Here is a 144,179-nt window from a genome sequence, read left to right as displayed (position 1 = left end):
TGGGGGAAGGGCGCGCGCGCGATCAGAGTCAGTGCTGTGGGGGAAGGGCGGCTGATCACAGTATGAGCAGATCTCAGTCAGTCTGACAGGCAGAGACAGAGCTAGGGTTAGGGTTAGGGTTAGGGTTAGTGTAGATCCAATGGCTTTTAAAATCAAAGTAAGAACAAAATACATCTGTAAACAAACATTTAAACGTGTCAGCTTGATTCATGATTCTTTTAAACACTTTTTTTCTTTTGTATTATGACTATATGTAACTGCTGTCTCTCTCTCTCTCTCTCTCTCTCTCTCTCTTTCTCTCTCTCTCTCTCTCTCTTTCTCTCTCTCTCTATATATATATTACTGTTGGTCTGACAAAAGATTACAGTACAGTGGCATTGTGATATAAAAAACAAGACTATCACACATATACTGTATGTACGTGTCTCTATCAAGTATATTTACTGTATAATGTATAATGCAAGTAGACTTCTGTAATAGCCTATAGCATTACAGTAAGTCTACAGTTTATGGTGAACAGTACAGTGCAGTAGAGTGAACACTGTCTGATTACACACCTGTTCTGTCTACAAACGCTTGAATGATTGAAGACACACGGTTGTTCTCCCAACATTCGGCTGCACCCTTCAACCAGCCTCGGCCATAAGGTCATGAATGAGAACATGATCTACAATAATGGCACTTATTTCTTCTGAAACACACAATCTTAGCCTGTTCCTCTGTTTTACCTCCTTACCCTTCCACCACACATCCTTGCTCCTCTTCTTCTTCTCGGCTGTTCACCCTGTTGTTCTTCCTCTCTCAGAGTGTGTAACGTGTTGTGCTCTGTATGCATCCCAGATGAAGCTTCATGAGATGCACTCTGAGCTATTATAGAGAACTGGTTGATCATTGATTGATCTAATGCTTTACATTCTCCTTCATTAGTGAAATTCAGAACTCACCTCTGCAATTCAACAATTCAGGACAAAAAAAGTCTAATAGAATTGTATAGAAAATATGTTTGACAGTTTATGACAACTAGTTCAACCAATTCTGCATTTAATGACTTATGGAACTAATGCCTATATGTTTTGTGGGGTAAGACTATTCAACAGAGAACCAGTATAATACATTTTTATAAACATGACATAAGCAATTAATAATGTAAGAAACAGCATACATTTGCACATAATCAACTGCATGAATGTACTGCAATTTGTTCAAAAGAATGAGAAATTGCTTTTATGAGGTGCACAAGTAGATAATGTGGAGATTGAACAAGTAAGAATTTTAGTTGTGATCTGAGAAATGCACCAAAGCAACTGAGAAAAACTGTAATATAATTAATATAATAATATAGTATCATTAGAATTGTTGCTGTAACTGCTCTCCTTTATATAATATAATATAAAGAGAATGTTTGCAGTAACTGATCTCCTCTATATAATATAATAATATAATATAATATAATACAATATAAAGAGAATGTTTGCTGTAGCTGATCTCCTCTATATAATATAATATAATATACGTTAATATAAAGAGAATGTTTGCAGTAATTGCTCTCCTCTATATAATATAATATAATATAATATAATATAATATAATATAATATAATATAATATAATATAATATAATATGAGAATGTTTGCAGTAACTGCTCTCCTCTATAATATAATATAATATAATATAATATAATATAATATAATATAATATAATATGAGAATGTTTGCAGTAACTGCTCTCCTCTATATAATATAATATAATATAATATAAAGAGAATGTTTGCAGTAACTGATCTCCTCTATATAATATAATATAATATAATATAATATAATATAATATAATATAATATAATATAATATAATATAATGTAAAGAGAATGTTTGCAGTAACTGCTCTCCTCTATATAATACAATAAATATAATATAATATAATATAATATAATATAATATAATATAATATAATATAATATAATATAATATAAAGAGAATGTTTGCAGTAACTGCTCTCCTCTATATAATATAATATAATATAAAGAGAATGTTTGCTGTAACTGATCTCCTCTATATAATATAATATAATATAATATAATATAATATAATATAATATAATATAATATAATAAGAATGTTTGCTGTAAGTGAATGTGTTGCTGTGGTAACGGACTCCAGCTCGGTGGGTGGGGGAGGGGCGGCGGCCGCTCAGGGAAATCGCTCATAATATGACAGGGAACGGCAGAGCGCAAAGTAGGAGAAAACACTTAAAACAAATAAAATCACTCATAAAAGCAAGCGATTTTTGCATGTTTTCACATCTTTTTGTGGCTTGTGTATTTTTATTGAACAAACTCAGATGAATAAATCATCACACATATTGACAGATTTAAACAATTGTCCCTCGATCCGCTTTTGGAAGGAAATATGTACTTTTTAAATTCACATGACGTAATGTGCCTGTCCCTTCCCCGCTTCAAACTCGTTCCTATATGATTAACAAACTCCTATGTAAGTTACTGTACGTGCTGTAACGTATAGTCTCTGTATAGGGTGCGGGGCAGCAGCGCGATCTTCACACACACACAGAGCAGACTCTGATGCGAGCGCAAAACTGCGAGGATTAAAGTTTAGAAACATGCTCATATAAATCGCGAGAGCTCCAGCTCAGGGCAAATTAGTCTATTTTTATTTAAATACTAATTATTGGGAATTTATCTATAATTTTCTGTCAATTCATTCATTAATCATGATTTTTTTTGCCTCCGCCATGTTTGTTGATGACGTATTGGCGTCTGATTGGTCAGATCATGAATTCCCGCTCTCATAGTAGCTTCCTGCGCTCTGATTGGTCAGAATCCCCGAAGTGTGTATCTTTTCCGGAAGTGCAGTACTCCTAGAGGGCGCTGTGTTATACACACTTTAGTGGGGGGGCATACACACTTCAGGTACACAAATCACTTAAAAGTGATTTTTTGGGACAAGTGAGATTTTAAGCCTGGACACCATTTTAGAGCATGCTGAATGCCACTGTATAGTCAAACAAATGAGGACATACAAAATGTCCTCAATTTTTTGGGTGGTCCTCAGTTTACCGGTGTGTATTCTGGTGAATGTACCCAAAAGTGATATAAGTAAACGCACACACACACACACACACACACACACACACACACACTTTATCTTTATATAAAAATTATTCTTTTACCACACTGAGTCACTGTTTAAATAGAAAGTATGACTTTGTCCATCATGGACAAAGTACATCAAATGCTAAGCAGAACCTCTGGAAACCATCCTCGTATGACTAAGACAATTATCAGGAACTTGCAGATGTTCCCTATTGACTCCCATAACAGAAACATTAAAGACCGTGAAAAACATATCATGAGTAATGCGCTTTTCAAAGAGACAAGTTTTAAATTAAATCAACCAATTTACCAAAAAGGGAACTGAAACACATGCTGCTGGGAAATCAGGTGTTTGTCTATAAAAATACAGCATGTAGTCTCTACAAAAATGTGAGTGCATTTATATGCAAGAGTGTGAACACAAAAGAGTATAAAAATAGTATTGAGAGCTAAGTTTAGGGTGTTTGTGTATGTGTGAGTGTGCATGTCATGTAAACCGGAGCATGCCTGGTGTCATAGGAGGTGTTTTCCACGGCTGTTCCCTTTTGGCTTGTTGAGTGTGGAAGCCTGATCCTGAGAACTCTCTGGAGAGCAGTTTGGACCTCGGTTTCAAAGCCCCGAGCTGCACAGCAGGAAGTCCTGCCCTTGGATGTTTGGGACAGGACGGGATCCACAGGAAGGTATTCCATGAACATGCCACGCAGGAGTCTCGGCTCTTCCCAGCAAACTCAGACACAGCCCCTTGAGAACAGTAAAGTTTAAGTGATGCTTACAGAAAACAATGTTGGTCTGAGACACCATTAGGCCTACTGTTACAAAATCTAGTAAGCTTTCTACCTAGGCAGCATTTTAAGGCACCACAGATTCAACGCATTCTCCACATCTGTTCCAAAGGGACATCTTCATTATGCCAATAATTTGAGCAACATTCCTCTTCTTTTATATTTTATGGCAGTTGGTAAACCAATATTAGCTGATTCCAAGGCAGTATGGACCTCTTTCAGTTTAGACGCCATATTGAAATTAAGGCAGATGAAAACGAGGTTGTGAGGGATAGACATTACATTGGCACACTCACATGACAGATCGGAATTTGTTACACGCGTGTAAACACAAAAATCCGCACGAGATCATCCGATTTTTTCGCATCCGTTCTGACTGAGCCTCTTCCAATCAGATTTTTTCAAATCAGATACAGATCCCATATCCGACTTGCATCTAAACATATCTATTCCCCTTGGAATTCCAAGGCAAGCCACCACAAGGCAAAGGCGACACGTTTGGCAACAACAGTCTTTACAATGGCACGGACTCTATAAAGGTTCTGGATCGCGTAATTTTCACAACTTTAAAACTGTTTTGTGGAGTTTTTGTCTGAAAGATCTTTCGTTGGCTGAACAATCGTTATGATAAACAACAGTAAGCCTAGGCTACAATACACTCAACGCACTGTAATTATATCCCTCACGGCCTCGACTTCATTCCTGTCAAGAATTAAATATGGCGCTACCCTGATTCGTCTTCATAAAGCAGCATGCACATTCGGATACAGCATAGTGCGCCAAGGTCCTTCTTCCGTGTTATGCATTCAAGATGGAAAAATAATTCTAAAGTTTTCTATAATTTTGTTATATTTTATATGTATCATTTTAATATAATTTTCATCAATTATTTTACATATAATTGAATAAAAACTGTTTTCTGCATAAAGCAAACCTTTAGTGAACTCTGGTGCTGTAAAAGTGACTTATTATTATTAATGTAGCCTACACAACAGAATATTAAAATAACTTTGCAAAATCCTTCAATACCACTTAACAGACGTCTGTACTTGTACTTGTACAAGTACTTGTTTGCTGTCATTCCACGTCGACCCGCTTTTTTTTTTTCAACGTCGCAACCGGTCGCAACTCATACACTATTTCCAAATCCACTCGGCCGAAAAATCGATATATCCAACATGGCGAATATGACGAAAAGTTGATTGATTAATATAGGCCTATTCAAAGTATAATTATTAATAGCTATAGCTAATACATACTAATATTGAATTAAATAGCTAAATGCAGTTAAAAACGAATACACAATGTTGTTTTAGGCTACTTTTTATAGTGTTGCTAACATGCAATCGTCAACCCCCACCCCCCTTTTACAGCATTATAACAAAATATCAAAAACAGAAAGATTACTTATGAAATATCTGCCAATAGCCTACAGACTGAAGTCACATAAAAAAAAAAGTTTTTTATATAGTAACCTGTCTAACATGGAAAATTTCTGGCTACCCATTCTGACTTTAAAATATTAAGCTAGGGTGGTTTTAACCTGTATCTATAAAAATGTTAACAAAATAGATAATTTTTTTCACAAATTCTCCAAAGGCATAGTAACAGATTTTAGGCTACATGCTTCCAAAATGTATTAAATTACAATGAAATAATGTTTCTGAAATAGGCCTAGGCCTACGTGTTTTCCAAACTTATCAAAACCTTTCATATCACTGCTCGAACGACAGCATAAGAATGCATACTAGGAAATCACTGAGTAATTAAAGAAAATAAAAAAGAAAGAAAAACTTATATGGTGATTTTGAATATGAAATACTAGGGAGATTTTAAGAATAACATGTCTTCAACAACCACTAGAGGGCAGCACGATTTAGTTTTTCCTTCAACTCACAACAGACTTCGTGTCAAGTGGTCAAGTGTCGTCAGAAAAATGAAATCACTGCGTCAGACTAGGACAAGGTAATTCTTCACATATGTATTTGGGGGGAAAACAGTGGAATCAATTAACTGCAAATATATATATATATATATATATATATATATATATATATATATATATATATATACACACACATTTTTATTGTATTAAAAAAGCTATTTGCATTAGGAAAATACTTAGGTAGGCTAATAGCCTATTAGAAATGTTTTTGCAAGTATTTTAAAGAGAATGTATTTCAAACCTTACTGTCAATCATTTCACTTGATGGTCATCTCAGTTCAAACAAAAGTTCAGCACCACATGTGTGTGTGTTTTGGTTGTGTGTGTGAGAGTGTGTCTCACAGTTTGGCGGAAGCAGTAAATGAAGTGTTCAGCAGCAGGGTCTGAATCTCTTCTGTTCTCCCACTGCTCTCTGACCCAAGTCTGGCCTGGGCCGGTGCTCCATTAGGACATCTCTTTCATCCTTCTTATTCTCTCTGGTGTCATGAAGATGGATCAAATGAAAACACAAAAACACCCTCTTTGCCCCCAACCTGCCCTGGCCGACTGACGGCAACAGGTTTAAGCATGGAGCAGTGACTACTTCAAGACTCAAAATGTGGGTGGACTGACACACACACAGACACACACACAGAAAGAAAACGTAAAACTCTCGCACAGATGGCCCGTCTAAACGCAAATGCTGTCTAACCCCAGCCCCCTGTGGTCATGGTAGGGACCAGATTGCCAGTAAAGAGGTGGATGCTTCATGGCTCAGCTATTTGCTGGGTAAAGGGAAAGGATTGCAGTCTTACCTCAGACCTTTTAAAGATTACGTTGCTTTAGTTTAGGGTGAAGGCTGCGCTATTCACAAATGTCAGGATCACACAAAGGACAAAGCAAAGCAACAATAAAAATAACCACAGACCACAGTTCTTAGAAATGCAACTGAACATGTTTGCTTTCCATCACTTGTTATACAGACCGCGTAGAGAGAGAAAACTCGAGATTCCAACCTCAAACACATTGAAATGTCAAGTGAAATCTGTTAAATAGAGTGCTTGGCAGAGCAAACGCATGACTAGAATACAGGAGAAATGACTTCACATTTGGATCATACACTGCTTGCATGATTGCAAACAATTATGTAATATGAATGGCAGGGACTTCATTATCAGTGATCATTTATATAAAACCAAGCATGCCATTGTTTAAAATATAAAGTTTTCTTCCAATCTGAAACACGAATTTAGAAATTATCTCTAATGTAATGATCAAATATAATGATTATTGCTATTTTAAAGTATAAATTATATGCAAGTATACAGTATACAATAATATAATTGGTATACTGTTCAAAAGTTTGGGGTCAGTAAGACTCTTTTTAAAGAAATTAATATATATTTTATTCAGCAAGGACACAAAGTGATCAAAAGTAACAGTAAAAAGTATTTAATAATCTTTAAATATTCTATTTCAAATAAATGTTGTCTTTTGGACTTTCTATTCATATCCTGAAAAAGTGTATCAAAATTAAAAATGAAATAAAAATAAAGCAGCACAATATTTTTCAACATTTATAATAATAATAAATGTTTTTTTGAGCACCAAATCAGCATATTAGAATTATTTCTGAAGGATCATGTGACACTGAAGACTGTAGTAATGATGCTGGAAATTAATTTTTGCAATCAGAAATATATGAAATCATAAGTTGTCACAATATTATTTTTGATCAAATAAATGCAGCCTTGATGAGCTAATAAGACATTTAAAAAAAAAAAAACAATATATAAAACATTGTGTAAAACTTTGACAGCTGATCATCATTATTCAAACATCATCATGTGGTTCAGTTTACGTACAGTTTACACAGAATTTTTAAAATGAGCCATGTTTTATGTATCATATGAATTATTCAGACAATTAAGACGCTAGTTAAGACTAATTTGGTGTTAAAATTAATGACAGCATGTTTGTGTGTTTGTTCTATTAGAGCTTGTGCGCACGAGAGGTGTTGAAGAAAGCACCGCCTAAATCAGTGTGAGAGAAATCCCTGGCTGTGTCCACAGTCGTCACACACGTCCACAACACAGACTACCCGTACTGAGTGGTTCCCACCGAAAATTTGGAAAAGTGAAAATGGGGGTTTTGGGGATAAAAGAAGCTAAAAAGGATCCGGTCAACTTTCCTGTGTGGGTGTTCATTTTATATTTTACAGACAATGTTCCTTTAAAAGCCAGCACCTGGAAATCCCATTAGATGTGCATATAAAATCCCCCATGATTAATAGTATATGAGGCAGGGCTGGGTTGGGGGGTACCAACATGTGGACCGCAGGACTCCTCCTCTGCAAGCTCACGTTACACTCCATAAACTTGCTACTCTTTCCCACCTAAGCGTTTAAAAAGGAGGAGGGACTGCTTGTCAGGAATGCCTCAGAACTGTGAAAAGAGCTTGTAGAGCTGAGAGTGGATGTAGTGGGTCAGCCTGAAAGCTGAATGAGAGACAGAGAGCGTGTGAGCTGATGTGTTACACCAGAGTGGCCGCTGTAGGAAGGTGTCTGCTTTCATACTGATTTTTGCAAAGGTGGACTTTGAGGTGTTTGTTTGCACATGCTGAAGTGGATATTTCCCAGGTTGACTTGCACCAAACCCAAAAAGCTGCATCTCTGAGGACACCTACTCTGTGCTGCGTGCTCTTCGGCATGGATCAGCCAGCCAGCAGTTGCATGCGGAGCCCTCACACGGGCGGCGCTCTTTGGGGTTGCGTCAGGAGCCCTCATTCGGGAGGGTCCGGGGCCGGGCTGCAGCCCTACCAGCAGGCCCCATTCGCCCTGCACCAGAAGCACGATTTCCTGGCCTACACGGATTTCTCCAGCTCCTGCCTGGTGCCGGCGCCGCACACTTATCCCCGCGAGGACAGACTGTATCCGGAGACGCACGGCGGGTACCAGCGGACGGAGTGGCAGTTCTCTCCCTGTGAGCCCAGAGGCAGAGGGCAGGAGCCGTGCCAGGGGGCGGCAGAGGCAGTGGGAGCTGAAATGGACAGTGAAGGGGGACACAGGCTGCCTGGAGCAGTCACAGCATGTCTAGAGGGAGAGTATTCGCCTCAAAGTGTGCCAGCGGTCGACACAGAGAAAAAAAGCTCCAAGCGGAAAAGAGAAATCACAGGTGAGTCATTTAGGCAAGAGGGAATGAGACACGAGGTGATGGTTGAAGTGGTTTACTCCGGCTCGTTTGAGCATTCTCATTTTTTGCCTGTTCAGAAATTGTAGCACATTATGTAAAACATCTAAGATAGTATCTAAAATCAGTGTGAGGGTTGGTAGGTTTGTGTTGAGAGTGTATCTGGTTAAGCTGTGGGGATAGTGATAGTGATCAGAGTTTGTCCAAATTTTTTAATCTTTTACTCACCTTCATGTCATTTCAAACCTTTATGACTTTCTTTCCTCTGCGCAACACACAAAAATAGATATTTTTGAAAAATGCATTTGTTGGTATAATGAAAGTCAATAGGGGCCCAAAACAACATTGGACCCCATTGGCTTTCATTGTATAGGCAAAAAACACTTTTTCAAACTATATTCTTTTGTGTTTTACAGAATAAAGAAGGTTTTGGATGACAAGGGTGAGTAAATGATGACAGGATTATTAGATTTTGGATTGTTGTTTAGGGGTGTTGTAGGATATAATAGATTTTACTTAAGATATTCTATCTTTTACTCCTCACAGCAAGCGTGCACATGAAAAATGACCCTTAACACATTATTCTGTTATTATTCTGCAGTTGTTTCCTTCAATTGTTGGAGGCTCTTAGGTAAAGTTCAGCTTTATAAATCAGTTCGGCAGTTTTGACATTCAGTAACATCTGTCACACTATCTCAACCCAGATCTGATTTTCTAAAACATTTATTTTGATTATAAAGAATCAAATATATGAAAGTCAACTAAATAATCAGATTTAATGGTAATGAACTGTTTATGAATCTCTATGTGCTCTATGTATTATTAATCTCATTAAGGCAATCTAATGGCACCTGGATCTTCTGTGTCTAGTATCAGAATTACTGACATTTTTGATCATAGATCTTTTTAATTATTATTAAAATGACCTTTAGCACCGCATTAGTATTCTGCGTATCAAAATGTAAGGTTTTGAGCTCATCTTTTGACCAAAAATTAATATTTACCCTTTTTAATATCATAAATTTTAGGTTTCCTACAATAATGAGGTCCAGAAATTATTAAATCTACATAATTTTAGTAATGAACACTCTCCTTACTTGCAATTTCACACTATTCGGAAAGGAGGAAAAGTGAACCTCAGTGTTTGTGGCACATCTGGTGCATTCATTTCATCTCTCAGCCTTTCTGTGGAAAATGAGACAGCTTTGCTTTTCTGGGATGAAGGAAAATAATCTCTTCTCCAATAGTCTTTTGTATAGCATTGGCCAAAACAGCAAGACAATATACATTTTATGAGTGGCGTTTAAAAATGATTCGCTCAAATCCATCACCAGGCCCTCTACAACAATGCATCCAGGCCTCATAGTCTAATGTGGGGAATAAATATACGCTTTCCTTCTCTGTGTTACCTTAATGTAACCCTACATCACTTGCGGTCGAAACAAGCCAGACCACGTCTGTAATATAACTTGCCTGCGATCCCACTTCTACATTCTTATCCATTGACATTTTCCTGTCGTTAAGCAGTAACAGGATCTGCACAGAACACATTCTCCATTTGACTGGAGAGAAATTCACCATCATGAAAATATTCATCACTGAGGCTGAGGTTTAAGCGTGCATTAATGTGACAGAATTTGTTGTAAAATGTTGGGGTAAATTATAGAAAGACACAAGGTGTGAAAGTTTTGGCTTGGATATGATAATCAAATCTGGTAGTGATTATGTTTTCACTAGTTTTTTGTTTTTTTTTTCATACCTGAAATGACAAGCAGACACTCATGATTGCATGAAATTGTAAACAGATGTGATATTTGCTCCCAAAATGAATTCTGAATCACGAAGGATGTGCTCATCATTTTTGTTTTTCTTGCATCACAAGTCTGCCGTTTACTTCAGTTTAGGGATGTACAGTCTTAAAAATAATTTAATAATATGAGCAAACTTGATATATATATATATATATATATATATATATATATATATATATATATATACATATACACACATAAAAAAAAAAAAAAATATATATATATATATATATATATATATATATATATATATATAATGTATCAAACACACACACACACACACACATATATATATATATATATATATATATATATATATATATAATGTATCAAACACACATATATATGTATATGTAGGATGTAAAAGAAATCAATACTTTAATTCAGCAAGTATGCATTAAATTGATCAAAAGTTACAGTAAAGATATTTCTAATGTTACAAAAGATTCTATTTTAAATAAATGAAATAAAACTTTCTATTCATCAAAGAATCCTGAAACAAAAATTGTCCACAACTGTTTTCAACATTAATAATGAATGTTTTAGCATTTAGCATAGTTTTTAGCATCAAATTAGCATATTAGAATGATTTCTGAAGTAATGACACTGAAAATTCAGCTCTGCATCACAAGAATAAATTATATTTAAAAAAAATATTCAAATAGAAAACAGTTATTTTCAATTGTCATAATATTTAACAATATTACTTTTTTGGTTTTTTTTGTATTTTGAATCAAATATATGCAGCCTTGGTAAGCATAAGTACTCATATTTCACTTTTTACTGCTCGTCAGTTGTCTTTTAAAGATCTAAGCATCAGCATGTGTTGAGCAAGTTTACAGACATCATTTTGACTGTTCCAATGTGTTTGGTAACCAATTACTGATGTAAAATTAAGCTTGTCAACTCATTTTGACTTAATTTGGACAAATGACTTTAGCGCCTTCTACATAAAATGCCAAATGCCCACCAGACACCCCACCGAGGGGAGGTTGCTCCCTAAATGTTTATGGGCTTTTGCTGGGGAAATTTATTGGAGTCTGTTTTTTTGGAGCACGCACATACCCACAGTGCCAGGTGTTTCTCCCCCAACCTGCCACCACCTTTCCATTTACTACCCTCGGCAGTGCATTTAAATGAACAGGACTTTAATGACGATAATATTGCGCCTTCTAAAAGGAACAGAGGCTACAGGTTGCCATATGTGAGAAAGTACTTGTTTCACTTTCCCACTCACATCTGGCAGTCCATTTCATAGTCTGGCCGGGATCTGGCAAACACGAAGCACGAATTCTCACATTGACAAATTAAAGTCATTTCACAGAAATTGCATCAGCTTTCTTTCAGTGCTACCGGTTCTAATATAATGTACAAGGGTTCACAAGGTTGGAATAACTAATTAAACTTACACAAATCTGTGTAACGTAAATCATCATTCTTGCATGTAACTCTTAAAAGAGAGCATTTTGAAAGAAAACATTGTTTTAGTGTCAGGGAATTATAGGACACAAACTCACACATACTCTTAAACTTCATTCAAGCCTTTGTTCTTTTGTTAGCGGATTTAACAATGTTCCGGTGAATTCCTTGCTAACTTGAGTCCTCTGTGGTCAGTTGCAGCCTCGACAACCCCCAAACTCCCAGCATGCTTTAACTGGGGCTCAAGGACCCTGTGATCTGAACTGAGCCCTGTGCAAATGTCTGCCCTGTGTGGCCCACAAAACGGCTTGTAACCATGTTTTAATGCAGACAGAGTTTTAAAGTTAACATGCATGAAAACACACACCGCTCCTGGGGGAACTGAACTTTAGTGTTGCGTTTGAGTTTAGGCCTATTCCATTCTTGAAAGGAATAGTTGAAAATGCTGTCATCATTTACTCACTCCAGAATCTGCATGATTTATTCTAAAATCATAATAGATTCAAAAGATTTTGTCTGCACAATGACAGTCAATAGTGTTGAAAACTACATTAGACCTCATTGACTTTCATTGTAAGGACAAAAAAACATTTTTCTAAATGTCTTCTTTTGTGTTCCACAGAAAACCACAGTTTTTTTTTTTTTTAAATTGTGAACTATCCCTTTAAGTAAACCTGTTATGAATGTTTAACTGCCATAGATCACAAAACTAATGCTAACTAGTCTTATTTTCCTTTGTATCCTCCAGATATTCAGGACTCAAGCTTCAAGGCAGACTCGAACTGCAAGGCTAGAAAGGAACGAACAGCCTTTACCAAAGAGCAACTCCGAGAGCTGGAAGCCGAGTTTACCCACCACAACTACTTGACCCGCCTGCGACGCTACGAGATCGCTGTCAACCTTGACCTCACTGAGAGACAGGTACAATAGATACTTCGATTTAATGGTATTTTTGGCTGAAAACAGCAAAGAAAACATTCATTCGTCAAGTCTAAATAAGTCTATGTGAAAAATGATTGACAATAACAACGCAGAGCCATCATCCCATCAATCCCTGACTTCACTCTTCAGCGATTTCGGACTAGGCTGTTTTTTAATATTTTTTTTAGTTCAGCTCAGACCACACTTAGCTTGGTCCTTGATTGTTTTCCCAGGCCCAATCCCAATCACATGCCAGATCCCAGCACAACTCTGGGCTTCTCCCGAATCCCTTTGCAACTCTTTCTCCACTTTTTTCCGATGCATCCTACAGATCCTGGCCGCCTGCCACACTTTGCTTTCAAAAATGAGTGGCAGACAGATTCAGTCGAGAAGGAGCATGTAAAAATAGTGTGGGAACAGATGGTCCGTGTTCCTGTGTTTCCACGGGGAAAGAGATGCACAGGGGTCACCGACTTGCGTTCCTCAGAGCTTAGCCGTCAGAAATAATGTCACAAATCTCTTGATTTGCTGGCTGCAGAATTATCTCGAATCACTCAAGAGAGTGCACATTTATTCTCGAAATCATTTCCAGACAGTTTTAACGCATCAACGTTTTTATTCGCAGGTGAAAGTGTGGTTTCAAAACAGACGGATGAAGTGGAAGAGAGTGAAAGGAGGACAGCCTGCATCTCCTCATGACCTTGAAGCAGATGAGATGGACTCGGCCGCCTCTCCCAGCTCTGAGTAAAACTCCAATCTAGACGTTTCCTCATATTTACAGTCACCCAACTCACCCTGGCAATATGCACAACGTCCAATTTTCACTAGTCCTTCCACGTATCCCGTTACACTGCTTCATGGACAAAAGCGTCCGTGCTTCCTGTTGCTCTCTTCGCTCAGATGACTAATTATCAACAGAGCTTCAACAGCTTGGAAGCACCATCCACTTTCAGTCCACATGTTTCACTTTCATTCATAAACAGATCGAGTGAAATCAGAGGCCTATAAAAACCCAATTACTCATGTGTAAAAACAATTTATATTAACTGTTCAAGCCCTGGTTTAATAGCTTTGACCTCCAGCCATGACGACATGATGTAGGTCTTTCACACTGTGGTGGTGGTGCCTGAAGCCTGATCAGAACCACCTGTGAAGCTCCACAGATAGACGGACAGTCTTAGGATCACACCAAACCCCCAATGCATCGATATCACATGTCTTTATTTTTACCCTAAACGGTGTTGTCAGGTTGCTATTAGAATAAACCATTTCCCTTTTTTTTGTACCTTTCTTTTTTTATATGAAATTAATAAAGCACAGATGTTACTTAAAAATGAGAAAAAATCAATAAATCTGAAAACTAAGAAAAACCTAATTGTGGTTATTTTTCTTCTTCAGATCTCCTTTGAATTGTAATACTAATGCCTTTATCCTGACACCTGCTGGCGTGGAGGCAGCTTTATGCAAAAGCAAAAGCAAAAGCAAATCTAAATCTAATCAACACAAATCAGTTCTGTGTTATTTTTAAACTACTTGCATGACATGAATACATTTGAGATAGATTTAGATCCAGGATGGGTTGTTTCATACTCATAAAAGGTATAGTTCACCCAAATAATCTGTCGTCATTTACACACCAAGATAGTCTGAATAATGTTTCAACTGTTTTTGTCCATAAAATAAAAGTCAAATAGGGTCCAAAGCAATGTGTATGGACAAAAGAATTGTTTTAACACAAAAGAAAGTAAGTAATACAGGATTGGAATAACATGAGGGTGAGCGAAGAAAGACAGAATTTTCATTTTTCAGTGAACTATTCTTTTAAGCATATTGATCATCTTCCAGAATGCTCTCAAAGCTCTGATGAAAGTACAGTGTTTGGAATCGACTCTCTTGGCCCTAAAGTTTTGACGGAAGCATCTGGATGGGCCGAAAAATCAATTTTTACCAGAACTCAGACCAGCCCACGAGGGGACCAGTCGCACCAGAAGTCTGGAGAGTGACCGCTGTGTAGTGCTGTGGAGAATAATAGGTGGGTAGGAGTGAAGAGATGACTTCTCAAGTACAGGATGTTGTTGTAGCAGGTAGCCAGTCATCCAATTTCCTGCTTCCCAAAGAAAACAGTGGTAAAGCATCCAAGGTCCAGGGACGCACAATGGTAGGCCTATACTCTGGCTGGCCGGCCAGCCAAACAAAGACTGGAGAGGTGAGTGGCCTGTGAGGTGGAGGTGCAGGAATAGTTCCATACACACCCATGATGGGGTTAAGTCCCACAGTGTTGCTGACCCTGTTCAGCCACAGCTTGCTTTCCACCAACATGCAGTATTATTGCTTTTCTAGCAATGACTATGAAAATAATCCTTGTATATAAACTTAATTATGATATTAGAACCCCTAATAAAAGCACACTGCAGTGGTCCATTTACACATGTGACATTTACTAAAATAAACACAGTAGGGGATTTATTCTTAAAGACACATGCACGTACACTCTATTTAAACAGAACCGTACCGTTTTGTTTAATTTTGGCCCCTCAAAAATAGCATGTTAAGTAACGTGATCTTGAGTACTCGCACTCGTTTGCCCGGTGACTTCATTTAGACGAGGATTCTCTAGGGGTAAAATGGAGAGAGGAAACGAGAGGAAAAGAGACAGATGGAAGAGAAAGTCTGGCCTACTGAACATGAACACTCACAGATCAGCTCAGACTGACAGTTAACTAAAGAAACCAGAAGTCAAAGTGGGGCAGCTTCATCATTCTGTGGCTCGGCTCACAATGATGAATGCACATTTCAGTAAGAGACAGTTTTTAAGTAGCTCATGACTGAGCTTTGTCAATTCAACCTTTTGTGGCCAGCAAAACAAAGAGACTCAAAAAATACATGTTTGTAAAAAACATTTGCAATGCAACAATAAGGCAGCATTTTTGCAGTTTGACGCAGATACAATAGAACCACATAAAGAGGCTGTTTGGTATACTCAGAGAGTGTTTTGAGGGGTGGGTGGGGGTGTGATGGATAGCTGGAGGTGTGCAGGTCAGATCTATGAGACGGCTGCAGAATTAAAGCGTGGCTCGCTGGCCTTGCTTCAGTGCTGTGGTCCATCTGTATGGTGTTATTGTTTACTGAGGCAACATTTCACTCTGACATCAAAGCTTCATGACCCTTCACACAGCTCAGCTATGCAACCACCAGCCATGCCAAACCACATTTTGTATCACTACACTTTATATATATTTTTGTTTTTTTTATTGGGAAAAGCACATTCAAATAATTTCCAGTGCATTTCCTTGGCAGATAGAAAGAATGCTTTTTCTTAAGCATTAACAAATTATACAAATCAAAACCAAATAACATAAAACATAAAATGACTTACTTTGAAGATGAAAATTACACAATGTTATTTACCCCTGATCTACAAAATAAAAGAGTGCAGGCTAAATGAGAGTAATATAATCAATTTGTTGTATCCACTATTGTCATTAATACCGCATGGTGTTGCATATGGCCACATACTCTTTGTGTTCATTTTCTTGCCACTGTCTCTTTAAAAAAACAGTCTTGTGTTTTTTGTTGGTGTGAGAAGACCTTAGTTTAGCCAATGATGTGCTTTGGTTAAAGCTGCAGTCGGCAAGTCTGGCAGATTGGGTCGACTTAGCCAAAATTTTGAATGTTTACAACTCTCATGCCCCTCCCCCACTACCAGCGAGCACCCTCCCATCGAGGTCGTGCTCGTCAGTGCGTGTGTACCTGATTTTCTGTGAACACGTCCGTCTCTTCAGCATCGATCAACACCATGGACTCGGAGATAGGCTGCCCTGGCTAATCTATCCATAGCAATAACCGAGGAATTGGAAGCTTGTTAGTAGATTTTCTCTCCGCCATCACGCTTCGTACAATCTTCAGGCGAACTTCAGGCGTGTCGCGTGCATGTGATATTGTAACGTGCGCGAGGGAGGGGGGATTTGTGGCGTGTGCACTACCTGTGATTGACAGTCAGATCTCACACCCCCCTGCGCTGATTGGACCCGATGATCCGGGAGCGGTGGATTTTTGCAAAACGCTCCAGGTGGAGTTAGAAGCTCGGGTTCTTTTCTAAAACCACCTTATTTATGTTGTTCTGTCGGATTATAGTGTCGATTTCACTTAATATGATCAAAAAAATGTTGCCGACGGCAGCTTTAAGATTTCTGACTGACTGCCATCTCTTGTCAGTAGTTGCTGAAAGCAAACTAAAACATAAGTAATAAACAAGGACCAGCCCATATCACATACACACACACACACACACACAAAAAACAGAAACTTCACCTCAGGTAAGTTATGATGACATATTCACCACTCAAAAAAGTTTTTATGAAATTAGTTTTTGGTAAATCGATCAAATGTCTGTGTTGCCAAGCAGCAACACTGTGCAATAGTGGAATTACATTATTGCAATAGTTTAGCTAGCTAGAAATGTCAGCTGCAATCTGTTAAGCTGTAACAATAACAGCATTAATGCTAGTGATATAATGTTGATTAGTCATACACTGAACAAAATTATAAGCGTGTTGCGCTTTTGTTTTTGCCCGCATTTTTCATGAGCTTTTTCAATGTACACAAAAGGCCTATTTCTCTCAAATATTGTTCACAAATCTGTCTAAATCTGTGTTAGTGAGCACTTCTCCTTTGCCGAGATAATCCATCCACCTCACAGGTGTGGCATAACAAGATGCTGATTAGACAGCATGATTATTGCACAGGTGTGCCTTAGGCTGGCCACAATAAAAGGCCACTCTAAAATGTCCAGTTTTATCACACAGCACAATGCCATAGATGTTGCAAGTTTTGAGGGAGCGTGCAATTGGCATGCTGACTGCAGGAATGTCCACCAGAGCTGTTCCCCGTGAATTGAATATTCATTTCTCTACCATAAGCCGTCTCCAAAGGCGTTTCAGATAATTTGGCAGTACATCCAACCGGCCTCACAACCGCAGACCACGTGTAACCACAACAGCCCAGGACATCCACATCCAACATCTTCACCTCCAAGATTGTCTGAGACCAGCCACCCGGACAGCTGCTGCAACAGTCGGTTTGCATAACCATAGAATTTCTGCACAAACTGTCAGAAACCGTCTCAGGGAAGCTCATCTGCATGCTCGTCGTCCTCATCGGGGTCTCGACCTGACTGCAGTTCGTCGTCGTAACCGACTTGAGTGGGCAAATGCTCACATTCGATGGTGTCTGGCACTTTAGAGAGGTGTTCTCTTCACGGATGAATCCCGGTTTTCACTGTACAGGGCAGATGGCAGACAGCATGTATGGCGTTGTGTGGGTGAGCGGTTTGCTGATATCAACGTTGTGGATCAAATGGCCCATGGTGGCTGTGGGGTTATGGTATGGGCAGGCGTATGTTATGGACAACGAACACAGGTGCATTTTATTGATGGCATTTTGAATGCACAGAGATACCGTCCACGACCATCACCTCATGTTGCAGCATGATAATGCACGGCCCGATGTTGCAAGGATCTGTACACAATTCCTGGAAGCTGAAACCATCCCAGTTCTTGCATGGCCAGCATACTCACCGCACGCCACTTATTGAGCATGTTTCGGATGCTCTGGATCGGCATATACGACAGCGTGTTCCAGGTCCTGCCAATATCCAGCAACTTCGCACAGCCATTGAAGAGGAGTGGACCATTATTCCACAGGCCACAATCAACAACCTGATCAACTCTATGCGAAGGAGATGTGTTGCACTGCATGAGGCAAATGGTGGTCACACCAGATACTGACTGGTTTTCAGATACTGATAATTTTGTTCAGTGTATGTTAAGGACTGCCAAGGCATTTGTATTATGGAAAAAAATTGAATTTTAATGGCAATTTTTTTTTCTAAAAATTTCCACTATTGTATGTTGTTGCCGTATGGCAACATATCATAAAGTACCTTAAAATATTTAGCTTAATTTTTTTTTACAGCACTTCAAGTTAAGCCATTCTAAGAAAAGAAAAATAGTCAAATATTTTTTTCTATAGGTCTATCATAATGCGTGCGGTAGAGGGTTAATAAAATGAGATTATGCATGACATCAGGAAAGATGCTTTTTAATAACTTTTTCATTTTCTTTTTCCAGTTTATTTATTTATTTATTTATGCAAGCACATCCATTAGACACATCATAACACAATACCCTTTAATGAAATTAATAAATCCTTCATATACTTGCTTTTATTGTGATCAAGTTATTTATTATTTTGGTAACACTTTATTTCAATGGTCCACTTTAGACATTCTATTAACTATATAGTCCAGTCATTTTATGAAAAAATGTTGAACAAATTGCAACAGAAGCAAACTCAACTGATTTTGTATCCTCAATATGTCCTGAGTAAGGAAAAAAAAGCCCCGAAAAATCTCATTAGGGGAAAGTTTCGAAAAAGACCCAAATATAGCCTATTCATACGCCTATTCATTCTTTTTCTTACGTGAATAGGGTAAAAAATTAATCTTTAGATATCACCATGAAAATCACTGAGTTGATTACTTACATCAAGAAAAACAAAAAATGTATTACAAGTTTTTGAAATTGTTTGTTAACATGGACAAACGGTGCATAATCTAATTACGTATGTGCTAATTTGCATAAATAACACAACAGATCTAAACATTGGGTATAGCCAGGTGAAAATGTCTTGTTGAATCTTGTTGACACATAACAGTAAAATACTTAATGTTAAGGTCTGAATGGGACCCATTTAGGCTACCCATGAGCATTAATACATAGAGGCAGGAAGAAGTACTTTAAACCAGCCTTTATTCATTATTATTGCAGAGATGGGGTTTGGGGCTGTGTCCGTGGGACTGTTTCTGGGGATTCACTTTTTATTTTGCCTACCTTTTGTCTTCTGCATTCTACTTACCATTGTCTCCTGTTCTTCCCTCAGACTCAAACCCCATCTCTGCAATAATAATGAATAAAGGCTGGTTTAAAGTACTTCTTCCTGCCTCTATGTATTAATGCTCATGGGTAGCCTAAATGGGTCCCATTCAAACCTTAACATTAAGTATTTTACTGTTATATGTCAACAAGATTCAACAAGACATTTTCACCTGGCTATACCCAATGTTTAGACCCGGTGTGTTATTTATGCAAATTAGCACATACAGTACGTAATTAGATTATGCACCGTTTGTCCATGTTAACAAACAATTTAAAAAAACTTGTAATACATTTTTTGTTTGTCTTGATGTAAGTAATCCACTCAGTAATTTTCATGGTGATATCTAAAGGTTAAAAAGTTTTACCCTATTCACGTAAGAAAAAGAATTAATAGGCGTATGAATAGGTTATATTTGGGTCTTTTTCGAAACTTTCCCCTAATGAGATTCTTCTGGGCTTTTTTTTCCTTACTCAGGACATATTGAGGATACAAAATCAGTTGAGTTTGCTTCTGTTGCAATTTGTTCACGGTTGACCCCCATTTTGGCTTAAAATGACTGGACTAATAAGTAACTTTTCAACATGTCAACTAACTCTCATTAGAGAATTAGTAGACTTAATATCTGCTTAATATCTCTTAATATCTGCTAACACTTTATATTGATGCTCCTCAAACAGACTTTCTTATTAATTTATTAATTTATTTATTTATTTGTGCTATTAGAGCCATCACACCTCAAAAATCTTCATGAGATTATTAAATCTTTCATAGTAGGTGCTATTATTTTTAATTACTATACTAATATCTTATTTATTTATTGCTGTTCAATCCATTACAACCATCATACCTCAGGATGGATGGATGGAAGGTTGGTTGGTTGGTTGGTTGGTAGGTAGGTAGGTAGGTAGACCCACAGGGCCCTGAAGAAACAATAAAACGAGTCTGCAGTTCTTCTCTCTCTTAATGTCCTAGACATATCCATCTTTACACTATTGTCTTCAGACAACCTGCACATTTCTGTCTGATTTTTGCTCCCTTGTCCAGGGAAGAAACTGCTGGGAAGGAGGGGAGGAAGAAACAGAGGAAATGTGTGATAGCTTCCGCACATCCTCCCAAGACAGTACTTCCACTGGAGAAAAAAAAGTCGAAGAAAAATGCATGTTCAGGTGTGTGTACATGTGCGTATGTGTGTGTGAGAATCTTTTGAAACAGCTTCTATTTAGAGGATGTGGTCAGCGAAGATCCGCGCCCCCCCAGATGATTAGTGATCCCCTCAGGAGAAATAAATCTCACAGTTTCATTGCACAATCATTCAAGATGGGCCGGAGCTGCGCAGCACAGTTTTAAATTATGCAGGACTTCCTGCCATGTTCCTTTGACAGCTCTTATAACCCAAAGTAGAGAGGAATTTTTCAGTTAAAAGTGGAAAAATATGGAGTACCATCACTCTCATAAAAAAAGGTACAAAGGGTGCACTGGTACCTTAAAGGTACATTCATAAAGTGTACATATTAGTACCTAAAAGGAACAAAAGTGTACCTTTTTAAAAAGGTACTTCCCCAGTGACAGCTTTTGTACCTTTTTTGAGTGTACCATCCTAGTCTTAGTAAGCTCTTGCAATAAAATGTCTGAGAAAAAAAAAGACCTGACACTGAGAAAAACAACAACAACAACAACACTTCCCCGCCATTGACGGAATTTACCGGCAATCCGTGTTTTCACTGTTATATTACGCACCTTCTAAATAACTACAGAATCTCGGATCAAAACACAGGCAAAGAAGAAGTAAAACAAGCAACAGAAGCATTGCTTATGCACATGTAAAATAATGTGATCATCAAACATTAAACAGTATTTAAATCAAAACTGCCTAATGCTCCTGAATGAAATCTCAACCAGGACGAGGAATAGGACTGTGCAATCTTAGTTGATGGACTCGATCTACTCCACCTATACGTTTCAATCATCGTTCTGAATACGATCCAGACGACAAAAACACATTTTTCTAAGAATTTTGTTCAAAATGTTGCTATTTTTAATGAAACCTACCCACATTCAAGTGTTGATATATATAAAAAAAAATGTTTTAAAGCAGAGGCTCTGTTCTTTCTTTTGATATATTGCATGTTCAGATATTCATTCAACAAAATATTCTGGCAGGGAAAGAGTTAACAATTTAATTTTAATGATTCTTCAGTAACAATAGGCCTACCCATGTGCACATGGCGGCCAAAAGTCGAGCACAACAGTCGCTATCCATCAGTTGCTCTCTTTCAGTCTACCTCCTCCTGTCTCTCTCTCTCTCTCAGAGGTGTCTCAGTCGCCAGACTGCTCTTTACCAAACAAAAGAAGTCTTGTCTGATAGTTTCATTTGATCCGGTATCTGCCACAGAAGTTTAATACCCAATACAATTGATCCTGGCAGCTGAGGGTGCTGCCCCTGCGAGATCCACGGCTCAGTGAACCGCAACCATCAGGACATGCTACACCAAACAATAGACCCTCTTACTACAGCAGACTGTATGATCAATAAAAGTTATTACCTCGTTTTTTATTGTCTCCAGTAAAAGATGATGTGGGATCAACTGTCAAAATATGTGAGGCTAAGAGACATAGTGTACATTTCAACATTCCTCAGATTGTTCCTTAAAATTGTTGCTATTTTTTTCTACATCTGGTGCTTTTGAGTTCACCATTGGAAGTTCCAAACCTGTCAAGGTAAAATCAATTATTTTCACAGCTCAACTTTCTATAATTTTCATGATTTATTTATTATTATTGCATTATATTTATTTGCATTATTGTCAAATATACAGATATTGTATTATATTTAATACTTGTTATGATATTTTTTATTATATTACTATTTTTTCCTGCAATATTTTTTTTCAGGTAGTGCATGGAACTTACCACCCAATACATAAGGTGTTACGACACCTTATTTATTTATTTAAAAAAATAAATAATAATAATTATATATATATATATATATATATGCAAATCTCTATTTATAACTGTTAAGTTTTGGTTGAAGCAGAGGAGGAGGCAGGATCCAAGTGCAGCAGTCTTTATTTAAATAAACGGACTCGGGACTCGGGACTCGGGACAACCACCATAGTGCAACGATGAGAACAGACAAAGACTGAACTAAACACAGGGCTTAAATACACAGACAGACAAGCTTAATAAGATCACAAGGGGGCGTGGCTAATAAGAAACCTGGTGAGACTAATCAACATTAAACATAACAAGGGACTGCAAAACATGGAACAAGACTGGGGAACATAGGTTGAAAACATCACAATAACTTTATTGATGAATGATGGTAAGATCAGTAAGAGATGATAGAAACCCAAATCTCTTGGAAGACCTGCTTGACTGTACAGGGTCTGTTGTGAGCATGTGTGTCTGTGTAAATGGGCACTGGAGGACCTCGTTCAGGGTCGGCTCACTCAACATCACTCAGCTCAAAACCATGGGAACACTTTGAGTAGGGGAAGTAAGCTTCATGCAAGAGCTCCATCTAAAAATAAAGCCACAGGAGCTTTAAGCACATGCAATTCAGACCAAGAAATCAATGTTTGGCTGTTTAGCATGAACCAAATAGACCCTGCTGGTAAGATGACGTAATTTTGACTTTCATTAATTACTCATGTGATTCCAAACCCGTAAGACTTTCATTCATCTTCGGAACACAAATGAAGATCTTTTTAATGAAATCTGAGAGATTTCTCAGTTGACAGCTACGCAACTACCACTTTGACACTTCATAAAACAAATTTAATTTTAACTGATTTTACTAATTCGTAAAACTAATCCATATGAATTGAGTGGTTTAGTCAAAACTTGCTTTATGATGAACAGATTGAATTTAGGCACATGTAAATATTGATCAGCGAACATAAACAGAAGGTCGACCGAACCTGATTGACGCACAAGAACAAACCTCATTGGTTTTTGCAGAAGCTCAAGTGCTGCTTAACACACGAGAATGAACCTCGCATGTCAAGCGAACATAATTGAGCTTCCGTTTATCATAACTGATGTGTGAGTTGATGAATGTTTATATGTAAATAAAAGCCTAAATTCAATCTGTTCATCATATATAGCAATCGTGTCTCTTCAGAAAATTTTGGACTAAACCGCTCAATTCATATGGAAACAAATTCATTTGTTTTAAGATCTCTTTATGAACTTTTTGAGCGTCAAAGTCTCAGTTGCGTAGATGTCGATGGAGGGACAAAAAGCTCTCGGATTTCATTAAAAAGATTCGTGTTTGAAGATGAATGAAAGACAACATGATATTTATGACCTTCAACTGTCACTCTCCTCTTATTTTTGAGAAATTAGAGGCAAATTTCATATTTCAACACACATAAAAAAAGAGAAAAAAGTAAGGTTGAATCTATCCTTGATGCACTCAGTGGCTGTAGTAAATACACAGCGAGAGAGAATATCAACAAAAACGGTCTTCAATGATGAATACAAATGGTTACACACAGGAGATCACAAGGGAAACATAATAGCACAATCACATAATACCAAGACAACATGAAACCATAAACAGAGAAACCTGAGGACTTAAATATACAGAGATAACGAGGTAACTAAATAAACAACAGGTGAACATAATCAGTAATTAAGCTGCAAACAGAACTCTAATGGGACATGGAACACCACAACACAATGAAACTGAACACTGAGATTGTTACAATCCTTTAAACCTGGAATGATTGTTTTTATTTAGCAATTTTATTTTAAATCAATCCGAAAATTTTCCTAAATTTAAGATTCATCCCTGTACTAAAAACTGATTTGAACTTGAACTATATACTATAACTGCACTTGGCAGGTGCATTAATGAACATGCTTTATATGTCTGACTGCATGAAAACTATATTCTTTCTTGCTATCCTGTTCAAATGCTTTCCTGTTCTGTTTTCAAGAGCTGGTTGAGATTTTAGCCGTTTTGAAGTATTGAAGAATGTGAATTATATACTTCATTGCTCAACACACTCCCCTATTTCCCCTCTCCTAACCACCCCCACACTCAGACTCAGACTTCATCTCCCATAAGGCCATGCATGGGCGGGGGACTGGGGGTGGCGATGGCTGATCTGTGGCGTGACAGGCTGGGATTTGTGCAGCCTTAATACTGTCTTTCATCAGCATGGTGCTCCTGGGCCCAGTGTTGGGTTTCAGTCCGAGTCTATGTCTGCGGCACGTGGGAGGAGGATTTCTAACACATGGATCCCGTTCCCAGCAAACAATGAAAGTCCTGTCGGTGCGCGCTCCCTCACCGGGACGGTATGAGTGTGATGTCACAGCACATGAGCACACCCATTCTTCACCGGCTAAATCACAGACACGCATACACCAGCAGCACCACCACACTGAGCTGGCTCTAATTAACACCTGCTTTCACAAGCATGTTCCCCCTGACCAGGGTAAGCTGTTTGGTCTGGGCAGGATTAGTGTGTGAGTAGTGGTAATGCCGGGCCTGTGTGTCTTGCTCACGTCTGTTGGATACTGAGCTGTATGGAGCAGACAAACAAAGCTCAAGTCTCAGACATAAGCGGCTGGAACTGGCCCTATGGGGGAACCTGCTTGGCCTGCTGCCTACCAGTTACTGACCATGCCAGCAGGCTGGCCAGTCCTGTTCTTTTATGAAAGAATTAACCTTTTTTAATGAGGACTAGGATAAGGCCTTTACATGTTTTTGTTTTCATTTTTTATTCCATTAGATTTTCATATGTATATAGTTCAGCCATGAAACTCTAGAGGGTGCATGCTAATAGTAGCCTGGCTCCGCCCTCCTACGTACTTCCGCTCAATTTTCATTTTCCTTCAATACGTCGTCTGGGTTTGTGGTATATTCGCGGGTTTTCTCCGGCCAATTTTTACCTGTCCAATCAGCGAACAGAGGGAGTGGCTGAGAACGATGACGTTGAGGTTGTGCGCTAGTTTGAGTAGTTCAGCAATGGCGGCGGAGAAAGATGCGAGCGAAGCCATTCGGTTCTTTGTGGCAATGCTGCCGAATATCCAGAAGTTAAAGCTGGAGCAAGAACAATCTTTGCTGAGTTTTGTAGGTGGCCATGATGTTGTGGCCATCCTCCCCACGGGGTTCGGGAAAAGTTTGATTTTCCAGCTCACTCCGTTAGTGGTGAATGAGTTGGTTAAGGCGAATGCTAGCGATTGGTTATGGCAGATTGGTTATGGTTATGGCTCTGGGCAGATCCAGTAGTTTTAAACTTCAACAGAGTACCCGCCTTCAAGGAAGTTAACGCTTGTCAATGGGGAGTGGCCAGACTCTCTGTACAAATGAAATGTATGAGAGTCTGGTAGGACCAGGCTATGCAAATTGGTCTCTTTACATGAAATCTACAAGTAATCACATCATTACCATGGCACAAGCTGATTGGCTTCTGCTGATCCTGCAGCCAATGAGATTGCTTGCTCAACATTTAAACAGTCTGGTTAATTGTTTGCTGTAAATTAGTTCTGCAGATTCAACTGCGTAAGATAAGTGAACAGTCTTTTTTAAATTAAATGCTAAACAATGTTGCATGGTCTGGATTTGTCAATGAAACAAACATACACATATTCAAAATCATGTTTGATGTTTTACAAGATGCATTGTTACAAACAGTGGATATAAGCCATATAAGCTAGTTAGCATGAGAATGCTTGAGTTAATAGCAGCAGCAGTAAATACACCTCTTCAAAATCAAGTTTGATGTTTTACAATGGATATTTACAGTTTTATGAACTAACATCTAACTAACTTTTTTACTAAATTTGTTGATGTAGGTCAATGTTAATTAAAGGCACAATATGTAAGAATTTTGGATTAACATATCCAAAAACCACTAGAGCAGTGTTATATATTTTGTTGACTTGTACTTAAATTACAACTAAACATTGTTTAAATCCAAAGAAATCAGCATTTTTAACCAGAGTAATGGCCTGTGTCATTGCGTCGCCTGTCAATGATGTCATACCCGTGTTACCCTCGATTTCCTGTTTTTGTTTTCGTGGAAACAATGGAAACCCCAAAGATGCTTTAATAAATTATGTGTTTTATGAGACAGGTGAGCAACAGAAAACTAATCATTGTTATATAGCTCACAGTTAGCCTTATTGTTTGAATCTCTTGATTTACCGCGAGTAACATGTTTGTACCATGCCTTAGAGACAACATTATTTTGTCAAGTGACAAACATGGCATAATCAAAAAGAGCTTTGTTTAAAGTAATACAGCATTTTCTCCACCATACAATACATTTTTAAATGAATTGCGTGCCATTTAGCAACACAAGTAATCCAGTTTTTATTGATATGATATGTTAATATCGATCTAGATTAAGTTCGAAAAGTGTCTCATAGCAGCCACCGATCAACAGAGGATTTCGATCCCACAATCCCCCGTGTGAGAGTGTCACTCAGCTCCATTCACTCTGTGCCAGTGGACACATGCTGTTAGTTTTTTTGAAATTCAGCCAAATTTGATACATACGTTCATCAAAATTAACTTCTTGTTAACAGTACTGCTCCATAAAATCAATAAAACCATTCTGACATTCATTACTACAGCACTCGTGTGACATGTCTTAAATGTGACAGCTGGTTCATTCAAACACACAGCATATGTCAACATGGATTCTCATTAGTGATAATAACAACAGAAGCCTGACAACACAAGTAGCCTATATGTTGTAAAAAGATCAACAAACAACATCTCAGTTTCACTTAAGTCAGCATAGTTGGGACTGTCCTCAGATTTCTCCTCTTTGAGAAAACCAATTCTAAACTCATCTGAACAAATCTAATTAGTCTTTGGTCCCGTCCCATGAGCACACTATATTGGCTGCTTTCTCTGGCATCAGTCAGATACTCTCGTTTACTGGTCAGTGCCTCCTCTGGTATGAAATGAGATATCTGAGAACTTTGAGAACTTTTGGGAAAACAACAGGCAGAGGTCAGAGCAGAGTTCAAGGATTGAATGAGTCGCACTGAGGATTGTGTGCAGGAGGAAAACGAGGCAAACCCACTGGGGCTCTGAGAATATACACACTGCATACTGCATGGAGGACGTACACATACATACACACTTTTACCTCACATCTAAACTGGGACTTTCCATTGACTTAAGCAGTTCTTAAAGTCACCATGAAAGCAAACCACAACAATCCAATTCAAGTCATGCACTACTTTTTTTTCTTGTACGAGAAGCCGTTTCACTCGGATATACGTCACAATATATCGCAACTTCCGTTTCATACAGACTTTAAATGTAGCTATTTATAATTTTTATAGACAAGTGGAAATCTCGACCCTATAAAAGGCCATTTACACCAAGGACAATAACTAGCCTATATATAGTTTTGTCACATTTAACAATGTTTGGCAAAATTCTGTGGGCAAAATGCAGTCATAGGAATGTTTCATTTATGTTTCATTCATAGGAATTCATGCAATCGTGAATTTCCCCGAAAGATTTCCCCAAGCAGATTTCATTATAGTTATTGTTATGTGAACAGGCCTCGAAACTAAAGCAATTATAGAGTGGTGTAGGTATGATGTCAGAACCCAGAAGTCTAATTCGCTGCTGGTTCCTTCAAGATTTTCCTATGGGGTTTTATACTGGGGTTTTTAAATTTATGAGAAAAATAAAGCCTGTGGTAAACATAACTTGACGGTACTTTGACATTTTGTTCTACAACATAAATTACACACACAGATAGCGGAAAACATAATTTTGAAGCAGTTATGTTAAATTTTGAAAACAAACATTTTTAATAGTTAAATAAATGTACCTATAGTATGTTGTACATTGTAGAAAGTTATGTTTACCACAGGCTTTATTTTACTCATATATTGAACCCCATTATAAAACAGAACCAGCGGTGAATTAGACTTCTAGGTTCTGATGTCATACCTGCACCACTCTCTTTACAATCTATTTTAATGAATTTTATTTTTGGACAAAATCTTTAAAAGGAGATTTTTCAGATTTTTTTGTCCCCAAAACTATAGCTAGGTCATAAATACACTTATTCACACAAGTTCCACAACTACAGATTCATAAAAATGACAGAGGTATTCAAAGCTTATCAACAGTATTCTGACATTTTTCAAACAGTTAGCATGTATGCTAGCATGTCTACAGGAAACCTAGCAGACTACAATGCCATTTAGTCACTGGATTTTTGTATAATCAGAGGTATTTAGACTATATTTACCATTACAACTAAACAACGAGGAAGCAAAATAAATATAGCCCATTTTGTGTCATTTTTAACAATTCAGCACATAGGGCAACTACAGTTGTGCCATACATCTCTCATACACACATGGTATATACCAATATATACCAATAAAAATAAGTTTAATTTAAATCATAATTCTTTCCAGCACATACAAGATTCTTTGTAAATTAGGCTTATTATTATAGACATCTGCTTACTGATCTGGCAGTAAAGTAGGCACATGACAGCTGGACATAGTGACGGATTGCAGTCTTAATCCTGCGACACGGAACAGCCTTTTTGATGGACTGCAAACTAGCCTTTGATTTCCATAACACTGCTGTAAATTAGCTGTAGACTGGAACAAGATCCAACATGCTGTCTACAGCCCCTTTTCCACTTGTCTCCATCCACCACACCACCAGGACTGCGTTCCCCAGTCACCTGCTTTCATTTCCCCCTGACCATATGAATGAAAGACAGGAAATCTACCCTTGCAGTGATTACAGTGAAATTTGTACGAGTCTGAAGAGGAAGTCTAAGCAGCTCCTGCCAGGCGATCGGTTTTCAGAGCAGGCTCTGGAGTTATTATAACGTAGTCCATCTCAGTTGAGGACCACTCATCTCTTTGAAGCTTTAAGAGTTAGGCTAGAGCTGCACGATTGTGGATCATTTGAGAATCACGATTTTCTTTTATTGTTGTTTGTTTTAAACATCATGATTCTCCCACGACTCTAAACAGACAAAATAACATGCAATTTACTAGAGGTTCTGACAAATGTTAACTCCTGCTGTCTATTTAAAATGTTTAATGAATCTGAATGAATTATTTGAAAAAATTGGTTTGAATTAATGATTCAATGACTCACTACGAGAGCCTATATCCGAACTATAAACTTTTATCCCAGTTCTTCAGTGATCTTCTGTTTGTGACAGAAATAACGATACTGTGTGGTTTAAAGACTGTTTGTGAAGCTGTTTCATACCTACAGTATATATGACAACTGGGTAACACTTTAGAATACTGTTCCTTCATTAATGAATAATTACACAGGAACAAATGAGTAATGCATTAGTAACACTCTAGTAACTACCAAGAAACTCTGATTAATGAATTAGTAAGTAATCGCACTCAGATGAATGTGGTAGTTCACTATTAGCTAATCAATAACTACTATTTTTTTCATACCTCCCAGAAAACTACTATCTACAGGTATGAACCTGTAGATAGTAGTTCTCTGGGAGGTATGAAAAAAATAGTAGTTATTGATTAGCTAATAGTGAACTACCACATTCATCTGAGTGCGATTACTTACCCTTGCAGTAATCCTTACCCTTAATTAACATGAATAATGCATAATTTATAATAAAAGGTAATGGTAACCCACTAGTAATGACTCAAGTATTACTACATCATTTTAAAGGAATTACTAATTATTTGGATCAGTATTCTAAAGTGAAAAACATGATAACAACCTAATATTGGCCTAATATTAGGCCTAATAAAGGCTTTTGTAAGGGTTTGAATAGTAATGAATCAAGTGTTACTACATCTTTCTAAAGGAACTACTAATTATTTGGATCAGTATTCTAAAGTGAAGATCATGGGAACACACTAGTAATGACTAAAGTGTTACCAAATCCATTGGAAGGAATTGATATTCAAAATCTTACAAAAATCTCAAAAGCGTACAATGACTTAAGTCAATATTAGGTAGTTATCATGTTTTTCACTTTAGAATACTGATCCAAATAATTAGTAGTTCCTTTAGAATGATGTAGTAATACTTGAGTCATTACTAGTGGGTTACCATAAATGATGCATTATTCATGTTAATTATGAACCTGTAGATAGTAGTTCTCTGGGAGGTATGAAAAAAATAGTAGTTATTGATTAGCTAATAATGAACTACTACATTCATCTGAGCGCTATTACTTACTAATTTGTTAATCAGAGTTTCTTGTTAGTTAATAGTAGTTACTAGAATGTTAATAATACGTTACTCGTTTGTTCCTGTGTAATTATTCATTAATGAAGGAACAGTATTCTAAAGTGTTACCGACAACTGCTCTCTATGGGTCAGCGACTGAAGCGCCAACCCATATCTGATTGTACTTGTCAATGGATTAATAGACACAATAGACGAATCATTGTCATTTTGGGAATGAGATAACGTGGGTGTTTGAATCGAGATCGTGATCATTCAACGATAAATCACGCAGCTCTAAGTCAGGCCCACTGCACTCTGCATCCACAGGTATGCTGTCTCTTTCTATCTACCAAATCACAATCTCTTTATTGTTTCTAAACTTGGTCCTTCGTTGATTTTGGCTCACTTTTAATCTGTCTTTTGGTTTGACTCACAGTTCACATGCAGCTCCAGATTGTTTTCATTTAGCATTGAAGATCTGACCCTTGACCCGCACGGACTGCTCACTCTCCTCTCATTCATTTTCTCTGCCTTTTACAACTCACAGCAGCTGCCTGGCCTTGGTATCCTCATGGGATTCCTCTGGAGAGGTTAAAAGAAGAGGCAAGGTAAGAGACAGAGATGAAGGAAGGAAGAGTCTGAGTCATTGATTACAGCTTACAGAGAGTGAGTTTGAGAGACAAGTTGAAGTATGAAATTATGTATTCATTTTATCCCGAAGTGTGAATTCCTCCAAAATACACATAGTGTGGATCACAATTATATATTATCATAATTCATAAGTTTATATTATATTATATTATATTATATTATTATTATATTATATTATATTATATTATATTATATTATATTATATTATATTATATTATATTATATTATATTATATTATATTATATTATATTATATTATATTATTTTAAAGGTATGGGGTTGGTAAGATTTTTTTATGTTTTTGAAAGAAGTCTAATATACTCACCAAGGCTGTATTTAATCAAAAAAAAAAAAAAAAAAAAAAAAAATATATATATATATATATATATATATATATAATATTGTGAAATATTACAATTTAAAATAACTGTTTTTTAATATATTTTAAAATGTACTTTTTGTCTGTGATGACAAAACAGAATTTTCAGCAGGCATCAGAACCTTTATCTGAAATAGAAATATTTTGTCTTTACTGTCACTTTTGATAAATGTAATGCATCCTTTGCTAAATAAAATAATTAATTTCTTTCTTTATTTAAAAAACTGTTTATTAATTATATTATATTATATTATATTATATTATATTATATTATATTATATTATATTATATTATATTATATTATATTATATTATATTATATTATATTATATTATATTATATTTGTTTTATACCATGTTTTACATAATTTCTGTACTCTTATGGGACACAGTCAGACACCGTGGAGACCAAATAGACGGAACAGGAGCCACACTCTCAGCAACACCTCATTTTGTCCCTTTTGAAGACCGGTAGACACTTTGGAGGAAATCTGATACATGGCAAAAACAACTATGAAGTCAGACTTTTATTTAAGGAGCTCGACTGCCGATCTCCGATATCCCAAGAGCTGGTGCAGGGGCTGAGGGGAGGGAAAGGGGGCTCTGGGTGAGGTTTGCTCTGTTGTTTTCTGAACGGCTGCCAGGAAAAGTTTAATGGCTGTGGAATTTGGACAGGAAAATAGCAGGCTGGAAGTTTCAGAGGAAGCAGGGATTTGTGGCTCACGCAGCACCTCTGTTTGTGTTCTTCTGGGTTGGCTCCACTTCGGCCACCTCTCTGCTCCGCTTCTAGCGAGGAAGAGCGTCAAGCGCTTTTCCACATATGAGTGTGGTGCCTCAGGAGAATACCTACCGGCGACTTGCAGGCCACAGCCTATAGACCTCCACCCCTTTCACACACACACACACACACACTGCTGGACAGATCAGATGTATAGTGCTAAAACTCATACTCACAAGCTCTAATTGAAAACAATACAAGCGTCGTCTCAGTTCCAAAAAAACATGATGCTTTAACCTATTCCTCCATTGTCTTCAGGGAATGTGAACTTGACCTTTGAACTCAAATTCCATGATGGGATGCAAAACAAATTACTTAAAAAAAAAAAAAAAAACTTGAGACAAATCGAAATCATTTTACTCCAATTTTTATTTAATCAAATACGCATACAAGCTCCAAAAAATCCCCAAAACATCTATAGTGGTTCTTTCTTTTTGAGTTCGACCACAGTTATGTTTCCATACATGACCTCAAACATGGTTACTTGAGTTTGTGGGCTAATACAGTAGTTTTGCCAATGTAAGTCTACATTTGATATATTAATAATGCACTGACTTCAATGTGTATATCATATTGCTTCCATTTCTTCTTTCAATTCACATCAACAATTGTCCCTAGACATTAAAAACTCTGAATATTTTCACCGTAAAAATCTCTCCTTGCAACGTGCACGTCACCACGCTCCAGATGTTTCTCAGTCCCCGTGGGTAACGACTCAAGGAGGAGCTGGTTATGAGGAAAGGGAAGCTTGTATCACTGAGATGATGTCTGCAGCCCCTGTCAACAGTAATCACCCCTGCTCCCTATCGCTCAGCTCACACCTCCACACATTCCCTCTCTGTCTCGCCACACAGGCCCAGGCTGAAGTGTTCTATCCAGCCTTGGTCAAGCATCACTATCCAACCAAGACCATTGATTTTCTGGAACAATTTCCCTTCTAATTTTTATAGTCTATTCTGTGTTTGGATTAAAACTGGCTGTTGACAAGCAAATCATCGGCAAATCTCCTTCATTTTAAAGTGAAGGAGTAGTTCACTTTAAAATGAAAATTAGTCCATGATTTACTCACCCTTAAGCCAGGTGTATATGACTTTCTTCTTTCAAATGAATACAATCAGAGTTATATTAATAAACACCCTGACGCTTCCGAGCTTTATAATGGCAGTGGATAATTAAGGCCTTCTGTAGCAAAATGATGAGTTTGTGTAAGAAAAATATTAATATTTAAAATTTTATGAAGTAAAATAACTAGCTTCCGGCCAAACAAACATACAGATCCGATTTAAGTGTAAAGTGCAACTTATGACGTCGGAAGTAGTGTAGTGCGTCATGGCGTGGCGTAAATATCAGCAGTAGGTCGCATTACTCGCATAAGTTGCGCTTTACACTTAAGTCGGATCCGTATGTTCGTTTGGCCGGAAGCTAGTTATTTTACTTTATAAAGTTTTAAATATGAATATTTTTCTTACACGAACTCATCGTTTTGCTTCAGAAGGCCTTTATTAACCCCCCAGAGCCATGTGGACTTCTTATATAATGGATGGATGCACTTTTTTGAGCAATCTGATGGTTGCAATTCACTGCCATTATAAAGCTCGGAAGCGTCAGAAAGAAGAAAGTCATATACACCTAGGATGGCTTGAGGGTGAGTAAATCATGGGCTAATTTTCATTTTAAAATGAACTACTTTAACTCATATTACACTGGATATCATTTAGCATTAGGATTACATCTCTCTCTCTCTCTCTCTCTCTGTGTGTGTGTAAAATATTAAGCATCACAGCTGTTTTCAACATTGATGACAATAAGAATTGTCATGTGACACTGAAGACTGGAGTAATGACTGACAAATTAATTTAAAATGTAATGAAATGGAAAACAGTTAAATCATAATAATATTTCACAGTATTACTGTTTTTATCAATTACATGCAGTCTTGGCTGCGAATCTGCAGCCTTACATGCAGCCTTGTTATTGCCAATACATACAGCGATACACTGCTATGAGCATGTAAGACATACTGCTGCTGCACAAATAGAATATACAAAATTACCCGTGGCAGATCTATACAGGTGGAGCTGGGGAAGGTGACTGGTTTCAGAGCATCTCTGAAAGTGCGCCGCAAACTGCTATAGTGAATGCTAACCAGTTGAGCAGCAAGCTCATTGCTATGTTAGCTCATAGCACAATAGCACAACATAGCTCATAGCACAACATTGTTCATAGCACAACAATAGCACAATATTGTTCATAGCACAACATAGCTCAATGCTATGTTAAGCAGCAAGCTCATTGGTTGCAGATGCGACATGACCCAATAAAGTTATGCCATTAATGATGTAAATATCATCAGGTTGCAATGCATTAAGGACCCATCAGCCTACATCATCTAGAGTTTCATGACAGAACTTGGTATATATAATTTAATTTGTTTCATTCTGTTGTTTTAAACAAATGTTACTAGTTTGTACAGATTACATATGAGTAAGTTTTTTTGAAAAAAGTCAGTATTACAGTAATTAACTTTTAAACAATCGATTGAAAAATTGACCCACAAAGTAGTAGAAATATAGAATTCTATAAAAATAGAATTCATAAATAAAGTATAAAATCATGAATTGTATTTACTGCATTAAGTTACATAATGGTTTGGCTTTAAGCCATTCATTAAAAAATACTGAAAAATTAAAACATTAAAAAAAGAAAGAAAATTAATTGTTTAAACAGTGCTAATAGATAAGGCACATATAAGAAGTGATTTCAAAATAAAAATCTTTTCAAGTACTCCCCGTACCTGTCAGGAATCATTGCTATAGACAATTTACGGCAAAAAACTTGAACAACCCCTCACGAGTGTTAAGATGAGGCTGCCCCGCTCAACATTTGTTCAAGAGAAAGCAGCTTTGTGGGTCAAACTTTTGTTTGTTTTGAGGCCAGATTGCTCTTAATAGTGTAATTGGCCATGTGTAATGGTTTTGCGATGGCTACCCTTCACATTTGGGTGAAGGAGGCTTGTAAAGGTCCGGTCATTAGTCAAACTCAATGATCAGCTCCAGTTTGGGAGGTGTGAGTTGAGACACTAAGGGCAGAAACATAAACAGACAGAGGAGGAAATGCTTATGGACAAATGGCCTAAAAGTGAAGTGAGCGAGAAACACATAAAACCCTGGTGAAACACAGAGAGGGAACAGCCTTCGTAAAGCTCGTACTGTCACTGCGGAAAGCCCCCTGATGAGTGGAGAGTACAACTTTTGACACCAGAGCGGCGTATAGGAAACAAACTTCTAGCACCCCTCTCCTTCCTAAACAAATAAACTAAAGCCTCATGTACTCAACAACTGAACAAGTGGACGGGATTCTCTGGTGTCATCCGGAAAATTAAGATAATAATAAAGGAAAAGAGAAATGGTAAAGTATGTAAAAAAATCTCTCACTCTCTCTAAACAAAGGCCATACTAATAAAGAAATAATAGGGTAAAAAACAAAGTCCCAGTTCCAGCTGGAATGCTGTCTGTGGTTGGATCAAATAGGGAAAGGCAGTGGTTTTTGTTCTCTGATATCGATCTTCACCAGTGTGTCGAGACACAGAAATGTAGCAATCAGTCTTCCAGCTCAGTGCCAAATGAAAAGGGTACAATCTTGAATAGTCAAACATCAGCATTCAGTCACGGTGCCTCACCAAGTGACTTATTGAAAAAAAGTTCCAGTAAAATGAAACGGCTCATTTTAAAGAGATGGTCCACAAGAAAAAAATGTATTATCTCAGCATTTTATTCACCCTCATGTCTTTCCAAACCTGTTAGACTCACTGTCTTCTGTGGGTGAACAATATATATATATATATATATTTTTTTGTCCATACAATGAAAGTCAGTGGGGTTAAAATCAACACTGGAACCTATTGATTTTCATTGTATGGACAAAAAACACTGAGACGTTTTTCCTTTTTGTGTGTGTTGAGGGTGATTAAATAATGACATTTTTATTTTTGTGTGAACTATCCATTTAAAAACGATGTAAAAATTGAGCACATTATGTGATTTCAGCTCCAACAAAGTTTCTGTACTCTCCTCCTGCTCTCCCCCTCATCGCCCTCTGCTGTCCCCCTGTGCGTGACGGGACCATCCCAGGAGAGAGCCAGGGGGTCTTGGGGAGTTGTGCGGGACAACCAGGGGATTTTGGCAACCTGTAGCTGAGCTCCCAGGCAAGGCTGGGCTGGAATAACGTGGCCTGTTTATTCAGCTGGTTTAGGGGAAAGAGGATGTGTTCAGGGCCTCATTAATCACGGGCGCTTCGGAAGAGATAAACAGCCAGGACCCAGTGGGGGTGCTGACGCTCCAGGTTAGGCAGAGCAGGGGAGAGTGGGGGTCTGTCCTCACCACAGGGGGGAACGTCTGAACACTTGCTGTAGAGTTGTTTGGGACAGCTTTGTGAGGCCTGAAAATATGTCCTATAAACTATTTAAGACATAAAAATTATATATATATATATATATATATATATATATATATATATATATATATAGCCTATATATATATAGATAGATAGATAGATAGATAGATAGATAGATAGATAGATAGATAGATAGATAGATAGATAGATAGATAGATAGATAGATAGATAGATATATTGATTTGTCTACAAATTAAAAATGTACACTACTGTTCAAAATTTGGGGTTGGTACTATATATATATTTTTTTGTTCTGAAAGAAATCTTTTATGCACAACAAGGCTCAAAATACATTAAAACAGTACTATTGTGAAATATCATTATAACGGTTTTATAAAAATTTAATTTAATCCTGTGATGGCAAAGCTGAATTTTCAGCATCATTACTCCAGTCTTCAGCGTCACATGATCCTTCAGAAATCATTCTAATATGCTGATTTGGTGCTCAATAACATTTCTTATTATCATCAGTGTTTTTGTGGAAACTGAGATGCATTTGTTTTCATGATTCTTTGATGAATAGAAAGTTAAACAGCATAATTTGTTTAATAAAAATCTTACTCCCAAACTTTTGAATGGTAGTGTAGTTTCATAACGTCACGCTATTACACATTAATTTACATATGCATTTATTGAAGTTATTGTATATTATTACACTGTTATCCTTAGTCTGCATTTTGTAACTATAGTTGGTTTTCTTATTTATTCTGAAACGGTTTTTAATGCAATATTTATTTCAGTATTTAACTGAGTTCAGACTAAACATCCATTAAGAAAAATCCCCAAAAAACACATTTTAAAAGCATAAAAACATCAAACTTCAAATGTACGCCATCTACTTTTAATATATATTTTTTGAGAAATAAATGCCTAGAAGAAGCTGTTGATACAAACAACATTGCACTAAAAAAAAACAACAACAAAAAAAAATTAGAAACATGTGCAGCTGTTTTTTAAAAAAATTTTTTTTACCTATATTTTTACTTTCTTTTACTCTTACTCAAAACCTTTTTTTTCTTTTTGTTGTAAATATCTGTGAATAGCATGTACACAAAACTGAAAAGACTACGGAGAGCACAGTTATCATTTATGTTACATTTATTAAACATTTCATGCATACCAGTTGTCACCTAATTTATTTATAAAATCCTTTTTTAGTTTAAATATCTTTAATATACTTAAAGTTCATATGGATGGCAGAGAAACATTTAGATCTGAGGTAAACAAAAGCTAACAGACATCTGCACCTGTGACAACAAACAAGACAGAAAAACACAAGCGCTGACAGAATATGAATGATGAATATGGGAAAGGGTCATTTATCTGACGAATTTCAAGAATGAGAAGTTTTGCTCCACTTGTTTCGCTTATTTCAGTGTTTTTTGTTTGATTGTAGTCTTTCTTCGACATGTTTGGAAGTTTGCACAACGACTTAATAAAAAAAAGTCTTATTTGAACGCAGGAATATTCCACAGATGCATCAGCAAACAGGCAGAGGAAAAATACAGAATCTGTCATCTACTGCAGCCGCCCAGCCAAACGGGTGTTATTCTACACTTCCAGATGTTCTCCTGTCTTCTCTTCTTTTCATCAAAAGAAAATAAAATGCTGCTGAAATCCTGGTCCGTTCCAAAAAAGCCTGCCATTATTACCTGCCGACCTTGTGCTTCTCGCACGGCCCATGAGGTTCACTACAGGCTGGCTTTCACTCATCTTCCTGTTCATATTTCACCAGGGATGGGGGGAGAGGTGGTGAGGAAGACGGGAAAGAACAGAGGGCATGAAAGAGATGGAGAGGGAGAAAAATGAAAGCAAGAGGAGGAGATGAGAAGTGTATATGTGCATGCTGGGAGGAACGAAGCACATAAATGAAATGTTTTTGAGGTCTAATGACTGATACTGTCTACAACCTGGTGAATGTGTTAAAGATTTTGAATTTCTCTGTTTAGGTCTGATTGGTTTTAATGTTTATATAGGATTTTTACAGTAAAGGTACGTGGATGTGTGTCTGTGTACATTCAGATGTTAAAGTCTAATTGGTTTTGAAAAGATCTGGAAAGAGCAAGACACACTTTTCTATAGATTTCTCTTATTCACATGCAGGTATTAGTTGAGTTATGTGATGAAAGGTTATCAATGTGAATTCTTGTTTCTCACATGCTTTCTTATTATTTCACTCAAACACGCATACAGACTTTGGATATTTATGTTCATGCACAAATTATGTATAAATGATAACTATTATATTTGGATCATGACTATAGTTTCATGCACAGTGTGCTTTGCAGTACATGTTCATGTTTCCATAATATGTGTCTTTCTGCAATATGTCGGTTAAATGATCAATGGAAATCATGTTGATTTTCTTTTATTAAAATATTACAAATAAGTAATTAACTTAAAAAAAGAAAAACTGCCATTTTGTTAATAAATATGTCAGGTGTTTCTCTTCTTCTTTCTTGAATCAAAATTGTATCTTTCTTTTTCTTTTTCTTTTTTACTTGGTAATATTGTATTTTCCTTACATCATCAGTATAACTTTTAATCCTGTTAGACTTTTGCAGTATCACTTTAACAAACAAAAGCCAGGACCCTAATGACATCATTCTCCAGAAAATAACATCATTTTGCTGGGAAAATGACAGCAGCACTAATAAATAAACATTTCTTAAGCACATCCTGTTAATGTTCTTATGTGTAAATAATCAGGTTATGTTTAATAAAGTTTAAGAGCTTTGGCCAGAAGATATTTCTGACAGTTTGGTATACCATACTTAAGTATTTTTTTTTTTTAATATAGAACTACTAAAATTACAACAAGAATATTCTTTTAATGAGATATTTCATGCTTGCCCTGCCATCTACTGGATAATGTAGGTATGTAGGCCTACCAGTAAAAATACTTAAGCTTATTTAGGTCTACTAGTTGATTGGATTAAAGAAAAAAGTTATTATTATATATATTTATTCTCTTTATTATACAATCACATTAATGCATGCAATACATATTTATAATTAATAATCCTTAATGCGACAGTAAACATAGCAGCAGTTTCTGACGTCTACCAGTGGAGCAAAATACAATAAGTAGGCTAATCCTGTTGCCACTGAAAAACAAAAGTTTTAAATTTTCCCTTCAAAAACTCTTTTTTAAGAATTTTGGCCTAATTCAGTTTTTTGGCCCAATACAAACAAGCCAAAATGGAACAAACTGTTCTCACAATGACCACACGGTGGCGCAACCTACCACAAATATGGTGGTTGGAGAAGGTCAACGCCGCCACATTAATGGTGTGACATTACAATGATCTCATTGCTAACTGACTCACTCTAAAAGGTATTGCTTTACCTAAAATATCAATGTATTGATATGAGGCAATAAAAACAAGTACTTTCAGCATTACTATAATGAGAGGAACCTAAAGTAAGCTTTTTCCACAAGAAACTGACTTGTTTCTCTCGGGTTAATAACTATAGCATAGCCTACAGCTCAACTGTATAGCGGAAGACAGGTGCTTTACTGAAACCCACAGAGCTTACCTTATGTTTACCTCTGACAAACAGGCCTCTGGATTTATTTCATTGGATTCTGTTGCTGTGCGATAGAGCCATAAACCTTATCGAGCACTTTTGCTGAATGACCCCATCTGTTCCACTGACATCCACTGAAATATGAATGTAAAAGTGAGAACGCTCAGGCCTGGAACGATGACGACGTGGGTACATAACTGTTTAATGTTTGCTCAATGACCTAAGCCTATTTTGCCACCTTCGAGCATTACAGAGGCTGTATTGACTTTCACCATGGCAGTGGCAGGATGCTCAGTTATGGGTAACAGGAGATGCTCCCAACTCCCAGATTGCCCAGGGCTGAATGCGACATGATAGTCTCAATGAAAGATGATGTGCCCCAGCTATTCTGTTCAGTGCATGCAGGGGTAACAAAGCTGACATTAACCTTGGTGCTTTGTCCCACGTGAGTTGAACTAAACTGTAATATAAAAAAAACTGAAAATATTTTGCAAGTGTATTTGCGAAGATAAAAAAAAGAATGTGATATCTGAGTGTCCCAAGAAACAGGGCCACCAGTTACAGTAGCAAAGGTGAAATGAATCCTACCACAGATATTCTCCCACGGACTGTGATGCTCTTACACAAACAGGTTCTCAAAAGTCAAAAGGGTTTAAATAACAAGCGACGACTTGTTTTGAATCTCCGGTGATTATGCAATAGCAAGTGTAATTGAATAACTAAAAATAAACGCAGCCGGTCAGACCCACCCATTCACACTGAAACATATTTGGCAGAAGAGTCACACTCATTTTATTTTTGTCTAGACCTAATAATAATAAAAAAAAATAAAAAATAAAAAAACATTTAACATTTTTTTTTAATATATATATAGCCTATATATTTTGGCGCATAAAGTCAATCATATAATGTAGAACAAAGCCCCAACAAAATAATGAAAGGCTTGTAAAGAAAATCACTGTTCATTGCTTATTAATAGGTCTGCCAAATCAAAGTCATGTGGTGCAACCAACATGCAGACAAATTCAGAAAAAAAATTTAAATTAATAAATAATAAAATAAATAAAAGATAAAAAATAAAGAGACCCCTGCAGACTATCTCTGTCTATGGATCGAGGTCAATAATGTTTTTTTTCTTTTTTAATTAACTATTAATGTTAACATTAACGTTATTTTAAAACTCCCTAAAAACTGAATGAATAAATAAAAAAATATCATTATCAAATAAAATAATACTTTTTACCTTGACAAATATGACAGTATAAACATTTTTTTTTTTTTTTTTTTTTTTTAAACAGCATGAATACAAAGAATACAAGACCTGGTACATGTAGATTTTTTTTATTTATTATTATTTATTTATTTTAAATGGAGTCACCATTAACAAAGTGTATTGTATGCTGGGTTCCAGGTTTGCTGTAAGCCCACCAGTAATGATTTGCTACTCAGATAGGACAGAGCAGGTGAATGTAGCAGATGCCGTGTGTGATATTCAATGGCTAAATACAGCAGACATCAAATGCCCACTGCTATAACTCAACTGAATCATCACCTTCTGAACATCAGAGAGATCAAAGTTAGATGGCGTATACTTTGTTCCTCATTTAACCTGAGATTAATTTAGTTCCTAACTGTACAGGGGTCACAGGAAGGTATAACATCTGATACCATTCTTTGAAAATGTACACAGAGAAAACTAGTCGCTCCCTTTTACTCTATGTAATGAGATTCCCAGCTAATCAGTGACTTTCCTGCGTTATCTCAGCCATCAGGACACTGGGGAGGATGTGTAACCGAGACAAGGGCTGATGTCATGGCGTGATGGATAAGATGGAGGTTTTGAGGGAGGGTGATGGAGAACGTTTTGATGTTGTATACAGCCCTATTCGATATGCAACCCTCAATTACAATCAGATTATTGTGAAATTGCACGGGGAAGTGGATGCGCTTGTATATGAAGATAAAATATTGGCGTGTGTTAGTGTGTGCGTCCGTCTTTCTGTGCGGGGGGTGATATCTGTAGAGTGAGGTTTCGGGAAGGTGAGAAAACATGATGGTGTGCACTCATCTAATGATCTAAATTGAAGTAGATGAGGTTCTCTCACTCACTCTGAGTGGAGGTGTCTTTTACACTGAACTTCTGTGCAGCATGAATGGAAAAATGAGCTCATGCCTTCAAATACCACTGACTTCATTTACTGACATTAGACAGAGGTCTGAGATCAGTCACAGGCTATACCTGCTACACTCCTGGAACAGAGGGCGATGTTTATTTAATATAGCACTACACTTAAGCGATGCAATACACCCATTTTGCATTCATTAAGTGAACAACAAGACTAAAGGTCCACCTTAAAGAAAAAGAATTCATGTTTTTTCTCGTCCCAAAAAATAGTTTATTTAACCACGTTACATGAGGTTATTTTTAATTTATTACTATATATTGTTTAACCCTTGTGCATCCATATGGGCATTTTTGTCTTTTTCAGTTTTGTCTTTTTTTTTTTTTGCCTGTTTTAATGCCAACTGCATACATTTTGGCACAAGTGTGTATTTTTATTGGCATTTTACTATTTCACCCTCATTTCCTTTAATTAATCTATTTTACACTAGGTACACAAAACAGTTACACTCAGGACTTTAAGGACAAAAATGTCCCCATTGAAACCCATTAAAACTGCAATTTTTTTAATCCAAAGGCCATTTAACTATACAATTATGCAATCTTTGTTAACAGGCCTTCATTCTGTTGGCAAGGCTTCAAAATTAATATTTTTAAAAACATTTTTACCAGATGGCGCCATTTTCAGGTTTGGCCTATAAAGCATATATTTGCTTCATTCCTGTTTTCTGTTTATGCATATTATAGAGAGAATTGGATAAATTATGCTATAATTGTGTGGGTGTGTTGGTATGGATGTCAGAGTGTGGTTTGCATGTGTGTAATACAAAATTGTGTGTGTGCATGTAATATTTGAGAGAGAGAAACTCTATTGCAAATCACAAATCCAGCCACTGTACACCAGCACATATCAACTTCAAATTTGGAACACAACTTATTTAGATTTATGGCTTTGATTTTCTAGCAGTTTTAGAGTTCAACATGTTTCATAAAACATACATTTTACATGAAATAATGCTCATAAATCATTTTCATAAACTTAAACCTCTATAACTTTTTTTTTATTTAAACAATAATCTGCAATGGGTCTTCTTTAAAATGAGACCGAGCTTAAAGGTGACATATTATGCCACTTTTCACAAGATGTAATAATCTATGGTGTCTCCAGAATGTGTCTGGGAAATGTCAGCTCAAAATACTCCCCAGATCATTTATTATAGCTTGTCAAAGTTGCCCCTTTTTGGGTGTGAGCAAAAACGCTCAGTTTGTGTGTTTGTCCCTTTAAATGCAAATGACCTCCTGTTCCCCACCTCTGTTCACAGGGGCTTCGGATACTCTGCAGCTTTACAAGAGGTTGCAACTTTCAGACTGTACCTGGATGTTTCTGAATGATTAGTGGATACATTTATGTAGTTGTTGTGGAGTTAAATTGATTCATCTCATCGACTTGCATGTACTGTCATGTTAACACAAGTTGACACAGTTCCCTGAGGTGTTTATAAGAAAGCTGTGACATTTTTTGGTCAAATAGTGTTCTGTGCTTGTCTGTGCAGCTAACGGCAGAACAGTTTGCATGCTTTGCTCGAACTTTTGCCATTGCTAACTGGTTATACTGTTGTCACTTGCGAAACCCAACTAACCAACTCCCACATCCGATATGTGGCAAAGTAGACATTGTAACTTTTCTCTATTTAAGGATATGAAGAAACGCACTGGTAGCCTACTCAATTGCCTGCGGTCTAAAATATAAACATTATCTGACTTATTTGTAAGTGTGAACTCGTGAAACGTGTTTAGGAAAATATTTAATTAATTATTGTTATTATTTAATTATTCATATCAGGGATGGGCAACGTTGGTCCTGGAGTGCCGCTTTCCTGCAGTTTAGCCCATAGATATCATATAAAGGCTAGATGTCTTAAGGCGGAGTCACTTCCGGCATCACCGGCAGCCATCTTACCACAGGCAAGCAGTGAATTAAGGTGAGTGATCAGCACGCACACAAATCCTCTTATCTCGCTGAAATCTTGACGGATTTACAAACGGTTTGGTTTCTTACAAATGTTATTAACGTGGCTATAATTCCGAATGCTTGAACATATATGTTATAATTATTCATATGTATGCAGTGTCATAGCTACATCTCTGACGTTTATAACAAACCAAACCGTTTGAAAATCGGTAGAAAATTGAGCAAGTTATGGTTATTTAAAAGTACATGAACCATGTTACGAGTGAGCGAGCACACTGTGGTAAGATGGCTGCCGTGTGCGGACGTCGACCTCCATTGGCCAGCAGCACGCACGAGACATCTAGCCTTTATATGATATCTATGGTTTAGCCCCAACGATGATAAAAAAAATTACAACAAACGACCTTCCTGTAGCCGAATACCGAATACGAAAACCTAGGCAGCTGAGTTGTTGCCTTGCTGCCTTGAATTATGACTTTGTAGGCAGTGTTTGCGCACAAAGGTAGCCTATACCTCACAAAACTGATTTCAGACAGACTTGAGAGGCTGCGTAATGGTTTAATGATCTACAGCAAAATAGAGAGATATTTGGTGATAACTAAGCAAATATTTAAGTGCTACAATTGTAATTTCTTGCTAGAAATGTCATCAAAATTGGAAAACATTGGTCAAAAACTTACATTTACACACAAACTGACCATCAACCGCAACTTTTAGACGCCATCTTAATTTTTTTAGCTCAACTGTCACAGAATGTAAAGCACAGCATTGTGGGATATCAAAGGTAGTGAAGAATACATTTAGGCTATGCTACCTTCAAAGATCCATCAGATGAAGGTATCTCGGGAGACAGGAAGTGAAGCTAACTTTGGATTTGGACGTGCCTTGATGCCTGCTTAGAATGCATCCATCCGCAGTTTTCAGACGCAACTTTAGTAATCCATCCTGTTCAGATGTGTTAAACTCTGCAGGATAGAAAGACTCCAAGACTGACATTGCCCACCCCTGATTTATGTAATTATGTCATGTGTGCCTTTTGTTTTTGCATGTGATGACCTCATGCTTCTGGAAAATTTTGCAATTCATAATAATAAACATGTTTAGGAAAATACTGTGATGTTTTTGTTGTGGTTTAGTGTTTTTGGATTTTTGGAAAAAATAAATCAAAAGAGCCTTTTTCCTTTTTGGTCAAGAGGCCTATATGAACTTTGAACAGCAATGATCAATTTCTTGATAAAATGAACCAGCTGGTTGAGTTAATTCTAAGTTCATGTCTCTTAATCCTAAAATGTAGCACTCTTTCCTGACAAAAACTGACCAGTTAACTGTTTCTGCAGCGAATGTGAGCCATCACTCCATGTGGACACATTTCATTACAGGGGGCTGCATGAAATATGGAGGCATTTTCAGCCTTGAATGCTTCCCATAAACAAATGCCACTGTACTAGAGCTCAGGTTCCACATGCCAGACATGCAGATCCCAGCCGCCTTTCATGACCAGAGCTCAAGGCAAGCCTGCATTTAACATAGTAAAATGTTCACACCATTCTTCACATGCATGTCCTTTGTTGTGATTGACAAGGTTTGGAGAAAGTTAATGCCTGCTCCTTAAAGGATAGTTCACCCCAAAATTAGACTTTTGTCATTACTTACTCACCCTCAAGTTGTTCCAAACCGGTATGAGTTTCTTTCTTCTGTTGAACACAAAAGAAGTTATTTGAAAGAATGTTTGGTAATCAGACAGTTGACGGCACCCATTGACTTCCATTGGAGGAAAAACTATGGAAGTAAATGGGTGCTGTAAACTCTCTGGTTACCAACATTTTTCAAAATATCTTCTTTTGTGTTCAACAGAGGAAAGAAACTCATACCGGGTTTGGAACGACATGAGGGTGAGTAAATGATGACACAATTTTTATTTTAAGGTCAACTATCCATTTAAAACAATAACACATAGGAAGTAGCTATCTTTAGGACTCATCAAACGCAATGCTGAAAAGGTTGACAGTTTTGGTCTAACTTTACATATATGAACATACATGCAAAATGCTGAGATAGAAATTATAAAACAGAATCAATGAAACCCAGTGAAACATATTTTCTCAGCTGTAAGAGGGTGTCAAGTTATACATCTGTGGTCAAGCTGAATGTTATCAGGCAACACAAAACCGGATAAGCCTAAACTAAACACTCAAACCTTTTTGTTTGCACTCCCAAATGGGCTTGTGTTCATTTAGAGGAAAATCTGGAGACATTGTTTATATTGCTCTGTTTGTAAGAAGGCAGACTAATTACAACTCAAAATCGAACTGACTTTACAGTAATCCCTTCAGAAAACTCAACATGGAAAAAAGAATCTGGATGGGAATTGCTATTCAGTGATTACAAACAGAGCCAAAACTCCTACGGCCCACTGTTTTGTGCACACTTAACAGCTTATATTCACAGACCACATGTAACTCAGAGCATCATTTATCCCTTTATACACTTACAAACACACTTACAAACACTCTGCAAATGGCAGATTAAAAGAAATTATAACACTAATTTACAGATAAAAGTGCAAATTGCCTGTTTGTTTTTTCCTTGCATTAGCATGAGCATGAGCATTAGCTGACCTATTTTTTATGACACCATTGTTGTCTGATTTTATGCTTGATTTGAAATATGTTGTTTGAACATATTGAACAAAGTTTTGGAGATTTCAATATTTGCCTATCATCTGCGAGCTGTACAATATGACTGAAAATAGCTTTTTGGAGGCGTTACCAAAATGGCAGCCGGTGCAGAGTGACCTGAGTTGCTTTAAAGCAGTGGTTCACGACCAGGGAGCCTCAGCAAACTTCCAAGGAGGCCTCAAAATGACTTAAATGATTTAAAATAAAGAAATAAAGAAATAATCAAATACATTTTTTCTTCTTCTTTTAATTCATGCCCCCACCCCTTTTGAAGAACCAGGGTTTCCACTGGAAAAATCATATATTTTCCACCAGTTAATCAATTCTACCAGTCAATAAAAAAATCCACATAATTTCATGGGCATCTTTGTAATGAATATGCTTTTTTAAGCTATGCCAGTCACTGAAATATTTTCGTTTAGAAATTGTGAGTAAAATATATTTCTAAAATCCAGTAAATCACAAATAACTTAAAGTCATAGGGCCTTTGAATATTGTTGACAAAATGGGGTTTAAGAGTCAAAAAGACTGAGAACCACTACCTTAAAGGGACTTTGACAATATAACAGACATACTGATAATATAAAATAGTGGATTCTTTGCATGTTGTTTTGCTAACACAGGAACTTTGAGTTGCTTCAGCATTGCAGTTTTCAAGTCTTTCATATCGCTCTTCCCCATGACTCTTCAGTGGCCCAGACACAAGTGGATTACTATAGCTGGTGTACATGTGATTTTGTTTTGTCCTTAAATTAGCATGGAAATGGGCTATAAATGGAAATGTCAGCTAGTTGGCTGAACCAACAATTGAGCATGTAAACAAAAGCCGCATTGTCAGAAATGCTAACAGCACTCCTCTGTGTCTTCACGCTGCCCCAATCCCACCAGACTTAGAAGACACACACAAAAAACGGTCTTCTCCATGGACTCCTGATGTGCTGCTGGCAGCCAGAGAAAAGCTGTCAGAGGGAATAAGAGGGAAAGGCCATTGTGTCTGATGTATACATTCAGCTGGGCTGGTGCAGCTGTGCGGGCATCAGAAAGATCTCGCTGGAGGACAGGCCTATTGTGCCATTCTGATTGATCCTCTATGGCACTGAGCTTACGGAGAGACCCTGACTTTAACAGGGACAGGGCCTGTTGACAAACAAGCAGGCCTCTGTCTGAAGCAGGAGACTGAGGCTGCAGGTGCTTGGGCCATGCTTGGATTGAGATGCGTATGCCTGCTCAGATGCCAGCGGAGGCATTTCCTGCCTAGTCTGACATAGGCTGGCATCCTGGCAACGGCCAAACACCAAGCAGGAATGAATAAAAGGCGAGGACCGGTATCGAAGCCACATAAATGCCCATCAGACTTACAAAACTTAGACAGAGGCACACTTAAAAAACATCCACACAGTGATTCAGCTGGACAGTTTTAAAAATAAAGGTTCTTTATTGGCATTGATAGTTCCATGAAGAACTTTTAACATCAATGGAACCTTTCCATTGCACAAAAGGTTCTTTATAGTGCTTTGGGTTATTGAAATGTTCTTCAAACTAAGAAAAATGCTTATTATAAGAACTGTTCTGGTTCTTTGGGTTCTCTAAAATGGTTCTTCTATGGCATCACTGCGAAAACCACCTTTTGGAACCTTCTTTAGGTTATTAAAATGTTCTTCAAACTAAGAAAAAATAGTCAATTTAAGAACTGTGTACTGAATGGTTCCTTGGAGAAGCTTTACTCTATGACATTGCTGTGAAAAAACCCTTTTGGAATCTTTTTTTGACACGATGATACTCAAAATTTCAGATACAAAGACAAACAGCTACAAATAGGCATGATCTCTGGCTGCGTCTCGTTTTATACTATCCCACAGAGTTGAGTATTCCACGGGGGCTAGACAGAAATCATTTAATGTGAGCTGGTGCGGAGCAGCAGGCAAAGACAGTGTGACACAATGACCCGGTGCCAGAGAGTGTAAATCTGGCACAGCGTCTGCCATCACACCACACTATGATTTACAACAGACCGCAGAGCAACTGTACAGACAGACCGATCCGCTCATTTTCTCCTCTATATAGCATTTGTATCTGCTACAATCATGGATGAGATGCTTCAATATGGTAAATAAATGAATGTTTCAAGCATCTACTAATCTAAGATGAACACAGCAATGCATGGTTTAAAATCAGCTCAAACTGAAGGAAATCAGAGGACGTGTGCACAGGCGCCTTGGTTTCTGCTGTACAGGATACAGGGCAGCCTGGCTCCAAATTTGGCAACGTGGCATAAAAAGGATGTCAGATAAGTCAGCGGCCAGCCAGTCTGTGGGGCTTATTTTTAGTCATAGAATTTAGTAGAGGATTGAAGAAAAAGTTTGCCCCCATGCACTGTTCCCGAGTTTCACACGGCACTGTTTGCACTGGGAATCTCCTTCCAGTTGACATGGCCCAGCCCGGTGAGCTGCCCTTCCTCACACCCTCAGTGCACTGTAAACATCCCAGGGTCAGCACCTTACCAAGCGCCTGCCTATGCACACACTTTACTTCCTGTTTACTCTAAATGCTACAAGCCCCACTGGACATGCCATATTATTGTCTATGTTGTGGAAAGTGGGATTTTGTCTCATACGCGGTCTTAGAGAGTTTTATATGATTTATTATTTTATATAATATATAAGACAGTGGTCAAGAGAAAATATAAATATTTGGCAGGAAAAATGTGAGCATACGTTTCATGGCTTGAACACATGGCTCTGCCCTGGCAAGGGAGATAATGGAAATCCCAACAGGAGGTCAAAGTACAGATTGTAAGCCAAGGCTTCACATTATTTAATGTTATTTTGATGTTTTAATGCTTAGTGTTATTCTTTACATTTATTTACTTATTTTTATGTTTCATAAAATGGTTTAAAATGCATTCAAGTAAAAAATATTATAATAATAATAATAATAATACAAATAAATAAAATAATTTAGAAACCTTAAAGTCACCGCAGAGTCAAAATGGACAATTCTTGCTTTCATGGAAAATTTTAAATATATATTAATGTGTCCTCGTAATTTTTAATCAAAATAATTTCCCCTTCCCCCAACCTGTTACCACTTGTCTCACCTGAGAATAGCAACAGCAATAGCAAACCACAAAGGATCAAATCAATTCCCTATGGACAAAATCAAGTCACGCCTTACATTTTTTCTTGTTTGTGAAGCCGTTTCATAGGCCTATGTCACTGTTGGGAAGAAAAGACTATCCCAACTTCCGTTTCATGCCGACTTGAATGGGTTTTATATTTTATATTTTGTGGCGAACATTAACTGCTTTTCAATTAACACAGTAACAGCCCCTTGAAAGAGCATAATGAAGATCCCAGCAAGTCAAGGCTATTCCTTTTTTATGTGCATGCTATATATTTAGTTGGGAGAATATCCTCACAAAGCAGTGTTTTGACTACTAGACTTAAGTTACAAGCTACCTTTGGGAAATCTCTTTTTAATCAAATGCATACATGAGTAAACATTGCTCTGACACGAAGTTGAGAAAGAATGGAGGGCTTGTTCTACGATAGGGTGGAGTGTTTATGTGTGTGCTAAGGAACAACCGTCCTTGGCTCCTTACATTTCTCATTCATCTCTCACATCACATGGATGACATAGGCTACCTCTGAAAACACACACAGTATAGGACTAGGTTCTGTGACCAGCAGTTCAGGTTCAGAGAGCTGCCTTATACACAACCAGAAAAAGACAAAGGCAGCAGTAAGTGATATTAATCATAAACCACATTTTAAGAGAAACCCCCTCTTTGTAGATATACTATTTTAATATTATGTAGCCTATACTTATGCTATTTCTTTACAAATGTATAGGCTACACAAAAAATATATAAAACACAAACACACACACACACAAAGTTTAACATATGGGGCTTAAGTGTAACACTCTTTTAAGTAGTTTTAGTTGGCCACAGTTTTTACAAACACTGTTGTAATTAGGCTAGTTCGCCAGAATCGACACACAAACTGCTGATGTTCCAAAATGTCCGCGCACAGCGCATAAAATGGCCAAACATTACAGTAGGCTACGTAACTTCCAAAACGCTGTTTACAAGACGTTTAATGTACTTAGAGAACGTCATTGTTTTGCACAGGTAATTCTGATTTATAATGGAAAGTATGTGTCGCTGTTTGCGCATTTCGCTGGCAGACTGTAGGCTCATTTAAATACACTTCTGACTGAGATTGCAACCATCCACATGCTGTTCCGAGCCCAGCAGCTACCACGTGATGTTTTCGCAAGCTGTATCTGTTGTTAATAGAGCAAACGCTGAAAACAACCATAAAAACATTCCTGCTGAGGCAAGTTTTTATGAATGGCATTTTTCCTTCCTCGACTTTCCCCTTTTTTTGTGAATGAAAAACAACTGGAAACGTACTAGGGAAAACCCTTGGGATTCTCAAGCGCCGATTGGCTAAAAGAATGCAAGCTCTGCCCTCTGTTGTTAAACGTTGAGACTGATTGGTTGGGATTTGCAGAGAGGTTTCATTCATAAGGAAGGACAAAGAGAAGAAATTTGAGCTCTTGAAAGAGAAAATCCACCAATCAAAATCCTTCAGACTAAGCGAACATCCGACAGCAAGAAAAGCAAGTTAAAGTCAGCAGTATGATTTAATAAAAGTGTTTTTTTTTTCTTTAATCAATGCACTGTGGCCACACATACACTGTATATCCCACTAAAATTAAAAAGTTGAGTGTTATTGCTGCCTGAAATTTTCAAACCTAACTTACAGTGATTCTGCAGAGAAAATGGTGTTAGAAATAACATAAATTATAATGACAAGCTAAACGAATTAAAACAAATACGTTTTGCAGCGTATAACATCACTTAAATCTATATAGATAATATAAAACAATGTAAAGTTCATATCATTTTAGGCCAGTGGTGAAGAATATCACTATACCAGCATAAACGTGGCATATACATCAGTTAGTTATCAGATTATACGTGTAAAATGTTTTCACCCCACAAAATCCAATGCAAACTCTTTAGACAATAGCGTCTTGCCTCAAATGAGGCAAAGAGCAGGTCTCGAGCTGTCCAAACTGTGATTTAGCAGAGACCAGTGTGTGTTTATACGCACGCTGGTGGTTTTTTGTGAATGGAGCTCATTACGTATGCAGCCTTCTCGCGCTCCATTCACAAACTGCTGCTGCTGCTGCTGCCTCTGTCCGTCTTCCTTCCCCTCTCAGTCTGCGTGGATCTCATTAAAACACAGCCTAAATGACCACAAACGGTTAAGGCATGGATTATAAGATGGATGGATATCTGGACCAGCAAGTGCCTTATACTTTAGCTAACGTGAGTATGGCTTTATTCACTTCAAAGCTTCGTTGCGCTTCACGCGGGGATGTTGTGCTGTTTCTCTGTCGTCGTTGCATGTGATTTGTTTTAAGCAAGCGCTGTTGGTTTGAAAACTGCTTTCAGTTTGGGCTGAAACAAAGTAAAACTGTAGCAAATAGCCTACTAAATATTTTATTTCTCCACATGTTTGTAGCCTACGTTGTGCTCAAAAGGTAAAGTTTTTTATCCTTTCAGCAAAAGCTTTTCTCAAATTTGAATTCTTACTTGAAAGGAAATCACAACTTCCCTTTTCAGGATACTTGAATTGTCAGTATTTGCTAATGTAAGAGGCAATGCACTGAATTAAGTTTTTATGTTGAATGGGCATCATCCTAAACTAACCAATGACAAAAAAAGAGTATTTAGTCTTAACAGTATCCTGTGTTTTTGTACTTTGTCATAGTGCATTGTAACAATTATCACTTTTACTATTTCTTTAATTTTTTTTTTTTTTTTTTTTTTTACTTCTCTATAGTTGGTTCTAAAATGAATATCCACCCTTTTCATTATGAAGTTACACTCTTCTTCACTGTGTGTATGTATTTTTCACTTACATAATGTTGTTTCTGTTTTGTAGAGGTCGCAAGGAAATGGGCCCCTAAATAGACTGTTGATGGCGACGAAAAGGAAATACATGGACACCGAATTACCCCCTCAGGAATCTGAAGGTAAAGTAGCAAGCAAGTTTAATAAATTTGACATTTTGTTTTATCCACACTGTACCAACAATAGTCAGGACGGTGTCAGTAAAAAGGCAGATTTTACAAGTGAGTGAGTTAATATATGTTGGACTTATTTTTCTTATAATTAGATAAACAAATACATTAAAAAAATGAAATAAATAGTTCATAAAAGAATAGATCAGCATGATAATGACTTCTGTTTCTTTTTTAGATCTCTTTCAGGATTTAAGCCAACTTCAGGAGACATGGCTCACCGAAGGTATGCGCCTATTCTAAGCATTTATTGTGTCTATATTGTAATAAATATGTCCCTCTAGTGGCAATGGGCTAGGAAATGTCACATGAGGACATGCTATAGCAAGTGCACTCTGCTCAGTGAGATTTACACAAAAACAATAGATAGACTTCAGACTGGGATGGCTTATTTGCCCAAATAAGGCAGAACAGCAGTTACAAATAATTCATGTTTTCAATTTAGAAGTTTAGAAACAATAATCTTTTTAATAGGCGTGATGCAGAATTTAAGGACTGGATTTTATGATTCATTTTGATGTACGTCAGGACAATCGTCGTGTCAACATAATAGTGGCAAATACGTTGCTTGTGATAAATGTACAAAAATGCCTCGATTGCACAATGCTGCTGGTTACATTTTATAGAAAAATCACAACAAAGGCTCTTAAAGCCAGTACACCCAGGCAAAGCAAACAAACAGCATCAAAGCTAGACAGTCAGGAGGCAAATAGTTGAAATGAACCCTGCCAGAAACAATTTACTGTGTACATGTCAGAGTGTGGAGAACACAAAGGCTGCTCTCAATGAGACCGGGTGGCTGGAACCCTGCTGTTTTGAATGAATTATACATCTGTCCCATAGCAGCAAACCCTCATATTTTAGGATAATAATTAAGAGGTGAAATGAATGCAATTTAAAAAAATGATTTTGTGCACATTTAGCTTATGAGAATGTTTAGCCTTAGTGAGAATGTTAATGCATAATTTTATCTTATGCTCATATCTGAAATTAAAACAGCCTGGTTGTAATTGCATACAGTTATATGAGATGGCATATGGCAAATACGGGATTCAAGAGCCAAAGAATGAATAAGGGAGATAACACAATAATAGGACAATATTAGGACAATATTTACATTTAGTCTGGAATACCTCAAAAAGTACATTGTGTCCATAGTCAAACCAGAGTTCTCAATATACTGTGCCATCCTCAGAGCTATCTGCTATTGTTATGCAGGGTCAAACTGTGAACTTCACACATCAGTCAGCAGACAGAGAGGAGGCAATGACCATAAACTAGAAACAATAGAGAATCCTCCTTGACTCCACAAGTACACGGAAATTTAACAGGTGAAGCACAATCGCTTACAACTCAGTTGTAAGTCACTTTGGATCATTCAGTGTCTGCTAGTAGAAAAGGAATAACACTTTACAATAACAAAATGATTTTAGTGTTTTGAGAGTACAGAGTAAGAACAATTTTATTGGTCACACACACTTGGTTTTTAAAAGCAGCTACATTTTTTGCCGGCCATGAACTTTTTTCCCCCTTTCATCTGGTTGGAGGGAAAGGCTTATAATCAGGTGACTATGATGAGTAATTCATCATATTGTTAAAACAACCACCGCTGCAGGGATTTTGCACTTTAAAGGGAAAGATAAAACATTGAAGGAAGCCAAAAGTTGTTAATAGAAAAGCTTGTCCAGTCATGTGAGTATTCTTTACATTTTAAGACAGACCGCCTGGCTCCTCCCAGGATCTGCCGAACCAAAAAAAAAGTCATTCAGGTTCCCTCAAAGAAAAAGGAAACATGTCTCCATGCATGCACAGACAAACTTTGGTCTTGTGCTGACTTGCATTTCAAAGCCCTTGACAAGATATTCCTGGAAGCCCACTGACACACACACATACATGGTCTGATGCGACCACGTATGCTTTCGCATACACACACACACACAGACTTAATACTTAGAGAAATCGGGTTGGTTTCAATTAAAGAGCTTGAGGGACTCACATTAAACAGATTTTATTTTTTTATCTGTCTTAAAATTGCGTGTGTTCCTTTTCAAAAAAAGTTGAAACATGTCTAAATGATTTATTGCATGATCTGGTGAGCCAAAATAGTGGCTTCAGCTTTGTCTCATAAAAACAGCCTTGCTAATCTTCCTCGGGGCAGAAAAGAAGAAAACTTAAATGGCTCTAATATAATTACAGTATAGCAACAGGATAAGAGCAGCATCTATGAAATTAATGTAATTTCTTTGAGCATGCTCAAAGGGGCATCAGTACTGTTTCCGTCACACAGGAAGTGCCAGATTAATGTTAAAGAGATGGATTTAAATCTCCCATCGTTCTGGTTTTTGTGTTTATGGTCGGCTGGCTGAAAGGGGAGAGGGAATACGTCCAAGAAAAAAGGAGTATGTTGAAGTTTCAAGCGTCTTTGTCATACACTAGTCCACATAACTAAGAGCTATAAATAAGAGGAATAAAAAAGAACAGTGGGCAAAAGAGGAAGAACTTATGTTTCTTTTGCTCGTGCCTTTATTGAGCCAGAAACAATGACGATCTTTATAATAATTTCATTTTTTATCTATTTTTTTCATTATGATTTATTATCATTATTAAATGCCAATTTAAGGGTAAATATTTTGTGTTGCTTAGGGAAGTTGGTTTGAAATAGAGCTGAGAATAAAGGCCTGTTCACATCAAGGATGATAATGATAAAGATATAGTTCTAAAAATTGTTCTACATATAAAAGAACAGAAGACTACACCACAACTATGAAAAAAGAAGAAAAAAAGAAGAAGAGCAATATGACTATGACAGGAAATTCAAGCTGCTTTATTTAAAGGCAATTCAGTGTGGCTACTTTTATTTATTATTTTATTTATAAGCATAAAAACAGTGACTTGTCGTGCCTTTTTGTCTAACTGTATTGAGTGGCAATCCTTGGAATTATATTTCATTATTGAACCAGTTTGCAAATATACAAATGCACAAAAAGTAGAGTCAGCAAAACCACATATTATTATTAATACCCTTTATGGGACATCATTGATTGTTACTGTACATTATTATGTAATCGGTATGCAAGACATATCCATTGCTTTCGTTTGTGTCTGGAGATTTCACCTAGCACAAGCTTTAAAGAAACACACAGCCATTTAAAGCTCAACAGAATCTATTCGCATTTAATTTGTCTATAAACACCTAAGAAATGACTGTACTCAATGGCAGGCACATTAATCTTCTAATCGTATGCACGCAACGTGAAGAAAATGTTCAAAGCAGTCTTTTCCTTGTCTGAGGCTCGTTAAACTTTAGGAACTGCACTCTTATTCTATACTTTCCCTTACCCTTATCTTCTCTATTCTTTTTCTTGCTCCCTTTCTCTCCACAAACACTTATTGCATGACCTTAAAAGCCAGCGTTCAAAGACTTCAAAGCAGGTGATGAATTCCAGAACACTTCACCAAGCAGAGCTCATCAACATTGTCTGAGAATGTCCTTCAGTTTTTTTTTTTCTATGTGCGCAGGAAGAGACGTTTAGTATTAACGCTACACTGCTACATTTGCTCTGAATCGTTTCTTATTCTGTTAAAACATGCTTACGATGGATAAGCGAGGTAATTGGCTACATCAGCTTGAAAGTCTGTAAATCCATCAGCAGGGTCGGGCTATAGTGTTGGCGATGAGTAGGGGGAGGACATCACTTCTTGTGGTCTGACATTGATCACCATTTTATGTTTGAATAAGGCCTGTATATGATACAGATGTGTGGGAGTGCTGGACATGCAAGTTTTGAACCAAGTGAATTTTCAATGCAGCATTTTTATCTTTGATAATTAGGTTGCAGGTTTAGCATAATGATGTGACAGGACTCACTCTTTTACATCTAAATTTAGTCACTCCAATCAAGTCATTCCTTCCACATGCCCTCACAAAATCACTGCCTGTTATTTTCGGTTGATGTTAACCTGGAGAATTAAAAGAGAACTGTATCACTTAATAAACAATCTAACATGTATATATATATATATTTTTTTTCTGCTTTTGTTATGTCACTTAAGAACTAAGGGTACGTTGACACGACAACAATGTACTTAAAACAAAAGTTTTTGTTTTGCGTTTTTCACGTACAAACAATGTCAAAATAAATCCTGTTCACATGGATCTGCGAAAACGTAAAAAAGCGCTGTATTATGCATGCCAGACCAGTAGATGGCGATGTCTCTTTGTAAAGAAACACTATGCGCCTATAGGCTGAACACAATAGGCATGTGCATTATCATTTTTAACAAATTCGCGTTTTTGTAGTGTACATTGAGACGATCACGGTATCATTTTCAAAAACTCGTTTTCATGCCGCCAAACTGGCGTTGTTGTGTAAATGAATGGCCAAAGTGCATAAAAACCCAGAAAAGGCACTGGTGCTCCTTCAAAAAAATAAATAGATTCAATCAAATTTTTAATATTAATATAGATAAAGCTGAAGCAGTCAGAAATACAAGTAAAAAAAGAAACAAAAAATACAAAAAGAAGCAGAGAGCAAATTTTGAAGAGTAATAATAGCCCATCTACTGTTCATCTGATGGAATTCAGCAGTAATCAAGATATCTGCACACACACACTCAGTGGTGATATTGATCTGCTGCCTGTGGAAAAGTGCTGGCACATGGAAAAGTGGAGGTGAAGGTCACGGGCTGTCCAGAGGCAGTAACTCAGGTTTCACATGCAAGGATGATGAAGGGATACATAGGCTAGGCTAATGGACAGCCCATCCCTTCATCAAATCACAATGTCCATTTAGGCTATGTGTGCTCAAGAAAAATGATTTGGTTTGAAGGCATATTTTGAGTCTGATCTCTGAGTCAACGATGCAAAAATTACGAAATACAGGAAACCATCAATAACATTTGAACCCTAATGGTATGTTTGTGGTCAGAGAGAGAAACCCCAAATTGGTCAAACAACATATTTAACATTAAAGTATGAGGTTGATACCAAACTATGGTTTAATTATACTAAATTATAGTTATTTATAAATTCAAATTATTTTAATTTCCCCCCCCCCCCACAAATTCCTCCCAAACAGAAACAGCACTTCTAGAATCAATACTAGTTCTATTTAGGAAAAGTACATCTCTACTTTGTGGTAAAATTTCAGTAATATACTGGGTTTCAGAGGAACTTCATAAAATAATATAAAGAGATAAACCTATTTGAAATTGTCATTATATAGTAATAATGCTTATTTTAATGTTTTGGTGGTCTCTGCAGCTCAAGTTCCTGACAACGATGAGCAGTTTGTTCCTGACTTCCACTCAGAGAACTGTAAGTACAGCATCCCTTTTGATTTACGTCTTAAGCATGAACATTTCTGAACTTGAAACCCGAGAGGGTGAGAGAGGTGACAAAAACAAAAAGATAAAGAAAAGGAAGTAGGTTTGTCCTCCAATTATTTGTCCAATAAGTGACTGATTGACAAACTGCTGGAGGCTGAGGCGTGGAGGTTTTCAGGAGAACCGTCCTGTTCTCATGCTCTCTGTAACAGAAACACTCGATACACAACCTGCTACGCTTACACTGACGCATTTAGATGTTCATACTAAAGAGCACCTTCCATTTGCATGTGCCTGAAAGACTCAATTGAGCAGCCAAGGAAGCCGGTAAAAGATCATTCATGAGTCAAGCACAAAGATTCCCTTTTTGTGTCCTTCAGAGGTGTAAATGGGAAAGCAAATTCCTGTACCGCGCAACGCAAATGCCGCCTTTTCAACTGCTTTCCTCATTTTGTTGTGTCTCCTGTCAATGGCGTGCCGGGCTTTGTGGTGAGCGCTCTGTAAACACTTCCCCTTGAACCTTTTGTTAGAGCCATTCACAACATATTGGGCTGGGCCTTTACCACTCTGTTATGGTGACATTTTTTTCAAAGGTTGCAAAGTGTATGGTATGAGTCAAGATCTTGTTTTTTTCAGTAACGTGAACTGGTCCGTGGCTTCCTAAAAGACACAGGCCAGTCGCAATCCCAAAACTCATGTGTGCAAACAGTGCTATAGTACCCCATTCTAGATCTGACCTCAAGTGACAGATGCTCCCCATAACATATTGTTCTTGTCTGTTGTGCAACAATGAGGGGGAGGAAGTGGAGATGAACTCTGGGGCAGGAAAGGGTCATGTCTACTTAACCCCATCAGGACATAACCAATCACCACTGCTCTTTGCCATTGACAGCCTTTCCTAATACTCACAGAGGAGATGGGAGTTCAGGCTGACAGGCTTGTCACATTAGTTAAGTGGAGCAAAGCTTTGACTGACAGCAACACCCGCCCTTTCATTTAGACGTAATGGAGTAATAACTCACGAATTGGTCGCCGTTTGAGGTCGCTAGTTGAAAAAAATACTTGAGTTGAGAAGGCAGCTATAAACATAAACATATTCTCCCACGTTTGTGGTCTTTATGGTGTGGGTCATTTTATGCCACCGGCTAAGATCCAAACACAGCCTCCTCCCTATCGCTTGGCTAGGTTTAAACTCTCTAAGATTACCATGACTCTCAGGTGAGTCAGATGTTTTACTAAACCATGCCAGCATGTTACGTTTCATAACTGTCTCTTGGCCTTTTGTCTGTAAACATAAGGGAAAACAAGATACATAAAGCCAAGAGTTCGGTTGTTTTGCCAGTCAAGTTGTTTCCCGTCTGGGCACGACCGCGAGTCTGAGACTACGGGACAGAACGGAATGCCAGATTAAAGAAGTGGGGGAGGTGCTGGACATGCTGTTGTGCAACACCTGCACATCTGGAAAATCTATCCCCATCCCTCTCGTTTTTCCACATTGAGAGTCTCCATTTGGCGTAACTGTGACCTCTTGTTTGTCATTATTAGAGATGGAACTCAGTTATTTGGTTGAACGGTTCTACTTGGTTCATAAACTTGGGCTATAAATGTGAACATGAATAGTTTGACTAGTTAGGGAATCATTAGCACGTTAAACGCTTTAAAATGACTCCTTTAGGCTTTAAACTAGACAGTGCAGAGTGGCCACAGACAATGAATCAGAACAACAGATCACAAAGCAAACACCAAACTTCTCATAAATTGTAATAAAATAAAATTGTACATTTTGTCTTTTATTATTTGTCAAATAATAATTGTGAATGTTTATTTTTTTTTACATCTAAATAAAGCAAGCTTTTTTTTTCTTCTTTTTCCCCCCCAAGTTTTTCAGGTGGAAATAAAACAAGTTAATTGAGATTTTTTTATTTATTATTTTGCTTATTGACTTTTTTCCTATTTTTTTCAATTAAGTCTATATATATATATATTTTCACCACAAACTTTTTTAATATACATTTCAAAATCTCTTTTTACTATAGATTAGTACAAGGAGTTTTTCTCCTGTTTGTAATGGCACTCAACGAACAGGATTCTTTCTCTCCTTTCTCTCATTCATGAAAATGCCCAAGAACAGAACTGACTCCACCCTCATGGTTCCTTTTTCTGAATGGAGGTTTTAACCCCACCCCCATCCTGTTTCCCCTCCAACTGTACTGAAATGTGATAATTTAGGCTGCCTTTTCTCTCCCGTTCTCTCTGTCTCAACACTGAGTGTTCCAAGATGTGAGTTAATCCTGCAAATGCTGTGTTGTGAGAGCCATTGTTTGGTTTTGTGCCTTGTAGTAATTATATAGGAAGTTGTGGCTATAAATCCAGCTCCAGAAAAGAGAACTCTACAGTAAAAAAGAGCAAGAGAGATGAAAACGCAAGAGATGTGCAAAGGGATTTCTAAATTTACAGTCCCTAGCTTGTTTGTATTGCGCTGCCCTTCCGCTAGCTCTCTCGACGTGTCTGATATATCACTGGATCGTGCTGTCGTGCTCGCCCTCCCGCCCCTTCTCAAACAAAATATGCAGCTCTACAGCTTTCAGCTTTCCAAAATACAGCTGCTATGCAACAAAGTCTGCAAAAACAACCTCAAGAGTGCCAGAAATGTACAGAGACAAGTCATTCTACCCCATAGAGGGGGCCAGGCTTTCCTCTTTCACTAACTTTTTGCAGAGAAACGAGCCACACGCGTACACACACACCGACACACGCGCACATTTAAGCCCCACGTTTTTTATGAATGGGCTGGTTGTGAGGGACTGGCTGAGGCAGCACATTAAGAGAAAACGGAATCTCCATTCATGATTTGGACTGACTGAGAGCTGCGCTCAACACAGCCGTTACAGAGATGTTTTTCCTCTACCTCTTCTTTCTTCACCCTCTCTCTCTCTCTCTCTCTCTCTCTCTCTCTCTCTCTCTCTCTCTCTCTCTCTCTCTCTGCTCTGTTTCGCTCTTTCTGTGTTTTTTTTCTTTTTCTTTGTTGCTTGTTCTTTCACTTTTCTGCTCTCTTTTTGTCACTCTTTTTTCTTTCCTTTTTTGCTCTTTTTTGCATGTTACAATTATTTATAGGTATAATGAACTATAGCTTAATTATTTTTTTTTACAACATTTATTAATCTCAGTTCATGTTCATTTATAAAAACACGACTGTTCCAAAGTTTGTGGTCAGTGAGATTAAAAAAAATAAATAAATAGTTTATGTATTCAGCAAAGATGCATTAAATTGATCAAACGTGTCAGTCATTAAATACATTTATAATGTTACAAAAGACTTATTATTGTAAATAAATCCTGTTCTTTTTAACTTTCTATTCAATCCCGAGAACTAAAGTATCGCAGTTTCCACAAAAATATTGAGCAGCACAACTGTTTTCAAAATTGATAATGAGAATCACCAAATCAGCATATAAGAATGATTTCTGAAGGATCATGTGACACTGAAGACAGGAGTAATGGCTGCTGAAAATTCATCTTTGCAATCGCAGGATTACATTACATTTTTAAATAAATTAAAATAGAAACAGTTATTTTTTCAAAGGTGGACAGTAACAAAGTACATTTACTTGAGTATGTACTTAAGTACACTTTTTGAGTATCAATCTTTACTTGAGTATTATTTTTTTTCTGGAAACTTTTTACTTTTACTTCACTACATTAAAGACAAATATCATACTTTTTACTCCACTACAATTCTGTTCGGTCCTTGAGTAGAAAGTAGTAATGTCAGTCAGGGGATGATTTTGGTTGCAGGGACCAGCAGGGGTTGCATTTTTGCAGGGGTTGCATTTTTGCAGGGGTTGCATTTTGGCTGGAAATGAAAGTCAGATTGACGTCAGAAACCGACTGATGTTGGTTTCTGACGTCAATCCGATTTTTGTTTTCAACCACAATACAACGTCTGTGCAACGTTGGAGATAAATGTCAATCTGGCATTGGATTCTGACATCAACCTGATTTTTATTTTCAACGTTGGGTTTGGTCTTCTAAATGTGAATTTTGTCATTGTTTTGGTGCACACTATCTTATAGATAACAGTAAGGCTAACATATTCATACTAAAAGCCAAAAAACTTTAAATAGGGAAGTATTTGAGGGAACAGCCATTTGGGTGTCCGAAACCATTGTGGATGTTATTGAGTGCACTTATTCAATCTCACATTCAATCCCGCTACTGGAACTGTGTTCTAGAAATAAATGTGATATTGATATGAGGGTAGGCAGGCAGGCATAGATTCAGAGGCATAAGGTACTGTAAGTATTACACACAACAATGCAACAATAATAAAACAATGCATTGAAATTTACTTTTGATACTTAAGTACTTTTAAAAACAAGTACTTCTGTACTTTTACTTAAGTAAAAATCAGTCTTTACAACTTTTATTTGTAACGGAGTAATATTTGACAAGTAGTATATACTTTCACAAAGTAAGGAAGTTGTGTACTTTGTCCACCTCTATTTCACAATATTATTGTTTTTACTGTTAAATGCAGCAATGTAGGATCAATGTTCTTTAAATGATGTTTTTAAGATGTTTTTGTAAGTGGATACTATAAGTACCAGTAAACAGCAGCTCAGATGCTTATGTAAAACATGAATTTAGAAGCTTGAAAACAGTGAAAAACTTGAAAACTGGAACAAGTTAGAACATCTACTGCACAGGGTGAGGTATGGCCGCCAAGGCATTGAATGGACAGTAGTGTGTATTTTACTGAATTGTGAGGACAGAAGCAACAGGGCCAACACTCTAAACCTACCCAGGCAATTATCTTTTCTCTCTGCTCACAAAGAGGGGCTCTTTTCCTCCCTTCTCCTGCTGATGGAAAAGAAACGGAGGTGGGGGGGCTAATGATAACATAAAACATATGTAACATAACATACACACGTCCACACATCAGAGATTTCCAGCGCACTGCGATAGACAGTGTTTGGAGACACTGAGTCTTTTCAAGGTAAATAGTGCAAGTCATTGCTGGTCTAAATCACTTCGCTCAGTTCATTGTTTCAGCATAATCTTAGGGCAGTTCTGCTGAAATGCAACGCGCCTCGTCTCGTATTGAAAAAGCAATGATGGATCTATTGATCCAGGGTGATCTCAGGAGTAGATCAGGCACCTTAAGAAAAAAGCTTGAGTGTTTCTTTATCTCTCCCTGTATAATTATGATATCAGCCCAGATGGGACTCAGAGAAGCAAGTCTCGGTAGAAATGTATTTCTCACCGGCTTGACAGAAATTCAATGAGCAGGTGTTATCTCCCTTCGGAGATAAAAACGTCTCTCTCTACACATCTCCATTCTCTACAGAGTTCATTATATAATTTCTGCAATGAGCAGAAAATCAATATATGCATTAAACATTAAGAGCAGACTGCAATATAGTGATGGCTGATGAATGTGAGGTTGAGAGTTTGATTACTCTTTCCACATGAACGCACGCATAAAACACTATCATGTTGCCATGGATGACATCATTCTATTGCGTTTACAGATTATGGTCATCCACCTTTCGCATTTTCACTTTCATCTATGTTTTTCCTAAGTTAATCTTTTGGTAATGGTAAAATATAGCTTAATGATTCATTTTTAAAGGCGGACGGTGCATTTATTTATTGGCAAAGGGTGTCATAGGGTTTCATCAGAAAAAAAAATTCATCCAATCATAAAGGGAAGTGATACCGTGTGGTTACGTGTCGATGTCATTCAGACATCTTCAGCCAGTCTCATCCACACCCAATAACGATTTGACATTTACTACTCAAAACACTAAAAATCCATCCAAAAGCTATGCAAACAAAGGATGTATTGAGAGCACACAAATTTAGCTTCACACGAGTCTCAATTTATCCTGTCATTCAAGTTTGTCAACAAGTTTGAGCTACCAATAGTCGTCTGATACCCAAAAGGGAAGTTGCTGATACTCTGAAGTGACAGTCCAACCCAAGAAAGCATTTTTTTATGGAAAACCCCTGGCCAATCACCATCTGAGAGAAGCCAGAACTTCCTCTTTTGTTTGCGTGCTCTTGCTTGCTCTCTCTTTCATTCTGATCGTGTTGACATGGACACCACATGTCCGCCATGTGTTGCTGTACTGTGCTGAGATGACAGCATTGTTTCTGCAAAATCTCTAGCTGAAAGAACAGTCTTTTCTATCATTCTTGTCCCTCCCCGGACTTTCCAATGATCATTTTAATGATGGTGGATTTATATAAACCAAAATAAAAATAAAAATAGCTTCTTTTCTACTTAAACCAAAAACAACTTTGTATCTTTGTATTGTTCACCAAGCCATTATACACACTAACAAAAAGGGGTCAGTAAGATTCTGTACATTTATTCAGAAGGGACATATTAAATTAATCACGTGTCAGTAAAAAAAAACATTTATAATGTTACAAATTATTTCTATTTCAAATAAATGCTGTTCTTTTAAACTATGTTTATCAAAGAATTCTGGAAAAAGAGTATCACAGTTTCCACAAAAAATATTAAATAGCACAACTGTTAATTTATAAATGTTACTTGAGCATATTAGAATGATTTCTGAAGGATCATGTGACACTGAAGACTGGATGACTGCTGGATTATGTATGTAAAATGTATTAAAATAGAAAATATTTATTTTAAATAGCAATATTTAACACTATTACTGTTTTACTGTATATTTTTTATGAAATAAATGCAGCCTTGATGCACATAAGAGACTTTTTTTCGAAAACATTTTTAAAAATCTATATGATTGTTTGGGTACGTTTACACGACAATGATACTAAAAACGAAAAAGTTTTTCTTTTGTTTTTTTCGCGTACAGAGAAAACGACTAAAAAGGCTGTATTATGCATGTCAGGCCAGTAGTTGGCGATGCCACTTTGGAAAGAAAAACCAAGCACTTGACAATAAAAAATCCGTGTGACGTCACCATTTCCACAAATTCGTGTTTTTGTAGTTTACATGGAGATGATAACAGTTTCGTTTTCAACCGCACTTTGAATCCCGTTTTCAAAAGTTTATGTTTTCAGGCCCCTAAAATGCCATTGTCATGTAAATGAATAGCCAAAACATAAAAAGTTTTCCGTTTTTAGTTGAAAACGGTGTCATGTAAATGGCCCCTTAGACAAAATAGTTTAGAATATTATTATTGGCCATAAAAGTACCCTAAGCTTTGCAATGTCTACAATTAGGGGTCTTTGGCTGACTAGAATTCTGTTTCTGACATTCCCAAATGAATTATTATAAGAGTGACATTCTGTTTTGCGATGCTGTCACTTTTATTTCAATTAAACACTTGATGTACTTCCTATGACAGGCTGTACTTAAAAGGAAACAAGCAAGCTTTGAGAGCCGTGTTAAGTGGGCTGCCCAAAATCAATACTGCCATTTCAACCTTTAAGCCATTCAGACATAATTGGCATCCTTGTTGTTCTTATTGATTTGTCACTGTTGGTCTCAAATGGACAGTGGGAAGCCAGGTGGCATCTCTTCACTGACCGTCAGACTGTTATCATAATCTAAAATCCGATTTTATCACAACATCAGCTCATATATCAAATGCGCATGAAGGATTCGTTCACATCACACCAGACTAAAGCAATATGATAATCCTTTGTTCTGTGTTTTTTATCAAACAGTCTTTGCATAAAGACTCGTTCTGCTCAGGATTTGTTTTATCTGACGACAGGCCACAGCAGTCACATTCCTCTGGTACGATATGAAAGGTTTAGAGTCTTGAGATATTATTACTCAAACTTTAGCTCATTGTACCTGTTGAGTTGATACGGTTGGCCTCAACTGTAGCTGTCATAAGCTGAACATTTCCAGGATGTGAGCCTGACATGAATATACAATACTGTCCAGATGATCAGTAGAGTTATGGTTTAACTCAGAAACAAAGCTGTCCTGTCTTAACAGCGACTGAAATCTGATTTTCTTCATCCAAAGCACTGCTCAAACACTCCCGATTTCAACAATGGTACTTTTATTCTAAACAAATGTACTAGTGATTGTACTAGTTTAACACAGTCTCGGAGGACGATCCCCAAGAGTGCTTGGCTAAAGCCACCATACCTCCATCTGTCACAGCTGGTGGATCTTTTTTTTTTTGTTTGGGGCAGGGGGGTATCGGGGTCCTGAGATTTGTTTGTGGTGGGAGTTGACTGAATGGCCCTCCATAATGATCCCCTACTTCCTAAAGCACTCAGCCATGACCATCACCTTTCACCCCTTATCCTTTGCACTGAATCATGCTATTTACATATGTAAAGTCCAGCTCTCACCTCTAGCCCAGCCTGTCTCTAAAGGCTCATCCTGAATAGAGACACTCTTGTCGTTTAGGTACAATGCTACTGGTTTTTCACACTTAGATGTGGCTTGAAGGGAGGTGTGAATGTTAAATGCACTCGTTTGTAAGGAGAGCATTATTTAAATCTACATGTCGCCAGATTTATAGCCTTATGTGGCAGATTACATTCACCTGAGGCGTCAAACTCATTTTAGGTCAAGGGCCGGAATTCTCATTCTTTTTTTTCTTTTTTTTGGTCAAAACTTTAATGTTTAAGAAAACGTGTCATTAATGCTTTTCTATCTAGAGGATAATAATTCAGAATAAACTTTGTGTTTTAATAATATTGGGATAAAACAAAAGGGAGCACATATAATTTATGAATTTCCCTAATCCACTAATATTAAGCTTTCAAATTAATATAGGGCCTATATGCAAAATTGGTAATTTAGAGACATTAATAAAAAATAAAAAAACATGACTGTTCTAGGTTGAATAACTCCAGTATACTTTAAAAAGCCATATGAAACCAAACATTGGTAAAAAGACTAAACAGCTTGTTTTAATTCCAGTCCAGTTAGTCCAACAATATTTTTGATAATTGAAGTCATTACAGTAAAATGTCACTATGAAGTAAATATGAAGTCATTATATTAAGTCACATATGAAATCAATGAAGACTTTGATGAGTTGATTGAGTCGATGAAGACTCAATGAAGAAATATGAAGTCATTATTTATAAGACCAGAACACATATACGTTCACAACCCTCAACCCGATCCCCCCCCCCCCCCCCCCCCCCCCCCTCTTTTTTCTCGAGAAACACAATCTAAGAAATATGAGTGGTTTTAGGGAACACTGATGTAACCTTCACATGAATTGCCAGGAGAGAAAGCAGAAACTAAGAGCTTTGGGCAAATTACACCAAATAAAGAACAAGAGCTTCCTTCAGTGTCAGATCTCTGTTTACTCGACTGCCATGAGTCTGTAAACTCAGGGAGAATTAACGACAGACGGATATGTCTTGACAATGTTACACGTTCCCGAGGTGTCCCCTTTTGAAATCCTCGTTTGGTGCTCCATCCCATTTTAGTGCATTTAGAGAGGAATGATTCATTACATTAATAGAGTGGTTTTAGTGTCTACAGTGATTTTATGTTCGTAATGAATTTCTAAAAGAACTTGCAGCCTTATTGATCAAATGAGCAGTCCATTATAAAAGCATTGTATTGATATAAGATTATTTTTCAGTCTGTCATATCTTTAAATATTTTATATTCAATTGACATTTATTTTTATAGCGCTTTTCACAATACGTATCGGTTCAAAGTAGCTTTACAGAAAATCCATGTGTCTACATTACAATTTAGAGTGATCTGTTATCAGAGGTGACTGTGTCCAAGTAATGCATTTCAGAAATGTATATAGACAAATCACGCAGTTAGCGTTAAGAGTCTGTATATGCAGACTCATTACTCATTCTGTTCAGAGTTCGTCTCTTTCTCTTTCGATTTAAGTATTGCCTTTGAGAGGGCAGGACGCTGTGCTGCTGTGTTACAGTATTGGAAGGCCTTTCCCCCATTTTTTTCTTGTTTTTGTGAATGAAATATGCAATTACCTGGGCTTGGGTTTCAGCAGTGCCTGTTCTGTCAGGTCTGCGCCCACGACAAATCAACACATAAACAGCCATAAACACAGAGCTGCTGCTCAGCTGGAAGAGCACAGCTGCTGCTGTTTACCCTGAGCGGCCCAGAAAAACATCCTGTACCGTGCCGTCTTTGAGCCTGGCTGCTCCCCTCCAATAATAAACAGCATTGCGGTTTAGACCCAGACCCCACGCATGCTGGGCGGCTCCTCTGCTACTCCTCAGCTAAATGCCAAAATCTCTAAAAGCTGGACTGAAGAAACAGAAAAAAATTCTTATGTAAATGACCAGCTGTTGATGCGTTTATTAAAGACATACACATTTAACCGCAGCCAATAAATGTTCTGTGCTTTGAAAGGGTTGAAGGTAAAACAAACAAACCTGGAAATAATTATGAATCTAATGCACATTAATAATTAAACTAAAATGATTATGTCCACTTTTCAATATTGATTAATGGAAGTGATTTTAAAACAACTTTTTTATGTTAGTGGATGTTTATAGTCAAGTCTAGGGGACAATGGCCTGGTTTCACAGATATAACTTAGATTAAGTCAGGATTAGGACTTGGTTTAATTTGGACATTTAAGTATCTTTTATAATCTTGCATTAGAAACATTACTGGTGTGCATCTTGAGACAAAACAATGACACTGACATATTTTAAGATATGCCAGTGCAAGTTGCTTTCAGTTAAAACAGCTCAGACATGCATTTTAGTCTGGGACTAGGCTTAAGCCTTGTCTGGGAAACCGGGGAATACATTTTATGTGTCAACTATGGTGGAGTTAAGCGATAACGTTTGCATGATCTACTGCCCTTATATGGCTAAGGACAAACTAAGCCCTTTAAAGTAATTGGAATACAAAAATGTGTATCTTTACTCTAGATTGTATACTCTTGTTGTATTTTTAGAACAGTGTGTCATTTCTCTAGACAGGAATTGACTGGAATGTTGTTCATTAATGAACTTGTTTCTCTGTGTATCGCAGCAGTGGCATTCCACAGCCCGCCTGTGAAGATTAAGAAAGAGCCTCAAAGTCCAGGTTCAGACCCCAGCCAGTCTTGCAGCCACAAGCAGAGCTTCAGCTACCCCAATGGAGAGCAGTGCCTTTACACCAGGTCAGTCAAATGCCGGATGCTGTTAGATGCATCTCACACGACTTGATACTTTTATGACTTAAACAGGTGTTTCTTCATCTATGGGCTCTTTAGGCCTTATGGACAATAAGCACAGAAAATTGATTCTTAAAACACACATTTCACACTATAATGCAGGGTTCCTCATATCCGGCCCCGGGGTTCACTGCCCTGCAGAGTTTAGCTCCAACCCTAATCAAAGACACCTGAGCAAGCTTATCAAGGTCTTTACAGTTAATTACAGGTAGGTAAGTTTGATCAGGATTTGAGCTAAACTCTGAACAGTGGCCCTCCAGGGTTGGATTTGAGGAACCCTGCTATAAATGTCTTAATCTATATATCAGTATATATGAGACCCTGGATCACAAAACCAGTCATAAGTCGCATGGGTATATTTGTGCCAATAGACAATAATACATTGTATGGGTCAAAATTATCGATTTTTCTTTTATGCCAAAAATAATTAGGATATTAAGTAAAGATCATGTTCCATGAAGATATTTTGTAAATTTCCTACCGTAAATATATAAAACATTTATTTTTGTGAGTGAATGCAGCACAATCACGAACATAAATGGACAACTTTAAAGGCGATTTTCTCAATGTTTTGATTTTTTTGGCACCCTCAGATTCCAGATTTTCAATAGCTGTATCTCGGCCAAAGATATTGTCCTATTCTAACAAACCATACATCAATAAAATGCTTATTTATTCAGCTTTCAGATGATGCATAAATCTCAATTTCAACAAACTGACCCATGTGACTGGTTTTGTGGTCCAGGTCATATTGATTGTCTTAACAGTAACACACAATCTCTTTCATGAAGTCATGAAGTCATGAAGTCATGAAGTCATGAAGTCATGAACTTTCAGAAAGTCATGAACACTTCCACCACATTGTCATTTCTGCATCTCAAATGATGCAATGTGTTTAATAATATTCTGTGGTGGAAACGTTTTAAACATTTTTTATTAATGAAATGGCAGACTTGTCTTGCTATGGCTAATGTCACATTTTATTTAATTAAATACAGTTAAATAATATTTTTTTACACATAATTGGAGATAGCAACAGGGTCAGAATTTGTGTAGAAAATTATTATAAATCCTTTTTTTTTTTTTTTTTTACATAAATATAATAGTTTATGATTGTTTCACTCTTTAAGATCATTTACAAATGAATAATCAATATTTTATTTAAAATTTTCATATTTTAATAATGAAAGTCTCATGTGTAAAGCAAAAGTAAAATCTATACTCTTGTATGGTTTTAATGTGGCCTTTATTTAAAGAGAAAAAAAATCTCATTCTTAATACAAATCTACCCCAGAGATATAAAAGTGTTCATAGTCGACGATACATCAATACATGATCTAAAACTGTAAAGAAATGCATTGTTGATTTTGAAAGTGTCTGTGTGCCCTGCAGTGCCTATGAGCAGAAGAGAGCAGCTGTGGCAGCAACAACAGCATCAGCAGGAGGATCTAAGAGCTCTTGTCCCGGGACACCCATGTCCCCTATGCAGCATTACTCCCCTAAACCAACAGTGGGAACTCGGCCGGAGTCAGGGTACATGAATCCACCCTCAGCTAGCCAATCCCACGCCTGCCACAGCCACAGTTACCCCATGAACCCCAGGTAACAATAATGCTAAAGGATGTGTAGGTGTGTCTACTTTTGAGGGATTTGATCTGCATTATATATCTGTACCATATCAGTTATGGGCTGATAAACTAAAATCAGTGATTTTGAACATGTGAATCCATTTAGATATTTCAGTGTGAATGCTCATTTCTCCCAATGGGTCACATGGGTCAATTTTTTGAAATGGAGATTTATACAATAAATAAGCTTTCCATTGGTGCATGGTTTGTTAGGATAGGACAATATTTGGCCGAGATACTACTACTGAAATTCTGGAATCTGATGTTTTATATATTTACAGTAGTATATTTACAAAATATCTTCATGGAACATCTTTACTTAATATCCTAATGATTTTTGGCATAAAAGAAAAATCTATAATTTTGACCCATACAATGTATTTTTGGCTATTGCCACAAATATACCTGTGCGACTTGTGACTTGTTTTGTGATCCAGGGTCACATATTTAAGTAATTATTAGTATTGGCCATAATTTTTATATCAGTGCACATTTTTGACTAGTAGTGTTTATTAAATTTTATAATAAAAATCAAAAGAGAACAGTTAAGAAAGCATACTTGCATTGTAACAGCGTTTTTTAAGAACCTGTGTGATAATCAAAGCTTAATTCCCCCCCCCCCAGTTCCAGGTTCCCTTCCGGCTCTGCAGAGATGTGCCCACCATTCTCTTCCCAAGGCCAGGCCCTGCAGCGCATGCATCCGGCCCACACCAGCGGGGGCGGAGGCGGCAGTTACCATAGGCAACACTCTGACCCCTGCTTGCCTTATCCTCCTCAGCAGAACTTCAAGCAGGAGTACCTGGACCCTCTGTACGACCGAGTGGCCCACATGGCCGGGACACATCCTCAGAGGTTTCCTCCTGCCCATATGATGGTCAAACAGGAACCCACTGACTACACTTACGAACCTGGTACGTGAGTCAAAAAACATTCTGATGAAACAAAGTGAAGTAATTTGCTTTGAAATGGTGTCTTCTTTCCTCTCTCTTCCTGAATAATTAAACCACATTAGGCCAGTAATGTAAACAGTAAATTGGTTGACAAACTGAAAAGTCTCTTTTTTAAAAGAGATTTTGTTTGTTCTTCTCTGCTTCCACATCCACTGACACTTTGCAAAGGTCTCAACAGTGTTTCTGTACTTCTCTCCGCTCCTGCTCCTTCACCCCTCCCCTTCTGACTGTGTTCTTTGAGAGGGAGGGAGGCATAGGAATTTCATTGAGAAAATGGAGGGCACTGGAAAGACTAGAATCCCCAGCGGAGCGCTCGCGGGTGTAGGGTTGCAGCAGCGGCTTCCTTTTTCTGCAGGCAGATGAACTCATAATGGAAAAATGAGCGTAGCCTCAGTAACCCGAGCCCGTGCGCCGGCTTGGTCGAGCGAGCGGGAGGTGTGTGTGTGTGTGTTTGTGTGTGGGGGGGAGCTGTGTTGTAGCCGGGGGGCTCAGGCCATAGACTCACAACACAGGCGAGCTCACCTCCTCCCACTCGACTTAGCGACTGACACAGGGTCGAAACACAACACCCTACGCAGGTCCAACTTATCAGTGCTCTGTGAAAGACTACAAACAACAGTGATCTAACAAACACTGCACATAGATGAGCATAAATAACAAAGTTACCAGTTCAACTGATTCTTTAAATGGAAAAAAAATACAAGCATGACCTTTTCTGGGTTCTTTTGTTCCCTCCTAGTTTTGAGGTAGGCCTACATGTTGTCTTTTTTGTGCCTGTGTTGTTATGGTTGACAATAACTAAAACTAGATGAAATAAAGCTGAAATCAAAGAATATAAAAATAAGCAGAAGTACTAAAATGACTAAAACTGAAGTAAAAACAAATTAAAGCTAAAGCAGTATATAAATAATAATACTAAAATAACACTGTTTGGTACTAATGCCACTGAGAAAGGCTGATACTACTCAGATTCATACATGCTGATATGTGGCAACTTTGGATGCGATAGTCTGGAACAAAAGGATGTTTGTGTGAGGATAGACCGCCCTATCTGAGGTGGAGTACAGCATGTTATCAGTAGATTCATCCCTGCCCAGGCTGCCGCTCTGCTGCAGACATATGCCAACATCAATATGAAACCAAAACCATGAATAAAAGACACTTCTATAAGGCAAAAAGTGCTTCTTAAGTAAATATTATAATAGTAATATTAATTATTGTGTTTATATTTTTATAATAATAATAATTATTATTATTATTATATTATTATTATTATTTCAATTAGAATTTTCCCCAAATCGTGCAGCCCTTCCATACTGGGCTACGTTTCCCAAAATCTTGAGCTTAGTTGATCGTAGAGAACACTGGTGGCAACGATCTGCACGATCAACTCACGGTGCTTTTGGGAAACGCAGCCCAGTTTGTATCAGAAGGGGTCCAGTGACAGTGTTTCAGTTGAAAATGGAATAAGTTACAGCCCGACATCTCTGTCAACAGTGACATTAATTTGAGCTCTATCATATATGAGAAAAGTGCCCTAGTCCATCAGAGCTCTTTCTCCCCTGTGACATCTTATCACGGCCTCTGCCACTGCATTCTCCAGCCATGAATCATGGCTCCACCTCACAAACTAACCGTTTCTTATTTATCCAGTACATATAGAAGGAGAGAGGGGAGACGGGGAGGTGGGAGGTTTGGCTACGACAGTTATAAAGCTGATTCTGGCTTCCTGCAGTTCTGTGCAAGATCCACTGCTCTTTACTGCCTAAAAATAAAGCTGCCGACAGGTGATATTATGACAAATGACTTTATGACAAATGGACCTTTTGTCCTTGCAGCACTCAGTGGCAGAGGTTATCAAATCTGCAGATGCACCAACCTCACACCCTACAGAAATAGTGCCTAAAGAGGACTAGCAATGATTAGCTGGGTTCTCAAACATAGTGAGCTGCCTCGCTGCCGACTGCCTATATAGACAGCTTCCTCCTAAGGCAGCATATCCTAACCACAACATAACCACATGAGCGACTGTTTTGGAGTTCTCTACGTAGGCCACGAATCACACAAATAGTGCTTCATACAGTAGAGCAACTTGAAATTGACTTCAGTGATAATGGTGATGCATACCTTTCAGGTTCAAAGTACTACTTTATGTAAAATCAACATTTGTTTAGTCTTGTCCACCATCTTGGATATATTTTTTCACCCATCGCAATTCTGAAATTGCCTTCTTTTCAGTATTAAATGAAACATGTCACTTTTTTCACTTGTTTATATGCATTCTGAGATGCATTCTGTGTAGTCTGTGAAGAATATGTGATGCTGCCTTAGAATTCAGCTAAAGCATAAACATAATCAAGATGATTACCAGGGCTTAAAATGCTGCCTACATGCATATAGGTTGCATGTATCCATCACTGAGGGTCACAAGTTTGTGTTTGCCCTACAGATGTGCCTGGTTGCCCATCCATGTACCATCACAACGAGGGCTACCCCAACCCACAGCACAACAGTGAAGGTAAGGACATCTAGAACATGCCGCTCTAGTATGGTTCTATGAATGTACATTTCACTCACTCACAACACGTCAGGATTGGCCAGTACTCTGCGGTCACTGGCTAACCAGGCCAGAGGGGCCGTGTTTCTGTTGGCATGGACATTTGTTTCTCCCTTGCCTAAAGAATTCCAGGGTAAATATTACTACTGGAAAAGACGAGTATTTTTCCTGGAGTGAAGAAAAATAATCCTTCTCTCCGCTCGCTGCATTTGCAGCACCATTTTGGGTATTTTCAGTTGTTAGCTGATCTCTGTAATGAGCCATTAGATACAGAAAATTTTGTTCCTTGCTTCATATGTGTACATAACTGAATAATAATAATAATCAAGAGTCCATGTTTCCCATTATAAGAATTCATAAATTTCAATTGAAAAACAGTTACTGTATCCATAGATCTCAATTTGAAAAGTCAAACAGGAGAATGCTTGTTATTATTAATGACTGCCATTAATACATTAGCACAGTATAACTGATGTGGATCGTCTTTGTATCCACATTAAACCAGTGTGCTAATTATTCCTTTGTCCTGTCCTCAGGCTACATGTTTGAAAATGATTCCCGCGTTGTTCCTGAGAAATTTGAAAGTAAGTCTCACTTGTCCAGATGTTATTTTCTTTCAACTAGGATTCATTTCAAATACAAAGTCTCTTCAAATGCCAATCTCAGTGATGTAATTAAAACAAAAATGAGATCAACTGTATACATGGGGTCCAAAAGTCTGAGAACCCTACCGAAAATGCATTCATTCATTTATTTATTTAAATGTAATGCAATTTTTTCCATTACAATTGTTTTCTTACCAGCATCACAATTAGAATGTAAAGTTTAATTAAAAAGTTAATATGAATTTCTCTGACGTTTGGACCACACTGTATAAATGTTTGCAATTTCAGTTCAAATCCTTATCACCATGTGTCTTATGTTAGATAAAACAGTTTTTAGATCTAATTAAATGTCAATTTCTTTGCCTGTGTTCAGGTGAGGTGAAGCAGGAAGGGGGCGGTGTGTTTCGTGAGGGTGCCCCGTATCAGCGCCGTGGCTCACTCCAGCTCTGGCAGTTTTTGGTAGCCCTCCTCGACGACCCCGGCAATGCGCACTTCATCGCATGGACCGGCCGTGGCATGGAATTTAAACTCATTGAGCCAGAGGAGGTAAACATAAGGCTTTTAAGAGTTATCAGGAGGCGAAATATGATTTTTATCCAGAAAAGCAATTGATCATACAAAGATCTAAGAGGAAAATATGAATATTGGGTGTTTCAGATCAATTCCATGCAGTGTTTATTCAGCTTTCACAAACTGTAGAGAGAATAAACAATGGGTTTCAGAGATTTGCTTGCGATCAGCTCACACTTCCCCAGGGTCTAAGAACACATCCACACAATGCCAGTTTTCCATTAGCTGCCATGCATTATTTACCCCACTTAACAGCATAGTGAAATAAAATGGAGAATGGCTCCATTACCAAATATTACAACCTTCCATTTTGCCGGAGTCTAAGCACACCGCAGTGGTCGAGACAAGAGCGTTAACCTCCTATTGTCTGTGGTCAGTAGACGGCTAAATGGCATGACTCAGCAAACTATCATGCAGAGATGCATCCATCAGTTCTGCTCAACTGTACGTATGAATCATTCATCACAACCAAAGTTTTACTATCGCAATTAAAGCGTACAGTCAAACAAACAATCAGTTTCTCAAATGTCAGCAGACCCACAAGTTCACTGGCCCGAGATGGAGCAACAGTTTTTCTCAAGGACCCTCAAGTTGAACCTTGAAGTTTAGGATAAAGAAGTATTTCCTCTAGGTTTGACAACTAGCAGTTTGTGCTAATCGCCGTGTGGTTTTGGTCAGAGTTTAGTGGTAACTTGGTTATATAAAGGAGAACTGCATTATTTTGTAGGGACTCGCCCTTCCTTTTCATAGTTCAGTGTTGTACAGTCACCAAGGACCTCTTGTGCTCAGATTAAGGCACTGCAGTACAGTCTTTTCCTGCTCTTATGGTTTGTATTGTCTTATTTTGATACTCTAGGTGGCAAGACTCTGGGGGATGCAGAAGAACCGTCCAGCCATGAATTACGACAAACTAAGTCGCTCTTTGCGCTACTATTATGAGAAGGGAATTATGCAAAAGGTATTGTTGTTGCATCATCATATTTTATGGTTTCCTATGCCGTTTTTTCCCCACTTCAACCCTCACATTGAGTTGAGAGTGACTTTATATTTTGGGTCCCAGAGACTCCAGATATAGAGTCCAGAATGATTTGCGTAAAACGAATAATAATAATAGCCACATTTCAAAATTAGCCTTTAAGGATTCAAATGTTCCTACACTTTCTGAAATGTAAATTTCATCAAATAAAGTAAAGTTGTTTCTTTTTGACACCAGCGGAAATGCACTGTACAATTCAAGTACAATATTACAAAATTATTATTATTATTGATTATGAAATATTTAATTCTTATTGTTAGTAGTATTATTTAATTACTCTTTTTTTCCCCCCTAGGTGGCAGGTGAGCGCTATGTTTACAAATTTGTGTGTGAGCCGGAAGCACTGATATCCTTGGCTTTTCCTGACAATCAGCGGCCAAGTCTGAAGGCGGAATTCGAGCGCTACGTCAATGAGGAGGACACGGTGCCGCTGTCTCACCTCGATGAGGGAGCGTCTTACCCTCCCGAACCAGCTGCCACCAACATGGGCCCTCAGTCCTACTCCAAAGGCTACATGTACTAATGCCACGATATTCTCCCAAGTTCCCCATCCCAGTTTACTACCCGCTGCACCTATTGCACATGCCCACCCCATCCACTTGTATATAAGGTTACGTTTTTTTTTTTTTTTTTGATTAAATTAATCTCATTAGGGACTCTGCATTCCTCTCACTTCTGAGGCCTATCTAATCTAAACACATTACTGTGGTTCAAGAGATTGCTTAATAAAGACCCAATATTACTACTATACCATGAGAACAGTCTCAGTTTCTTATGTTTGCAACAAATGCAAAATGCACAAAAGGTTTACCTGTGACTTTACTAGATAGAGAAACCAATTCACAAATAAGTAGTAGGTTGTTTTCATCGGGCTGTGCTCTTGAGCATTTTAAACTCATGAAAACCATTCCAAGTTCATCTTTCACGCTATCGACTTCGGTCTTTCCATTATATGGACCGCACGCTGTGAATGTGCAAAATGATTGACAAGCTGACAGAGACACATTCTGATTGGCTAAACGAAGAATCTCACCGTGACCTTTTAAAGGAGTTATTTCATTGATAGCTTTCACAGAGAAGTTGAGTATAATTTTCCAAACAATGTCATAAAAGTTTGCCAATTGAAGAAGCTTTGAATAGACAAATAGCCATGTGTACTTCTTTGTTCAAAAATAAAAAATGATTTTATTTTCAGGTGAAGAGATTTTTATTCTTTGCAATAATGCAATTGTATTATTTTATGTATTGTTGATCCAAGTGTAAATGAGAGTCAAGGCTTCCCTAATTAAATAGCATGTTATTCACTTTTTCCCATTTACTTATAATGCAATCCTGGTTTTATCATTTATTCTACCATTTTTTAATGTGAACTATACAACAGTCACTTTTATTAGGTACACTTGTTCAACTGCACGTTAATGCAAACATCTAATCAGCCAATCACATAGCAGCAACTTTAAGCATATTGACATGGGCAAGAAGATCTGCTGAAGTTCAAACCAAACATTGATTTAAGTGACTTTGAACATAGCATGGTTGTTGGTGCCAGTCAGGCTGGTCTGAGTATAGAAACTGCTGATCTGCTGGGGTTTTTATGCACAACCATCTCTAGGGTTTACAGAGAATGGTCCAAAAAAGAGAAAATATACAGTGAAAATGCCTTGTTGATGCCAGAGGTCAGATAAGATTGGGCAGACTGGTCGAGCTGATAGAAAGGCAACATTAACTCAAATAAGCACTCATTACAACTGAGGACTGCAGAAGAGCATCTCTAAACGCACAACACGTCCAACCTTGAAGCAGAAGGACTACAGCAGCAGAAGACACACCGGGTGCCACTCCTGTCAGCTAAGAACAGGAAACTGAGGCTACAGTTCGCACGGCCTCACTAAAATTGGACAATAAATAGAAGACTGAAGAAGCGTTGCCTGGTCTGACAAGCCTTGATTTCTGCTGTGATATTCAGATGATAGAGTCAGAATTTGGCATAAACAACATGAGAGCATGGAGACATCCTGCCTTGTATCAACTGTTCAGGCTGATGGTGGTGATGTAATAATGTGGGGGATATATGGCACACTTTGGGTCCCTTATTAGCAACTGATCATCGTTTAAACTCCACAGCCTACCTGAGTTTTGTTGCTGACCATGTCCATCCCTTTATGACCACAGTGTACCCATCTACTGATGGCTACTTCCAGTAGGATAATGCACTGCCACAAAGCTCAAATCATTTTAAACTGGTTTCTTGAACATGACTGAGTTCACTCAGTCACCAGATCTCAGTCCAATAGAGCACCTTTGGGATGTAGTGGAATGGGAGATTTGCATCATGGACGTGCAGGCGACAACTGCGTGATGCTTACATGTCAGTATGGACCAAAATCTTGTTGAATCTATGTCAGAGAATTAAGGCAGTTCTGAAGGCAAAAGTGGGTCCAACTCGGTACTAGCCAGGTGTACCTAAAAAAAAGTGGCCGGTGAGTGTATATCTACATGCAACAGACACCAACATTAGAAGCTCACCAAAAACAGAAACAACTCAAGTGACCTTTTAAAAGGACAGTTTAATTTGACATCAAAACGACTCCAAGATATTACATAACATAAGCTGTAACCATATCAAAAACCGCAGGACATTTCCACCCCCCATTGTTTCCTCTAATAAAAGAGCTATAATACAAAATCTCCATTGTGATCCGATACACTGATCCTGTGCGGAGTTGGTAATTTAAACATTAAAACAGAAGAGAGGTCCCAAAAAAGGATGAGATTGGAGTGTGATAAAGTGGTCTTAACATCCTGTTCACTTGTACATGACCAGACCTCTGCAGAGGAACTAACTGAATTAATGAAAACCCTTTCCCTTGCAGCACTTTATTTAACATCAACTGACCAGACGGATGTGCCATCCACACATTCTGCCACACAGATGGGGCGTCCCGAGAGTCTGGACGAAAAGGAGATGCACTATGAAAATGCAAATATTAACTGGTCTGTTTTGTTGAGATGAAATTGGCTTGACTTTTTATTTCATATTTTGCTCTTTTTTCTTTAATTTTTAAAATACAAAGAACCCCAAGACTCAAAGTAGAGATAATTATAACCACCAAGCCTTATGAGAAACATACAGAAGAAACATAAAATTAAATGCTTCTGATTTAAAGCAGAAAAATCAGGTCAGGTTTCATTTTTGAGGGAATGTCTCCGTTAAAATCAAACATGTGGTTTGACAGCAGTGGAAAGGATCTTATCTTTGAAAATAGGGCACCTCATGTTCTTTAAGAACATTTTTAGCTTCTGTCCATGTTATCCTCCACTCTGCCAACAACAAAAAAATGATGTTTTGTTCAGCAGCAGTATCAGACATTCGCAGTCTATGAGAACCTTGTGAGAAGCTTCTAGCGTCGTCTGAAGGCTCTGGAGATTCTCCAGGCATTTGGTTCCTCGTAGCGGTTGTAGAGGGGCTCCAACCGCTGCTGTTTCTTCTGCTTGCTGAGGCGTGTGGGATCAGACACTTTGAAGAAAGCTGGAGCGAACTCTACAAGCCACCTCGGGTCAATGGTGGTCACCTCCCTCATGTACTCCTTAGTGGTCAACACAAGCTCATGGTACACCACCCTGAGGAGAAGAGAGTGAAACCAGCTTTAGTACAAGCAACATTGTTATTAGTTTGGTGGTTAATACAATAACAATCTCGTTTTGGTACATACCATTCTGGTTGGCGATTGAACAATGCGCTGGAGGGGTGGATGTAGACCACCTGCTGGTCTATGAGGGTCCTGTAACCTTCTTGAGGGTCCTTTTTGGCTGCATTCCGGAAGAAACCACTGCATATGGCCTTCTGTACACGCACTGTGGCCTTACCACAAGATACCACATCCAGCTTGTGCCTGAAGACAACATGCAATTTTGTATAATTATTAACAATATGTATAATTATGGAGTGTAAAAGCCTGTTCATACCAAAGACGATAACTATATCTATAGTTATAATATCTAATTCTATGTGAATAGGGAAGTCCACACCACAACTATAACAATAACAACACAGAGGAACAATATTGTTTAATGTGGCCGGTTGCATAAACTGCTGACTAGTCAATTTTAGTTTAAGTTTATCTATTTTTAAGGAAGGTCATAGGTTGATATTGGTGTGAATACTAATAGTTATCTTTATAGAAGTCATTCTTGGTGTGTTATGTTGCATTATGCAAGTAACCCTGCATAACGTTAGATATTCTCTAGCCCTCACCTGTCCATAATGCCCAGCATTTGTTTGCGGATATCCTGTGCACGACGGAGAGATCGTGCCTGGATGAAGTTTTCGTAGCACCAGGGGTTGGAAAACTTGTTGTTCTTCCAGGAGTTGTAGACAGCCAACAAAGTCAGGTGGTCCCCCTCAGGCTGGTGAAACTTAGCCTTCTTCTGGTCTGCCAGAGCTTGTTTGTCCTGACATTTAGAGTGAAATCATGCTTAATATCTTCAGGATCAGTCTGCTTGGATACCTCAAACTTTACTTAATGACGCAACTGTTCTTGGCCACTCCTTGACCTGGATCATAGATCTGGTAACGTGTGTGGGCTAAAGAAGTACCTTTGGTCTGTAGAAGACATTCTGTACTGAGAGCATTGACACAATGGTAAGCATCTCTTCGCTGCAGCCAAGATGGACGGACATGATCAACATCTTACAAAGCATGGGCTCCAGAGGAAACTCAGCCATCTGATAGGAACAGTGACAAGAAACTTAACACTTTATTCTGCATGTGCAAATTGAGCAGCTACATCCGAAACCTCGATACGAGCACATTCCCACATTTAAACAAAGATGACATGTACACACTTACTCTACGACCGAGTCGTGTGAGCAGACCTTCATCATCCAACGCTCCCAGAGTGTACAGCTGCTCCATGGCTGTGATGAGTGTCTCCATAGGCGGAGCATCCATGAAATCAAATGACAACAGGTCATTGATGCCCATCGCCTGATTGAAGGAAAATCAAATTTGATGTTAAAATGCATAAAATATAATATTAGAGATACACTGATAATGTATTAAGTATTATTATCATCCCGTATTAAGGTAAATTCACACCGCAGTGACAGCGACAGAAGGCAACAGACACTTTGTCAGATCAGTGCGTTACCCTTGCCGGAGTCTGTTGCCATCTGTCGGATCTTGTTTTCGCATACTGAACATGTTGAATTGGCATTAAAATGTCTGAGAAGGGACATGCTGATTGGCGTTGATCTGGCTGTTAGTGCAGTGTGAATTGGCCTTCAGAGATTTATTGGTAAATATTGGATACATAATCATCCACTACTACCTATTTACATTCATTCATTTATCAGACACTTTTATCCAAAGCAATGTAAATTTTTTACATTTAAATAATTTGTGTGTCATCTAGCACTCACTTAAAAAGTTATCATTTTCTTTTATCTATGGTACCTTAAAAAAACACTAATATTTAATGATCTTTAATGAATATCCATTCCAATTCCCAATCCATTTTTTTCATACTGTACATTATAATTCTTATGATGCCTAAATTTTTGAATTTTAAATAATTTATTTTATTTTTCTCAATTCTTGTTTGTTTTTAAATCATTTTGAAAAAAATAAATAAAATTTTTATATCGGATAATTATCTTTATCTGCCAGACTTTTATCTGAATCTGTCATGAATTTAATATTTAGTGCATTCCTTAAAAAAAATAAAACAATATGACAATAATCAAATAAAACAAGATTGTACCTTAAGAGACAGTACAGTGCTGGCCAAGTTAGTTCTCTGAATCTCAGGTACGTTGGTGGTGAGCATCTCATCTCTGTAGGCGCGTTCTGTGTAGAGTCTGTAGCACTTGCCAGGGCCTGTTCTACCAGCTCTGCCCGCTCGCTGCTTGGCCTGGGCCTGTGGACCACACGAATGAGGTTTAGGAGTCAAAGTTTACTTACAATGTATGCTGTGTGTAGTCTGGGTCATTAGAAATGGATGTTACCTGGGAGATGGGGGTAACAACTAGCTGATCAATGCCAGTTTTGGAGTTATAAACCTTCTGCTTGACAAAACCTGGATCCACCACATAGTAGATTCCATCAATTGTCAAAGAAGTCTCTGCAATGTTAGTAGCAATGACCACCTGAAAAAAAAAAAAAAAAAACAGCAGAATGTTTGTTAAGGTGTATACAGTGATCTAAATTTCCAGGTAAATTTGATTTAACATGTCAGAGGTGACCAGAGAGAGGAGAAAGTCTGAATGGTACCTTTCTACTTCCAGGTGGTGCTGGGTCAAAGATCCTGGTCTGCATTTCACTGGGCAGGGCAGAGTAGACTGGGAGGATGATCAGCTCTGGGACATCAGGACCGAGAGATTTCATTCGCTCGTACAGGATCTCACAAGCAGTGTCGATCTCCTCCTGACCCGTCAGGAACACCAAGATGTCACCTGTACAGTAAATCATTTTAATTACAGTAAGCACATTTTCACAGGCATTTAAAGGTTTTTCTGTGAACAACTGTGTGCAAAATGTTACCTGGAGGCTCCGTGAGGTGGATCTGCATGACTGTGATCAGGCTGGCATCCAGATAGTCAGTCTCAGGTTCTTTAGTGTACAAAACCTCCACTGGATATGTACGACCAGGGATAGTAAAAATAGGTGCTTCATAAAAGTACTGTGAGAATTTCACAGCATCCAGCGTGGCAGATGTCACAATGAGCTTCATGTCAGTTCGTTTCTGTACAGTCTAAATAACACAAGAACAAGACACTATTACATATGTCACATAAAGAGATGGCAAAATAGAAACCACAATTATTATTTTTTTCAGTATTCTTTGATGAATAGAAAGTTCAAAACAACAGCATTTATTTGAAATAGAAATTATTTGTATCAATGTTAAAGTTTTCACTGTCACTTTTGATCAATTAATGCATCCTTGCTGATTTCAAAGTATTAATTTCTTTAAAAAAAAATCTTCTTGACCCAAATCTTTTGAAAGGCAGTGTATGTTTCTGAACATTGACCTTGACAGTCAGGGACTGTGTGAACAAAGCCTCAATTTGTGAACTGTACCTTCTTGAGCAGGCCAAAGAGCACGTCTGTGTGAATAGTTCTCTCATGGGCCTCATCCAGCATAATGATGGCATACTGGCCCAGATCAGGGTCAATCAGACACTCTCTTAACAGCATACCGTCCGTCATGTACTTAATCACAGTCTCGGGACTTGTGCAGTCCTCAAAACGGATGGTGTAGCCAACCTGCACAGACACAGAAAGAGATTAGGGCTCCGTTTCAAAAGTTATGGTGAAATGTTAGATCATTGTTGTCTATATCATGAAAATGAATGTAAGCAAGCATCTACCTCTTGACCTAAACAGCAACCGTACTCCTCCGACACTCTTTTAGCCACAGACATAGCAGCCACTCTTCTGGGTTGTGTGCACCCGATCTTCCCCCGTGTGGTGTATCCTGCCTCTGCCAGGTACTGAGTGATCTGAGTGGTCTTCCCTGAGCCCGTCTCCCCAATTACAATCAGAATCTGGTTGTCATGGACAGCCTGTAAAAACACATTGGTTTAATATATGAACACAACTAGACTGAAATATACATATCAGAATGAATTTACATTAGGGATGTCCCAAACAGATTTCACGGATTCGTATTGGGGCCGATTAAGCTTTTCTTTTTTTTTTTTTTTTACTGATCAATATCGGCTATCCTAACATGTGTGAAGTGCATGATCCAGTGAGGTCTGAGTGCATCATACACACATTCAAGCTTCTGTGTTTAGCATATCTGAAGCACACTTTTGTAATGAATCACTCAAAAGTCATTTATTTACGGTTTATTTTTATCTGCAATCAGACTATCTGAGACATCATTGCCATAATGCGTTGCATCTTGCTTCGGACTTGACTGACTGGCATTCTGACACCACGGGCTTCATGCTCTCTAACCTTGAATCCACTTTTTTTGTTGCATTAATTCTGCTTATTGTACATACAAAATTCAAGGTTAAAAAAATATATAATAATAATAATAAACATATATATATATATATATATATATATATATATATATATATATATATATATATATATATAGAGAGAGAGAGAGAGAGAGAGAAAATAATAATAAAAAATAGACCTGTAAATATAATTACTTCACTAACTAGATTTAGATTTACTCTGATTTAGATTTTTTTTTATTTTTTACATTTGAGCCTCTGGCCATGAGAAACTCTCGGCACATCCCTGTATACACTGGATTGATTTCATTAACTTTAATGTACTGTGTGCACCAGGCACTGGGAAAATACAAGTATCGGATCTGGACTCAGTATGGGCAGATGCTCAATATTCAATGGCTCAGATCATACACATATTAGATGAAGTCACACCTGAATGAGCTGCTCTTTCAGCTTGTAGATGGGAAGACTCTCTCTTTGCTCGAGGATAGAAAGTTGAGTCTTTTTTCCATAGGAGGCCTTGTTGCCGCCAAAGGCATGTTTCTTCCATTCTGGGATATCGTTGGGCATCATACCTATGCCCCTCATGTTGGCAGCTATCTGCCTGCCGTCAACTGTATGGATGGTGAGCGTGTGAGGACAGGAAAAAGCATTTATTATAGATGCACAAAGATGATAACAGACTTGAGCTCATACAAGGCCAGAGGGCATATGAGCAGCAGAGATATGCTTTTTATGTGCAAGCCTGATTCGATAGCAGACATCAGGAAATTAGATGGCCATCTACGAACTCACTAAACTACGGTATGGGCAAATAGGAAGGAAGTTTATCTGGAGTGATCAGTGTCTTAACTTAGTGTTCTTTTTTTTTTACTACTGGAGGACATGAAGCACAAAACATCCATTTATTTACTCATACAATCCCACTTCACTATACAAGTAATCAGACTGTTTTACTTTCTAGTCTTCAATTGCTACTACTATTCCATGCAGTTTTGGAGTTGTAGTGTGTTCTAATCAAAATTCATCTAAAAGATGATGAATAAAAAACAAAATCGCAAGGCTATAGTTGCAGGTGTTTGATTGTCAACAATGAAGTCTTTAAATTATGTATTTGTGCTTATGTATTATTTGAATTCTATTTTATTATATGTAAACTGTATTTTATTTTACAGTATTATTGTGTCATTGTTTTTGTTTTTTTAATCTGGGTAATTTAATTGCAGATTTTCAACTTGTTGCGAATGTGAAATATCTGTGCACTTGATATTCTGTGTGGAAAATTCCAATAAAAAAATTAAAAGTTCATTAAAAGTAATATTTATCATTAAAAAGTATTTGCAGGACATCAGAATCAGTTGGAAGCTTGGCTTGAAGTGGCATTATTGCACTTTTCTGAGTAGATAAACATTTTGACCTCCTGAGTTGAATGGAGTACAACATCATTTCTTATTTCAGATGCTTGGAATAAGTCTGAATGTCTTACCGTCGGGCAGTGGGTCAACCCAGTGTTTATTAAGACCCATAGGGATTGAGTCCATTTCAGCTTCCCGCTGGGCCTGTTTCACCTCCCGTCGCTCTTTGGCCAGGGCACTCTGCATCATGGCTGCTTGAGAGAGAGATCCGTCGGGGTTCTGACAGAAAACAAAACAAAAAACAGAATTTAAAGTCACAGGTTATATCTACTTCAGTGAAACCAATAACTTTCTTGGCACCAGGCAGCTGTAAAGTGAGAGTACATGAGTTTTGAACTACCTTGACGATCTTGACAGGACTCATATCCATGCTCTGTTTGGTGTGTCCCCGCAGGAATGGAGGCTCCTCTTCTACGAGCTCAATCTCCAAATCCTCATCTGACAGACAAACCACAACATAGACAAAGTTTGAGGTGACTGTTCAGGCAGCTAGAAGCGACTTATTGTGATCCCAAAGGAAGTAGGAATTTATTTATCGGCAAATGTTGAGTTAAACAAAAGTGAATGCAACTCATACCCTCCTCATCATCTACTTTAGGCAGAATTCCTGTCTCTTCATCAAAGTCTGGGAATTCCTCCTTAGACAACACATTGGCAGCAATCATCTAAGAACGAACAGATCAAGATGTAGATTAAAATATGAACAAAAAGAAAAACAAATGTTAAAACAGTGGATCAATTCAATTTCACATTAAAGATGGCCATGCACCTGTTTGATTTCCCATTTCTCCGGATCTGAGATCTTGGTCAGTCTTTTGCGTTCCAACGTGTCATCCTCTACCTCTGGAGCATGGCCCAGGTTGAGGTTAGTGGGTCTGTCAGGATTTCTCATGGATGACTCTTCCTGACCGTCTCCACCCATATTTCTCCTCCTGTTAGGGTTTAGGTCTTCACCAGTATCCTGGTCAACATCCTTGTAAAAGCAAGACAACCCAACAAAAATCAGTACACATATAAGCACAACGATTAGTCAAAAAATACAGGTTGAACACACAACGTCTTTTTATAAATGCAAGATATAACCAAAATGTATAATCAAATCATTTATGTATACAGTAGGGTGTACAAGACTATTAAAAATGCTTCCATTTCACATTTTTCTGATTTAACAATATTAACAATAATAATATCTATATTGCAATAATTATGATCAAAACTTGCAATAACTGCTTTGAAATATTTTGAAATCATTGCATGTTTTTGTATTATCTAAGAACTGTATATTCTGACAAATGGACATAACTTTGACAGTCACCTCTGATAACAGTTTACTCTAAATTGTAATGTAGACACAGGCATTTTCTGTAAAGCTGCTTTGAAACTATATGCATTGTGAAAAGCGCTATACAAATAAATGTAAATTTAATTGAACTACAATAATAACAATAATAGTAACAACAACATTAATAATAATTATTATATAACAATTTAAACATACATTTATTTTTGTTTAGTTGCCCAGAAATAGACATGCAAGATATATATATATATATATATATATTTTTTTTTTTAACGGTATACAGTGTGATCTAAAAGTCAAGTAAAAGTAAAAGTCCTTCCATTTTTTTTATTATTATTAAACACCATCTTCGTATATTAACTTATGTTTAGTCGACCAAAAATTGCAGAATCTAAAAACGAGTTATTATTGACTTATTTCACAGAATAACAAATCTATAAATTTAGTGTACAAATTAAATTTTTTAAAAATGCAAATTTTAACTGGTTGTGATTTATTGGTTGTTTAATTGGTGACTTTTGAACCTCAAACCATGCAGACCTGTTCTCTCTCATGACTTCCATAAAGACACGCACTCACCTTCATACTGAGACTTGTTTTGGATCCAGTGAAGGACAACACCTTGATTTTGACCCTTTGACCTTTGCTGACCACATCTGCCACATTTGCCACCCGACCTTCTCTCCTGAGCTCAGAAATATGGACCAAGCCTTCCCAACGTTTCCTTTACGAAAGGAGGATGAGAAAAAAAGTTTAAAAGCTAATTCTAAATATTACATTTACTAATCCTACAAAAGAATACATTGTAACGCCCACATCAAATTCAGTAGCCTTAATAGTAAATTTACTGCATCTCAAACATACCTGAGACCTTCCAACTGCACAAAGCAGCCAAACTGCATGATACTGGTGACTTTGCCATTGTAGATATCCCCCACAGACGGCTCCTCCGGTGGGGGCCGGTCCACATGTTTGTCCTTCCACCGGTCTGAGCTTTTGTCTTTGTCTCTGTCTCCCCGTGCGGGACTCCTGGACTTGCTGCGAGAGTGCCAGCGGCTCCTACGCTTCCTTCTGTCCCTCTCATTAGAGCGAGATCTAGAACGAGAGCGAGAGCGATGTCGTCTCCGTCTGTCCCTGTCTCGATCTCTGTCTCTATCTCTATCTCTGCTCCAGCTTCTGCTCCTGCTCCTCCGCTTCTTCTTGCTGCTGGTTTCAGATCTAAGACGGATGATACTTACATGTTAAAAGGCGATAATATGATGCAGTGAGGAAATCATTGCAGCATCAACTTCAACGGTATCTATTTTATGTTAGAGCAGGTCCTCACCGGTGTTTACTGCTGCTAGGTTCTGTTCCACTAACACTGGGCATAAACATCTCTAACTCTTTCATGGCATCAGCAGCAACTTTCACGTCATCCTCATCCAGCATAGACTAGTTAGAAGAAAAGATAGTTTACGACCCATAATTGGAGCCTTGGTGAGCATAAAAGGCTTCTTTCAAATGAAATATATATTTAAATAATTACCCTGGGAATAGGATTGTCAGGTCTGCACAGAGCTGGAAAGAGCTCTTTCAGCTTGTCCTTTTCACCCTTTGGCTTAGCCTCAGGATAAGAAGCTGTACAATTAAAAAAACACCATAAAAGTATTATCAGGAGGAGAGATGAAAATATGGCACTATGTGATGAAATATGCTGCACGCTCGACATGAAGATATTGTTCATATCAAAATGAACTGGGCTGCATTTTTCAAAAGCATTGCAAGCCTAAATGGATCGTAGAATCATTTGCACTATGATTAATTTAGCTCACAATGCTTTTGAGAAATGGAGCCCTGATTTATGTATGAACTAAAAGACCCTGAATATTCTTACCTTTACTGGTAGATGCTTTTGGAGGAGGACGCATGGTTTGAATGAGACGAAGCAAATTGCTGACAAGTGAATCCTAAAGGACAGAGATGACAGAGCGGGTTAGATATTCCTAAAACTGCAACAATAAAACCACAAGAAACAAATATAGAGATTACAAAAAATGCTTACTGTGAAATCGGCTCCATTTTTAACCAGCACTGACTTAAAACCATCAAAGGTTGGATTTTTCTCAGCAAGACTGATTACAAACTCAGCTGAAAAACACAACAACCAGCAGACTGTTACTACAAACTTCTATGAATTGTAAAGCTGCAGGCAGAGAATATGCGTTTGTTTTTAACATTAGTCAATATTTTTTACTAACCAGCCCCTTACCAAAAATGACCACGGTAATCACAGTCTTAGCCAAAGTATCAGTTATTACAGTACGTTAATTGTTACCTTTTAACATTTTTCAAATAACTCCATAGTAAGGAAGACGGTTATATTTCCAAATACACAACAGGCTCTACTAACTGTTACATAATAAATTAGGACCACGTTACTGACAGTAACCAGCCTTTCTTTTAATTATAAAAGGTCCGATTCTAGATAAACTAAACGTGTAACATAATTGGGGAACTGAATATAATTTAATAACATAACTATGACTGTTTATTCCAGTTAAATGACGCACAAGCATGTAGAAAGAGGCTAACCAGCTAACTTAGTTACGCGTTACCTAAAACGTAACACAGTGTCGTGTCGTCTAGTTTCTGAACTCACCAAGGTCCTTATCGCTGATTCCTAAATGGTTGTCAAGTTCGGTACAAACTTTAGACACCAAAGACAAATATTCGAGTTTTTTAAGCTCATCATCTCCGATCTCTGCCATCTTCAGCAATGTTGTTTTTTTCGTTCACCGGAAGAAAGTGGCAACGCTTCCCCTCGTCCGGTAACTTCTAATTCCGGGTTACATTACAGGCGCCCTCTAACGGTCAAATGAGGAATTGTAGTGAGTGGGGAGCAATTTGTTTCTCCAGGGGAACCCGCAATAATATATATATATATATATATATATATATATATATATATATATATATATATATATATATATATAAAAAAATAAAATAATAATAATAATAATGATAATGATAAAAAACAAGATTAGCCTAAAATGTTTTTTTTTTAATTGTTTAAATTATATAAATATATAAATAACGTAATTTTAGGGTGGGGGTCCCTCACACGATGATGATCATATTTGGGGGACCTTGGTATCTGAAAGCCTGAAACTTGTGTACATGTATTTATAACACATCTAGTGCGACATCTAGTGGCGCATTTCAGGACATTCAGGTCATTCCACTGACAGTTCCCTGCGTGAATCCGCACCGCTGTCAGGTTGGTGCGGATCTATGATGCTGAGATTGGGCTTCGCATGGTCTTCTAATGCTACATCGTCAACCACCATCAAACACATCGCACAGGCTAGGCTCTTCACCGGATCCTTTTTACGAAAAGATAATCATACTTTATGTAAGAGCCAGTGTTCTGGAAAACAACAAGCCCTCCAGTTTAGCCATAAGTCAGTTCTTGCCAGTAACGTTACTAGATTGTCCCGGGACAACTTCAGGTAGGCACTGACCTCTGACACGGTCATTCTCCCTAACTGAGTGCTTCATGCGTGCTTGCAAAATCCCGTAATCGTTTTCGTTAGCACTGCTGCTAACAGAGAGACCTTGTCCAAATGCCTATGTTTCTAAACACTGATCCCAAAATAGTAGCGTTCCGACGTTCATTGCGTAGATAATTCTGTCTAGATAGGCAGCTTACTAAGAATTGAGACACAGCACTTGTTTACATGGAGTTAGTCGTATGCTATTGGACTGTAACTGTTCCCTAAGTGTGTTTACAAATAAAAAGCTGGCATTGCCTGTCTAAACGGGATTGCTGGCTAGTTTAAGCTGGTTTTATCTGCAGTAAGGGCAGCCACATGAAAAAGTGCTCAAAACCTTTCTAAAACCAGGCTTGGACAGGACACTTGGAAGCAAATGGGTAGAAATATTCAATTTGAAATGAATTATGCTGCAAAGTTGGTTTAAGCTTGTTTTGTTTCATCAGATGTGCGTCATTTCATTTCATACTGCTTGCTAATTGACAATTGACAATTGGGTTGCACTTTATTTTACAGTATGTGCTCTTATGTGTGCTTACAGTATACTTACCTAAGAAAGTACTGTGTAATATAAGGTAACTACATGGGTTAGGGGTAGGTTCAGGGTTAGTACCTACCGGTAATTATATTACCCAGTTATTGCAAATACTATAATAAGCCTAGTATGTGCATGGGGAACAGGATTGTAAAATAAAGTGCTACCAACAATTGCTGTGTTTTATGGGATATTACAGTATTTATTATAAATTATTTATCCGTGCACACATTATTATAATTTTTGTTTAAAGATTTGTATGCCCTAATAACTTCCCCTCACTCCTGCAGCGGCATCTCTTCTCTTCTCAGGCGGGACAACCTGTCACTCACATGAGATCTTAGCAATAGCAAACCTAACGATCCAATCAATTTCCAGCGGACAAAATCAAGTCCCGCCCTACATTATTTTCTTGTTCGAGAAGCCGTTTGTTACTAATGGGAATAAAAGACTATTGCAACTTCGGTTTTAATGCTGACTTTATGTAGTATGGATTTCATCTGTCCTTTATTTATTGTATTTTTTATTATTTCCTGACTCCCTGTTTACTAAGGCCATCTAGTCAGTGGTGGCACTCAGTTAGGGGAGTTTCATTTACCACAGTTATATTCTCTCATTGTTTTAGGTCTTCTGGAGTGGTTTTCTTCAGCATGGCATCAGGGAGTGATGGACACGACAGGTTGAACACCCCAAAATACACCAATCGCCTGAGTAAAGAGAAGTCCTCCTATCTTTTACAACATGCACACAACCCTGTGGACTGGTGAGTGGCTCTGAGATCTTCAGCCTTGCTGTAAAACACACAGTTTAGATTATTTTTATTTGGTGGAGAAATCAACAAAAGGCACCCTGTGAAGAAGCATCCTAAAAACTTACATATAAGCTATAGTATTCCTAATATAACTTCCCTTTATGTATTTTCTCTTCTTTCTTCATTCATAGGTATCCATGGGGGCAAGAAGCCTTTGATAAAGCGAAGAGTGAAGACAAGCCCATTTTTCTTTCAGGTAACAAAATGGTATACTTGAAAACAAATTGGTTGGTTGGTCAATGTTTTATTACACAGTCTTATTACTGTTTACAGTGGGTTATTCCACCTGTCACTGGTGTCACGTGATGGAGAGGGAATCGTTTGAAGACGAGGAGATTGGAAAAGTCCTCAGTGAGAACTTTGTGTGTATAAAGGTGGACAGAGAGGAGAGGCCTGACGTAGACAAAGTTTACATGACATTTGTGCAGGTTTGGACTTGTAAAATGTATTGTTGTAACTTACAAAGTGGCATGCTGATTGAAATACAATTAATGCTTTCTACCCAGGCAACAAGTGGTGGTGGTGGCTGGCCAATGAGCGTGTGGCTTACACCAGATCTCAGGCCATTCATAGGTGGCACTTACTTTCCACCCAGAGACAGTGGAAGAAGACCTGGACTGAAAACTGTGCTTTTAAGAATTATAGAACAAGTAAGAACTGAGACAGACATTTCCTTGTTTGAAATTCCCTTTGTTTATGTATTCATCCTTCATTCATGTCATTTTAAAAAAATCTGATTTTATCTTATCTGGTCCAGAAGCCACAAGAGGGTGCTAAGGGGTCAGTGTATTAATAATAATAATGATGATAATAATAATAGTAAAAGTAAAAATGTTCCAAATTGGACATTATTACTATTATTTTATTCTTTTAACAGTGATAGTTTTATGTTTTTCTTTAGGATTATAAGTCTAACAGTAGCTTTAAACCGATTAAATTAATAGGAAGTAAACAGTACGGTAGATAAATACATTTTTTTTTAAATACATTAATACTTATATTCAGAAAGGGTGCATTAAATTGATCAAAAGTCACAGTAAAGACTTTTAAGTTGTTACAAAAATAATATTTTTTATATAAATGCTGTTTTATTGATTAATCAAATAATGCTTTCTACAAAAATTTTAAGCAGTAAATTGTTTTCAACATTGGAAATAAATGTTTCTTTAGCACCAGTTTAGCATATTAGAATGATTTCTGAAAGATCATGTGACACTGAAGACTGGAGTAATGGCTGCTGAAAATAAGGGATCAGTTACATTTTAAAATATATTTAAATAGAAAACATTCATTTTTATATTGTAATAGTATTCCACAATATTAATGTTTTTTTTACTGTATTTTTTATCTAATAATTGCAGACTTGGTGAGCATAAGAGACTTCTTTCAAAAACATGAACAAATATCTGTTCACAGTTTAAATTAAAATTTTTCACATTTATATTTACAAATGCACGGAGTGCACGGGGTCAGTGATTATTCAAAGTTTGACATCCCCCGTACTATGGTGCTCTAATGTCTGAGGACCTTCATACTATGTGTTTTAGTGGCAGAGTAACAGAGAAACCCTGGAGTCCAGTGGAGAGAAAGTAGTGGAAGCCCTCAGGAAGGGGACAGAAATCTCTGCCAGCCCTGGAGAAACTCTTCCATTTGGTCCAGATGTTGCCAACAGATGTTACCAGCAGCTGGCTCACTCTTATGAGGAAGAATATGGAGGTTTTCGAGAGGCGCCGAAGTTCCCTTCACCAGGTAAACAAATACTGGGATGAACTGAAAGGATTGATCTCCAAAACTCTTAGAATATTTACAGTCTGTCACTAATTTGTTATTAGAACAGACTCACAAAGAGAATGAACACTATAGCCCGTTGACCACCTGTCTTGTGAGTTAATTACCTGACAAATACGCATCAATATTAATAATGAAAACTGGCCTTGTGCTTTTCTTTTCTGCAGTGAACCTGATGTTCCTGATGTCATTTTGGGCAGTAAATCGTGCCAGCTCTGAGGGAGCAGAAGCGCTGCGAATGGCCCTTCACACTCTCAGAAAGATGGCACTAGGGGGCATTAATGACCATGTGGCACAGGTGACGTGCAAAAATTGTGTATTCAGAACCTATGATGTTAAATATCAATTCTTCGCTTTTACTGAACGCAATTAAATTGTTTCTTTCAGGGCTTTCACAGATACTCCACAGACTCCTCCTGGCATGTTCCTCACTTTGAAAAGATGTTATATGATCAAGGCCAGCTTGCTGTGGCCTATATCACTGCGTACCAGGTGGGAATATGTCTGTGTGGGGTACTCTGTATTTTCATGTATTATATTTAATATATTTTCTGTCTCTTATCTCTCCCGATAATTGCTTATGTTCAGAAAGCCATAATGAAACATTGTTCTGTACTTCTGTAGACACAATAATGACTTATTGGTGTTATATATTGCTTATTCTGTGGTTCTATATCAAAAGCCTAAGTTAAGATGATTTTAAGAGTTGTATAATGAACCAACGATATATCTGGCATTGGCTGGGTGTGGTGTTATTGTTGCTGTTAATCTCTACAGGTATCTGGGGAACGCCTCTTTGCAGATGTGGCCCGCGACGTGTTGCTTTACGTCTCCAGAGACCTCAGTGACAAGGTGAGTCTCCTTCTCCCTCATTAGATCCCTCATTTGGCATCAGTCATGCTGAATCAGCACCGACCCACAAAAGCACTGAAAAATCGCCCAGGTCGATGCCCTTTTTGAGGTCATTCCTCCTCTACTCTCTAGCACTGGGCGCCAGCCATCTTGTGACGATGAATGTTTTGACGACACACACAATTAAAACCCCCTCAAATTTTGAAAATCATATTTTTGAAGATTTATGGAGTAATTAGGTTCCAACAAAAGCATACCGTGAACCTAATTTTGTTTGGTTGTGAGAGTTACAATAGTGGTTAATGTTTCCCTTTTGAAATTTGAAAACTACTTTCTCTCTGTACTGTAAATCATCCCATTGTTATTATACTTTCAACAAGTCCACTGTATGCTGAACTTATGTACATAACATATTTGAAATGTATTAACTAGAGAACTTGTGGCCAAGAAATAACGATTCCCTCAAGAGACCACAACGTAATTTTGAAAACAGCCTACAAGTGGCAAAAAATAAAATGAAAAAAATAAAACAAATTTGATTTGAGAATTGTGCTGCCCTCTGCAGTCTGGCGGCTTCTATAGCGCTGAGGATGCAGATTCCTTTCCTACTGCGGAATCTACTGAGAAGAGAGAGGGAGCTTTTTGTGTGTGGACAGCAGGAGAGATCAGAGAGCTGCTTCCTGACACCGTGGAAGGCGCCACAGGAGGCGCAACACAGGCGGATATCTTCATGCATCATTACGGTGTGAAAGAGCAAGGCAACGTGGATCCTGCTCAGGTTTGGGAATTTGGAGGTTATTGATGAGAGACAGAAGCTTTCTAACCATGTTACACTGATTCTTGACTACAACACTGAAGCAAATAAAAGTTTATGTATAGACAATTAATTTTGGATTAATTTAATTTTCAAAGGCATAAAATGATTATACGCAACCTCCTGTTTTTTTCCATTTCCTTACAAAATGTTTGTTTTCCATTGCTGTAATTAAAAAATATATACACAAAAATATGGTAATCTAACTAATAATTATAATGATTGTTTGCAAATTTAGCATTCAGCTACTAGAATAGTTATTGAAATACTATTACAAAAGAAAAGTCTTGCAAATATCTTTAATTACACGTTGTCGGACTATAATAATGTTTCGCGGGCCATATCACAAATATTGCTTTATTTCCGATTTGCAGTTCAGTTAGTGAATCAGATTCTTCAGAAACTGCTCTGGCTGATTCAGTGAGTTTGCGCAATGATTCAGTGAGTGAAGGATTTGTTAGACTGTAGTTGTGTCCGAAATCGCATACTGTCTGGTAGGTTGCTACTACATTTAGTTTGAAAATGTAAGCTTATTTCACAACTGTTAAAAAAAGTATAGTATGAATTTGTGTAGAATGAATCAAATTTGTACGTACTACATCCACCATGTGACGTAACCAACCAACATCAGTTCACTGACATTCACAACTCCACTCCTGTGGCCTCATGGGATAGTAAAGTGTTCATCAGATGTGCACTTGAATATCACCAGAAGTGGTTGATCATCCCAGTACCTTTCACCTACTGTTTTATGAATGCTATGAATTTGGACATACTCCTCGTCTCACATTCTGTTTTTCACCTACTATATAGTAGGGAAGTAGGCATATTCAAATGCTGGGTGTGAGTCTATTTAAACAGTTCATTAAAAAGAACTAGCTCATATGAGTCACTTGTTCGTGAAGCAGACTACTCCGGTTGACCTGTTTGATTCATAAAAATATCCAGATCATAAGAGTAATTTGCTCATAAATCGTCCTTCACGATTTGTCCTTCGTGTGCAGAGAGAAATTTCTATTATTTTGCGGTACTCTTATGCTTTAAGAGTGATGACACAACAAAAAATAAATTAATTACACAACAAAAATAATGTCATGAAGGTCCGACGACAGGTGGTTTTGAAGATAAAATAGGTAATTTGTGCAAATAATATACTAGTTATCTTCCAATTGAAAGCAGGAGGGCAATTATTTCTATTTTTAAAACCAATGGCATGACATATTTTGTTCCATAAAATCTCAAGAACCAGTGGTTAGCATTTAATGTTTGTGACACCTAATTTGTGAACAAAGCAGATTTTATGATGGATATTCACTTTTATTATTTATTTATTATGTGCATTTACTGATTTGTTTCTGATTCTTGTGTTCTCTGTGTTTTTGTAGGACCCCCACGGAGAGCTGCAGGGTCAAAATGTGCTGATTGTGCGTTACTCAGTGGAGCTCACCGCTGCTCACTTTGGCATCAGCGTGGACAGACTGTCCGAGCTGCTGTCCGATGCCAGGGCCAAGCTGGCCGAGGTACGGAGAGCCCGCCCACCTCCTCACCTGGACACCAAAATGCTAGCTTCCTGGAATGGTAAGTTTCCTGCATTCTGATTGGAGGAATGTATAAGTGTCATCCACTAATATACAGCTTGAAATCCCAAAACACGAAACAGGAAAAAGAATCAATGAAAGGCATGTAGAAAATTTGCAATGCTTGCATCCCCCGAAGCTATATGCACCCCTTTCCTGTTCTTACGATTTTATTGATTTCACTTTGCGAACAAGGTCCAGTGTTCGACAAGCTCCGTAAAGGTTTTTTTTTTTTCATCTGGGTTTGCCTTAATAGCAACACTATAATGTTAGAGTTCTTTCATGGGGTGCTTAGATGTGGTGCCAGGCCTTTAAAAGCCCACGGAGGGGACCTCTGGGTTGTGGTCTTTGCCCTCGTTGTCTTTAATGAAAGAATATCAAAGCCTTCACAGGGTGCCAAGGCCCCTTTGGAGCTTTAGCTGACAAAAGTGCTCAAAGAATAGTGACTAATGAGCTGATATCTTAATTAAAGAAAGCCTGAGACATTGTTTAATGAAAGCGTTCCTTCCAGAGCTACGCTCCATTACATTCTTAATGCATACAGACTGGATATTGCTACCTGCAGAGTAACCCTTGGCATTAATCAAACCTGATAGGCTCACTCGCATAGCCGTGAGACATGTCTGGGCTACAGTCACACAGAGCTCTGACAGGACTATTGTTAGTGATCCTCGCCCCTCTGAACACAGTGTACTTTAGATCTTATAGACTCAGTGTCTCCTTTCGATGTTCCTCCGTCTTGGTTGGCACCTATTGCACCTTTATCAAAGGTTTTTAGCTCTCGTTGGTGGAGAGTTTCTGTGGGGCAGAACTCTTCCTGAATACTAATCTAAAATTTTGCAACAATTCGGAAGGAAGGTGGAGAAGAGATTTGAAACTGTCATGTGAACATGTAAATGCTTCATAACAGTATTGTTTACTGAAGTACTTTTGCTGAAGGACAAAATGTAACATGGTCAGGTTTTCCAAAGCTTGTAATCTGTCCATTCCTATTTCTTTGGTCAGGGCTGATGTTGTCCGGGTTTGCTCGTGTCGGAGCCGTGCTCGGTGACAAGGCTCTGCTAGAAAGGGCTGAGCGAGCAGCTTATTTTCTCCAAAAACACCTGTGGGACGAAGAGGACCAAAGGATTCTCCGTTCCTGTTACCGTGGAAATAACATGGAGGTGGAGCAAGTGTAAGGAACATTTCTGGCTGTCAAAAAATAAGATGCATTCAGCCTGTCATTTAAAATGGGAATTTAAGAGGATATTTATTCAGGCTTGTCATTGGAAAATGTACAGTAGAAAGGATACTTGTTTTTACATATTATGATCAGGGTTGTTATTGTTAACTAAAACTATAAAAAAATAGTTTTTGAGAAATGAAATAAAATTAAAAAATTAAAAAAATTAAATAAAAAATTTAAAAAAATCTAAATATTAGATATAACATTAAAAACGTAAACTTAAAAATTAGAAATGTTGCCTTTGTAACTAACTGAAATAAAATAAGTTCTAAAACGACCTAAAACTAAAATAAAAATAAACCTAAATAAATAGAAACATTAAAAAAAGCTAATAAAAATTACAAAAGCAAAATTACAAAATTATAAAAAATAAATAAAATAAAAGCTGATTCAAAATAATAAATTCTCTTATGGTATATTCATAATACTAAAATTATAACACTGATTTTGATGAGTTTGTATGTGTCTTTACAGTGGGCCAAGAAAACTAGCACACATTCTGTCTTGCTTCCAAGTCTTAATTGCCTTGGCACATATCCTGCAAATGTAGAAACGACCCAGAATCAGCACAATACGAAGCTTTTCACGTATGAAATCACCCACACACACACACACACACACACACATTCACTGGCCTCATTCTTGGGGTAACCTCTCATTTGTACCTCTCATTACCAAACTGTGTCAGCACATCAGTCATCCCACAATGCTGAGTGCGCTTCTCAAGCCACGCAGATCATTTTTATGAGTTAACCCACACACCATTTATCACTGATCTAAACTGGATATATTTTCACCTTCATTTTGAACCTTTTCGTTTGAGTGTTCATCAATGGGAGAATGGAAAAAATAGCTTCATTGTGCACTTTGCATAATGCTTAATCAGGAACACTCCCTCTGTAATCACCTAATTAGCTTTACTTAAGTTAGCATAGGATGTGGTGTTTCCTCTCTTGCAGCTCTGCTTGTATAAGTGAGATGTAAAAATCTGCGTCGGTTTGTTTTTAATCACCTTCGGAGGATTTCCCTCAGCACCAAGAATAATTTATCAGGAATCCCAGCCAGAAGATGATTTACTGGGGAATTACTTGTGTTTCTGGCCACCTGATTTCATCTTCAAGAGGAACTACTCTCTTGCTTTGTTCTTAACTTTGAATATTCTACATCCACCGTTAAAGGAATAGTTCTCAGAAAATGAAAATGTCATTGTTTATCACCCTCATGCCGTTCAAGATACTATTAAAAATTCTGAAAACTGTACTGGTCACACTTATCCATGCAGTTAAAGTGAATGGGGGCTGAAGCTTTCAAGCATCAAAAAAGGACACAAAAGCACCCTAACTGTATTATAAACTGGTCCATGCAACTCATTTGCTATATTCCAAGTCTTCTGAAATTATATGATAGATTTGTGTGTGTCAGAGTTATTTTTAGTTCTGTTTAAAGGTGCAGTATGTTATTTCTCAAAGTCGTTGCTGAACATTGTTGATATTTGAAATCAACCCAAACAAACGCACCCCTCTCTTCATTGCTCTGCCTCCAAAGCTCACCCTCCAATCCTAACCGCTCTGAGTTGGTCTATTCTCTAGCAGTCATCAGCCTGCACAACTGTCACTAGCTGTCCTCTGTTACACACGCAATGCAAGAGTGGATGTCTATTTATCGTTGCGGAAGTGCAAGAAATTAAAGCTTCACGAAAAATAAGGCGAAGATGATGAACGAACGACAAGGAAGCACAAAAAATTAACATACATACACAAGAGTAAATACAAACAAGAGTTCGTTGTTAGTTGCCAACAGCCCAGCAGCTCCAGACAAACAACACTCAAAACCAGTGTTACTCGTGTGGAGCAGAATCAAAGCAACCTCTGCGTCTGTTTCCAGGATTTCCGCTTAGCTCTCTCCAGCACTGGAAAGCTTTTCTAATATTAACGCGGGCACTAAAGCTCTTTCCTGATCATAACCCTTCATTTTCCAGTGATATTCTTATGAGCTTTTCTCTTTTGTAATGTCTCTCAGCCATCTCTCTTTCTACAGTCTTTCTTCAAATCTCCTTCTTGCACGTTCTCTCTCCTCCACCGTCATACGCCCCTTAATGCTGATTGGCTACACGTTTGTTGTTGTGTCTGGTTGTGTCGGTCCAACCAACTTTCAAACAGCGTTTTTCAAATATCGCTTACCCCACCTTTAATTTCATTGTGTTTTGTTTTACCTTTTCCTGCCTGTGTTCCTGGTCATTATTAGTTTCCATAGTTACTCATTAGTACCACACCTGTTCTGTTTTCCTTTGATTACTCCCTGTGTTTATAAGCCCTTGGTTTTCTCAGTTCAGTGTTCTCTGTTGATTATGTTAAAGTGTAGTTGCCTTGTTGATTTTCTTCTGCGTATTTTCCTGGTGTATTGAAATACTTCATTTGGATTCATTTGGATTCGTACGTGTTCATCTATACGTAACAGTGTGAGAAGTAGTCTGAAATGTACATTATTCACTGATAATATTCCCCTCCAGTGAGCTGTTGAGTCAGTGAGTAAACTCTTGAACCAAACCAGTTTACTTTGTGAATGAATCATTCAGACAACTTTTGTGAACCAAATAGACCAATTCAACTCAAAAGAAGGATTCATTCACAAATCAGACATATTTCATGACATCCACCCTAATGCTCCTTGTCAGAGATTTTCAGTGAATAATGGCTTAAAATCCACTCTGCTTCTCATACAAAGTTATCATATGACTTGGAATATAGTGTGTGATTCACATGGACCACTTTTATTATACTTTTATTGTGCTTTTTGGAGCTTGATAGCTTTATATTCTGTTCATTATAATTGCTTGGAAAAGAGCATGGAAAACAGCCTCACCTTTTGTCTTCTGCGGAAGAAAGAAAGTCATGTGGGTTTGGAACAACATGAAGGTGAGTAAATGATGAGAGAATGTTCATTTTGGGGTGAACTAATCCTTTAAAGAGCCCTGTGCCATGCAGTGAAAACATTTAGAGACAATCTGGCTTCAATGTTTGATAAGAATGAGACATGTTACCTGACTGTTGTATTTCTCAAATGGAAGTAAGGGCCTTTTATTGTAATAAAAGAAATATGCTATAGTATTTGGGCCAGGTAAAAATGTAGTGCCAGGTGAATTATTCATGAACCATCCAGTGGCTGTGCTGTTATTCCAAGGAATGTGGCAAACGGTCCAAATCTTGTTCAGCTGTATAAAAATCATACTTCATTGTGAGTAGATCTATCAGTTTGGAACAAGAAGCACTCTGGCTCCCTGAGATAGGTAGAGGTTAGGCTTTTTTTATGACTTCGGTCTCCTGACAGGTTTGTGTGGAAGTTATGATGTGGCTTTGCTGCACTTTGAAGAGACTGTATCACCTGGTGAGAATACAGAGAATGAACAAGGAGGGAATGGAAAAATCCAGGGAGAGCTGTTCATTAAAAATTGACTGGCAGGCTGATTTGTTTTGTTGTCTCACTGGGAAGAAAAAAAAAAAAACTGAAACAGATGAGTCATATTTTTCTTTGAGCCCATAAACCCTGCTGTGGGTCGCGAATACCTTAGTAGAAACTTAATTCATAGTTCAATAAAGGGCTAGTTAGCATGTTTCAGTTAGCCCCTGCTGGGGGCTAGCAGATCCTTTTAGTCTTGTAAGTTGCGAGGTGGGTGCTTTTACTATTTGGCCCTTGTCAAAGTCACAAAGTGTGTGTGTGTGTATATATATTTGTTTAGTACCTAGTCACCAGGTTCTTCTCCAAAATCACCTGGCACTTATTGTACATGACATTTGAATAGTGCATTAGATCTGACAGCTTGAGGCAATGACATGGAAGGGGTCAGATGTTGAGTGCGATCTTCTCACTGGCACCTCATGACATTTTTCATTCCTTGGAAGGCCAGTTATTTAAACTAAGAACCGTGGAGGTTAAGTTCCCAGCGTTAGACCCGCCTCGTCCATCCTGCTGCCGACACTGTGATATCTTCAGACCTGTCACTATCTGTTTCCTCGCACTCAGCTGGCTACAGTGTCACCTCTGTTCAAGGGTCTAAGGACAAGGGTTGATGTGATCTGAATCAAATTTATTTTAAACTTCAAAGACTTTTGCAATCTTTTTGGGTGACACCACCTCAAAAGGAATTTTGAATGGATTTTATAACTCAAAGGTCCTGCTAAATGTCTTTGTATGCATGTCACTCAATTCACAGAGCTTTTGCATCTTAAAGGGGACCTATAATGCCCCTTTTTACAAGATGTAAAATAAGTCTCTGATTAGTGTGTATGTGAAGATTTAGCTCAAAATACCCCACATATAATTTTTAATAGCATGTTAGAATTTGCACTTTTGGGGCGGATGAGCCAAAAATTTCCCTTTAAATGCAAATGAGTTGATGCTCCCGGCCCCCTTTCAAAAAGAAGTCAGAGCTTCAATTCTCATGCTCTGGCATACCGGCAACAACAAAACAGGATAGTTTCACGCACTGAAAATGTCAGAAACTGTCAGTAGTGGTGTTTAGCCTTATATGTCCAGTCATCTGAATGTACTGTGCATAAAAAATGCACGTTTATGAATTACGCAGATGGTGAGCATGGCAGGATAATGGTCTCCCGGTGCCTTCACGTGCTATCAGAAATTTCATAATTCCCACTTCTGAAGTCGTGATTAGTGATTACTAGCTCGTCGCATTCAAGTGGATGACTTCAGATGGAGTTCATGTGCATTTCTTTACTAGGAAACTCGTATTTACGATAATTCTGATAGCACGTGAGGGCAGCCTCAGTGAAAACAGGCAGGTACAATGGTAGCTTTAGCAACATTAGCTGTTGGTGCCAACAAGCTCTTTCAGAAAGGCAATTTGCAAGGACTCACAAAATGTGACGTGTGATACTTACTTTGTCTGGATCTGATGTTTGCGCACAAAGCGTTGGAATTTACACATCTTTTAGAATGAACCTTTTTGAAAACCTAGTGTTGAAAAGACACAAACACTTGTTTGTGTAAGACTCTAGTGATTCTCTTCGGGACATATCCTTCGAAAATGAAATTTAACCCCAATGTCCTCAGTGACTGATGGCGGGAGTCTATGGAGACTCTTATGTGCATTGGTACATCCCAAAACACAACACTTGTAATGTCTCTTTGGCACAACTCCAGCTGCTACAGCGAGGATATAGAAATGGCGGACTCTGTGCTTCTCTTTGATTTATGGGAATTATGAAAAAATTAGTGAGAGGATTTTGGTAAGGCATGTCATACATACTGACTGTTTTACCATCTGGGTCTCACCCTCTTCTGTCACGCTCAATGATTAAAGATACAGATCACACAAAAATTCAAATTAAATCATAATTTTCTCGCCTTCATATAATTCCAAACCTGTTTATAAAGCAAATTTCGTTTTTTCCATACAATACAAGTGTAACTTTTACTTCCATTGTAAGAAAATGTCATTTTTTTGGGTGAACTGTCCTTTTAATAATAGAAGTGAAGCAGCTAAATGACTGCTTCTGACATTTCCCTCCGATTTCATGGATGGTAATAGCCAGTTCTGGCAGCAAATCAACATGAAGCACTCTGAAATAAGAACGGGAGTACCATGTGGACATAAGCAATTGTAATAGTCTGAAATAGGATACAATTCATGCAGTAACATTAACCTGTGAGTGTGTGTGATGTGTATTTTTCCCACCAGGGCTGTAATGCATTCATGCGGCGCTTCAGTGAGGAAAAAGATTCACTTTCAGTAAACAGATACTTTACTGTTTTATTTAGACAAGTAAGTTCAGGAGAACTTCGAAAAAAGTCCAACAGTCCAATAAACAGCCCAGTGATAGAACCGAGTCTCGGCCTCATTTTTTTTCAATAATCCATTTCACTCAAATGTACATCACAATACAGAAAAAAAGATATGTCGCTACTTACGTTACATCGTGAGGTGTGTCATTTCAGCACCACTACTTGCATCAAATGGAATTGCAGACTGTTTGTTTTAACAACATTGGTGCATTGCTGTGAGTTTGAGGTGAGACTGTTTGTTTGTCTTCCAGTGGAAGAGTGGAGGGAGGTTGTTTTGTGCAATTCCGCATGGTGCCACTAGTTGAACAGAAATTACACGCTTCACTAATATATCAATGTATATTACACACACATTGTCACATTTGTATAACCATAACACTTATTACTGTTTTAGCAACTTAGCGTGGTATGATAGTATTGCTTTATAAAGGTTATATCCATGTTTATTATATTTAATTATTATTAAAATTAAATCTAAAATCAAAAAATAAAATACTTAAAAATAAACATTAACTGAATTATAAAATATAAAAACTTTATTTTTTATTTCAGCTAGTTGCCATGGCAACATTTCTCATTTTGATTTAGTTCAACTAAACTAAAATTGAAAAATAAAACAAATAAAAAAATAAAATAAAAACGATATAGGCATTTAAGAAAATACTACTTTAAATGACAAAAACACTCAACAAAATTACTAAAACTTTAAAATTAAAATGAGAATTAAAAATAAAATAAAAACTAATTTAAAATATGAATAAAAACTATAACAGTACCTCAATCATACCAAAATAACACTTCTTATATCCACGTTATTTTTTACGTGCGAGTGAGTGTGGCCATTTTTCTGTCGAATGTGAAAGGCTTCCTGTGAAATCTGCTTCCAGCTATTGTAGCTGTACAAAAACAGTCTGCTATACTGCTTGAAATTGCAAACTGCTACTTCTTACCATCCATCCATTCTCCAAACTGCTTATGTTTTGTAGGGTAATGTGGCATTATCATATTATTTTAATTTATTATGATCATAAACACACTGGTTTGTAGCGCAAGTAGTTTCACTGTTTTCTGCACTTTGTTATTCTCCTAGTCATTAACCCAAGCAGTTAATGAATCGGAAGTCTCGCACATTCACAAGAAATAGCAAATAAGGTGTATATGAGGTATCCGTAGAGTTTACAATTTTCGCATTCCTGCTGTAAACTCTCATGATCTCTTGTCTCTGTGGCTTCCATTGGTACGTTCATCTCTGTAAATGCGTTTTCCAGTCTTTTGGAGTTCAAATTATTTCTGTGGTAAATTGGCAGCATGCCAGAGTTGCAGTCAATAGAGCTTATGTTATGTCGATCAACCCAGCGCAAGTCAACCTGACATTATTACGCAGGTCAACCCGACATTAACAAAAAAATTGAATTTGTATAAGAACAAAAGATCTTGACCTTCCCTACTAATGTTCTCTATAATGTTCTCTCCAGTGCATCTCCCATTTCAGGCTTCCTGGATGACTACGCATTTGTGGTTTGTGGGTTGCTGGACCTGTTTGAGGCCACGCAAAGGGTCCGCTGGCTGCAGTGGGCCGAAGAACTCCAGCTGAGGCAGGATCAGCTCTTCTGGGATTCCCAGGGCAACGGCTACTTCTGCAGCGACCCCTCAGATCCGACACTGCTGTTGGCTCTCAAACAAGGTGAGGAGTGACATGACGGTACCCTGCACATAGAGCCTATGGACTCGTAGGCTTTTTGTTCTAGGAATGTGTGGGTGGTTATGAGTCATGGAAAGGATGATGAAGATCTGAAGCTGTCAGTCTGCATTCTGAATCACTCCAACACTGAGCTGTGCTGTCACCGCTGATAGCACCACCACACTGCACTCTTATGGACCCTCGCCTGGGTAACTCTGTTTCAGTCTGACGTACCCTGCTGAAACCGCCCGATTCTCTCCTTACGTAACCTCATCACTGTCTTTCATTATGCTGTAATGTCCCCCTCTCTTTTCAATCTCACCCAAACACTGTCTTTTTCTCGCTATTTCTTTTCCACTCCATCTTCTGATGAATTTTAATATCTCCTCCTCCATCCTTCTCCATGTTTCTGGACTTGACCAATATAGAGGACTGATCCAGTACATCAAAGCCTGCTTTGTGAAAGCAGTTGATGTTTCCTTGAAGACACATCCCTTTTATTTCACGCCGTGCACCATTCATCACATTTCTATGGAAGTGGTATGAGAGAGTGATTTTTCATTCTTTTTTTGTCTCCCATGACAAGCCAAATAAAGAAAAAGATCCACACACATACTTTCGAAGTGTATAAGTGCCGGGGCTTAATGTCCCGAATGGCTTGGCTCCATATTTTCTCCCCAGGAATTGGAAGTATGAGCTGATGTGAGCGAATAGTCACACCAGCGCGCCTGGGTTGTGACTGATGGCACTGTGAAAATGGCACTGACACCAATGAGATATGGATAAGGGCAGAGAAAACTAACTGTTATGTTTTTGTTGTTGCTTCTGATAAATTGAAATGGACATAAGGCAGATTTTTCATCTTTTCTGAGTGACTGGGCCATTATATAGTAAAGCCAAGCGTGCAGAGTTGGCTCCATTAGGAGCCTTGCAGTGCCGTCACGTGTCAAAACCGAGTCCCTTCACCTCTCTCTGTCGGTGGAAGACGGATTGCCTCCCAAAGCATCTGCCACTCTACATTTTACGCCTTGCTCAAACTAAACAAACCAAAACAGGTCAGCTTCGCTGTTTCAAAGAAACCACAGGCAGTGTAGCCACTAGTTTTTTATTTATTTATTATTTTTTATTAAATAAAGCTATTCGGTTTCTTTATTTTGGGCTCGAGTCCTTCAAAGTTTTTTGTTGCTATGAAACATTTTAGTATTTAATGGAAAACCTGTTTTCCATATTGACCACATGTAATACTGTTGCTGTGTCCTCCTGGGAAGTTCTAAGAGCATAATAATCATAGTCATCTTTTCTTTAGCTTTTTCTCTTCCCATCAAAGGCATTTTAAGAAGCTTCATTACCGTTCCAGTTTTAGGTCGGTAAGATTTTTAAAAATGTTTTAAAGGTCTCTTATGCTCTCTAAGGCTGCATTTATTTGAACAACAAAACAGTAAATGTTTGTGAAATGTTATTACAATAACTACTTTCTATTTTAATATGCTGTATAAAGCTGAATTTTCAGCAGCCATTACTTCAGTCTTCAGTGTCAAATGATCCTTCAGAAATCATTCTAATATGCTGATTTGGTGCTTAAGTCGTGCTGCTTAATATTCTTGTAGAAACAGTGATACTTTCAGGATTCTTTGATGAATAGAAAGTTCAAAAGAACAGCATTTATTTGAAATATAAATGCTTTGTAAAATTAGAAGTGTCTTTACTGGTGCTTTTGATTCATTTAATGCATCCTTGAATAAAAGTATTATTATTATATTAATCTGACCCCAAACTTTTGAACTGTATTGTAACAGATTAGTAGTATTTTGTGGCAAGCTTTATCACTAAACTTCATTAACAGTACACAGAGGCCATACAAACCAATTATACTGTCAACATTCATAATTACAATTTATTATGATCAATACTTATTTTCTTCCACCATCATTTGTTAATTCATTACTCGAAACTCGAAAATCAGTTTATGGTTGTTCATTCTGACATGACTTCCACACAGTAAATGGCCATGCATGTGTCTTTTAAGGAGTGAGCTACCCGATATCATCTGCATGTGTTTGTTTGGGACAGCATTTCTGCTATTCATCAGTCATCACTTCCGTCCCTCTCAGCTCCCAGATGCAATCGACTCATTACATCGTGACACGCGGCCCGGGAACCCACTCCCAGCACTCCCTCTGCACACACACGAACAAAGAGCAGATAAAGTAAATCAACTCACAGCTCTAGAGCCACTTCACTTGTGATATCAGGCACTTTTAGCTCTGCTTAACCTGATAAATGGGCTCTGGTTAAATTGATATTGTAACCATCAATGTTTTTCCAGGAGCAAGACTGTTTACATCAATGTGCTGGAAAATAATGGCTTCTGGGTATCTTACTGGAATTCCATTGTGTCTTTTTTTTTTTTAGATCAGGATGGTGCCGAACCCAGTGCAAACTCTGTCTCAGCCATGAACTTGCTGCGGCTCTCCCACCTCACAGGCCGGCAGGACTGGATTCAGCGCTCTCAGGAATTACTGATTGCTTTCTCTGATAGACTGACTAAGGTGCCAATTGCCCTGCCAGACATGGTCCGCGGTGTCATGGCCCAACATTACACCCTTAAACAGGTAACTGGACCACAGCTACTGAATATGAATTTTAAAAGTCTGGTTTCACTTGTCACATCATGTCCAACTGATGCAATGTCAATGAAATGTTTTTACTCCTTGACTGTGAATACTACAAGTCCCTAAGGTAGAGTCAGACTCAATTCTCAAGTCTCTCAAAGCCAGGTCTTTTTTGGTAGTTTTCCACTGTATGCTCATCATATATATCATATCATATATTACACACACACACACACATATATATATATATATATATATACTGTATATATACTATATATATATATACACACACACACACACACACATACATTTATTTATTTATGTTTATTTATTATTTTAACACATTATTATTTAATTTTATATTGTTTACATATAATTTATATAGATTTTATTATGCAGCAGTGTAGTAAGTAAACAGTGATGGAACAATGGTTTTTGCCAGAAAATAAATTATGACTCCAGGCAGAACTGAGACTAGATCATTGATCAAGGTACTCCCAATGATTTTCCTGTTCCATCTGGTGTAGATGTCCTGCAGGTTAGACCGATACACCCGCGGTGTTATATGCAGCTGACCGCACCACCCTCCACATGTCCTTGCGGTCCAATGTTTTGCTGCTACTGTACCGAACAGTAATACAGCCTGACAGGAAGCTTTCAATTGTGCACGCAAGTTTAATGATCACAGCATCTGGGGAGCCATCTTGAACATCCCTAGGCATGTGTGGGCCATGCCAAGCCTTCTGGAAGATATTCAATCTATTGCTCAGGAAGGTGTCAAAAGCAGCCAGTGAAGCTGGTGGACCATAAAAGACTTGCTGCTTAATAAACCTGTTTGGGACAACAGCAAACTAGCATGCGAGACACAGCATATGCTGGTAACAAACCATGGCTTAATGTAATACAGTTCCACCGAAGAACCTCCTCACGTCATGCTCCGAAAACCTGAAAGTGAACTTCTCTCCAGTGGGGACTGACACTTCTGAATGCATCAGCCTCCAGGCTAATATTATGGCTAACACCATAAACTAGATTAAGTGTCTTTGCCATGATGAAGGATTTTACTCAGTCCTTGCCATATGCTCTCATTTCATATTACTGGATATTACAGCCCTTTCATTCGATGCTTTTTTTGTATTCATTAATATTTTCTTCCATGTTAAATGTTTATAACAAATGTTTATAAGAGCTTAGATATAAAATTGCTTGTATATATATATATATATATATATATATATTAAAAGTTAGGGTTTGATAAAAAAAATATATATGTTTTTGAAAGAAGCGCCTTAAGTTCATTTATTTGATGAAAAATACAGTGAAAACAGTAATATTGTGAATGAAATAACTGTTTTCTATTTTATTATATTTTACAATGTAATTTATTCCTGTAATAACAAAGCTGAATTTTTAGCAGTCATTACTCAGTGTCAAATGATCCTTCAGAAATCATTCTGATATGCTGATTTGGTACTCAAGTAACATTTCTTATTATCATCAATGTTGAAAACGGTTGTGCTACGTAATATTTTTGTAAAAAGCATGAGATCTTTTTTTTTAGGATTCTTTTATTTTTAATTGAATTTTTTGGTGACAAAAAATGCTGAATAAAAGCATTTCCAAACTTTTGAAGGTGTATCTGATCCCTAAATAGCTTTCTTTTTTTTTCTTTTTTTTTGGATATCAGTATGACCCTTGCTATAGCTAGTTCAGCAGTCCTCACTATGAGGATCGTTAGTGAACGAATCTGTCACATGTCAACTAGACTGGATAAAAGTTTTACCTGTCAGGGCCTTTTTCCAAATTTCCTCCTGTTTCCTCCTGTTCACAGTTGTAAGAACTGTGAACATGTGTCATGGCCATCAGAGCTCACCAGCGGCAGAGAAGTCATCAGAGTTGGAGGAATAACAAGCTAAAGGTCCAGCTAAGGGCAGCCCGCTCCACAACACACCTGCCCACCTCATTACAGCACCATACGAGCAGCTCTGACCCTTTCTTCATCTCTTTCATTCTCTTCTCATTTGTTCATTCGGTGGTTCATATGTCTTTTTTGCTCACAAGTTTGTTGTTCTGTTCTTCGTAACAGTCTCTTATTTTTTTCTCGTAGATCGTTGTCTGTGGCCAGCCTGATGCTGAGGACACTGCAAGTTTGATTGCCTGTGTCAACTCCCTATTTCTGCCCCATAAAGTAAGTGTGCTTTACTCTCTGAAGAAGAGTTAGGACTATTAAGGTCACTCTAATTGGGAGTTTAAATTTGTCCACTCGACTTTGAAATACTAGATGAGGCAATTGCAACATAAATGTTTTAGGAATATATTTTTGATAAACCTTTAAACAAAATAAAATAATTAATATACATTTTAATTTTGAACAAAAAAAGTGCTGTGAAATTTCAATAAAGTATTTTTGGGTGTTTCTTCATCTCTGGGCACTTTTAGTAAATATACTATATATATATATTCGCCTGGGTAAAGTAATTCGAAAGTTGAAGAAACACTCATTTATGAATCATCATAATCAATCATCATCAGCTCAGTTTATTCTTACACTAAAAGAAATCCCATTAAAATTTACAGTAAAAACTGATAGTTGTTGTTGCCAGAAATTCACTATAAGAATACTGTCATTAAGTGATATAATGATAATTCACCAATCTAGCAATTAGCAAAATCTGCTTTTACCTCAAAATGTGCTGATAGTGGTGGATATAATAATATAATAATGCAGGTGGCACAATAGAAAGTCACATTATGACTCAATTATGACCAATACCATATGGTGCACAGGGTCATACACACAAAGACAAATTAAAATAAAATAATGCAATAAACATTAACTAAATAACATTAAATGACAAACACAATGCACATTATTGATAACAAAAATAAGAAGAAACAAAACTATTTAAATTAAATATAATCACACAGGGACTTCTTAGAATATCCGTTTACTGTTTTTAAATTATATAGTAATTCTACATTTTTACTTCCAAAAACCATACATTTGACAGGATTTTACAGTAGAATTATACATGATGTGATGTTAAACAATTTATAGTTTCTTTTAAGGTAACTTAAAGTTAACCAATTAACAGGTTTTTACTTTAGCATTGTTTTTATTTTTCTGTAAAAATGTGTAGCTTTATTTTGAAATTGTTGTGAAATTAAATCTACAAATAAGCTAAGAAGGGAATTGAAAGGCGTTTTTTAATCTTGCATAATAGACATATGCATAATAGATTAATTTAAAGCAACACTGACTGACTTATTTATCATTTGACCTTTTTTCAGATTGTAGTGGCCCTTCCCTGTATGTAGATATTTTTCTCCGTACATGACACGTTCATTGGTGTACACAGAATGCCGTGTGCGTCGAAGCACAGTCATGCTAATGAGTTCACTAAAGTAATCTCCAGCAAAAGGTCAAGTTGTCAGATTTTTAACCTATGCATGCTGACGCACACACTTCCAGGCAAAGGGCTTGGACAATGGCTACCCACCACACTACGTTTTAAATTTCGGAATAATTAGTAAATAGTTGGAGTTTTTCTAGATGTTAGCCTTAGGCTTGGCTTTGTGGGGATTTTTTCCTTTTGCTAAAGGTCATAACTCAGGATAGCATTTGCACTCTTTCTGTCCTTTTCCCCAGTGCTTCTTCGAATGCTCTCTTCTCTTGCACGACGACAGAAAGAGCAAACACACACATGCTCAGCACACCTGGCCTTACAGTTTTTAAGTGTGAAATACCAATAGCAAGCACAACAGTAGACAGACTGGGGTCTAACCTTTTGTCATTTATTACAGTAGTCTAACATCCTTATTGAATGTGAAAACCCCTAGAGAGGTAACCCTCCCTTTCCTTAAGGCTGGAATAATGAGTTAGTTTTTAAGCGGAATGGATGAGAGTGGTTGTGAATGGAAAACAGGCTGGGGCCGTCCCGTTTCTCTCTATTTCTGTTGTTACAGTAGGTGGCTCTGTAGGATGGTGTTGGGAGGACAGCTGACGTTGTTAGCATGTGACCTTACACTCCATCAGTGAACCTTGCATGTCACATCTTGTGTCAAAGGCTGAGTTTGATCTCCTCACAGTGCATCATTTATTACATTGTTCCTCCCTGGTGGGGCAGACACCTTGGTACATTCATCTTCTTTCTCATTATACCTATACTTATGTAATCTTAATGATACTGACTCTGTGAGTGAGGAATATAAGGTCACGTCGCATTCATTCTTTAAGCTGGGTCCATGACCTAGAGGTTTGTTTTTGTTTGTATTTTATTTAAAGACTTAATTTAAAGATTTATTCACTTTAATATCCCTCTTATTGTGCATTTTTGGTTTTCATAATCTTTCATTAGAATTTAATAACTTTCTTTGCTTCTAAAACAAATTTTCTGCTGACATAACGGAATCTGCGTAGGCAGGGAAGTTAATACTAGCAGTATAATAATATTATTAAACCATTTCAGTCTTATCCAGATCGATAAAATCAAGTCCTGTTCTACATTGCTTCCCATCTTATATTCTCTTGTAAATGTCATATTTTGGTAAGTTAATCACATTATGTATATCGTTCTAGGTGGTTTCATGTCTGAAGAATTTATATATTGATCCTTTTGGTTTTATTCTTAGTAGACTACTTGGTTTAGAAATGTAATGTATCTTTCTCATGGCCAGGTGTAATATTTGGCTAGTTTAGTTATGATCTCTTGTTTCCATCTGCACAATATGTCATAGCATGGTTCTCTTTCTGTATTTAGGACATACTGGAGTGCGTGAGTGTGTCTCCTGATGTGATGTGTGTAAATCCGTCTCTGCCACTCTGGTCATAAAGCACATAGGCTGTTGGTTACTTATGGGAGTTTAAAAACAGTTCACCCAAAAATGAACCTTCAGGTCATGCCAACTGTGGGGCACAAAAGGTACATTGTTAAAGAATATTGTGGCCTGTCATGAGTGGAATAATAGTGAAGCGAGGATTCAAGTGCAGGAATGAAGGATCTATAATTAAGTGGTAAAATAAACAAAAATACAAACAAAACTACCCCGAGGGGGAAACCAAGACAGGCATCTCAAAACCAGAAACACAAGGATACAAAAGTGACGAACCAGCACAGGACTGCAAACACAGGGAGACTAAATAAGGAAGCAAACAAAAGAGGGTAACGAGGAAAGCAGGTGGGGCAAATGAAGTCAATAATCAGGTAACAAGATGGGAGGGGCTAGACAATCGACAGGAGAACACATGGCACAAGGAAACACATGACAAACCATGTGCTCACAACAGCAGGACTATAACACCAGCACATGACAAACTGGGAGTGACAAACAGAACCCTGACACTACCCTGACACTACCAGTGTCCCCCCAGTGTCCCCCCCACTACCAGTGACCCCCCCCCCCCCCACCCCCCAAAAGGGACGCCTCCTGGTGTCCCTAACGAGGGCATGACGAGGGACATCAAAAACGAGACAGGAACATAACCGTACAAGACAGAACACAACAACAGACAAGACAGACAGATCAAAACACAGAGACAAAGAGGGTAGGGAGGGGAGCCAAGACAAAGCCAGCATAATAGTCCATACAGTTCTTGGCAGAGACCAGGGTGGGACGGGAGGGTTGCGCCAGGGAAACTCAGGCGGGTCTGGAGTCCTGGCTGAGGGCCAGGGTGGTACGGGCTGTGCAGGCGATCAGGGCGGATCAGGCTGTGCAGGCGACCAGGGAGGATCAGGCTGTGCAGGCGACCAGGGCGGAGCAGGCTGTGCAGGCGACCAGGGCAGAGCAGGCTGGGCAGACTTGGCAGGCATCCAGGGCGGAGCAGGCTGAGCAGGCGTCCAGGGCGGAGCCGATGCTTCAGGGGACCAGGGCGGATCCCACGCTTCAGGGGCAGAGATGGCCATCTTGTCCGAAGACACAGGCGCGGAGGTTGCCATCTTGTGAGAAGACACAGGCACGGTTGACCTGGCGTGAACGGTCTCTGGCTGGGCAGGCATGACGTGCACGGTCCCTGGCTCGGCAGGCCTGACATGAAGATGCTCAGGCTCGGCAGGCCTGGCGTGAACAAGCTCAGGCTCGGCAGGCCTGACGTGAACAAGCCCAGGCTCGGCAGGCCTGACGTGAACAAGCTCAGGCTCGGCAGGCCTGACGTGAAGAAGCTCAGGCTCGGCAGACCTGATGTGAAGAAGCCCAGGCTCGGCAGACCTGACATGAAGTAGCTCTGGCTCGGCAGGCCTGACGCGAGGAGATTCATGCTTGACAGGTAGCATGGGCGGAGCCGGCAGAGCTAGGAGTCTGGGCGGCGCCGGCAGAGCAAGGAGCTTGGGCATGACCTCCAGGCCTTGTGGGACGGAGGATGCCTTCCTCCTCCTCCATTTATGAGAGTGCGGCGGTACTGCAGCCTCTTCGGCCATCACTGGGGGCGCGACAGGGAGAGTGGACAACTCTGGGACAACCGGGCCTGGGACCGCCGAATATGGGTCCTCCTGGACCACCGGACTGGAAACCCCTGAAGTCCATCAGACTTGAGACCCCCAAAGTCGGGTCCTCAGCAGGCCTGACGTGAACAAGCTCAGGCTCGGCAGACCTGACGTGAAGAAGCTCTGGCTCGGCAGGCCTGATGCGAGGAGATTCAGGCTTGACAGGTAGCATGGGCGGAGCCGGCAGGGCTAGGAGTCTGGGCGGCGCCGGCAGAGCAAAGAGCTTGGGCATGGACTCCAGGCCTTGTGGGCTGGAGGATGCCTTCCTCCTCCTCCATTTATGAGAGTGCGGCGGTACTGCAGCCTCTTCGGCCACAACTGAGGTTGTGACAGAGAGAGTGGACAACTCTGGGACAACCGGGCCTGGGACAGCCAAATTCGGGTCCTCCTGGACCACCGGACTGGAAACCCCTGAAGTCGGATCCTTCTGGACCACCAGACTTGAGACCCCCAAAGTCGTGTCCTCCCGGATCACCAGACCTGAGACCTCCGAAGTCGGGTCCTCCTGGACCACCGGCCTTGAAACCCCCGAAGTCGGGTCCTCCCGGACTACCGAATTAGGGGAAGCAACAGGAGCGTTCCTCCTGCACTTGCGAGGGTGAGGCGGTGTGGGAATAACCGCCTCTGGAGACACTGCCGCAATAGCTGCCACTTCTGGGGGAACTGCAGCTTCCCTAGCTGGAGGATTCCCTTGACAATCCAGGGAATTAACAAATTCCCCAAACGTCAAATGCTCCAGCCCTCTCATCCTCCAGTTGTTGCTGGGCTCATCAATGGCACAATTAAACAAGTCCTTTAGAGCCGCTTCCCCAAGCCTCAGTCCCTCTGCAGCCGTGCTGAAACTCAGGGCAAACTCCCTCACGTTGGTCCTGTTGACGGAGGGAAGTTAAGTTCCTAAACTTCATTATGCATTCGTAGTGAGGGCAGGAGACAGGGGAGACCGGTGGATGGCGTGAGTCCTTCTTCCGCTGAATCCCCATTATGGCTGGTTCGTAATGTCACGAGTGGAATAATAGTGAAGCGAGGATTCAAGTGCAGGAATGAAGGATGTTTAATTAAGTGGTAAAATAAAACAAAAATTCCCAGAGGGGGAAAACAAGACAGGCATCTCAAAACTTGACTTTGGCAGGAAAACCAGAAACACAAGGATACAAAAAAGCACTGTATCCGTTTCTCGTTTCCCTAACCCTAATTGAAAGATCTATAGGGACTAATGCCTTAAATTTCAGCCTGTTTGTCACACACAGCTATTGTATGATTTTAAAACTCACTGTCATTATATTGCAAAAGTGGCCATGATATTCTTTGCCTCATTCAGTATGTTCCACTGAAGAAAGAAGGTTTTTTAACAAAATTATGGAATAATGAGAGTTTTTCATTTTTGTGCGAACTGCCCCTATTTTATAGCTGTTACATTGTGTATGTTATTGTGCATTAATCAGCAACACAAAGTCTCACAGAATTTAAAGTCACCCTCTAGTCAATCATTTTATCCCTTAAAACTCATCTTTGATCACCAAAATGACATATTTAAGCGTTTATCCTTAAAAAAAAAATTCTTCATGCCTTAAATAGATTGAATGTAACTCTATATCCATGCCTCATTTAGTATACACGGTTCTATGAATATGCAAATTAGCCCCGCCTCAACTCACTCACACCAGCTCAGAGATCCACTCGTTGAGGATCACACACTGACGTGATTGGTTACAAGGTAGTTTGTGACGTCAAAAACACCTCTGTTTTAGAAACACTGCAGTTTTAAGGAGAAAATACTCAGCAATGGTGTTGACTTATGAATTTACACATGGTTTGTCTTAAACCATATTAAAAACACCACATAGACTATTTCACCACAGGAAGACTTTAAGTAAACATCTGGATAGGTTATTTGTCTTGGCCAACTAAGTTAACTCACTCATTTGTTCTAGGAGCATTTGAACTCAAACAAATCCATCAATCTCACTTGTCATTTTGGTGCGAGAGCATCTGCAAAAAGAGCATAAATTGTACAGTCTCTGGAAACACAGCAGCCCAGTCCCGTTTTCATTTTCAATTTAAATTCAATCGTATGTGCTCATGTGTTCAATTCACATGTTAAACAGGGCTCACATATCGCTTGGAATTGATACAAGGAGAAAAGAACTTGGCCCCGTTTCTTAGGCACAGCAAGACGACAACCAGAAAAGGCGCAAGTAATGAGTTAGTGTAAGTGAAGCCAGTAAAAAAAAAAAAAAAAACTGCATAGAATTTCATCTGGTCAGGGACTGATAAAGGAACTGCTCTCTCTCTCTCTCTCTCTCTCTCTCTCTCTCTCTCTCTCTCTCTCTCTCTCTCTCTCTCTCTCTCTCTCTCTCTCTCTCTCTCTCTCTCTCTCTCTCTCTCTCTCTCTCTCTCTCACACACACACACACACACACACACACACACACACACACACACACACACACACACACACACACACACACACACACACACACACACACACACACACTTATTGTATAGCTGTGACTAAGCCTCAGATGTACCCTGGTCTGAATTGTTTGTTTAATTGACTTGGACATGATCGAAAGATCGCCTAGGCCGTTGATTGCAAAGTTGGAAGGGCGTACTGAAAAATAGATGACTCTGCTATTGAGTTGAGCCTGCAGTCAAATCATCAGCCCTGCCTTAAATCCCTCGAGGTATCACTATTCTTAGACAAATGAATAAACTATGATTTACCGTGTCATATTCTGGTAAGAGATCAGCTGTGGTTCAAAATGGTTTATGCTAGTTGGTGCTGTTTTTATACACAACAAAAAGAAGGTTTTCACAGCAAATGCCACCGAAGAAACATTTTGGGTTCCAATGGAAAGGTTCCATGAATATTAAAGGTTCTTCGTGGAACTGTAGATATTAATAAAGAACCTTTATTTTTAAGGATAGTACATTTGCATGTGCATTTGTAATTTTCGGGATTTTGTGTATTTGAACTACTGTCTAATATTAGCCTTTTGCATCATATTAAAATGCAAAACCAAATATAGTAGTCAGTTGTCTGGCTATATAGCTCCTCAACAGCGAGACAACATTGAAAATGTACCTTTATTTTCCCTTCAGCTTCTGGGGCTAATTATACTTTGCACGTCACCTCTGTCTTTTGGAGCAAGGACACAACACCAAGGCCAGTTGTAGTCCAATTAATGCATATACATGCATTGAAGCATTCCAAAATTTGGGCACGATTTTTGGGCATAAACATTGCAAAATGCAATGCAAAACATTTAAAAAAAATTCTTACTGGCCACAAACTTTTGAATGATAGTGTAGATGTGGTTACATTTAAAAAAGATGAATTATTGCTTTAGTGGCTGAAATTGAACTTTTAAAGTTTTTGAATTTTGTCAGGAAAATGCTCTCAATACAAACAGAGAGGGATGTTGAAGGCGCTTTCGTGTATGGAGAGCTGACGTGTCTGCTTTCAGTTAAATGGTAAGATTAAGCTACATTTCTCTCTCTCTCTTTCTAATCTGTTTTTTCATTTGTAACAAGAGAGACACGTAATTAGAGAGGGATAAATGGTTCTCACCTGCAGAGTCAGGACATGAATTAAACGTAATGAGAGCCATCATCTTAAGTCACTGAATCAGCTAGAACCAGCACTTTGTCTCCATGGCATTGGGTATTCTTTATAAACAAAGGAAAACAGAGCTTGCTCTCACTCATTATAGTCATATAAATCCTGGCAATGGATCATGCATCAGTGTTCCTCAAATACACACACTCATCCATACATATTACTTTCAAATATTAAAGGCACGATCTGTTTTCCGGTGTGAAAAATGTGAAATTGAATCTGAGGCCTGGAGACTGTGGAGTTGATGAGATTTCCTGTTCATACATTGCGAGAACGTTTAGAGTGCCGTTGCGCTCCGCTTCCCACTCTGACTGTCCATGTGACACTGGCTCACCTTGCGTGTTTGTGTAGATATAGCTGTGATAGATTTAACCTGAACTCACCAAGGGTTATCAAAACAGCATTATCATTTTAAGTTGCACTGTCTGGGTTGCCTGTTTGCAGTAAGAGGCTGTGTTTTGTGTGCGCTTGATAGTAATTACCCTTTGTATTAGCCAACATGTTTGGTTAGTTTAATTGAACATTGTGATTCCATTCTGTCCTGAACTGAGCTTATCCAGTTCATATTCTATAGTTTTATTGTTCTATCTGTCATATCATTCTATCTGTCGCATCATTCTATCTGTTGCATCATTATTTCTGTGGTTTTCTCTGTCATTTTATCCATCCATCCATCCATCCATCCTTAATCCTCAATCATCCTTAAACCATCTTTAATGGTTCCTTGTTAGTTGATTGATTAGTTCCCATCTGTGACTTGTTTTATTCCTCAGTTACCCTGTGTATTTATAGCTCTCAGTAGTAGTTCTTGGTCTGTTCTCGTTGGCTCAGCCACCTGGTGTCCTATAGCGACGGCACCTTGAAGACATGTTTCTGAAGTAGGCTGGATGATCTTTTCCAACTGCTGCCAGCGGGAGCTACCACCTGCACTCTGGTACAATACGTGGACTATGCTCTTTTGGCAGAGTGGCCACTCCCCTTCCCACTCCGCCTTCCCAGCCCACTTCCATCATCCTATCACCCCCATCCTCGCTCCAGTGTCCCCCCCCACAACGGACCTCCTCCCAAGTCATTCCCCACTCATTCAAACGCCTGCCACAAACCCAGAGCCAGTGCCTATACCCATCAAGGACCTAAAGCCTGAGCCCACTGCAGAGCCAGAGCAAGCACAGTCTGATCAGGTGTGTGAGCGGGCCCCAATATCCGTCCAGGAGCTCAAGCCGGAGCCATTGTTTATCCTGGAGCCTGAACCTGCACTCTCTATCTTCAGGGACAGAGAACCAGAGCCTGCCAAGTCTGACCTGGTGTGTGAGCCGGTATTGGTTGTCATCCCCTGAGGGAGTGCTGGTGGAGTTGGACATTGTGGAGCAAATTCTCCCTTGCCCTGAAGTCTGTTACTTCTCGTGTGAACTTCTGGATTCCCTGACACCAGCCCATTTTCAAGCTCTGTCTCCGCCGCTGGTCCCACCCTGCTCCAAATCTCTTTCGTTGGTCAGCTCCAAGTCTTCTTTGTCGGCCAGCTCCAAGTCTCCTTCATCCAAGTTTCCATCTCCGCCTTGGTGTGTTGATCCCATAGCTCCACCTCAGGCCTGTAAGCCATGGACTCCACCTCAGCCTGTCAACCCATCGGCTCCACTTTGGCTCCATGCACCCTCAGCTCCACCTTGGTCTGTCATCCCCCAGGATTCCTCGTCCCTCTGCCTCCACCATGATTCCCACCTGGCTCCTCCCTCCATCATTTCTTCCATGGGTCTTTGTCCTGGCACTGGTTTGAGTTGCTCCCTGGCTCCTCCCTCCGTCGTCTCCTACCTGGCTTCTCCCTCTGTCAGCTCCCCCATGTACTTGCCATTCAGTTCTTAAATTTAAATTGAGGTAGCAATTTCAAGAATTTGATTGACATTTTTAATGGCATATTTATTGTTTTGTTCTTGGTGCACAACTCTGATATTTTTAATGTCTATATAAACTGATTTGGCTTATGAACATGTGCGGCCCTGCAGTGATCTGAGAGACAACTAATTCTCTGTTAGTGACCCGAGACCTTACTACACGCTTCACTGAGTTCGACAAAATGAATTATTCCCGTTCCACTGTAAGTATTAGGTATCCTCTGATCGGCTCTCGCTGTGCCTTCAATGTGATAATGGAATGTTCAACATCATTGAGCATTTGGTGCAAAGTATATTAAAGGTTTATGAACACAGACATTGAGAGGCTCGAGAGTGTGTTGGAAGGACTGTAGCAAAAATGCATTTTTCACGATACATTAGCCAAGCAGACTAGAAAATCTTTTTTAATTTAAATCCAATTATTGTATCATCTGTTCCTTCATTTTGGGGCACAGGGTTTAATTGTGGGGAATGCACTGTATAATAATTTTCCTGAATCTCCTGCTTTTGCAGTCTCATCTGTTCTTGCTTATTTCATTCAAATTTGTTAGAGGACTCTTGAATTCAACACTCTTCAAAATCAATTAATCCCAGCCGTTGCGATCTGTAGGCATGATTAAAAATTGTTGGAATAAATTTATCCATACTTTAATTAGGCCAAAACTTGTGTTGATTATAAAGGTGGTGCGGGTGCGAATCCTCGTGGGGCTTGTTACAGTAAAATACGAGGCATTAGAACAGCCACTCCATATCCCTGATGATGGCAACCAGCTGCTCACTACAGTCTGAGATCAATTTAGTCCATCTATATTAACGCTGTCCAGGTGTACTGTTGCCCAACAAATAAAACGTTTGTTCGTTTAAAAGTTCGTTTAATTATAACTATAATCCAGGGATGTGGTTTTCATACAATAATTTCTTTAAGTACAGAGGAGACTGGAACCATTAGTTTAAGTGCTAATATTTCTAGTGTTCATCTGAGATGGGATTTCAGCAGTACAGTAGAGCATGGCCCTTTGGACCAAGAAGAGTTCTCGACTTCATCTGATTACTGAGACAAATGGTCCTGAATGGCTAACAAGGCCGCTGAGACATGACAACAGCCAGAGAGGTCCCGAGGCAACCCAGCGAGAACGAATGAGTACAAAGCAAAGTCTTGAAAAGGCCTTAGAAACTCAAAAACAACGCAATGGAGAGTTATAGTAGATCTTAGAAAACTCTGTGATTCATGTTGTAGAAGCAGTTACACACATTACCAGCACATTGTTTTAAAAAAGCAGTATTGTTCCTAAGCATTAATGAGAGGAACTTCACAATTCTGATTTTCAGAAAGAGATTGAGAGTCTGTGATTTCTCTTTGCCTTGTCTTTATAATCATAATTAATGTCAGCTAATCTCCTGTCTTATATTCCAAAAGTCAGGTCACACATCATCATCATCACTCATGTCTAATGAACAATCTAACTCTGCATCTTCTTCTTCAGGGGAGATGCTAAAACACACCCACGCACGCGCCACAATCTGTCACACAGATTTTGTGTTTAGAAACAGTTCCTTAAAGTAATACTTGGTAAGTTTAGCTTGTAATATCTCTTTTATTTATTATTGTTTCATTCTGCTTTCTGAAGAATGGTCAGAAATCATGAGATTAATCGTGATAATGTTCTTTTGGCAGCGTTTAACATAAGAAACAACAACAAAGTGTCTTTAAAAACCTTATTTTTTGCTAAACTACTTCTGCCACAGATTCAAATCTCAAGTTGACAGTTTAAATGATGAGCCCAAACCTTCATTACTTATTCTAAAACGTCACTTTAGAACTAGCAACCAAAGAATGCTGAGTTGCTTTATTGAAGCTTATTGAATTAGAGTATAATGAGAGAGATCGTCTAAGCGAGTGTATTATCTGTATTTGATATAGCATTTATTCTTCAGTTCAGTCTTCAAAAATCAGTTTGAATGTTCGCTGAGGAAAGCGATATCTTTGTCTTTGTCGTTTTAACCGTTAAGAGGATTTCCCATGACAGCGCTGGTCAATGCATTTGTCAGTTGCATCCTATGAGCTGTTTAAAGTTTAAAGTAAAAATAATGTCCTTGTTTACAACCTTGTTTCAGTCTCTTTCAGTATAAAAGTCTTTGCTACTGATTCACTTGTCGCCTTTTATTGTTGTAATAATGTAACTTTCAGTCGACCAGACCCTTTTTCAATACCAAATACTTTTATATTATTTATTGTACAATAATATTTAAATAAACAACAATAGCCATGAAAGTATAAGAAGTTTGTACAACAGGAAATAAACACAAGCAAAGAATTCAGTCAAAAGCAGCACTCTAGTTAGTACTAGTTTGCCCTTAGCCAAATCAATTTGCTCTGGAACAAGTAATAGATTAATAAGACCAAAGATTGCCCGTTTTATATACTGTAACCAGAACAAATGATGTTTAATCAATTTAATCTACTATCTATGTTTATAAATTGCATAGTTGAGGTCTAAACAACTACATTCTCACCCAAAAACAAATCTTAAAATTACATTCCGTGAAATAACAGTACTATTTGTAAAATTATAGTGGGTTCGCTCGTCCGCCATTGACGCTCGCTGTGAGAAATGCTGCCAGTATAGATCCAGCAAAAACAAGTGGAGTGATACAAACAGTGAAACAGTTTCTGTGTGATATTAGTAGAATGGCTCTGTCCCAAATGGAACCTTAAACCCTTGCAATCGTCCTCCAAGCCCACATTTTTTTGACGTAATGCTGCTTTAACTGTCAGGTAGAAGTCTGTGGAGCTCGTGGGCTCGTATATTTTTGGTTTCTGGATATGAAACGACTGAAAACCTTTGTACTAAAGCATTATTGGATATTGTTGATGAAAGTAATGTAATTGAGCTTTTTTTTACTCCAAACTGAAACAATGAAATATTGATTTCAAAATCTCATTGGATATTATGACTATTTGGAAATAACTGTGCAGCCTCAACTCACAACTTGGGACTGTGTTCAGGTAATTATTTTTTTTTGTCCTTATATAAGACCATGTGGCTCAGCATTTCAGCAGCTGTCAAATGTCACCAGCTCCCTGCATTTAACACACTCACACACTAGATAACGTCAGCCTATAAAATAGCCTTAGATGTGGCCGACCATGAGATAGATAGACTTTGAAGGGATGACAAGTTGCTGTGTCTTTGTCCATCTTCTTTAAATCAACTGCACTCAGATTAAAGTCTATGTCTATGTTAATCAGCGTAAAAAACAAAAAAATGCTTCTACTTTTGTCCGTCTCATTTCCTCAGAATGTTTTGAGATGCTCTGAAGCAGGTAATGGGAGTGAAAAGTCTGCAAAAAGCTTTTAGAAATAATTGAAATCAAATTCATTTGATACCATTAGTTTATACTTCCTCTAACAGTAGAGAGGAAATTCACTTTTTGGATATCGTTTTCCAAATCAAATCTTTTTACTGAAAGTGCTTGGTGAAAGGCTTTATATACACATGTTGTCATTCTGAAGAGAATTGTATAATATTATTGCCCACCATGCAAGATACTTCCATTTCCTGTTACTTTCCTGAACTTAGTTGAGAACTTAATGATTCGATGACCTGAAAGCACCCTCAAAAAACCTCAGAGAGAGAGACTTTTAGCCTAACACTACAGTCAGACAATTAAAATACCTTGCAAGTCTTTCATCCTCCTTATGAGAGTATTTCCGCAAGTACTCCACCTCATGGGAAATTGTCACTTTAGAGTTTCTTTGCCACCGGATGAATCCCTGACAAGCTTTAATGAGCAACCCAAGAGAGATCTGAGTGCTTAATAGGAAATGGGCTTCAGATGGACAAGCTAACGTTCTTCATTTTTAGCTAGCTTAGGCTTTTTATTTTTATTTTATTTTGTTTTTTTGTTTTAAATGATGCAGTCTGATTCATGCTTTCCCTACGTATTGCCCAATTGGGATCTAGACAGGGTCAGGGTTAGAGATGCTTTGGTCATCTTGTGAGTTGAACTTGATGTATGCGTAGACCCGACCTATACATCAGCCTTGCAGGAATAGTCAACCCTTAACATCATTAAGTCCTCCATAGGATCATGAGCACTCAGACCAGAGAAGCAGAGTCTGCAGAGGTCATGCGCTAGATCAGATGAAATGGAAAAGAAGAAAATGTTCTCTGCTTAGGTGATTGCCCTTTTCACCCTTTTTTCACTTTGAGTTGTGGCCATGCTGGAAATCCTTGTCGCATTGCTTTTTGATCTGTTGAATGTGGTTGTAAGGGAGGAGGTCTTATTGTCCACACTTTTACAGATTTTTCTAAAAGCACAGTTTGTTTGTTTATGGGCTGTGGTCCTGTCCACCAGTGTTTTATCACAGTTTCAACATGCCATATTCATTAATTCTGACTAAAAAGATATTTTACTCTATTTTAATTAGGGATGCACCGATGTATCGGCCAATAATCGGTATATGTTGATGCTACAGTTGATGGACCCCATTCCCCCCTACTATTTTCCTTATAGTTTACAGCATTACTTGGGAGAGATTTTTTTTTCCCTTAAGAAAATCAAACTATCGGTAGTGTCATCATCAGATATCATTCTGAATAATCGGTATCGGTGGAGAAATTTAGAATTGGTGCATCTCTAAATTTAATCTTGTCCACACCAGTTATATATATATATATATATATATATAAATAGATAATCTTTTTTTTTTTTTTTTTTTGCTTTAGTAATTTTTTTGACAGAAATATATTTTAAAATTTTGCAATTTAATTTTTTAAAGTTTAATGGTTTAAAAATGAAAATGTTGTTACCTTAAATTTTTTTTATCTATTCCACCAGTGTTTTTTTTGTTTTACAGTTTTTTTTGTATTTTTTAATGAAAATATCCAAAATTTTCTCAAGATTTAATTTTTTTTTATAAAGTTTTACTAATTAAAAACTAATTAAATCTTCTTAACACCAGTTTTAATTTTTTTAATTAATTATTATTATTTATTTTTTTATTCATTAATTTCATCCTGTCCACACCAGTATTTTCTTTTACACTTTTACATTTGTATTTTTTATTTTGTCTTTGGACAAAAATATTATTTTCTATTCATATATGCTGTAATTATCTGGAGCAAAGCGTTTAGATCTAGGCACTTTCATCTAATGAATTTTATATTTCAGCTGATCAGTCCCAACATTAAATGACAATTTATGTTTAATCAAAATATGAAAAACTCTCATTGATGATTTATCATTTAATATGTCACAGAACCACTGACAATACCTTGCACTGCACATACTTATTCTGTACAGTGGCCTTTACCTTTGAGGGGTGTAGACGAAGACAGGGGAATCAATGAGGTCATGATGCTCCATTCCTCTCCAACCAAGAAATAAACTTACGGCAGATAATTAAATGACTAATGGCTGTGTGCTCCACTTGTGTGCGCTGACAGCCTCAAGCTCTCCAGAGAGGCTCCATCCTGCCAGGAGAAGAAGCTGATGAAATTCCCCAGACTAATCAACTGTTTGTGTGTGTGTGAGTGTTTGTGCCTGATTTTGTGTGTGTTTAGGTGAGAGTAGGTAGGAGCTGACAGTCTAGAAGAAGGATATCAGTGCATGGTAGCTGGGATGGAATCATGGCTTAGCTCATGGGAATTTGTGAATCAGAAAACAGAGGAGTAGGAGATGGATTCATGTGTAGCAAAAGCACCAAACACAGAAGCTGAGATGTAATGCAAACAACACCAGTAGAGCCAGTAGTTAGAGATAGATAAAAACACTACCAGACTAATCTGTGAGACTATGGGCTAAAATAGGGGCTCAGACAAGAGATTTGGAAACAAGATAAATAACAATGTTCAGAATTGCTGGCAGAGTATGCGCAATACATCTAAAAGAGTACTACATCAGAGTATATAATATATACAGGAGCAGTAGACAGAAATGAGGAAAAGGTGAACCAGTTAACGCTGGAATACATTGCACAACTCAAAATCGTAACAGACTGAACACAAAAATTCACCCAAAAACATGCACACAAACATGAAAACAATATGTGTTTTATAATTGTCTCAAAATATCAAACATGGAAGTAATCACAGTCTGAAGCTAAATTTGAGTCTGCCCATCATGTAATTTTGTGTGAAAACGGTCAACTTCGACTGCCCAAAATCTACAGATCAGCTCTGACTTTCACCAACTTGCGTCGACTTGTCCAGGCTGCAAATCGGGGCAAAAATGTGTACAATAGTAGTATATTCCAGCCTTTAAATTCACTAAGCTCTTTTAAGACAAAAATCCAATCAATTCCTGACGGTCAAAATCAAATCCCGTCCTATATTTTTCCTTGTCCGAGAAGCCATTTCACATAGATATAAATCACAATAGTGAATAATTGACAATTGCAATTTCGATTTCATGCAGACTTGAAAGGGTTTAGTTCACCCAAAAATGAAAAATCTGTCAATAATTACTCACCCTCATGTTGTTCCAACCCCGTAAGACTTTCGTTCATCTTCGTAACACAAATTAAGATATTTTTGATGAAATCTGAGAGCTGTCTCACTCCTTCATATATATAGGCTACTAGGTAATTGCATCTGCCGGCCCAGAAAAGTTAGTAAAGACATCGTAAAACTAGTTCAAGTGATTTAAATATAAATAACGACTTCATTCAAATATTCATTTTCTTCCATGTGGGCCTCTGACGTGAGTTCACGAGAGCACCACGACGCATGCGAGAGAACTGAGAAGATGATGCAGATGGGTCTCGATGTAGTGTTTAAAGTGGTTCTAAAGTGTGCATTTCCTAGATGTCCGAATTGTGAGAAACCAACGAGAAACATAAAAGTGCCTTACCAGTGCCGCAAAATGAATTACTTACCTTTCACACTTTCCCATCAAATGATCATGAGCGTCATCTTCTCAGTTCTCGCGCATTTCATCAAAAAAATATCTTAATTTGTGTTCCGAAGATGATCGAAAGTCTTACGGGGGTGGAACAACATGAGGGTGAGTAATTACTGACAGAATTTTCATTTTTGGGTGAACTAACCCTTTAAGTTGGAAATCCAACCTCAGAGAGGTAGTGGACTTATTAGTGGACTTAGTTTTCTGGAAACCACTTCCTACATTTTTGATAGTGCAATCTCTGTATAGATGATGCATTTTTTTAGGCAAAAACCTAACCCAGAAGTTAGCATCACCCTGGTTCGACAAAAAGCCAATATGATTTGTCCATTGACTTTTAATTTATTGCAGAAAATAAACTCTGTGACCAACAAAAGTTTATGATTCTTATACCAATTGTTGATTATGATAATCTTCACAAATTTTAATGAATTTTAATGAAATTTAAAGCCTAAATATATAATCGACAGAAGTAAAAGGATAAAAATGTAGGCTATAAACAAACTACACCACGGTCGCATGACGTCAATGTCACCACTATTAAGCTTTCAACAACTCTTTCAATCTTTGTTTGAATAGTTGCAAGATCATGATTATAAACACAATGATGCTGAAAAAGTGGACTAGTGAGTAGATGAGATTACCTGTTCACCATGATGACATTTATTGTCCCCGATAACCTAGCTAGAAACTGCCTTTTTCAAGACAAGTAAAAGCTTTAAAAAATAACAACTGATGTATTTTATGTCATACTATAAAACCTGAAAATATCCACACAACTTATTTCAAGCATTTAACCCAAAAAACATTTAAAAAAAACATTGACTTCAGGACGATGGCACTCTATAGAATGTTATTCATTAGACCTCTCTTAGCTTTATTTAATTCCTCCATGATGCATTGAGAACCAATGACAGGTTGTTTTTTTTTGTAAGATATTGAGAATAAAGTTGTAAAATTAGGAGATTAAAGACCTTATATTCTGAGACTTTATTCTTGTAAAAGGCCTATTATGAGATTATTCTCTAAATTTTATATTCGATTTTAATGTGCCACTAATATGTTGGGGTTTTACACTGAGAATTATTAAGGGTGGTTACCACGAACTTCGCGAATGAACTGCGAGAAAGTCCAGCCTTTCCTTAACCCCAGGCCCAATGCATCTTTTCAGTCTATGTTGTGTCTACTTGTCATTTTTTATATGTTGCCTCAGTGGACTGTCACAGTTCTTCGAGTCAGTTGGAGACAGCCCCGCGTGAGGTCACGACAAATATGACAGAAAGCCTTGCCAACCTGCTAGCGGGAAAGTAATGATGCGGAATTGTCTCGACCCCTTGAGATGCAATAAAGGCAAGATCCTCGCAAACAGACAGTAACAATATATTGTGCTTAGAAGTCCAGGGACAGGTTTCGCAGAGTTGAGTTGTTAACCATGCCTGTCAAAAATCACACCCAGTGTGTCAATACCAGAAAGCAGAGAGAATGTCTGGCTCTTGGTACACCTGAATATCCTCCAAAAAGCTTGGTCTAAACTGAGCCTCGAGAGCTGTCCTAAGATTTAACCTCCGTCACATTCACAAGTCCTTTCCCGTTCCCTCCTCACAGAGCTTTAGGCTTGGCAGTAAAATCGTCTCGCTGAGGAAAAGTAGATTTACTCTTTCATCCTTTCCCCTTTGGTAACTCTTGGCCAGTGGGCAGCTCAGCCTCTTGCTTTTCTCTCTTTGCTGTCTCCCATCCTGCTGTGGTATTGTTCGGTTAAAGGAGGAAGAATCTAGTGTAGCTACCACAGTGTCCTCCCCTGCTGCTGTGCCAGTCATCCCCCCTGACTGGACATGGCCCTGATTGAGTTATATTATTGAGTTACCCCCCCCCCCCATGGATCAATAGAATTGAATTATTAAGACACAAGCTTTATTGCACATAGCTTTTTAGTTCAAATTAATTGAAAATAAAAACATTTTTTTAGAATAATCTTGTGATTTAACATTCCGAAATTAAAGTATTAATATTTTGAGATTACATTCCAAATTAACAAAAAATATATTTGTAGCATTATTAGATTAAAGAAATTTGTTCAGTTAAATCCTAATCCTTCACATCCATTTCTTGGTTTGATGAAGGTTCTGTTCCTATTCCTGTTGTGATAATTATGACTTTTCTCAAAAATATTTTTCCCCCCCCTAAAAATATTTCTTTATACTTTATTCACACGCCTGTATTATTTTAATTTCAAGACATTGTTCTTGTAAAATTATAACTGTAATCTTAAAACATTACAATTTAATTCTAAGGGGCTGTTTACACATTCACCTAAAAACGTAAAACTTTTTATTCGTTTTGGCCGTTCGTTTACACGACAAATTTTTGAAAACAGTGTTTTCTCTCAAAATATTTTTTTAGACTTTATTCACACGCCTTTAATCTCCCTTATTCTTATAGTATGATGGTATTCTCAAAACCTTACAACTTCAATCTCAGAAAATTTACTTATTTTCAAAACATTACTAACAAACTTTATTTTTTTTAACATTCTTTTCCCCTCAAAATATTTCTTTACTTTATTCACACACCTTTAATCCCCTAATTCTTATTATAATATTATGACTATTTTTAAAACATTGACTTTATTAAAAAAAATAATTACTAACACGCTTTATTCAAAAAAAAAATTCCCCCTCTCAAAATAATTCATCATACTTTATTTACACACTTTTAATCTCCTAGTTCTATGACTTCATTCACTTTTTTTGTAACATTACAACATACTTCTCAAAACATTATGACTTTATTCTTGTAACATTATGACTTCATTTCTGCAGAATTTTCAGATAATTACAAACATGGTTTCATTGTCAAACTTGGATTACATTTTTAATTTGAACATGGCACTAAAATTGCGTCATACAATGCTCTGGGTTTCTGAGTTTAAGTGGTCACTGACTACAACATGCAGGGGTGTAAAATTGCGTTAGTAGTTGAAGGGGTATGAAATAAGATATTTTATATGCTGATGAGTTGAAGGTGTGAATGTAACCAAGGACAGGTCAAGGTTAACTCATCCCATAGTAGTTGCTGACTCTGGGTTGGTGGAACCCCCAAGGGAATAGAGAGGCCAGATTTAAACAAACTGTAGAAATGAACCATTGATGGGGCTGTCACTATAATCGCCCTGCCCTGTACTTTATTGTGGGTTATTACTAGCCAAGAAAGCATATGGAGCCCTTTGAGTCATAAATTTTACATTAGAGTAAAAGTATGACTCTCCCACTCCCACCTAACTGACATCACAATGACATTATGGCTTTCTCTCTCTCTGTTTCTCTTCCCTTCCCCCTCTTTTTATCCTCCCTCTTTCTCTTTTTCAGGTCCTGATGTTGGCAGATGGTAACACAGAGGATTTCCTTAATCAGAAGCTGCCTATTCTCTCCACCCTGGTTTCGCAGGACGGCAAAGCCACTGCGTATGTGTGTGAAAACTTCGCCTGTGCCCTCCCGGTCACCTGCCCACAGGAGCTGAGGAGACTTCTGCTGGAGTGAGAGCCGTCACACCACACAAACATCACTGTGGGACCTTTCCATAGTCGGGCCGATAGATATCTCAGATTATTACGCCAGTAGCAAACTACAGCCATCAAAAAACTGTCATAAATGAAATGCACTGTAAGACATTATACAGTGGCAAGGCAAACCTTTAGGGGTTGCCTGAGTTGTGATGTTCCACCTCATTCTAGACCTATCATGCAAGACGGTAGTCTTGAGGGATGGAAATACAATAACATTGTAATGTGAGGAGGAACGCTGAGGCTAAACCTTTCATAGGTTTGTCTCGTGGGCTCAGTTGATCTCTGACAACCTGCTTTCTAAAAGATCAAGCATGTTTCATCACAACCTTTCTATGCAGTGGAGCGGATCAGCCCTCGATAAGCAACATGCTGCTGAACACACTAGATTTAGAGTGGAATTAGACAAACAGTGAATGTATACTAGAGCTCAGACTCTAGTAGTGGAATATAATAAAGACTCACTGAGTAACCCTTTTGTGATCTGGTTTATCTGTGCATTCCTTTAACATACGGATCAAACTTATGAAGGTCTCACACCGGATGTGACAGGCATGATAAAATTCGAAACCACTGATGGCATCCAGATGGGAATTTGTAGAATGCTCAAAATTCTCACATATAGTTTTTAATTTAACTTGATCTAAACAAAACACTCCATAATCGTTATTTAGGTACATATACACACCGCTGCTGAAAATGTGGGGGTCAGTAAGTTTCTTATGCTCACCAAGGATTAAAAAAACACACACATTAAAAACAGTAATATTGTGAAATATTATTACAATCTAAAATAATAATTTTCAATATTAATATATTTTAAAATGTAATTTATTCCTGTGATGGCAAAGCTGAATTTACAGTCTTCAGTGTCACATGATCCTTAATATCATTAATCATTAATATGCTGATTTGCTGCTCAAGAAACATGTTGGAAACAGTTGTGCTGCTTAATGTTTTTGTGGAAACTGATGATTTTTTCCCCCTCCAAAATTCTTTGATGAATAGAAAGTTCAAAAAAGCAGTATTTATTCGAAATAGAATTTATTTGTAATGTAAAAGTATGTACCTTTTGATCTATTTAATGCATCCTTGTTGAATAAAAGTATTGATTTCTGTTCAGACTTATTGACCCCGTTGTTGACTTTTGATTGGTAGTGTACATAATGTAAGATACAATATACATTATGTGCAAGTTTATATTTTTGTGGTTTGACAGCTTGAATAAAGACTGCATTAAACATTTCCATTTCTAATCTTTCGATTTGCGCAGTTGCACCAGTTTTGATGTGCAAACACAAAGGGGAAAGTTCCATTTTTAGCTTTGGTAATATTATGCAATGTGTAATTTAAAAGCTATTAATTAACATATTTCATGATTAAGAAGAAATACACTGTAAAGTGAATCTATAATTTCTAATTTGGCAAAAATAGTAAAAAAAATAATAATTATACCCAATGAAAAGTTCCATGTTCTTATCCAATGGAATTGCTTAGGGGTCCAATTGATTGGATCTTACAAGACACCGGAAGACTTGCAGGGATCAATGCAGTGTAAACATCTAATGCTAAGCAAACCGAGGAAGTGCCAAAAAAAGAAAAAAAAAAAAAAAAAATGTGCCATTGCAGTCACACTACGCAAATATGTCTAATTATAAGGACGTTCAGATCTGTGGAGAGGGAACACCGCTATTTAACTTGGTAGGATTTCTTGAGCTGTTGAGGGATGCGTCTGTTTCACCGCGACAGCTCCTTCCTCTTCCGCCCACGCGACTTTACCAGCCGTGGGTGACACAGAAGACAAAATTAACCCATCTGCAGAGCTACAGTACCAGTCCATTGTGAAAAAAATCTCATGTTTCAGTGCGCTGAATATTTCCTTTGTTGTCGGTATGAGCACTGCATTGTATAGATGGTGGTATAGCAGTGACACTGCACCATTCCAGCCCAATACTGGGAAGTAGACAATAAAGGCAAAAACTCCGCCATAATCCAATTCCTTGTGTGAAAGAAAAGGAGAAAATCTGCCCTACACATGCTAAGTAACACAGCACGCTAATTCAGACATATCTGCCGTCAATGCATGATGATTTTAGCTGCCAATTCCTCTCTTGTAGAATTGCCGGGAGCCACGTTTCCCAGTGTTTGTGTGCAGATTTTTTTTGCTGCGGAGAAAGGTGAAGAGAGGGCTCTGCTCCAGTTATGTCGAGTCCTGTCAGGAGTTTGTACAACCGTGCTTTCGTCTGTCTTATCATTTTTTTCTCATTCCTTTACCCAGCTCAGGGTGATGAAGCGATCATTGGAAACACAGTGTCTGCTTGTTCAGGAACCTATGGAACCTCAGTTTGGTAACATGGTTGGACATCTTTTGTTGTGACTGCGGTCCCTCCAGCAATCAGTATTTTGTTTACAGCTATTCGGTGACAGCGTCCCTGTTGCAAGAACCTTCGTTCATGTCACATTAGAGGGGCCTCCATGTTCAGATCTCTGTAGTTTAAGTCAGTTTTGAAAGAATATCTGCCGTGCAGCTTAAGGGCCGAGACTCTAAAAGAATAGTCCCTTTGGAGATCATTACTGCATAAGATTTGTGTGTGTCTCTGAACCCTCCTTACCTTTACAAGATAGCTGAGTAATAAGGCCACATGAGGCTTACCGTACCCCCAGTCTATGAGCCACCCAGAACCTACTAGAACGACAAAGTATGAATTATATTATGGTTTGAAATAGAAAATTAAATGTTAGGTCAATTGTTACGAATCATTAATAGAATAATACAAAACTGAGAAGAGTTATAATTTAAGGTTTAAGGATTTTTTTTAAATAAATATTTATGATAATATAGCTTTTATTTTTATATTTTTAGTTTTCATTTTAAATGTAGTTTTACATGCCTTTGTCGTTTTTACTAGTTGTTTAGGGTATTTTTTATATAACATTTTTTATATATAATGTTTTAATGTATTTTACAAGTTTTTGTCATTTTAGTAATTCAACTTATTTATTTCAGTTAATTGCCAAGGCAACATTTCTAATTTTATTTCAGTTAAGTAAAAAAAAAAAAAAAATGTTTTCTTTTAGAATTTTCTTTCATTTTGGTTTGAGACACACTGTACGCTATATTTACAGCATTTTGTGAAGAACGAATTCATCATCTCAAATGCTTTTATTGACAACCATAACTTCACGTTAATGATCTCTCTTTATCAACCTGTCCACCTGTTTCCAGCAATCCCATCTCTTAAAAACAGTCATCTTTAAGCAGCTTCCAGTGGCTCTGAGTCCTTGACAGACTAGACCAGAATTGCTCTTCAGCTGCTCAGTGTATATATGAGTGTGTGTATTGATTCTGCTCTGTGTGAGTCCTTGGTTTATTGGCTGATGGCTGGTAGGAGACCTGCCCCAGAGAGAGGAACCAGCCGCTCACAGTTGATTGATTATGGACCTCAGTGCTGCTGATTTCAACTACACATTCACACAAACAGCCATTCCTCAATACCTGCATTGTATGACCTCAACATCACAAAATGATTGTGGACAAAATGTACAAATGAGCAATAGTGATTAACACGTTTTCAGCATTTATGTCACATCATTTCTAACAGTGATTTTAAGACTTATATTTCAGTATTTCAATATTTCAGCCTTAAAACTTTTGGTCACTTTTTAACTTTTTGTCTATGCTGAAATGTCCTATTGCTAATGTGGAGACTAGTCATAACTATAAGTAAGCCATTTGTTGACTCATCATTTGCTCAACCAATGGTGTGAGTTTAGGGGAGGACCAGAGTTAATATAGTTTTGTATTTTTTAATTTGTTTTTTATTTCTATAGTATTTTCAAAATCTTGCTTATTACTTACAAAGCACTAAATGGTTTAGCTCCTCTGTACTTGAGCGAGCTCTTAACGCATTATAGTCCTTCACGTCTATTGCAATCATAAAATTCTGTCCAGTTGATAATACCTAGAAAATCAACTGCAGGCGGTAAATCCTTTTCCTACTTAGCACCCAAACTCTGAAACAAACTCTTCCTAGCCATGTTCGGGAAGCAGACACTCTCTTGTCAGTTTAAATCAAGACTAAAAACACTCTAAAAAGACTAAAATCTCTTTAACCTGGCATACACATAACACATTATCACATTTCTATAATTTACAATTTCTATCTACATAATCCTTTGTATTATTTACAAAGGATTGTTATGCTGCATAAATTAGGTCAACCGGAGTCGGGAACACTTCCCTTAACACCCAGTGTACTGGTTACATCATAAGAAGAATGGCATTAGTCTCTCTGTTTATCCCGAGGTTATCGTAGTCAGCCTTATCTGGTCTGTATACAGATGGTGGAACCGACCAGAACACAGCATGAATGTCAGCAGAGATCCTGTCAACTAGACAATCCCTTGTGAAGGCCTCGTCGACGTGACAGCCATTGGCACCGATTCTCAGCAAAGACCACAAGACCAAGACAAGAACTCTGCACTGACCTATGAGCAGCTTTGTCTCCATACTGTTGTGATGAGTCTGATCTTCAAACCAAAGGAACTTGATGAAATATTTGAATGCTACCGATCCACTATCTGATTTCTGACTTGTGATGCAGCCTGAATCATAATGACACCGTGTTTGTTCGTTGGCCAGAGAAGAACTGTCCCCGACATAGCCTGGTTTCTCATAAGGTTTGTTACTCCATTCTGTCACCTGATGGAGTTTGGGTTCCTTGCCACTGTCACCTCTGGCTTTCTTAGTTGGGGACACTTAATGTTCAACAATATTATTGATTTGACCTCTCTGACACTATAGGGTGAGACCTGAACTGAGCTGGATGACGACATCACTGTTTTTCTGCAGAACTGCTTTATAGATGAAATGAACTAATTTAATAATTGATGATCTTTACAACAGAACTGAATCATTCAACACTGAACTGACTTCAGCTGAATAATGAAACTATTTTCTTTTAGAGCTGTGCAGGCCAAAATTGAACTGTTTGCATCATTGAATCATTTTCCTGTTATCACTGCAAAGCTGCTTTGAAACAATCTGTATAAAGGGTTACTTGACTTGACTCTTAGTTGCTTTTAGAGTAATAAAAATGTATTTTAGTTTCAGTTCATCACAGTTATGTTTTTATTTTTATTTCAGGCACAGTGTGCAGGACATAATCATCTGACCAATGGAAGGGGTGATTAAGAAACCTGTTTGGAATTTGTTTAGTGTGCAGAAAAAGTGCTTTGTTTTAAAGTTAATATATTTGCCTTTTCCAAAACCATTTTCTATTTTTTCCCCTTGCTGGCTGATTGGTTGTTTTCTCTTTCAATTTTCTAGGCTCTTTTTTGCAAGCGCATCAAAGCTAGCTGGCCTGTCTTCACAGTGGAGCATTTCTGCCCTGGTCTGCTCTTCCCAGAGGAGACAATTAGCCATTCTTCTGCCACATGCTCACATACAGTTCTTACTCCCTGACCAACAGCGTGTGTCATCCAAATGGAAAAAGGCTACCGTAGTGGCAACAATGTGACTCCGTGTGTCATCAGCTGGTTGGTAGTCTAATTCTTCAGCATGTAATTTAATGCTTTCTCTTCTTCCCAGTGTTTTCAGCTAGACCAAGTAGATGTGGTCCAGCGCTGACACTGCCAGTGATTGATCTGATTTTAGTATTCTCCGTTGCCCCAGTGCCCAGCGCACGAGCTGTTGTTGAGGAACGGACCTGGCCATACATATTCATCAGTGAAGAAGGTCAGGGAAGAGAGGAAGAACACAAACACAAGGGACCGTGTTCAAGCAGTAAATTCACTCCAGTGCGCCGCGGCGGTTGGCGGTAGACGTGACATTTCGTAGTGTACACACAGAGAGCGGCAGGCGGGGAAGGAGAGGTCTGTCGTTTTTGTTGCGTCGCAATTGGGTAATGATATACAGGAAGACACGAAGGAGTTGATGTGGTCAAGTGAGGTCAGTGAGCTCATGCCAAAAGATGTCTACTTTCATTCCGCATCCCTTCAGTGTTTAGAGAGGTTGCCTCTGTTTCCTGTCCACTGTTTAAAACCATTACATAAATCAAATGCAGCCACGGCTCTCTCTCTCCATTGTTCCTGGCTCGGTCTCTGATTGGTTTCGGTTATTACATGTCTGTATTCTTGTTCAGGAAGATTCAGTCCTACAAGGTGAAGCTGTTCCAGAATTCAGAATAAGTATAAAAATAAGATAAGTATTCAGACCCTTTGCTTTGACATTTGAAATTTAGCTCAAGTACATCATCCCATTTCTCTGGATTATCTTTGAGATGTTTCTACACATTGATTAGAGTAAATCTGTGGCAAATTCAATTGATTGAACTCAAAATCGGCACACTGCCACTTCTGCTCCCAAGAATTTATTAAAAAGAACAACGTTTCGACCCAAAGGGTCTTCGTCAGGCAAGCAACAATCATAGAAAGGTACAATTTATATCAGTGTGAACCATCACACCTGACCTCATTAGTGAACTAATTACCCAGTCATCCAATGCAGTAACGACCTAATCAAACCCAAATATAACCACTTAAAAAAAAAAAATGTAAAAAACAAATACAGAAAAATAACCAACATGATATTAAAAAAAAAAAAAAAACTGACCAAAATAACCCCATTGCTGTTCATTTCAATGTTTTTAAACACAATTTGTCGACTCTTCGCTACTTTGGTATAGAACTAGTAAGAGTACCCAGAAGGGGTGGTGACATTAATACGATCTTATTTTTTATTTTTTATTTTTTTCACACTGATATAAATTGTACCTTTCTATGATTGTTGCTTGCCTGACGAAGACCCTTTCGGTCGAAACGTTGTTCTTTTTAATAAATTCTTGAGCGCAGAAGTGGCAGTGTGCCGATATTTGTTTATTTTGAGTTTGATGCTTTATTTGATCGAGCTTTTTTAAATTCAATTGATTGCATATGATTTGGAAAGAGACCCACATAAGGTCTAACATCTGAAAATGTATATCAGAGCAAAAATCAAGTCATGAGGTCAAATCAGAAACAGGATTGTGTCAAGGCACAGATCTGGAGAAGGCTACAAAAACTTTCTGAGGCACTGAAGATTGCCAAGTGGCTTCAATAATCCAAAAATGGAAGAAGTTTGGAAAAACCAGGCCTCTTTCTAAAGCTGGCCATTCGGCCAAACTGAGCAATTGGTGGAGAAGGGTCTTGATAAGAGAGGAGACAAGAAACCGGATGGTTACACTGGATGAGCTCCAGAGATCATGACAGGTGGAACTTATAGAAGGACAACCACAGCAATACAGTGGTGCAGGTATGATGTCACTTTGTAGCCCAATCGGCAGTTAGCATCACACTGGTTCCTTTGACAAAAACCCAATAGGATTTTTCCATAGGATTTTTTTCATTTTGGATTATCGCAAAAAAACAAGCTCTGTGATCAACAAAAGTGTATGATACTTACACATTTTGTCCATTAAGATACTTTTCACAGATGAGCACAACTTTTATGAAGCCTAAATGCAGTCGCCAGAAGTACAAAGCTAAAGGTAGGCTATAAACCGTCCTTCGGATGAGACGTTAAACCGAGGTCTTGACTCTCTGTGGTCACTAAAAATCCCAGAATGTTCTTCGAAAAAGAGTAGTTGTGTAACCCCGGCGTCCTGGGCAAATTTGCCCATTGTCCTCTGTCCATCATCATAGCCTCCTAATCATCCCCATATACAGATTGTCTTCATCATTCTGTCTGAGAGTGGGCGTTCCGGCACAATATGGCTGCCGTCACATCATCCAGGTGGATCCTGCACATTGGTGGTGGTTGAGGAGATTACCCTCTTTCATATGTAAAGCACTTTGAGTGATGTCATACCTGCACTCCTCTATAATCCACTGATCTGGGCTTTATGAGTGAAGACACGTGAAATCCCGCTTGGAATTTGCAAATAAATTACTGAAAGTCTCACTGGGAGAAACAAGATACTCTGGTCTGATTAACCACAATTCCAAGCGTTATGTCTGGAGGAAACCAGGCACCGCTCATCACCTGTGCAATACCATCCCAAACCCCAGTAGGACTGATCAGGGTAGAAGGAAAGCTGAATGCAGCAAAATACAGAAATATCCTGGTCCAGAGCACTCAGGACCTCAGACTGGGCAGAAGGTTCCCCTTCCAACAAGACAATCACCCTAAGCACACAGCCAAGACGACACAAGAACTCTGTGAATGTCCTTGAGTAGCCCAGCCTGAATCCACACTTGAACCCAATTTAATATCTCTTTGGAGACCTGAAAATGGCTGTTCACCATTGGTCTCCATCCAACCTGACAGAGCTTGAGAGGATCTGCAGAGAAGAATAGCAGAAAATCCCCAAATCCAAGTGTGCAAAGCTTGTCACGATGATGTGACGCTGTACCTGCTGCCAAAGGTGCTTCAACTAAAGCTGGTTTCCCACCATCAGGCCAAACGGTTCTAAGAATGTTAAGGAACGGTTCCAGTTATGTTTCCACTTGAGCCTGGTACGGCATGGCACGATTACAAACCATTCTCGACCGGAATTCTCAGCACGGTTAGCTAACCATGCTGGAAGAATGCATGTAGTGACGTGGCCACTCATGATTGGTCACTTGTCTGTTGCTTGGCTACCAGTTTTTCTGTAGCTGACTAATCACGCTATTTGAGCGACATAAACACAAATTAATAATAAAATTAAAAGAAATATCTGATCATCCTCCATAACACAGTCACTATTTACATCTCATATCATGTTTTGCTTTGTCATTATAGGGTATGTAGATCGATATGAAGAAAAAACATTAAATTATTTTAGCACAAGGCTGCAATATAATTAATTGTGAAAAAAGAAAAGCATTTATTTGAAAATAGAAATTTTGGTAGCAATCTAAAAGCCTTTCCTGTCATTTTTAATCAATTAAATGAATCCTTCCTGAATAAAATGAATGAAAAATGAATGAATGAGCCTGTCTGAAATAGACATTCTTTGCATAAGTTTCTATGGGACTTTCAGTTAAAAATGCAAAGGAACTGCACATTATTATTGAAAGACTGCAAATTATAATAATTAAAATATCCTAAAAAATGGACAGAGTTGTATGTTTTTGTCCATTTAAACAGATACTGTATTGTAGAAAAAAGTACCAATCTTGACTAGAACAATGACATTTAACAAATGAGTGAAAATGTAATTATGATAATATTTGTAACATATCCATCATCCTTTATATATGCAAAGAGTGTCCACAGGGTAGTTTGCACAATTTGGCACACTTTGAATAATTGTATCTGTATCAGCAATATCCCCATGGCCCAGTGTTGTTGTTGGGTCTGTTTAATCCAGGTTTGTCATTCAGGAATGGACACAGTGATTATACATTTATGATCCAAATGTCTATAATTATTTCAAATTTACTCTGTGTAGCTCCTTCTTGGCACTATTTATTTGCTGATTATTAAATACATATTATTTATTAATAATATTAATGAATTAATTATACTTTATATACAATTAACTTTAGTAAGAAAACCTCCACATTAAATTAACCACAGATAAGGATCTCTCATCTCTCATACTTGTAAGATTTATTGGGTTTGACCAGAATTATTTTGCATGCGGGATTCATGCTAACTAGAGCAACAAGGGCTAGTGGGAAAATGGAGGGACTAGTTTATCATGTTAGCCTAGTTACCTGAGGCAGAGAGAGACGGCAGGAAAATCAATCATGTCTTTCATATGCAATGTCACTGCCTTCATCTTACATATACTTCCCGATGATACAAATGACCACAAGGCACATGTGGAGCATGTCATATTTAGTGAACTCTCTCACTCATTTTCTCCAGAACTGTTCACGGGTAATTATTCCTCCCTTAAACTAGCTTATTTCAAAATAGGTCATATGCGTTTTATCTTGTGTTAAAATCTCTGCTGTGAATATTTACATATGTGCCAGAAAGAATGTTTTTCTTTATACTATTTTATTGATAGGATGAACTTAACCAAATGCCTTTTATTTGCATTTCAGATTATTTTATTCATTACATAGAGAGATTCTGATAACTCACATTAGCTCATTCTGTTACTGACATCCTTGGGGTTGTCAAAGGTCCCAGGACACTTCGAAAAGTCGGGAATCGAGAGCAGGCCAGTGCTCGACCAGAAGTGTGGCCTGGCAAAACTAGCCCTTGACATTTCCTTGACATTTGTTGACATTTCTGAACCCATGTAGGCAGAGGGAAAGAGGAGTTAATCAAAACTAGTGGAGAATATTGATGTGCAACTGTCAACAGGCAGTGCCATCTGTACCCGCACGGTCATGGAGGTTAACTGCATGAGGAACAGCTGCTGTACTGTTGTCAAGGATGGGTGACTGCACACGTCAAGACAAGAGTTAAAGGTAAAGTGTACAGTTTTTGCACTGCTGGTTTCACCAAATGTCATTTTTAAACAGATTTTCTCTCCATGTCTTCTGCTGAAAAAGTAATCGTGAGATAATAATTTAAAATAAGAAATAAAGTATATAAGTATATAAAGATAAACATAAATCACTGTAAAAAAAAAAAGGTACTGTACATTTTCTGCTTGGACATTATTCGTTAAGTTTATGGACATTTCCTTTAACCCTTAAAACAAAATGCAATGCATAATTCAAAATATAGGTAAAACACCTGTAGCCTCTTGTTTTCAGGACTTTTATTTAGAAATTTAGTCATGGTCATGTTTCCTGGTTTGTCATGTGATTCCCTCATGTGATCCTGTCATGTGCCTCATTGTTACATTCTCATTGGTTTGTTTTGTCATGTGATTCTCTGCTCTGTTTGCTATTGGTTCATTGTTTGAATATTCACAGGTGTTCCTTATTAGTCATTAGTCCTTGTGTGTATATATAGCCCTCACGTGACCATTGTCGTTTGTTTAGCTTTGTTCCCTGTGCTGCTGTTGGTGAGTCCATGTTCAGTTAAGACCAGGTTTATGTTCAAGGTTGTCATGGTCATCTTTCAAGTTTTTGAAAGGTAGTGTATGAAGTCATTTTATACATTATACACAATATAAAGTCAAAATACAGAGGAATAATGTTACAATTGTGAGATCTAAATTCCAAACATCAATTAATTGATGTATTTTACTCTGAGGTCTAAATTGGCTTCCATACTAGATCTGAGTGAATGATTTTCTGTTTATTTTTTAAATTGCTATCTCTAAAACTGTATTTTAAAGAAAAATACAAAGCATTCCATGGAGGCATTTTCATGATCTCATGCTAGTTCAACGAAATCACTATATGAAAGTGGCCAGCATTCTTTCCTGATGTGCTTTCTTGGACATTATATCGCGGCAATTAAAACCAGCCGATGCCCTTTGTACAAATATGGAGTAAAATTATTTAGAAGAATTTTATCTAGGCTCTCTTATCGTCATTGGCAAGTAATATGACTCATTCGGGCTTGTTCAGTGTGCGACAGAATGCATGCATGTTTCAGCTTCCCAGAATGTTGGCTTGTCCTTGAGAGAAGATCTGAAGATATGGTTGAAATGACTTGGCTAATCGAATACAGGGATCTCCAGGAGAAAATCACTTCTTTTGGCAACACTTCCTCTCTCCATATCTCCTCTGACCGAATCACTGCTTCCCTGCCTTTATACCAACTTACATGCAATGAGAGAATATACCTTCAGTGATAAGGCAAGGGATAAAGTCATAGATCAAGCTGTTGTCCTAATACGTCCTTCCTTGCACTCATTTACCATCTTTCGCAAGGAGCCTTCTGAGGGTTTGATAGCAGGGTAGTGGGGTTTTATCGCATATCTGTGTAGATATGGTAGCCTACATATGTTTTAGGGGAAACTCCAAGAAAATGTGTGTGTGTGTGTGGTTAAAAAATGCAGGACTACACATTAGCTTTTACGTTTACTATTATCACCACTTTAATAAAATAAAAATGTAAAAAATCACCTCTAATAAAAAACGCTTTAAAAACATCCTGCATAATAGATTTTGGTATTTACATAGACTGTAATATATTTATTAGGAAAACTTTGTTCGTTAGTAATCATTAATATCACATCAATCTGGTTTCCGA

General features: G+C 38.0%; 4 protein-coding genes across 5 annotated transcripts; 3 read left to right on the top strand and 1 right to left on the bottom strand.

Moving 5' to 3' along the window:
• The first annotated feature begins 8,149 nt into the window (after positions 1 to 8,149).
• Positions 8,150 to 14,518, top strand: meox1 (mesenchyme homeobox 1). Its single transcript, XM_084135855.1, has 3 exons — positions 8,150 to 8,987; positions 12,981 to 13,153; positions 13,779 to 14,518. The coding sequence occupies exons 1-3, from the start codon at positions 8,522 to 8,524 to the stop codon at positions 13,899 to 13,901; spliced, it is 762 nt and encodes a 253-aa protein (XP_083991981.1). The 5' UTR covers positions 8,150 to 8,521; the 3' UTR covers positions 13,902 to 14,518.
• Positions 14,519 to 52,854: 38,336 nt separating this feature from the next.
• etv4 (ETS variant transcription factor 4) lies at positions 52,855 to 78,486 on the top strand. Its single transcript, XM_084135903.1, has 12 exons — positions 52,855 to 53,169; positions 53,789 to 53,879; positions 54,106 to 54,153; positions 59,191 to 59,244; positions 70,207 to 70,336; positions 71,783 to 71,992; positions 72,643 to 72,929; positions 75,418 to 75,486; positions 76,062 to 76,109; positions 76,504 to 76,676; positions 77,557 to 77,658; positions 78,032 to 78,486. Exons 1-12 carry the CDS (start codon positions 53,113 to 53,115, stop codon positions 78,257 to 78,259), a joined length of 1,497 nt encoding a protein of 498 aa, XP_083992029.1. The 5' UTR covers positions 52,855 to 53,112; the 3' UTR covers positions 78,260 to 78,486.
• Positions 78,487 to 80,283: 1,797 nt separating this feature from the next.
• Positions 80,284 to 91,247, bottom strand: dhx8 (DEAH (Asp-Glu-Ala-His) box polypeptide 8). The gene is made up of 23 exons (XM_084135902.1): positions 91,070 to 91,247; positions 90,473 to 90,558; positions 90,305 to 90,377; positions 89,957 to 90,048; positions 89,756 to 89,862; positions 89,293 to 89,646; positions 89,008 to 89,152; positions 87,898 to 88,101; positions 87,706 to 87,793; positions 87,469 to 87,566; positions 87,200 to 87,347; positions 86,146 to 86,327; positions 85,108 to 85,302; positions 84,818 to 85,003; positions 84,278 to 84,488; positions 84,008 to 84,189; positions 83,743 to 83,883; positions 83,499 to 83,654; positions 82,586 to 82,723; positions 82,333 to 82,461; positions 81,992 to 82,188; positions 81,450 to 81,629; positions 80,284 to 81,357 (listed from the first exon to the last, which is right to left on the bottom strand). The coding sequence occupies exons 1-23, from the start codon at positions 91,176 to 91,178 to the stop codon at positions 81,138 to 81,140; spliced, it is 3,621 nt and encodes a 1,206-aa protein (XP_083992028.1). The 5' UTR covers positions 91,179 to 91,247; the 3' UTR covers positions 80,284 to 81,137.
• A 380-nt stretch (positions 91,248 to 91,627) lies between these two features.
• Positions 91,628 to 132,589, top strand: spata20 (spermatogenesis associated 20). Of its 2 annotated transcripts, none has more exons than XM_084135657.1 (16): positions 91,628 to 91,919; positions 93,122 to 93,259; positions 93,439 to 93,503; positions 93,581 to 93,735; positions 93,814 to 93,957; positions 94,855 to 95,056; positions 95,263 to 95,393; positions 95,483 to 95,587; positions 95,873 to 95,947; positions 96,513 to 96,725; positions 98,147 to 98,339; positions 99,344 to 99,512; positions 106,838 to 107,046; positions 109,456 to 109,655; positions 111,763 to 111,843; positions 131,913 to 132,589. In XM_084135657.1, the coding sequence occupies exons 1-16, from the start codon at positions 91,702 to 91,704 to the stop codon at positions 132,081 to 132,083; spliced, it is 2,469 nt and encodes an 822-aa protein (XP_083991783.1). In that variant the 5' UTR covers positions 91,628 to 91,701; the 3' UTR covers positions 132,084 to 132,589. The 2 variants fall into 2 exon arrangements, with proteins under 2 accessions (XP_083991783.1, XP_083991784.1); XM_084135658.1 differs by lacking the exon at positions 91,628 to 91,919 and adding an exon at positions 92,042 to 92,341.
• The last annotated feature ends 11,590 nt before the right edge of the window (positions 132,590 to 144,179 follow it).

The sequence above is a fragment of the Abramis brama genome (genome assembly GCF_963993115.1).
Source record: "Abramis brama genome assembly, chromosome: 14".
In the NCBI taxonomy this organism is placed as follows: Eukaryota; Metazoa; Chordata; class Actinopteri; order Cypriniformes; family Leuciscidae; genus Abramis; species Abramis brama.
This window is presented reverse-complemented; position numbering and strand designations above follow the sequence as displayed.

Excerpts from the sequence above, each read along its gene's own strand:
- meox1 (XM_084135855.1), top strand. The coding sequence starts at position 8,522 with ATGGATCAGCCAGCCAGCAGTTGCATGCGGAGCCCTCACACGGGCGGC. Across the intron at positions 8,988-12,980 it reads GCGGAAAAGAGAAATCACAG|ATATTCAGGACTCAAGCTTC; the intron begins GTGAGTCATTTA and ends TGTATCCTCCAG. Across the intron at positions 13,154-13,778 it reads TTGACCTCACTGAGAGACAG|GTGAAAGTGTGGTTTCAAAA; the intron begins GTACAATAGATA and ends TTTTATTCGCAG.
- etv4 (XM_084135903.1), top strand. The coding sequence starts at position 53,113 with ATGGATTATAAGATGGATGGATATCTGGACCAGCAAGTGCCTTATACT. Across the intron at positions 70,337-71,782 it reads GAGCAGTGCCTTTACACCAG|TGCCTATGAGCAGAAGAGAG; the intron begins GTCAGTCAAATG and ends TGTGCCCTGCAG. Across the intron at positions 75,487-76,061 it reads CCCACAGCACAACAGTGAAG|GCTACATGTTTGAAAATGAT; the intron begins GTAAGGACATCT and ends TCCTGTCCTCAG.
- dhx8 (XM_084135902.1), bottom strand. The coding sequence starts at position 91,178 with ATGGCAGAGATCGGAGATGATGAGCTTAAAAAACTCGAATATTTGTCT. Across the intron at positions 84,190-84,277 it reads CCACCTCACGGAGCCTCCAG|GTGACATCTTGGTGTTCCTG; the intron begins GTAACATTTTGC and ends TTTACTGTACAG. Across the intron at positions 83,884-84,007 it reads CACCACCTGGAAGTAGAAAG|GTGGTCATTGCTACTAACAT; the intron begins GTACCATTCAGA and ends TTTTTTTTTCAG.
- spata20 (XM_084135657.1), top strand. The coding sequence starts at position 91,702 with ATGATGCTGAGATTGGGCTTCGCATGGTCTTCTAATGCTACATCGTCA. Across the intron at positions 93,958-94,854 it reads TTTTAAGAATTATAGAACAA|TGGCAGAGTAACAGAGAAAC; the intron begins GTAAGAACTGAG and ends TATGTGTTTTAG. Across the intron at positions 95,588-95,872 it reads CCTATATCACTGCGTACCAG|GTATCTGGGGAACGCCTCTT; the intron begins GTGGGAATATGT and ends TAATCTCTACAG.